Source organism: Typopeltis vanoorti, chromosome 3, assembly GCF_054136105.1.
Source record: "Typopeltis vanoorti isolate ZY-2024b chromosome 3, IOZ_Tvanoo_1.0, whole genome shotgun sequence".
Taxonomy (NCBI): Eukaryota; Metazoa; Arthropoda; class Arachnida; order Uropygi; family Thelyphonidae; genus Typopeltis; species Typopeltis vanoorti.
This window is the reverse complement of record NC_143551.1, coordinates 135,897,204-136,025,648: the sequence shown is the minus strand read 5'-3', so window position 1 is coordinate 136,025,648 and position 128,445 is coordinate 135,897,204. Positions and strand designations below refer to the sequence as shown.

At 34.1% G+C, this 128,445-nt stretch overlaps 2 protein-coding genes across 2 annotated transcripts; one reads left to right on the top strand and one right to left on the bottom strand.

Moving 5' to 3' along the window:
• The first annotated feature begins 3,630 nt into the window (after positions 1-3,630).
• LOC150108586 (calcyphosin-like protein) lies at positions 3,631-45,393 on the top strand. The gene is made up of 5 exons (XM_090416033.1): positions 3,631-3,748; positions 23,027-23,117; positions 26,795-26,972; positions 32,315-32,524; positions 44,095-45,393. The coding sequence occupies exons 2-5, from the start codon at positions 23,044-23,046 to the stop codon at positions 44,194-44,196; spliced, it is 564 nt and encodes a 187-aa protein (XP_090272159.1). The 5' UTR covers positions 3,631-3,748; positions 23,027-23,043; the 3' UTR covers positions 44,197-45,393.
• A 16,136-nt stretch (positions 45,394-61,529) lies between these two features.
• ClpP (Caseinolytic protease proteolytic subunit) lies at positions 61,530-128,155 on the bottom strand. Its single transcript, XM_090416031.1, has 6 exons — positions 127,980-128,155; positions 110,346-110,531; positions 90,672-90,768; positions 78,656-78,843; positions 66,428-66,533; positions 61,530-61,792 (listed from the first exon to the last, which is right to left on the bottom strand). Exons 1-6 carry the CDS (start codon positions 128,004-128,006, stop codon positions 61,659-61,661), a joined length of 738 nt encoding a protein of 245 aa, XP_090272157.1. The 5' UTR covers positions 128,007-128,155; the 3' UTR covers positions 61,530-61,658.
• Positions 128,156-128,445: the final 290 nt, after the last annotated feature.

The following is a 128,445-nucleotide window of genomic DNA, read 5'->3' as shown; positions in this document are numbered from 1 at the left end:
GCAGCAAAAAGTTGAAACTTTTTTAAGGACACGATACACACGCGCAGAAGTGCTCTTAATATAGGGGATAGGATTCCTCGTATAGAGGATTCCTATTGCATAGGATTGGAATCTACGGAGTTCATCTCTTCTGGTAGCATTGGGCGAAAAGTGTTTGATAATTTTGAGGATTATTTATTGGTTGTAACCATTGAGAGTTGCGATTTGCTTGAAAGTAGAAGTTTCTTGTTGAAGAGAAGTTTGTTATGAAGAACAGATGAAGTTAGCTCTTGACAGCAGATATTTGATTACAGCGTATTTCTAGGAAAGATGATGTGCCATTGAAACTTCTGCTCTCGACGACTACGCTACAATCCCCAAATCATTTCCAAAAGCTTAAAAGTACTATGCCGTACATAGAAGAGGACTACATCTCCCACAACATAAAGGAAGCCGCAGTAGTTATCCGCTCAAGAAGCAGCCTAAACAGAAACCAAGGGATGATCCTTTGTAATATTTGGAAATCACTCATAAGATCGCTCAACACATCAGAGTACAACTGCGCAGCCAATTATAGGATACACCTGCTTAACAATGACAACCAAATGATAACATACACGCTCCACGCGTTTATATAACGGTTCCTATGAATTTGATATATATATTTTTCATCCTTCGGTTATGTATGAATTTGTAACTTTAGCTCGTTTTCGTTTGTTAAGCTGTTATGCGTAAAGTTATCTTGCCCGGACGAAGCCATTAGTTAGAGTGACGAAACTAGTAGGCAAACAATTTTTGCATCATATCTCTGACCTATTAAACCCAATTTGTATGTCATCTTATGTAATATTTAGTGGTAGAAAAAACATTCATCATAATATCCTATATGACAGGAATCTTCCATAGGATTCCTATGTCATATATTAATGCGCTTCTGAGCTTGTGTCTCTTGTCCTTAAAAAATTTCAACTTTTTTGCCACATATAAACTTATCGACCGAATCAGTCTACTTTCACCATGTCCTAAAGACAAAATTTCTTCACTATTTCTACGTAGTATTGAAATTCCATGTAACCGCAACTTATTATATTTTGGACAAACGGATCTATCCGTTTTAAAATGTATTTCAGAACACTAATATTGTATTCAGTTGATAAAATGGCACAACTTGGCCTTGCAGAACATGGAATTAACAACACTAGCCATATGATCCTTCGAAATGATACAAAGCTGATACATAGAAGCTTTTACAACTTCAAACGCTTGTTCAAAGAGAAGGCCGAGGTTCTTCATCACCCTAACCTAAACCGCAACACATAGGCTATCTATACCCAAAATCTGGGGAATTGTAATTACAACTACACGTCATTTTTAAAGATCTTAATAGTCGAATAATTTGCAACCTGCCAATTTCTTGACTGCACTATTCTACACTGAAGATAATTTGTGATAAACAAACTGAAATATCTGTATGTGTCGTTATAATAATGCTAATATAAATATGAAAACACATGTAACTACAGTAATAATATTTTAAAGTGATTATACCGTAAAATACAGATATTTCAGTTGTTAATCACAAATTATCTTCAGTGTAGAATAGTGCAATCAAGAAATTGGCAGTTGCAAATTATTCGACTATTAAGATATTTACAAATGACGTGTAGTTGTAATTACAATTCCCCAGATTTTGGGTATATATAGCCCATGTGTTGTGGTTTAGGTTAGGGTGATGAAGAACCTCGGCCTTCTCTTTGAACAAGCATTTGAAGTTGTAAATGCTTTATGTATCAGCTTTGTATCATTTCGAAGGATCGTATGGCTAGTGTTGTTAATTCCATGTTCTGCAAGGCCAACTTGTGCCATTTTATCAACTAAATACAATATTAGTGTTCTGAAATACATTTCAAAACGGATAGATCCGTTTGTCCAAAATATAATAAGTCGCAGTTAATCCCAGGATTCTTCGCAGGAAGCCACTTTACACTACATGATCCACCCATCTGCGTTACACTATCTACTACAATATTTTCCTATGTTAATTGTGTGTGTGTGTGTGTTCTTTGGCTGCTTTAACTGTTTTGCGGAAGTAAAAACCCAAGCTTCCGGGAGAAAGAAAAACAGAAATCGCTAATACCGCCGTAGGAAACACACTAACAGACTCAGGTCCCCTCATTATTACGAGAATTCACGCAATCTTTTTCAATCATAGCATTCTTCCTTCGCTCTTCCAGATGCGCCACAATCGCAATATTCTATTCATTCTTTAGTGATACTTCACATGAGGAATATTAAATTAAATGTTCGTTTACATATATACAGTATATGATGTGGACACTTATAAAATGGAATGAATGCATGTACGTGTGTCATTTAGCCTGCATGAATAATGAAGGCTCATCGATTGACAAAATCGTATTAATAAAATATAACATAGTTCTCCTACTACTAAAATGAATCTATTTTTATTCAGATGATGGTCTCTCTCTCTCTCTCTCTCTCCCACGTTATCCTGTACGCGAATACTTATAAAGCGATGGATTAAAATTACTGTGTACTACAAACCAGCCATTCTGAAATGATGTAACTTTTCCGTAAACTTTTGGGTTGGAAAATTTTTTGCTAACATGAATACAAGTGTTTATAAAAAAAGTGAAATTTAGCCTTTGTCTGTACATTAAATTTCACTCTTTATAAGCACTACACTCGATTTAGTTCGGATTTAAATGTTTTTTATGTGTGTGTTTAAATGATTTAATTGTGTGTGTGTGTGTGTTCTTTGGCTGCTTTAACTGTTTTGCGGAAGTAAAAACCCAAGCTTCCGGGAGAAAGAAAAACAGAAATCGCTAATACCGCCGTAGGAAACACACTAACAGACTCAGGTCCCCTCATTATTACGAGAATTCACGCAATCTTTTTCAATCATAGCATTCTTCCTTCGCTCTTCCAGATGCGCCACAATCGCAATATTCTATTCATTCTTTAGTGATACTTCACATGAGGAATATTAAATTAAATGTTCGTTTACATATATACAGTATATGATGTGGACACTTATAAAATGGAATGAATGCATGTACGTGTGTCATTTAGCCTGCATGAATAATGAAGGCTCATCGATTGACAAAATCGTATTAATAAAATATAACATAGTTCTCCTACTACTAAAATGAATCTATTTTTATTCAGATGATGGTCTCTCTCTCTCTCTCTCTCCCACGTTATCCTGTACGCGAATACTTATAAAGCGATGGATTAAAATTACTGTGTACTACAAACCAGCCATTCTGAAATGATGTAACTTTTCCGTAAACTTTTGGGTTGGAAAATTTTTTGCTAACATGAATACAAGTGTTTATAAAAAAAGTGAAATTTAGCCTTTGTCTGTACATTAAATTTCACTCTTTATAAGCACTACACTCGATTTAGTTCGGATTTAAATGTTTTCATGCTTATTTGTGTTAACAAAAAAACAATAAGACTGAAATAATCATGTCGAACACTTGCATGGGCGGTTCCTTTTTACCAAATATTTAGGTTATGCAGGCCATAGCCTGATGACACTACACCTACGTGTTGTAATCAATGACTCATGTTCTCTTAACTCACAGTTTTTCCCGCCCGTTTTGTCAGTACGGTCTACAAGCAGTGACTGGAGTGATCACATGATCACGACTGCAGGAAGAGTGATAAACGGAACAAGTTTTGAGACATTCCACTTCACAGCGTTATTCTGCAGCGTCGGTAGTTACGCTTCTTGACTGTACAGGTAAGACATCGAGTTTCTTTTAAGATGTTAAGAACACTTACTGAAAGTAAAATGTATAAAAAATACTGTTCCATAATTTAAAAAACATTATTTGATATTTTTGATTATTGTAAACACTTGTTTGTTTCAATGGTTCCTTCCGTCTAGGAAAGAAAAAAAAAGTTCTTCAGTTTCAGGGAGCGTTTACTATCCTAAGTTAATTTCAATGCTCTGCTTTTGATTATTTTTGTTTGAGAAACTGCGAAGGCTTTTTTTTTTTTTTCGTAGTTGTTCGTTTCTCGCATGTTCTTTTCAAACTTTTATATTAGCCTGTAATGATGCCTTTCAAGCTGCCAATTTTGCTAAAAAGCAGAGCCCCCCCCCCCTCTCTTCTTTATATGTACCCACGCCTCTCAAAACTATAGACTCAAATATAATAATAGTTACTGTTGTTGTACTAATTGCTTTTGACCGATGTATACTATACTACTGATATCTTATACAAGTTATTGTAACAGGAACTGTTCTACCAGTAGTTGAGAAATCATCGCGATAACGTTTTTAATTTAGTAGCATCTAGAGGTGACAGCATAGGACATTAATTATAAATCGTAAATTTAAAGAATAGTAATAGGGATAAAAAGTAAGCCTCGTCATTCACAAATAACTTTTTTTTTTTTTTTTTTTCAAAGTACATTTGACAATGTGTGTGTGTGAGAGAGAGTTATGAATAAGGAAGAAAATACTATATCCTTCATAACTTTTCTAGACTGTTTCGGATACTTCATATTCATATGCGTAAACCAAGGCAAATGCCGCAAAAAGTATTTAATATACTTTATTGGAAAGTGTGCACATTGGAAACATGGATTGCTGATAGAAAAAAAAGAAAAATCAAGTGATGGTGTGTGTGATTAAGATTCGGGGTATATTTTCCTTCCGCAAAAAGAAAGTCTGTAACCTATTTTTTTTTTTTTTTAAGTTAAAATGAACTATTCGATGTCATGAATAAATATTACTAGGATTCGAGGATAATGATAATTTATCATCAGATATGGTTTTATGATTCAGTTAAGTTTTACTATGTTAAATTTCACCACCAATGATTCTAAAACATAAATGGCCGTAGTAGTTTAATCTTATTCTGTTTAATGCATTTTAGCTACATTCCCAAAAATAAGATTTCGTAAAGATCCAGCAAATTCATTGAGAGGCCATTCTATATATATATATATATATATATATATATATATATATCTGTGCGTGTGTGTGTTTCTAATAGCTTCGACACAGAAACATCGACTATCGACTCCAGTAGCTTCCGTAAACATTCTGCAGGTGTTCTACGCTAGGCAGAACCTTAATAGTGTTTTGCATCAAATTTGTTAATGGTGATTTCAATCATGAATGACGAAGAATCATTACCATATTCTTATAACTATTACTAGACGATACGTATCCGGTAAAATGTCGCATCCTATTGGAAGGGTGATTCCGCAGGCCATTTATGACATTACCTTCTGTTGGAAAGAGCTGGTTATCAATCCCGTCTAGAGCGTGAGGAACCTTTATAAGAGCTTTTAGAATAAATGTATCTTCATACGGAGAAGAATGGCAGGCCTTTCATTCCTCAAAACAGATAACTTGGCAACTTTTATTCCGTTTATAGAAAAAAAAAAATCTAATACAACTTGCTACTTGACATCAATGTTGCGGAATGCTATAAATTGCCAAAGACGGAAACAAAATAGCCAGATTAACGATTCCAGAGAAGTTACTATATTAAAAAAAATGCTTGCAATTAAATAAAATCTTAATTAGAAACATTTTTATAATACATCTAGGCATTTTCTATGTCTCTACTAATAAGAATGTCATGCAGTGCTTTAATTGCTTCTTTACCTTTTTCTAAACGGCAAGCAGAACGGTGGTTACTAGTTCTGATTACTCTGAAGTCACTGGTACAGTAAGTGTAATTATTCAGTTCGATTTTTTTTTAAGTTGCTCTCACCCACAAAAGGTTTGCAAACCTAAAGTACATTTTGTGCCATGTGTAGGCTAGTGATTTCTTTTTTCTAGTTGATGTTGCATATTCCTTTAAAATGAGCGAAGAAATAATACATGGATGCAATGTCAAAGTACACAAAGGGAAAAAATAGTGGACTAGACAAGAAAAAGCAAAAAGTTTGTTATTTGTATGGCAACAGTATAAAAAAAGTGTCAAGACGAAACAGTTATTTTAATCTTCTTTCTCCTCTCTTCTTCTTCTACGCGTTATTCCCGCTTCCTCCGCAGGGTCCGCGTGTTACTTAGATACGACCTCCCATTAGTACTACTCCCAACCAACCCGTCGCCTGGTCTGCCGCTGGGGGGATATATTTTTTTGACTGTAAGGCGTATGTTCACGGGGTTGGTTTGCCTGCTTGCGGGATGAAAAACGCCAGATAAACTGGCGGAAAAAACCCTACTGACCGCGCCCAAGACCGGCCAACTTGGCTATGCCTGAGGAAGATCCTCAAATTCCTCATGTCTACAAAGGGAATCGAACCTGGGACACTCCTTCCCCAGGCATATGGTTGCGAAGCGCAAAGCCACTAGGCTAACCGCGCGGTCTAGTTATTTTAATCTTCTTTGAGTTCCCCTATATCTGGGTCCTTTTGTTTAATTATCGTAATATTAATTACGCCGTACATTCGATGCAAATTCCATTTCTTGTTCATTTTAAATAAGCAAAAAGTTTAACCGTTCTTCTTCTAATCAAATTTCGATCATAAAAAGTGAGGCTGAACGAACAACCTCTTCACTCTTTTTTTTTTTTTTTTTGCCAATTTTCTAAATAGTAATCTGCGCTGTCATAAGCGAACACACAAATGAAAAGAGAAGACATCAACAGATGAGAACAAGATTACATGCCTAAAGGCGTGTAATTTTATATTTCAACAGAGTTAAGAAGTGAACCCCCGCCCCTCCCAGTCAAAAGAATTCGTCAATAAGGCGTTCTACAAAAGTAATTAACCAAAACACATCATGCTGCTGTGTGTGTGTGGGGGGGGGGGACGTGTTATCTTTTCTTTCGTCATTGTGTATTTGTACACTTTTCTTTCTTTTCAGGGAATTGTTGAAATAGATATGCTGTGAATATTTTTCATTACTTCATAATATACCCGAGAATCTTAGGTTCATTAGAAAACATGTTCTTGCTGCAGTCTTTAAATTCATCCTAATTTTATCATTATTATTACGTTGCACCTCCAAGGAGTCAAGGAACTCATCATGAGAGAGAGCACTTTACTCTGCTAAATATCAGCATCTCCCCTCCTAGTTAATTCTTCAACTACACAGTAACGCCACCGCCATCTACCTCCCGCTACCAACAACAGCATTTTTTGTCTGTAAATTATGTGTGTTCTCATCATATTTGCCTTTAAGCGGTATGAAAAACCCGAGTTTCCTGGACAAAAAACCCAGCTACCACCGTATGAGAACAGCTAACTCACCTTCAGTTGAAAAGAAAAAAAAAACTCATGTGAAGATTCCTCTCTTCACGGCTAGATTCGAACGTAGATATTTTCCAATCGAAAGGCGCAATGCTCCTTTTGTTCTTCCACCTGCGAGATAGGCATGAGAAGTTCTCTAAAAAGAATTTAAAATATTTAGGTGTGGTTGGTTTAGACCAGGGGTGAGGAACCTATTTAGTATCAAGGGCGAAAATTGCTAATTTAAAAACTTTCGCGGACGACTGGCAAATTTTAACTCTTGTATGTAGTGTGCAATATATATGTATATCTCAATAAGTAAATGTGCAACTTTCTCATCTGATATGGTATCTTTTAATTACAATTGTGTAGACATAATTATAACAATCAAGCAAAGGCTATATTTAATTTATTTAAAAAATGATATTTATTTTATTTTAACTGAGAACTTTATTAAAGCAATAATAGCATAATAAATATTTCATCAAAGTTAATGAAGCTTACCTTTAATCTTAAACTTTCTAGTGAGAAAGCTGAAACTGCTGCTTTTTTTGTGAAAGCTTAGAAATATTAGCCGCCCTTGATGAGATGGCTACTCGTAGTTCACTGGCGAGATTTCGTCAGTGAGTCTTGTACGAAGGCGATTTTTTTCCAGACTTCATTTTTAAAAAAAAGTGCTCGCATTGATAAGTAGTAGAAAACTGAGAAGCTGTTTTCAATGCGTTATTTTTTTAAAGAAGGGAATTTCTCAGAATCAATAGATTTGTAAAAGTCCAATATAGGCAGATTACTATATTTTGATCATTATGGGTTTTAAGTTTTTTAACAATTTTTTCACACAACGCATAACTAGCTTGAGTTACAGATGGTCTTTCCTGAATAAGCTTTTTAAAAAGAGATTGGCTTTTGATTATATTTTCTTTCAAAGTCGCTATCTTGTCTAAACGTTCTGAACCTTTTAAATTTTCATATTTCTTATGCTTACTCAAATAATGTCGTTCAAAATTATATTTTTTGTAAACTGCAACATTTTCGTTACAAATAAGACAAATGCGCTTGTCATTAATTTCAATAAAGAAGTATAGTTCTGTCCACTTTTCACAAAACAGAGCACATTCACCACTTCTTTTACGCTTTTCACTACAACTTGTCATTTTAAAAAATAAATTGAATAAAGTTGTCAACTGGTTAATTACAAGGCACTCGCAGTACTGCATGAGAAAAACAAAGTCAAAAGTCAATATGTTTTGACACGCGGGAAAATGTCATGACGGTAATTGGGAAGCAACCAGTCAGAGAAAGTCTGAACTTTCCCCGCGAGAAATGCTCCTGATTTTTTTTTTATTTTAATGGCTGGTCTCGATTTGATGGTTGCCAGACGTATGACGATCATATTTTATGTAATATAGTTATTTTTGATTTTGTATATTTAATTATTTAAATTTAAATAAATTTAATTATAATAAATTCAAATTATTATAAAATTTTATTTACATGTACATACGAGTACATCAGCAAAGGGGCGAATTGAAATAGACTCGCGGGCGAGGGGTTCCCCACCCCTGAGTTAGCCGGTCTCAATACGGTGGTGGTGGTGTAATTTTCCACATAATATATCTTTAACAGATATAGCAAAGAACTATGGGATGTACTAGTCATCGCAGTCCTGAATTTGGCTTTGAATACTCTTGACATTGGATATAATGTGGAATAGTTTGGGCCTCCATGTAAGCATAAGCTATGATGATAATGATTAAGATATACTATTGGTTCACATATTTTGAATGACTCTTACAACTGATGAGATCACACGGCTTCTGAGTCATTGAAACTTGCATTCAGCAATTAATTCATTTCCTGGTTGATGCAATGACAACGGCAATCTCAAGTCTTGTGAAAAAGTCATAAAAAATGTCTTGTAAACACTGTTATTCTGCTTCGGTGATTTATACCACTACTAATCACGTACCCAACTTGTTTCATTTCATCTAGATTAATGTTTTGTTTTTTAAAAAAAGACTTTTATAAGTGACCTCATTCTTTCAGAGTGAACAGATGTTATGTATTCACTAGTTATTCGCCGCTTGCTACTGTGGACGCAAAGGCGAATATTTGTTGCAATTACCCCAGGGACGCGCCGGCAATATGTGCGACGCACACAGGCGCCAAAGATTTCAGGCGAGGAGGAAATACTTTAAAAAAAAAAATATTATTCATTAATTATATCAATAAATTACATGTTAATTATATTTTACAGATATGTCTTAAACAAATTATTTATAATCACTTATTTGTTATTATTCCTTAAGATCTTATTTTATTCTGATCCTAGTTCTAACAAGTAGTTTAACATAAACAAGTAAAAACTTGAACTTGTGTGAGTTTACTGTTTATGACGCGCGTTTGAATTTGTTTAATCTTATTCACACTCGCATTTGCTCTAAACATATATAAGAAAATCTGCTGCAGTTTTTAACTTTATTCTATATTCTGCTGTTATCAGCAGAATATAGGCAACATCTTGCAATGTACCTGAATCGTCATGAGAAAAATTTAAATCATTTGAACAATTACAAAAAATTGACAGAATTAATTACATCCTTAAAAAATAAAACTTGTATTGATCATTTGCAACAAACAGTTTTAGATAATGAAAGGAAACGTTGGTATGAAGTTATAAAAAGAATAATTTTTGTAGTACAGTTTTTAGGCAAACAAAATCTGGCTCTTCGTGGTAAAGTTTATTACTTTTACGATCGCAACAATGACAATTTTTTAAAATGCATTGAGATGTTAGAAAAGTTTGATCCTTTTATATCGGAACACACTCGACGTGTAGCTAATGATCATGACTTTAAAAATATGCCCTATTTAGGAGATAAAATTAAAAATGAAATACTTACTTTATTGGCATCAAATATTAAAAATAACGAATTTATAAAGTGGTTTTTTTTTTATTATTATTGGGGAAGGGGTATAGGGGCGCTAACTAAAGTTTTGCACACAGGCGCCGGACACTACTGGCGCGCCCCTGCATTACCCTCATTAATTAGACATGTATTTTTTTAGTGGTACAATAGGGAACAATGTTTTGCCCCCCCCCCCAACCCTTTCAAAATAGTCCATATGCAATATGTAAGCAGATAAACAATAATTAGATCATTTTTAGAGTTCAAGTTTAATTTATCTGGTACTCGATGACTGAATTATCAGCATATATTCAGTCATCGAGTAAAACAACAAAAAAAAAACTTTGTTGAAGGATTATTTCTTTCTGTGACCAGCGCCAGTCTAGTTTATTGGATGGATTTTAACGAAATTTGACACATGTCACAAATCCGTTCGTGAACGCAAGTTTTACGTGTGTTCACGATAACTAGTTTAAAGCTAATTAAGTTGTCAACTTTTATGCCTCATATGATAGACTTTGTGTTTCTTGGGGGGGGGGGGGGGGCTCGATGAGTCTTGATAGACTTTGTGTTTCTTAGGAAGGACCTCCCACGATGAGTCTTTTGACTCCATGGAGGCCTGAATAATAATAATAGTTTGCCTTTAATTAATAATGTAGTGAATAGGAACAATGAAAGTACATTTTTTTTTTCAATAGAAATAACACGATCAACTGAAGTTTTCATCTTCAGAATAAATGCCATTGGTTAGCTACTGAGGGGCAATTTGATTGCCACTGAGTAGCTAACTAAATCCAGTTTTCATCGATACGTTTATTTTTGTAATTCTTGTTTACTGAAAAACAGTAGATAGGAGACATTGTGAATAGGGGTCAGTTATGAATTCCCTTAATTACTGAAAGTCAAAGGAGCGCACGCGCACACACACACAAACAGAGTGGCCACTTAATTAGGAACAGCATTTAACAAGTGGGACCCTAAATTCGCTTTAAGAACTGCCTGCATTTTCTGTAGCATTGATTACTAAGTGTAAAACGTTCTTCTGGGATGTTTGTTCATTATGTCACAATAGCATCGCCCAATTGTTGCAGAATGGATGGCACGTTGCTGCTGCGAACTGCTTATTCCACCTCATCCTAGAGATGCTCTATTGGGTTGAGGTTGAGAGCTGGTCGCTGAAGTAAAGGAAATTCGCTGTCATCTTTTTCAAGCCACTGAGTTCTCAACACTATGCGTTTTGTGAACATGGCGCATCGTATTTCTGGATGTACCCATTTGACAATGGGTACACTGCACCCATGGATGGGTGAGCATCATTAGCGACGATATTAAGATGGGCTGTGTAGCATTCAAGCGGTGTTCGTGCGCCAAGAAAACATTCCTCACACTCCTGCCACCATCTTCAGCTGTTACTATTTGGAAGGGAGGATCCATGGTCTCATGTTGTTGCCGCCATATTCTGGTTTAGACTGAAGAAGAGCACCGTTCTTCCGAACAGCTATGTTTTGAATGAATATATGAAATTTAAACTGGAGGTGCCTCGACATTAGCATGATACAGTACAAACCGGGACTCTTCAGACCCGCAAAATTTTTCCACTCGTCAACTGTCGAGTGATGATCACCTCCGTACTGAAGCTACATGTTCTTGTTCTTAGTTGACAGCATTGGGATCCATGGTAGTTGTCTACTCTTGTACTTCATCTGCGACAACGTGTAACGAACTGTGCGCTCCAAGATGATTTTCTGTAACTACTGCTCTACTGAGCTGAGATTGTGCCAGTACCTCACAAACTTGAGGTACTGGAACAATCAGTCATACCATGCTCTAGATTATATAGCAAACTGCAGTCACGTGACTCAATCTTCAGGAGCGGTCCATTTCTTAAATGGGGAGGTGTTCCTAATAAAGTGGCCACTTAGCGTATATGTTTTGCGCGGTGGCAGCCCGTACATAAGCACTGCAGCACCCCCAAGGAAAAAATGAAAAAATTAAATTTTGTTTGTGTTTATAAATAATAATGCTTACAACATTATATAAATGCAAAATAACATGTTAAGTTAAAAGTTACAGCTTATGTTTTGACATTGATTGAATAGTTAATAATTGGAATTGTTTGATTAATGCTTTAGATTATGAAACAAATGCACGGCGATCTAACGCCGATATTCGTTTGCGCTTGTCATTGCACATTACATCATTCCCACACTGCTCAAACGGCAGTGTATCTTTAGTATGCTTACGCGTTATTTCTGCGAGATATGAAACGTTTATTATTGGTGCGTGAACTATTTTTTGTAAATCTTATTTTATTTTGTTAAAATAACATAATTTATTTATTATAGATACAAGGCTGAATTATGATGAGTGTCACTGTTTAAAATATGAAAGGAATTATATTTTTTCAATTATCGTTAAACGAAACAAATGTACTGCGATCTAAGCCGATATTCGTTTGCGTTTGTTGCTATTGATACGAAACTTTTATTATTGGTGTTTGTTCGTGGTGAGGATGAAATATTTTTAATAAAGCAATTTTTAATATGTAAATTTATTTATTAATAAATTTGTTACTGATTAGGAAAAAAAAAGTTTTTTTTTTTTTTTTTTTGTATATGCAGCACCCCCACTTAAAATTTTCACCAGCCGCCACTGGTTTTGCGTAACATTTCTATAAAACGATTTGGTTTGCAAGACCCGGGTCTTTCAAACCAAAGGGAATCGAAAAATCCATATGACTTTTCAAAAGAATGAGTGAGCCGGTTTCATATGGAGGGGCATTTCTTCTTGGAAAGTGGGGATTTTTCATTGTGCAAGACAGACCTGCAAGGGAATACACGCAACCGACAAGATTGTGTGGACTGAATTAACCACCCTATCATCGCATTAATTAGGTTTCTACAAAGCTAAATTGCTTGGTCGTCACAGCCTATTGAGTCTAATACGTTAAGGAGAAGGTGAACTTAAAACTAACCAACAAATGTTGCCAGAAAGTAAAAATGCTGTTGCCAATCTGGACCACAACCATTAGTTTACCAAATGATTGACTTTGACGTTGCTTCATGATCATGCCAGCTATTCAGACGATTAAACGAGTCTTAGGCAACGATATGCATCTACACACCGGTTAAATGTCAACACAGGTGCACCTTGAGTACACTCTAGAATTTTTAAATAAAGGAAGCGCGTGTGGGAACTGTTTCTTTTAACTATAGAATAACACATAATGCCACAGTAAATAACTTTTTTATTATGAAAATATTTGTCTAATGTATCATAAGACATCATCAGTACAATAACGAACAACAATAGGAACTGAATTCAGAAAACAGTAGTACGCATGCTTAAATTGGAATCCCTCTGTTTGTTTTTGTTTTCCTCTCATCTTTTTGTATTCAGTTATCAGAACTAAAGTTAACAGTGATCGTTTGTACTTCTAACATATCCAGTGTTATTAAATAAATAAATAAACATTTCCTTCATCTGTTATGAGAGTGACTAACTCATCTTCTTTTGTAACACTCGTATATAATGGTTTCTCGCATACAGAGGCGGATTTGAATCCAAGTCTCTCCAACCGAAGAACATAGGTCACGTCTTTCTCTGGAATGTTTACCACACATGATAGCTTTCTTCATTTCCGTTTCTCGTTAATGTATCAACGAAACTTGGGCAATACAACCTTAAAAAAAAAAAAAATCTTGTCGTACTGCGAGTTGTATCCTTTACATTAATAAATAAATTACTTTTTTTTTTCATTATTGACTCAATGTAACTGGACAATTAATAAAAAATAAAAGGCTGTGTCAACATCTGTACTGTAAGCAATAAAAGCCATTCCCACGCATGTGAGTAATATTTCAGGAATTCAACCGGAAGTCTGGTAGCACCTTATACATAGCTTAGTCTTACCTAATACTGAGAAATATGCTCCGTATAATGATTCATTTAATTGCTCATAATAAGTGGGTGAAAGTCATGACAGTGAAGTATCTTAATACATTAAGCAGCAACTAATAATGATTATAGAATGACACGTATTTTTTTTTTTTTTCCCTCGAATAAGTGGAAACGCCATAGGCAGTTTATATAATGAATAAGTAAAATAATAACAAACGTAAACCAACGAGAACATGGTACTTCTAGCCATGTCGGTATCATGAGTGGTGGGGTAGAAGGTAGATAAAACATGAAATCCCGCTGTGCAACAAAGTACTTTTTTTCTATCTGTCCTTTTTTTTTTTTTTTTTTAAAGAAAAGGTCTGTCTTCATAATTAATAAGCAGGTGTGTCACTTTATGATAAAATACACACAGGCATATATGCTGCAGTAAAATAGAACCTACATGCTTGCTTGTAAGTATGAAGGCAGAAAACTCCACCGCCTCAGATTGGAACTTTTCCTAAAGCATAATAATAAAAAAATTTATATAAAACTGGTTATGGATATTCACACAACATTACCATGGTCTTTTTGTTATTTTAATGTGTGCTAGTCCCTCGACATCTAAAAAAAACTAAAATACTGTAATAAATAATTACAATATTGTAATTATTTTAAAAATAATATATTATAGTACAATTCCAAATATTCATCGTATCTTTATGCTCATGCATGGGAAAAATACCTTGAATCCTGTAAATATAAGTACCGTTTTTTTTTTTTTTCCCCTAAGTTTAGAAGACTTCCGTGTGCTAGTAATATTCTAGGGTAGATTTAAACAGTTTTATAGTAAATTAAAATTTTTAGTTATCTGACTATGCATTTTTAGTGTTTGTCAAAATTCGCTCCAACAAATTTTGGCCACCTGCGACGCAACTCAGCTACATTTCATCATTCACTTTGATGACCACTTTAGACATTTTCACGTATTATGATCACATATCTTTGAGGAATTTACGAGGCAGATATCCTTCAGAAATGTTAACATTTTATTAATTAAAAAAAAAAAAACATTGCGAAACCTATATAACTTTTCTGCTAGACTTTGCAACTATTGGTCTTGACGTATCACACACACACATGGATATATATCAAAATTGTAAGTGGAATTAGGCTTGCAGGAAATAAATAGTTAAACTCTTAATTGTAAGACTTTGTTCTTATCTCCGCTATGGAGATTCGTTTGCACTCAGTATATTTTTCCCGTTTTTTTTCTTGCGTATTCTCGTTTTTACCGACGTGTGGTTATTGCCAAGTGTTGGTGATCCTGCTGTGTTTTAATTCGGAGCGAACATATCTAAAATCTTTTATTTTTGTGCATGTTTTAAGATTTAATTTATTGAGTTCAGAATATAGTCAGTAAGATATCAAATGAAATTCACATTTTAGTTCTATTGTTTCTGATCGTGATTATGTACATGTTGAAACTGAGGAAATCTTATCTGATTGCAGCACTGTATAACTGGGCTGAATCACTGTTTTTATGAATTATATGGTTGTTTATTATGTACGAATGTTTATATTGTTGTGTTATATAATATATAACATTATTTTTATATTATATTGTGTGAATAATGGGTCTTCCGCGATGAATCTTGACTCCATGGAGAAACCCTTTTAATAATAATGTCTATTTTTCATTATTACCGTGAACGTTTCCTTGGCCAGATAAACAAGTTTTTAACGTCAAAATTTTTGTAATGTAAAATACACATTATTGTCCCCCCCCATTTCAATATTTGTTACTTATGCTGACAATCTTATCTTCTTTTCTTCAACTGGATTGAAATTTAAAATTTGCAAACTGCATCCGTAAATCTTTCCACAATATTCATGAATCCATTTAAAAAGTGTCATACAATTTCGTAAGACCCACAAAATAACATTAAGGTAGCTGTGTATGGGTGGATGTTAAGCCGTTTCAATAAGGAAATACCATGAGTAGGCATATTTAATCACATCTCAGTTATCCCGGTGTCTACCAGATTCCTTGCTCTTGTGAGTTATCTTATTTGGAACAAACAGGAAGATCTGCTTTTAGTCAGCTAGAAGAACCCAAATCTTATATTCAATACCTTGAGACTGAACAGTCTGGACTTGTGAAACATGCTATGAACACTACATATAGAGTTCATTGGGAAAAGACAAGTCCTTCATAAAGTCGGTTCCTCGTGGAAAGGCTTTATAAAGAAACACGTGAAACCTTACTTCACTCGCCTAACTTAAAACGATCCGATGGCCTATGTCGCAGACATACTTTTTAAATCAAGTAATCTTTCCTAACTTTATTTTATCTAACTGTGTGTATGTGTATATATAATAAATTAGGAAATTTGATGACCTTGTATTACATTAACTAGTTAGGCGGTACCTTTTGGAATTATCTGTTAATGTTTGATTATTATTACTTGTTACAGTAGGACGATAATTGTCCCTGGCTTGATTATGACAAGTTACTTTTGCTTTATTAAAAAAGGAAAGACTTAGAAAGCTGGTTGTGCCTTTTTATATAATGAACTTTTATATGTTAAAATTTTCATCATTTGTTGCTGGAAATTGTGATTGTACTTTTCACTTACCAGTTTCATGTAGCCATAAGCATAAATAAATAAACCATTAAGCATTCTTGTACTGAAGATTCTACATTAATAAATTAATATATTACGTGAGTTTCATTCTAGTATCATGATTTGTTTAAATGTTAAGCCGTATAAGGAATTTACGTTACGCTTTTAAAGTACATACAGAGATATTAAAATTAGAGCACATCTCTCCACACAAGTGTGCCCCAGATTTTAATTTCAAAATATAATAAATATACTAAAACCTGGAGCACATGTGTGCTCTACTTTTTAAGTTCTATCTAGTTCATGAAAGTTCGTATAACTGACTGAAATTGCAGTTATCAAAATAAAAAAAAGTTTTCCCTTATTAACGTAATAGATTTCATTGTTATGCAAATCCGCAATCAGTACACGCATCGATTTTCTTAAAGTAGTTTTATTTACATTAAGACTTTGTGTTATTATTTATCAACATATTCTATTAACTAATAACAAAAAAAAAAGTAAAATTTTCAAATTACGGTGATAAATCGTCATTTTGAACTGACTATCCAGAAGAGACAGTATTTTCCTTAAGTGGATGCGATATTCAAACGTTACAAAGATTTACCAACCACTTCCCAAATCATCCCCCCCCCCTATATTTGGCATATATGATAGTAACTTACGATTTGCAGCTTCTCCCCCCCCCCCCCGACATGCTTGATGTTTTGTTTAACAGTACATGTGTGCGTCTGCATTTGTTAATTAAGCTAAAACAAATAGGAATGGATATATGATGGTGAGATGGATAAGAAGGTAGTTATCAGACAGACATCAGAGAGTAGAGTATGGCGGAGCGGAGTCAAAGGTTAAAAAAAAAACAATCAATGGTGTTCCACACGACTCTGTTCTTGGTCTATTGTTTATTCTGTATATTAATGATATTGGAGACAGTTGAGTGATATTCAGTTTGCTGATGATGCTAAGTTGGGAAGAGCTATACTACATAAAGACGATGTAGCGATCCTGCAGAATGATTTGAATTGGCTGTCATTGTGGTCAAAGGATAACGTTTTTTTTTTTTGTTTTTTTTTTAATGTGGCAAAATGTAAAATTATTCACTCTGGATTGAAAACGTTTTTGTGTATTCTATTAATGGGGTTTCGTTGCTGGAAATTGATGAGGCCAGGGATGTGAGTTATGGTTGATAGGGAACTGAAGTTCCAGAGGTCATATTGCAAAACAGTTCAGATCACTTGGATGCTCAAAAATACATTGACTAGTAGGGAGAGAAGTCGTTCATCTTTATAAGATTACTACGAACACATCTGGAATATTGTACTCAGATTTGTTCACCTTGGTATCTTGGAGACATGAAGATGGTTAAGAGGATTCAGAGTCAAGTAACCAAGCTGGTTGCATGCCTGTGAAATGTTCCAGATGAGGATAGATCGAAGATTTATGGGTTAGAAAATTGGCAGATAGAAGGAAGAGAGGTGACATGATAGAAATACTCAAGCTGCTAATAGGGTTTTATAGAACTAATATATATATATATAACTAAAAGTGTAGGGGAATTTTTCTATATATGGCAGGTGGTGACAGAACAAGGGGTAATTAGAAGTTGAGTAAAGTTTCAGTTAGCAAGAATGATCTAGATTTTTTTCCTACAAGGGTAGTGAATGAGTGGAATGGATTGTTGTCAGTTCTGTCTGTGAATCAGTTTAAGGAGAGGTATGATAGGCACTGTGTTAATAATGGCTAGTTTTTTACTCCATGGTGAAATTTTGGTCGCACTGTGGGAGGTATTATAGGTATATTCTGAACGATGTTTCTAGGCCTTCCACAATGAATCTTTGGACTCCATGGAGATATACGTTAAGAATAATAATAATAATAACACCCCCTTCATGATATCTTTCATTAGACCAGTTAAACTCTCTCTCTCATTCCTCTTCTCCTTTCATCAGCATATTTCATAATAAAATTATATAAATATATCACAAACACAAAAAGTTAGAGCCCATAGAACATTACTGCCTTGTATGAGAGAGAGAGAGAAAGAAGGCACATTAATATCCTCTTTGAATAAGTACAAGTCATTATTGCTTTCTGGGAAATATTTGAAGGAGGCTGTTAGAGTGACAAGGTAGGTGAAATGAAAAAAGAGATTCACTGGGTTTACAGTTGTAACTAAAAATAAATGTTGGGCAGCTTCATGTGCTATTATAAGTTTGGAGGAAAGTAGAGGAATTGTGGATGACTGTTTTTTTGAATCACTGCCCTTGGACTGACATGAATGTTGCCCTCTGGAAAAGACCATCTTTCCCAATTCTGTCACCTTTTATTCAAAGGTGACAGAATTTTGGAGACTGGGGAATCAGAGCATTCTCTAACAGTAGCCAATCAGAGATTGCTGGTTCAAGACTATCACTAATTATACTTGAAGTCTTGTAAAAAGAGGTGGCTGATAAGCACTGCCACCTTGTGGCCCCTAATGCCAACACTTGCCTGAAATAGCGGATTTTCGGATCGATTTTCTTGAATTTACAGGATGAATGTACACACACACACATACAGACACACACCACTTCCACTGAGCTAAACAAACTCTGCTCAAATTTGTCTAATTTAAATTACAAATTTTCTTTTTTCTAGTTTAATATGAAATAAATTGCTATAATAAATTTATCCATTTTATAAGAAATATATCTTGTGATAAAGAATTGAAAATTCCAATTCCTAGAATTGATTTTAATTCCAATTTCATTTTCAAAATGAGATAAAATAAATCTTAGTTCCTAGAGAATGTAATCAGAACTCCTTTAGTCCTAATTAACTTTTGAAAATCAGTAATTATCCACAGTTGAGTTCAGAGATGTGAATGATTCAAGAGTTGGGCTTAAGAGTATGGCATACAATCACTATTTTGTATTCCTCCAACTAGTAATATTGTCTGAAACAGTTCGTAGTCGTTTTTTTTTTCTGAGTTGTGGGGATTTTAATCCCACAACTAAAATCTTGAGTTTTGAAGAGAAAAAAATGCCCTACCTGTCTACATTAAAAATTGGCTAACTCAGGAACAAGTTGAAAAGAAATTAAAAAGCACTCCTGTAATCCGAAACGGATAGAATCGAACCTGTCATTGAAATTAAGAAAACACACTGTCACAAAGAAACAATTTTTGAGTAAAAATTCGTAGCAAATACAGGCCTTTAAATGAAACAACAGTTAGATTTAGTGACTTCTGAAGATCTACCTTCACTGAACAGTCACTCCAATCTTAATGAAACATCCAAATAGGCTGAATTTGATTTTTTGAATTTGAATTTGATTTTTTCCTATATGTTGTTTCACAACGTATAGGAAAAACATCTTCCTTCATAAAAAAATAGTAAACGTTTCATAGAAAAAGTGAAAGATATACATATTGGTCCAACAGACATCTTAGCAAGTCTCAACGTTATCAGCTTGTTTACAAACGTCCCAAGACAAGAAATTTTGAATCTCCTAGAAGACCTCTTCCCTCCGGACATCTTGAATCTTTTTAAATGTTGTATAAACAATACTTTTTTCACCTATAAAGATAGAATCTGGGAACAAAAAGAAGGACTGGCCATGGGTTCATCATTATCACCGGTAATGGAAAATTTTGAAAACAATGCTCTTAAGAATTACCATAAAAAACCAAAAATATGGCTACACTATGTGGACGATATTTTCATCATATTCAGTGGAGCAACAGATGAACTTATCAATTTCAAAGATTATCTCAACAATTTGCACAACACCATAAAATTCACTTTAGAACAAGAAAAAAATAAAAACTTCCTTTTCTAGATATTCTATTAGAAGTTAATGAAGAAAGTAAACTCTCCTTCTCAGTATATAGGAAGCCGACAAACACAGGAAGATTTCTAAATGCAACCTCACACCACCATCCTTAACAAAAAATAAGCGTAATTAAAACTCTTTGAGACAGAGCATACAATATCTCCAGCATGCAAGAAAGATGTAATGAAGAACTAAAATACTTAACACAAATCCTCCAACAGAATGGATATGAAACAAAAACAATCAAGAGAATCCTCAAAATGCCTCCAGCTAACAACACAATACAACAGAATTACAAAAATGCAATGTCGCTTCCTTATATCAAAAATGTTATAGATAAGCTAGCCAAATTAATGAACAAACACAACATAAAAGTAGCCTTCATTCCTATGGAAAAAATCTCAAGATTCCTATCTTGAAAATCTCAAGATAGGAATAATTTTGAATTTGAATAAAAATTCAAAAACCACAATGTCATACATAGAAAACAACAGTTATATAAGAAAATTTAAAGAAGCTGCTAATATGCTAAAAAACCCAACCCAATGCAATAAAAATCAAGGTTTAATTCTCCAAGTGTGGTCAGCTCTAATAAAAAATCTACCTCAATCTGAGCTCGGACTGTATGAACGAGAACAAGAACACGTGACATCATCCAGTATTGTTCAATGTCAATAACATTATATATCTGCATTCTGTTATTTGAGTTTTATGAATAGCCAGACAGTTATGATTTGTATTTATTAATTCTCTTGTTTAAACTTTAAGTTATACTATTTACCGCCTGAAGATGTAAATCCTACGATTTACGAAACTTGTCGAGAACTATTATTTCAGTGTTTTACTTTAATTATGTTTGATACAAGCTTATCTCATTAAGATTTGTGCATTTATTGAAAAAACATTTTTATTAAATTAGCTTATTTCTAGAACAGTTATGCTATTTATTATTTGTAATATTATATATGTTTTCTTGATATTTTGCACATAAACCATTCATTGTCATAATTTACTTTTATTATTTTAATGAACATTTTCATATGTATTCTGTAAAAGAAATATTTTTATGTGGGGTTCCACAGCCTCAAAACATTTAAGAAACACTGGGCTAGAGGAGTTTTTCTAGGCTTTATTTACCAGCCAGTTTCCATGTCAATCAGTCTGCATCACAGACAAGTTTTTTTTCAGAAACACAGGCTTTAAATCTTGCAACTCAGAAACATTGACTACAGAGCTCATCTGTTTTTACACAATAATACTGTTGGGGATAAAAAAAATTCTGCCTACTCCTCTTTTTTGGAAATGAAGAAACATCAGAATATTTATTTTGTTTTATAAATAAAATTTAAATACTTTAAAGAACAGGATGGACTCAAGGTATGGGCAATGTCACACATACACTGTGTAAGATGAATTTTAATGACAGCACACAAAGTCTGACAATTATGAGTTTTAAAATTGGACACACACTGTGTGTGTGTGGCTATCTGTAGGCAGATTAAGAAATGTAAAGTGCTAGATATCACACACTCAATGTGAATATTAGCCCTTATACCATGGCACAGTGTCTGCAAAGCTCCCTCGAGTCCATTATAACCAGGGACCACTATATTCCTAAACTAGTTTGGAGTAAAATCCATTTGAGATCAGTTAATCTTCCCTTCTACAGGTATCAAAACAGCATGTGTTTCAAAATTTGGTATAACAAGCAGTGCCCAGTAATGGCAAATCAGCCAAAATAAGTAACTGTTGACTAACAAACAATGCAGTAGATAATTCAACTTTTATTTCAAAGGCAATATTTTTATTCTCCTGTGAAGAAAGTAGCAAAGGTAAATTTGCATTAAAGTTACTTGAGTATGATCACCAAGTCTAACATGAGACACATAACTGATAATAAGAGAATAAGGACCATCACTCATTAAACCATTGATGTTGTTTGGTACCTGACTTTTTGGAGTGAAATAAACTGTTGTGAACTAGATTAAGATCTAAATTTGGAAATGCAATAAATGAACATGAAATTCAGGAAACATTAAAAATTGAAAAATTATAATAGTAATAAACTTCAAAATAACACAAAAGCAGACTGAAAAAAAAAAAAGTACCAGTTTTCCTATAATATATTATCAGTTTACTACTGGGGATGGGCTAAGGACTGGATATCCAGAAATCATGTTTTAGAGAATAAACATGAATTTATTATTATTTATTATTATTATTATTTTTTTGAACCATTTCAGATCAATAATAAGCAAGGTGATGGTCTCGCACTGGGCTATAAAATTCATCTACCACTTTAAAAAATTCACAAACATTTTGCCTGTAGGAATCCAAACTAATAGTCATCTGTTGGCTGTGGATATGCTATCGACTTGACCAATCAAGTCCAATGGACATAACATGCCATTAGGCTTAATATGTAAAGGGAGATGGGTGGAGGGGACAATGGATTATTAGTTGAGCCATCTCTGCAATAATAACACATCATCACTTAAATGTGTAATGTCTCCTCTTTTTGAGTTTGGTAAATTTAATATTAATTTATAATATGATTTTTTACTTTTAATACATTTTTTAATTTGAATTTAGATTAACTGGAAGAAAAGATGTCAACTCTTTTAGATAAACTTCGACAACAGTGCCTTCAGAGAGGTGCAACTGGAATTTTAGGACTATCAAGGTAGGTTAAGCTAATCTTTTGTGAGCAGTCATAAGTAGTTTTTCATTTATTTACTAGGATCAACCAAAATGAAAAATTACTTATTACATTTTCAGTGAACTTTAGCTTGTACTTTTCTAATTCTACTAGATATTGTATATTGTTCAATTAATGGGTAACACAAGGTCTAAATCCCATGGAGTTGATCTATCAGTATTCAAAATATTCATATAGAATATTTCGAATACTGATAATATTTGAAATTTTACATAATCTAGAATATACAATGTTGAATGTTTATAACATGGATGTCAGATTTCAGTTAGAATGAAATCTTTTCATTATAAAGACAATGATACACCAAAATATTTTCATTTTTCTCATTTCACCATTCTATTTTATAATAATAAGCATACAAATAATCTTCTTCACACTCTACCCGTCTACTGAATGGGGTGCTGATCAATCTTCATTGCTTCATCATTATTGTATGCTTATACATTCAAAGCCAGATTATTATGAATCTCAAATCTGTGGTTTGGCAAGGTAGATTTAACCTGCGATGGTTGGATGCCATCCATCATTGGGGTATATGGATAGGTACTTTATATGGATAGGCCTTTCATACATCGCCCACTCAAAGCCTTTATGTTAAAGTCAGTGAACCAGCTTTGTCACTTAGAAGGAAACAGTTGTCTCTTAACTATGTCTCTTAAAAATAAAGTCTCTCCGAGAGCATCCTACATGGACTACTCTTTTCTCTACATTTGGAGGCCCAATATCGCACACATCAGACTGCCATACACCCTTCTGGTATGTGTCATAAAGAGATTATGGAAGCTATTGGAATGAATGCCGACAACAACTGGACCAAACATAACAGCATTCCTCCATGGTAGGGTTGCACTCCATCCTGCAACCTCTGACATCAACTACAAAAGTCTCATATACCATTATCTCTCTACTTTCAATTGTTTAATATACACACAGAGCAACCAACTCTGATTTCCTGCCTATCTATATTGATGGTTCAAGATCAAGGATCTCTGTTGGCTGTACTTCCTGATTTTACTATATCCAACCAGATCTCTCAATTCTAGTAATTACACAACAGTATTACATGCCATTCAGCTTGCATTTGCACATATAAAAGAAAACCATTACGAAAAGTGTGTAATTTATACAGATTCTGAGTTCCTTACAGGTTATCTCCTCTTCTATGTATAATTCACATACAGTACTTTGTGAGGTGTTACAACTGTTGTACAAAATGAAGACCCATAATTTTAATGTTCAGTTGTGGATTCTAAACCATAGTGGAATTAAGGGATATAAGACTGCTGATGCAGCTGCTAGACCAGCTCATACATTTTCCATGTACTGTTTGATAGTTCCCTATACACACTACAGACATTTTATAAGATGAAAGCTAATTGTCCATTGGCAGTCATCATGGCAGAAGCACTGACAAACAATCTGCATGCTATTAAGCCTGAAATTAAGGATTGGTAGTCTAGTCAATGCAGAAACAGATGAGAAGATGTTCTCACTAGGCTCTGCATAGGTCACACTCCTCTTATTTACTCAGGGCTGATGACCCACCTACATGTGAAACATTCAACACACATCTTACCATTTGTCATATTCTAGTAGTGTCAACACTTCACATGAGAGGGGAATAAAATTTTTACTTATCTGGCCAAGCCGCCCACACTTCTACAGATGTTATCAGACTCAGACAAATTGCAAGACAATTTTAACTTTTTACAAAGAATTAATTTATACAAACACATTTGATTATAAATTCTATTTATATGTAGATACTGCCATTGCTTAACTTAACTTTTTGTACATACATATTATTTACTAAGTTATCCCTTTGACTATTTATTAATACTCTGTATACTACTGTAACTTTTCTATGGCACAGCATGACCTTTGCTGTCCTTCTGCCAATAAACCTTAAATTGATTAAACTTTGAATAACACATTCCATCAATCTGTCCTCATACAAAATTCTATGCCATATATTAACTTGGTAACCTGCTGCTAAATCTTTTACTAGTCTTCCCATTTCCACAGAATCTAGGTGAGCATATCTGAGCACACTAATCCAGATGTAGTTTTATTCAATAAAGATAAGATGACTTGATATCAAACCTTGATGGTTTGATAAGATGACCTGACCATCATGGTAATATGGTTCCTAAACATTAACTGTCTTCCATAATCTCTTAGTCTCTAGTTTCATCAACTACTTGCAGTAAATTTCCATTAATATAATACTCAGCCTGCCCTGCAATGCTCTCAGTCCAAAATGCATAACTTTGCATTCAGCAATATTGAACTGAATTTCATTAACATCTGTTCAAATCAGCCTATAGAAATTCTGTATTAGATATGTCCTTATCACCCTCTCAACTTTGCATCATCAGCAAATACAGAAACATGTAGGAAATGTTTTCTGTTCCTACATGTCTTTGTATTTTAGTAATATTATGGTTCATGTTAGCCTTCTATTGTCATTTTTGTTCATCCTAATCCTAACTCGGAAGAAGCCACATATATATGTGGCAAAACTAGTCAGCTTCGTTTATTTGTTTTAATAAGGCCAAATAAACCCAATATATTCCTTCTTAGAAAATAATATTTAATTATTTGTTGATGATGCAAAGAGACATCATCATCATCCCAGGTATGAATAATATACCACTTTAGGATTAGAATGAACAGCAGTAGTCCAAGCACAGAACCCTCTGGCACACTACTACTCACCCTTCCTCTCATAGACTTTGTACTTCCATACATCACCTTCTGTCAGCCACTCTCCTATGCATGTTATCATGAGTTTATTTTACATGCTCATACCTGTGACTTTGTATATAACAACCTCCCACATGGAATTCAGACAAATGCCTTGACAAAATCCAGAGTTATTGCAGTATACCATTTCCCTTATCTAACTCTGCTATCATTCTTATAAAAATAAATAGCTCAAGCAAGACTTACTTGGCTTTAATAAACCATGCTAGCCTCCATAAAAAAAAGATTCAAAGTACAATCTATCCACCTCTTGATGTGAATCCTATCCAGCCTCTCCAATATCTTAATGACCACACCAGGGATACTGACTGGTCTAACTGGCAACATTAGTTCTAACTCTACCCTTGTATAATCAAATAATTTTGTCCTACTTCCACTCATTAGGTACTTTGTTCATATTGATACTCAAGTTAAATAACTAGGTTAGTGATGCTGCTACTGCCCTTGCACATTTCTTTGGCATCTATGCTGATTATTCCCATTTAATTGCACTGTCATGTTTTCTTTGCATCAAGCTCCTGCAATATCATTTTTAATACATGTAACTCATTTATTTCTATCCTTTAGCCAGGATTTGAACTTTGTCCCCAAAACAAGAATCATATTCATAGACCAATGAGCCACTTATGACATTCAAGTGGTCTTGGAGTACAATTTTTGGCAATTTGCAAAAATTTAATTAGATAAGGCACTGATTTCTAAAAGTTGTTTAAACAACACATCAAATTGTTTCTGGTGCCAGAAAGTTGGCAATGGGTAAACATTCAAGTTGTGTATGTATTAATATTTGATTGTAGTAAATTATAAATGCTATTCAACATACAACAAAATGAATTTTATATAGTTTGCATTTTACTCATTTGTATTTTTAACAGAACTTTCCGTTTGATGGATGACAATGTTGATCGAAAACTTGATATGGAAGAATTTCAGCAAGGTCTGAATAATTATGGAATTGATTTTACCAGTAATGATACCCAAGAATTATTCAAGGAATTAGATAAGGATGGAAATGGTACAATCATATTTGAAGAATTTCTTCGTGCTATAAGGGTAATTAATGCTTTTTTTATCATTTAAATACTATTTAATATATTGTTAATTTGACTTGATATACAATAAGGGTTATGAATATAAAATTTAGATGTGTTTTTTATTTATATATTTGAATTTGTGAATTATTCCTGAAAATGTGAGCTTCATTTCAAATAATACAATTTCTTATAGGAAAAATGATATAAATGGAGATTTACATTTCTGGACAACCCTAGAATGGCCTTTCATATAATAAAATGTGAGACAAAAAAAAAAAAAAGAAAGTGAATATGAAGTAAACACTTATTAAAATACTGCAGCAGCAGCAGCTATTCAACACTCCTAAACAGTTCACCCCCCAAATTAGAGAACTAATTTTTCTTCCTCTTAATTCATTCCTTCTGCCATCTTTTGGAACAGTTTTCTTCTCTCTTATTTATTTCTTAAAGAGTATGCCTACAAGTCATGAAAAATTATTTGGATGAACATGATATCCCATCAGATGATTGATAATAAAGGGAAAACATTTATTCTTTGCATGCATGCCTCAGAATTGTTTCTTTTGGGAATGCATGAGCTTGCTTTCACTGAACAAGTTGGTGTAGCTTCACCTCATACTATTTCTCAAAGAACTCCACAGTAGTGTCTATTATGGAAATCCTGTTACAACAGGATTATACATAATGCTCGACTTTTGACCAGGGCATGCCATTATTTAATAGCCTAACAGCAATTATATACAGCTTGTTACTATATAGATACTTTGGAGTCTAACATTCATAGTCAAAAATCAAGTATAAGAAACACTGTGAACTAATTTTGCCATCAAAAGTGGTTCTGAATTTAGTAATAATGCAAAACTACAATGGCTAAAGGAAGCATTCAGTAAATATATATTGATGATTAAAAAAAAAAATAAATAAATAAAATAAAAAGTTTGCAAAACTTAATGGCAGTAATTATTAAAGTTTTCTAAATGACTGACTGATACATTTTGTTATTAAATCCTTAAAAGTAAAGTACAATATAAAGTTTTGGCATCAATCTCCCAGAATACATTCTTTTAATGTATGCCTCAGTGCCAGTTGTCACCATATGCATTGCCAGTATGAATCATTGCCTGGTTGGATAAGTGGTTAGCAGATCCACTCTCCAATCAACAGATCTTGGCTTCCAATCTTGCTCTGAGCATAGATGTTTGTAACTGTCTTTAGATGGGAAATGAATTTCATCACCAGGTGGGAGACCACTATCTGCTTATTGGAGGCCCAAAATGGCTTGATAAAGTTCCATATTTGGCCTCTAGAGCAGGGTTCCCAGACTATGTAAAAAAATAAAATACAAAAAATATATAAATTGATAAGAATAGGAAAGAAAAAAAAAACTTAGCCCATACATGCTACAAATGTACCATATGTTTACAAACCTTTCATGGATGGGAACCACATAAAAAAAAAGTTCCAAGGCAATAGGCCTACAAAACAAAAAAGAGGACATTATAGGCCAGTGGTCTCAAACTGGCGACCTGCAGGTCGCATCCAGCCCCCAAAGCAATTTTACATGGCCCGCGAATACATTTCAATTATGTATTTGTTGTAAATACGGTGCTTATAGTTTTAGAGACAGAGAGATATGGACTGAGCTTATGTGCACATAAGCTCAGTCCATATCTACAATTTACAATCAGTAAATTTAGTTTGCCAGCCGACAGTTGGTGGCCCTTCAGTATTCTGGTGTTTCTGATGTACAGTTGCGCAGTTCATATTGCAATATAGATGGAGACAAATTAACGTATGGCTTATAAAACCTGTTTATTTGTGCTTGTTGTTAGATCTACGTTATATCAATACCTATCGTTTAGAATTGTGCATAACTTTTGAGTGTTGCTTTCATACGAAAATTCATCTTGTTGAATTAAAGTTGTAAATAAAATTATAATAGTGATTTTAATTAAGAGATTAAACTGCAAGCCATGTCTTTAACAAGGAAAGTGGACGAAGAAGGACGTGTTTTTCAAGATAAATGGGAAATTATGTACTTTTGTGGTGTTGTGTGCAATAAAATTGTATGTTTTATTTGTAATAAGGGAATATCAGTTCCAAAAGAAAACAATTTACGTTGCCATTACGAAATGAATCATGACGAAAAATTTGAAATGTTGGAAGGCAAATTGAGAGAAGAAAATTTAGTTTCTGAAATCTGGCTTACGATGACAACAAAATTTTTTTTTACTGAAGCAAATAAATCCAGTGAAGCAACAGTTCATGCAAGTTTTGCTCTCGCACACATCACTGCAAAATGATCAAAACCATTTACTGATGGCGAATTCTTTAAAGATTGTTTGATTAAGTCTGCTGAACTTCTTTGTCCTGACAAACAACAATTATTTAAAAATATTAGTTTGTCAGCCATCACGGTAGCGGAACGTATCAACGAAATCGCTAGTGATTTACGATGTCAGTTAAAAGATTATTCATCAACTGCTTGTATAGATTTTGCAGCATTCTCAATAGCAGTTGATGAGAGTACTGACATCGCAGATATAGCACAACTTGCCGTTTTTGTATGAGGTTACCGATGAATTTGAAGTAATTGAGGAATTATTGGAAATAATTCCTATGAAAGGAAAAACTGGTGCACAGGATATTTTTTCTGAAATAAAAACTTAATAGATAAATATAAATTAAGTTGGGATAAAATGGTTGGATTTGCAAGTGATGGTGCAGCTGCTATGGTTGGTAAAAAAAAAAAAATGGAGTAGCAGTAAAATTAAGAAATATAGTGAAAGAAGAAAAATTTCAGAATAAATTTTGCACTATACATTGCATTATTCATCAAGAAGCACTTTGTGCCAAAAGTTTGCAGATGGATAATGTTATGGAAACAGTAAACTTTATCCGTGGACGAGCTTTGAAACATCGAGAATTTGTTGCATTGTTTGAAGAAATTGAAAGTGAGTACGGAGAAATGATTTTTTTATAACGAGGTGAGGTGGTTAAGTCGAGGAGCTGTATTAAAACAGTTTTTTGATTAAATGAAATCAAAATTTTCATGACAAAAAAATAAAACCATCGACGAGCTACATAATGATACATGGATAACAGATTTAGTATTTCTTGTTGACTTAACCGGCCATTTAAATATTCTCAATAAAGAGCTGCAAAGAAAGAGTAAACTTATCACTGACATGTATGCTTGTATTAAAGCTTTTAAAGTTAAATTGCAATTATGGGAAACACAACCGGAATCAAAAAATTTCGTACATTTCCTACATCTTAAATCCTGCCCTATTATTTCAAATGAAAAATCTCAAGAATATGCAAGAAAAATAGCATTATTACGACAAGAATTTGAAGAAAGATTTAAAGATTTTAATGATTTTGAGTCTGATTTTACATTATTTCCATTACCATTAAAAACAAACGTGAATAATGCACCAGAAAATCTACAAATGGAGCTAATTAATTTACAGTGTGATATAAATCTTATTTGCAGATACAGATTCGATTAACTTTTATTTGTACTTGTCAAAAGATAAATACCCTCAGTTAAGAATTTTTGCAATAAGTATAATCGCTTTGTTTGGGAGTACATTTATATGTGAACAGTTTTTTCGCAGTTGAAAATTAATAAGTCGAAGAAAAGAACCTGATTGACCGATGAGCATCTACAATCCGTGATGAAGATAGTTTCTAGTAATTTTTCTCCAAGGCTACAAACTTTATCAGAATCGAAACGCTATTAAGTTTCAAGTTGCAGTAACAAATAAAGAAGTTTATAATTATTTACATAAAAACATATGTATTTTTTCTGTATGTCGAAGAGAAATTTAATAAATAAAAGAAAGAGAATAGGTTGTCATTATTTATTCTCAAGTTATAAAGATTATAAAAGGGTTTCAAATTATAAAGGTTATAAAGGGATGGTATCTATACATTAGGGGTAAGTACAGTTCAGTATGTATGTATGTATGTATGTATGTGTATATATATATATATATATATATATATATATTCACTCTCATTTTGTTAAAAAAAAAATTCCATTTGTGCATTTGGCCCGTATGCAATTTGAGTTTGAGACCTTGTTGATTCTAGTTGCCAAAACTAAAAGTTTTCTGTCTTTGTTTCAGCTGATTTTGGAATTAGTAAATATTTGATATAGCAAGCAGATGTAAAATTGACTGTGTTGTACACATAAGTTCACACAATGAATGCTAGTTAGGATTAAGAATGTCATCTCTCATATCTAGGATGCCAGAAATTCATTTAATCTTGGTGATGTTAGAGACCAGTTACCTACCTATTTTTAAAACGGACTAAAAGAGTACAGCCTAATTCCTTTAAGAGGGGAGGGGATCAGAGGATTTATGGTGCAAAATGAAATCTAATTAGGAAAATCTGGAATCTTTAAGGGGAGGGGGGGGGGAATGTTTGCTGATAATGCAAAACTGGGGAAAGTAATATCCTGTGATGATTTAAACAAATGGGCATTATGGGAAAGGATAATGATTGTCAATTTAATGTTGCAGAATATAAGACCAAACATGGAACTTTATCAATATTCCATTAAACAGACACACACTACTGAAGTACTTATTACTTGCAGTTGACTGTCTCCTTTTATCTTGATATTAAGATAAAAGGATAAATATGTGTATATTAAGAGTTCAAACTCTTAATATACACATATTATATGCAAAATAACATGTAAAAAAGTTTGCATGCAAAAAGATGAGGTGAATATGGTAACAATGTTTGCATTTTCTGAAAACGCTGGACACATTTTCACACTTTAAAGGCTAATTCCTGATGATGTATTTTTCAATATGAATTTGCAGAAGATGCGTAAGATAACAAAAACAACACAATACACATAGACCACTTCTAGAAGGAAAATTGATCTGTTCAGATGTGCACTTTATAAGCCGATTTTTCAAAATAAAATGAACCTCTTATACAAAGAGGAATCCACCTGCTGGTCTAATTAGCTGAATGGAGAATATCTCTGTTCTTCATCCAAACAAGTTGCAGGTCCTGCTGTGGACGTGGATGTTCATGAATGTTTTTAAGTAGTAGTTGAATTTCACTGTGTATAACACCTGATTAGAATCTTGAAACAGCTTGAATAAAGTTCCATGTTTGGTCTCTAGAGCACGGTTTTTGGGCTTTCTAACCCTTAGCCCGCCGGTACTTATACACTATGACAACCTTCCATAGGTGAAATTCAGTTTACCAAAAAAGATGTCCTTTCATGTCATAAAATGTTCCCCTGAAAATTATTAATTTTATTACTAATTTCATTACTGAAATTTAAGGTATAATCATCATGAACTTTAGCATTTAATTGAACAATTTCAGCCTCCAATGTCTAAAGAACGTTTAGATATCATAGAAGAAGCATTCAAAAAAATGGATCAAACAGGAGACAATGTCATTACAGTGGATGATCTACGAGGGGTCTATAATGCACAATGGCATCCCAAGTTCATTAACTGCGAGATGACAGAAGAGGAAGTATTTTTGAAATTTATTGAGAATTTTGAAAACCCCAATAATCCTGATGGAAAGGTATGGCTTTAGAAGGATTTTAAATTAGTTTACTTGAATGTTCTATAAAGCATAATACATGAACAGTATGTTAGTCTCCCTTTCCTTTTTAAATGAACCAGTATAAATGTGATTTATGCAAGAAAAAGATATGTAAAAGAATACTCCTCATATGTAATGATTATTTTATATACTATGTGCATGTTATTTAATAGTAATGAATTTAAAGGTAAAATAGAATAATTTTGAATATTATATTAAATATAATATTATTAAATATTATATTTAATGTGTTTTCTCACTTAAGCCAAAAAAAAAAAAAACATGGATAAAAAATAACCAAATAATATCAGATTTTTGCTTAAGATGGGAGAAAATCAACAAATGAAATGTAACACAGATCTTTAAAACAGTTACCAAACTAAGCCGCTTCTTGAAAAGATAGTTGTGATGGTTTCTTTCATTTAATTATAGTCTCATAAGGACAACAATGTCTCCTATGTCATTAGAAATTATTAACAAATGAAATAGTAGTAGTTGTTTAGAATTATGGCTGAAACTACCAAGGTTATGAGCTCACTCCATTATGTCTATTAATAGCATGCATTTTATTTTTAGGAATTAAAAACTTCAGCAGGGGGAAAAGCCTTTCATCCTTGGCTGTCTAACTCACCTTTAGTTGAAAAAGCCTTTATAATGATTCTTCATACCAAAGGGCATTGTGAAAACTGTTTTTTGGTTGTTGAGTCTATTTAGCTATGTATGCTCAACAAACCAAAATAAAATTAAGGGGATAAAAATCCCTTACTACTTTACAGCCAGTATGTGAAACTCTAAGATTGAAAACTACGATCTATGAGTTTCATGCCGAAAAACTATCGGCGAATCCAAGCGTAATTCGCCGATAGTTCTTCAGCATGAAACTCATAGATCGTAGTTTTCGATCTTAGAGTTTCGCATACTGGCTGTAAAGTAGTAAGGGATTTTTATCCCCTTAATTTAACTAACTTTGCCAGGAAATATAGCCGTTTGGCTTTTCATCTTGATTATAAAACAAAATAAACTTAGCACATTTTATGCAATATTTGGGAGAACAAAGTGTTGCTAGCTGAAAAGAATTCTCCATCGAAAGATCATGCTGGAAAAAAAAAAAAAAAAAGAAGACTAGGATGTAAAAGCCAAAGATTAAATGCACACTGATCACATTTTGAAAAATGTTTATATTAATTCATTAGGAATCACAGTGTTTATAAAGATATATTAGTACATGTTTAGAAAAGTAAGGAAGAAAATATTATCATAAGAAGTCATCGTTTCAAAGAGCCTCTTTTACACAGAGGTATGGCAGCATCTCAACCCCTCCCTCACCCCACCAATTTTATCTGGACTTGGGACCAGCATAGCTGATGAATCAGGCTATGGCAGGGTCTTTACTATTCCTGACTGTAATCCGTGTGTGATCATGGGGCCGTTTGCTTGTTCTTGGGAACAAAAAACCAGTTTCTGTGTGAAAGGCAAAAAAAACCTCTACCTCTGTATGGCAATTTGGGATTTACCCGAACAAACTGTATTCTTATTGGTTAAACCAAAATTTAAAAAAAATGATGGTACAACATGACAAAATTTCATGCCAGCTGGGACGTTGCCCGGTTAAACAAGGCCCCTGTTGTTTTTGCCCGGGAACCAGAGCGAACAGCAAAAAGTCAGCTACTGGAACAAATCTGAAAAAACACCCCACCTCAACATCACCAGAGTTAAAGATCGGTACTATCAACATAAGAAGCCTGAATGGCAAAGAAATGGAGTTAGCTGAGGAATTAGATCGATATAATAGGAGTGACTGAAACAAAAAAGACAAAAACTGGCAAGATCTTTCTGAGCAATAAATACAAAATGTTATATTCAGGCAATGACAATCAAGGAAAAGAAGGCGTAGCCATAGTATACAACACAAAATAAGAGGCTAATTTTCTTGAATGGCAGTCAGTCTCAAGTAAAGTAATGTGGGCAAATATGAGAATGGGGAACTGGACAATGATACTTATTTGTGCCTATGGTCCCACAGAAGGTTCTACTAAGATAGAAGTGGAGGAATTTTTGAGGCTTTAGAAAAAGCAGCTGACACAATGAAAAAAGGAAAAGTTGGTCTTTGTTGGAGATCTAAATAGCAGAGTAGGAAATGATTGTCAGACATACAAAAATATATTGGGAAAATTTGGAGAAAAGAGCAAAGTTAATAATTATGACAAATATTTGTTGGATTTCTGCTCAGGACATGGACTGGTTATTACTAACACCATGTTCCAACATAAAAATGTGCACAAATTCACATGGAGAGAAGAGGCAAGGAATAAGAAAAGTCTCATTGACTGTGTTACTGTTGATAGTGATGTTTTCTCCCTTGTGCAGGACACCAGAAATTGGAAGTGATCACTATTTAGTCTTGAGCAGGATAAAATTGAATTTCATATTGAAAAGAATAACACGTGAGAAAGTTTTAAAGTGAATAAAAGTTGAGCAGCTCTCAGATGTGAACTGTAGACTAAAATACACAAAGCTTATTGAAGAAAAAATGAAAGAGTTTGAGAACAGGAACCAAACTTCAGAGATTCAGTGGCAAGTCTTCAAGAAAACCTTGATTGATTCAGCCAGAGAGGCATGTGGTGAGGTTGTCTGCAAGCATAGAAAAATCAGAACTCCATGGTGGATACAGGAAGTTAAAGAGGCAGTGAAGGAAAAGAAGAAAGGATATCAAAAGTTCCTGGTAAGTCAGCTTGTGCTCTTAGAGAATACAGAGACGAATGTAAGAAAGCTAAACACTGTGTAAAACTAGCTAAACAAAAGTTATGGAAGGACTTTGGCAAGAACATAGAAAATAAATATCAAGAGGGTGGCAAAATATTTTGGAGGTTATTGAAGAAGCTTAGAAATGGAGGAAAGAGTACTGTAAAAGGAGTTAGAGATATAAAGGTGACATGAAACAGGAGAAAAAGATATCCCTGAAGTATGGAGTAATTACTTCGAAAAATTGCTAAATGAAACATGCAGTGATAGCACAGTGATAAAAAACACTCAACAGGCATACAGTCAGTAATACATATCCATACTTGAAGTAGAAAAAGCTATCAAAGGCTTGAAATGTGGAAAGGCAGCAGGAGTAGATGACATTCGACCAGAAATGCTGAAGTATGGTGGTAGTCTTACAGTGGCTGCACTGCATAGTTCAGAAAGCCTGGACAGAGGGATGAATTCCCGATGATTGGATTAGAGCTCTAATTGTACCCATATCTAAAAAGGGAAATAAAACTGAATGTGAGAATTACAGAGGTATTTCCCTACTGAATGTTCCTGACAAGATATATGCAAGTATACTTGAGAAACGGTTGAGAAGAATTGTAGAAGAAAAGCTTGGTGAAGAACAAGCTGGATTCTGGCCAAATAGAGGCTGTCAGGATCAGATCTTCACTTTACGACAAATAGTGGAGAAATAATGGGAATATAACAAGATCTGTATTTGAGTTTTGTAGATCTGGAAAATTCATATAAGGTGCCAAGAGAGAGAAGCTATTCAATACTCTACAGTTATATGGTGTCAATGGAGCATTATATCAAGCAATACTTAGTCTTTATTTGAGTTGTAAGTTAGTAGTTACAATTGAAGGAAGTGTGAGACAAGGATGTACATTATCCCCTCTGTTATTCATTATCTATATGGATCACATTATGAGGAAAGTGGTATTAAACATGATATCAAAATTCGAGATATTAATGTCAGCTCTTTTCTTTATGCAGATGATGTTATACTTCTGAATAAATTCGCTACAAGTTTGCAAGATTCCCTGACTAAATTGAATAACTGTTGTAATAGATATGGTATGAAGTTCAGCAATAAAAAGACAAAGCAATGAAAATAGGTAGAATCGTTGAAAATGTCAACTGTGTTTTGAATGGATTACCTGTGGAACAAGTAAAACATTTCAGCTACTTAGGCACGATTTTTAGTGAAGATGGTAAATTAAATATGGAAATAGACAACAGAATCAACAAAGCTGGTATGGTAGGAAATCAACTGAATAAATTCATATCGAATAAGAGAGAAATTAGTCAGAACACTAAATTAGTTGTATACAAGACAGTGTTCAAACCAGTTTTAACTTATGGATCTGAGAGCTGGGTCAGATCAAAGACTAGAGACAGATATGAGAGTCCTGAGAAAGATTAGAGGCTGAATATTGATGTGACGGCATCAATGGCAATATCATATTAAAAATGAGGATATTAGGAAAGAACTTGACATTGTCAGCATCCAGGAATGCATTAGCAGAGCTCATCTCAGGTGGTATGGTCATTTAAACAGAATGGATGAGGAAAGATTGGCAAAACAAGTGTTCTCTGCCAGGTTGGCAGGGAAACGACCCAGAGGAAGACCAAGATATAGGTTCTTCCTCTGATTGGGTGCAAAGTGCCTTAGAACAGAAATATAATATCTGATAATATTGGAGTCTTGACAAGTAACAGACTGATCTGGTGGAAAATTGTAGATAGGAAGTTATTAAGAATTGTAGATTTCTTATTGAAAAACGAGTTATTTGCATTTTGGTAGTTTACATTAATGTCATTATGAGATGGGCAGACTGTTTTCTCACTCATATCATGTATTTATCATTTCCCACCCCAATTTTTCCATATTATGCCTTGTTAGGTGAATTTAACAAAATATGTAATCATCTATTAGAGTAATTCATTTTGTCCAGCTATGCAAGTTCTTTTTGGCTCTCAAGTACTAAAATTCAGTATTTGAGTCATCTCAACTTTTATTTCTACTAGGCCAATGAAAATGAGGAATCATGTGGCTCATTCCACTTGGCATTCTTATAATGCCAGTCGAGATGGGGATATTGATATAAATGGCTGTGTGAATGTTGCTCTATGGAAAAGAAATGGATACTAGATAGAGTTTGAATTGCGACCACTTAGAAGAATCACTAGTGAGAAAGAAATAATGTTTGAAGAGTGATTATGATTTATCTGGTATTCTGAGAGGTATGTGAAAAGGTATGAGATCGCTAGTGACACTGAATGCCTTGCCATCTATATGTGTTGGATCAGTGCAATTGGAAAAAGAGGGAAAAAAGATCTAAATAGGAAACTCTCTAACATGCATATCAGAGTAAATTCCACCTTTGAGACCAAAACAGTCCAAGTGTGTAAGAGATGGATAATATTATGAGAAGCAGAAATTTGAGTTTTTCAGGAAAAGAATATATGGTTTTACAGACTAGAGATGAATATGATCATGGAGATTGGAATTTAAGAGGGTCTGTGATCTAAATTACTAGAGTGGCTGTTAAAATGTGTTAAAAAAAATTGTAATGATAGTCTTAAATGTTAGTCGTTATTCCTAATAGTGCTTCACAGTGTAAACTATATCAGAGGAACAATAAATAAGTTACTAAATTAATAAATTCTTTGTTGTTCCTCTGTTATATGAAGTACTATTATGAAGTGTTAGAAATATTTTTTAACATATCCATATAACATGGCTAAAGGTGAATGCATTACCAATTTACTGGAACCATATAGTGGGTATATGAGAGAAGTTTTTTAAAAAACTCATTTTTAAAAAAAAATTTTTTTTTAAGCATTTCAATAAATTGATGAGGAGGGAGAAATTGGGGGTTGGCACAGTAATGCCCTCAATTTTTTTTATCTTGCCAAGTAAAACAACTAGGATGCATGAATAAAGCAAATAAGTTGTGGGGGGGGGGAAGAGAATCCAAATTAGTTTTGGGGGGGGATTCTTTTAGGAATTGAGAGAATAAGAAGACTGCATCAAAAACTGTGACTTAAGCAGACTTACATCAAAACTGAACATAATGTTAATATCATGATACAAAGTATACAGTTTTTCATGCAGGAAGGAAACTGTGTTGACTTCAGATCTTTTAGGAAGTGCATAAATATGAGGAGGGAGGATCATGAGGTTTAAGTTTTAAATCATTTCAAGGGCCAGGTTGCAGTTTTGTAAGTGCCTTTTTTGTTTTCAGCAGAATTGTAGTCAATTAAAGAATAAGCAGATCAATCTTTGAGTAGGATTTTTCAATTATATTAAGAACATTGAAGGATAATAGCAGTGTTACCTCTATCTACGTCAGTAATAAGTGATAAGACGGTGCCATATCTTGGCTTCTTAAAACAATTCAGAATTTAAACCTTATAATCCCAGCAACCTCCCTCAAACCTTAAGCATATGGCTTTATGCTTAAGCAGATATTCTTAAAAAAAGGGATGCTAATATAGGTATACAGCAGAGTATCTCATATTCCAAAACACATTTTTATATTTTATATGATTTAAGAAAAAAAAAAAAAAATTCATGTCTGAATGCAAGGCAAATTAGTATATGTGAACTGAAAATAACCAGTTAACATTATTTTGGGAGCAGTATTATTATTATTACAGGCGACTCCAGGGAGGCCTTAGACTCATCGAGGGAGGTCCTAAACATCATGTCCACACAACTATACAACATTCTCACAGTATCTATCATATCTTGCTTTGAACTCACTCACTGTCATAGCATCCACAACAGACTCTGGCAGCTTATTCCACTCATTTATCACTCTAAAAGTAAAGAACCCAGCTCTAACACCCTTGCTAACCACACTCTTGCCCAGCTTCCATAGATGTCTCCTAGTTCTCCCACCACTAGTCCTGATCTCAAAAATATCCTCTGAATTAATCCTATAGAAACCCTTTGGCAATTTGAATGTCTCAATCATATCTCCCCTTTTCTGCCTATCAACTAATTTCTGCAACCCACACATCTTCAACCTGTTCTCATAAGGTTCATTCCATAGACCTGCTATCATCTTGGTCACTCACCTCTGGATCCTCTCCACCTTCTCCCCATCAAGAAGAAACCTAGGTGACCAAATCTGGGCACAGTAGTTGAGATGAGGTCTTATCAAGGCTTGGTGCAGAGGTACAATAACTTGCTTGTCTCTGCTCGTCAAAGTATTTTTCAACAAACAAGTGAGTCGATGAGCTGATTTAGCTACTTTTGCAATGTGCCCCCTAAACTTCATCTCCCTATCCATCAACACTCCCAAGTCCCTGGCCTCATCAATCTCCTGGAGTACAGTTCCACCAATGTGGTATACTGCTGCTAATCTTTTAACCCCAAAATGCATAACCTTACATTTTGTCACATTAAATTGAAATCCATTCTCCTTAACCCAGAACTCCAATCTATCCAAGTCGTCCTGCAAGATCTTGACATCTTCTGTATTCACTATTGCCCTACCCAAATTTGCATCATCAGCAAACAAATGAACTGTTCCTCTTTGATCCTTACCTATATCATTAATGAACAAATTAAACACCTGTGGCACACCACTAGTCACAGGCTGTCTTTTGGACTCTACTCCTGAATAAACTACTCTCTGATATCTCTCTCCATCAACCACCCACCTATCCATCTCACCAACCCTATATCCATTCCCATATGTTGCAGTTTACGGAATAGAATTCCATGTGGTATCCTGTCAAATGCCTTAGCCAGGTCCAGCAGTATCACTGTAAACCCATTACCCTTATCCAGTTCTGCTGTCACTGTGTTATAAAACTTGAGCAAGTTACTGAGGCATGATCTACCCTTCACAAAGCCATGCTGTCCCTTGTATAGTATCTCATTTTCATCAATCCATTCCTGTATTTTTCCCTTGACTACTTTCTCCAAGACCTCGACAATGACTCCTGATATGCTGATCGGTCGGTAATTTGCAACAGTAGTCTTGGATCCTCCTTTATGCAGTGGAACTATTTTCCCCTATTTCCACACCTTCGGGACTAAACCAGACCCGAGACTCAGATTAAACAACATGGTCAAGGGCACTGATAATTCTTTAGCCACTTCACGTAAGACCCGTGCCAGTATACCATCCAATCCCACAGATCTATTCACATTAAGGTTCTATAATAGACTATTCACCTCCACTTCATTCATCACAATTCCCATATAAACTAATGGTTCCTTCATTTTTTCAATGTCGCCACCTGGATGATATACTCTTGCAAAGTGCTCATTCAGTAATTCCACTATATCGACTGATTCAGTGACCTCCTTACCATCGACATTCCTTAAAATCATTCTGCCATATACAGTTTTTTTTTTTTGCTTGCAGCATATTGAAAGAACTGTTTGGGATTCTCTTTAGCTTGTATAGCTAGTTCCCTTTCATAATCCGCTTTTGCTTTTTTTTACCACACTCGTTACTCTTGTGGCCTGCGCTTTATACCGTTCGTATGCCTGCAGGTCACCTTTCTTTTTAAATTCCCTCCACAGTTGTTTCTTTTTTTGTAGCTCAAGCTTAATGGTGTTATTCATCCATTTAATCCCTACTTGTTTTACTATTCGGACCCTAGGTATACAATCAACTATAACCTCCTGTAAATGCTCCTTGACCACTTCCCATGCTCTATCAACATCCAGCCCTTGCAGTTTTACATGCCATGGCACTGATCCAAACAATCTCTTAAGCTTGTCATACTTGCCAGCACGATAATTCCACATATACCCTGTCTTAATCGAAAATTCCACACCTTTAGCCATCTCCCAGGTCAAGACCTTACGATCACTCTCATGAATAGGTGGCAACATGGTCATATTCATTAGTCAAATTCTCAGATGCTATTATCAGGTCAAGCACTCTCAAACCCCTAGTATTTTCAATTACATGCTGTCTCAGATAGTTATCCCTTTAATAACTGAATAAAATCCATTTCCTTCCTCACATGTGTCCTCTCCTCCTTCCAATCAATGTTACCATAGTTGAAATCCCCCATAATAATTATCCTCCTTCCACTCATTTCATCAATTTGTTTATGCATACTATCTCCACCATCTATTCCATCACCTGGTATATATAGCAGGCCCCAACTCTATATTTTGTTCTGCCAGTCTCAATCTCACACCAAATATCCTCAAATGAGCTCTTTTCACTATCCTGCAATAGAACTTCAATTCTCCTTGGCTGCAGTTCATCAGTAATCATCAATAACACTCCTTCCCCCATTTTATTCTCTCTATACTTCCTAAACACACTATAACCTACTAACTATATCATCTTCTGTCAGCCATGTTTCACTAATGCCAATAACCTGTGGCTAGGAAGAGCCAATCAAGGCCAAAAATTCTTCCTTCTTGTTCTTAATACTTCTGGCATTAGTATACATGAAATGCAGAGGTCCCTTTGTCCCATCCCTATCTTGATGCGTTATTCTAACTATCCCATTCCAATTTCTTGTCTTTTGTACTGGCTCGGGTACATTATATACATTCTGACACTCAACTGTCTCACTGATGTCCACATATCCAGTTCCTCCCCTCCTTGGTAGTTCTCTAGTTTCCCCTGGTTCTGCACATCCATTTTCACTTCATTTAGCAATACTTTTTCCAGTCTCTGCACACCAAATCCATTCAAATGCAGGCCATCCATCTTATATAAATCCTTTCACCCATCAAACTCATTCCACACCACACCGTCTGCATAATCTGCGCATAAAGTCATTTGCGATTATGCCCCCCCCCCATCTAAACTCCTTTCTGTTGTACCGTGGCAACAGACTCACCATCCTAACTCTGTCACTCTTTTCTTTCGCTACCATTAACAATACTTTCAAGTCCTCTCTCATAAAAAATTTATCTCCTTTCAATTCATTAGTACCTGCCACAACTATCAATTCTTTCACCCTCTATTTTTGGCTCTAATACTCTCACTTACATCCTTAAATTTCGCACTAAGTACAATTTAGTTAAACTTCCATCTATCACGCCTCTTAATAATAAGTCACCATACAACACTCTTTCCTTCATTTCAGAAACTCTCCCACTCGTACGCTTATTTTTACTTTCAAACACTTGTTTATTTCCATTAGCCGAGGCACTCTGGAAAGAGTTTTGCAGGTGTTCCAACTGCCGCTGCGCACTATGTATCACTCTGCACAGCCTAGCGATCTCACTCCCTACAAATAATTCATTTTTTTCATCATTTATAAACCATTTTCTCTCTCTGTATAGTTGCTTTCACTCTCTCTTTGATCATCGCTCTCATTGTCATCTTGTACAACATCGCAATTCCCTATCAAGCCACTATTTTCACTTGCATTCTGGCTTTCTTCAACCATAACTATCTCACGACCTGACACATACTTCAATTCCTCACTTTGCTTACACTTTCTGCACATTCTCCCACCACTATCACTTTCCATCCAAACTCCAGCCTCCTTCGGGAAAGCATACATCCCACTGGACCAACTCCCTCACATTACAGTTTTTGAACAAAGGCATCGTATTTTTGGACGAAAAATTACTTCTGTATTGGCACCATGTGCTATTCTATGAAACATATCGTTAAAATACTAAGTTAAATAAAATGGAATTCAGACCAAAATCACACAGACACAAGCTACCAAAAATAAACAATACTACGTTAAGATTTAAACCAATATTCCAATTTTCACTCAAAATTATACTTAGCTTTCGGGAGCTCTCTGAAAACACTACACATCATGTAGCCCTCTAGCAGCCAGTCCTATATATATATATATGTGTGTGTGTGTGTGTGTGTGTGTGTGAGAGAGAGGAGGGAGTTGTTTAGATAAAGTGTTTTTGATGTAACGTGTGCTTTTGTCCTACCAATGTTTGCTTACAAAAACTGTGGATTAATTTTTGATTTTTAACTAATGCAGCATTTAACTAATTATTCACTGAAAGATATACCAAAGTTTCATGATACTTATTATACAGAAGTAATTTTTCAATCTGAATAATTAGATACAAGAAATATTAATATATAAATATAATATAAAGAGATGTAGAAAGTTTTTTAACTTGGGTATACTATGTTAAAGATACCAAGGAATTTTATAAGCTAGGTTTTAATCCTTTTTCCCAAGTAAGCAAAGTTTGCACCTGAATGTAGTTCAAGTCTGAGGCAACTCGTAGTAAAGGTGGAGTAAGCTCAGATCACTTTCCTTAGTATTTCCCCCTAAAGTAAAGCACATCCCCTTACAGAGATGTATGATGCTATGCATTAAAGGCAAGGGCCACTACCCAGACCGGTTTCGACCTTTATTGAGGTCTCGTTAGTGGGAGCCAGACCAAAAAAATACCAAGGTTGAAGTAATGCAGAGCTTATAAATTTTACCTAAACAAGTTGCTACAAGGTGCTTTGACCTTATTAAATAAAAAATCTCAGGATAAGAGTAAGATGTAGAACTTGAACTACATTCAGGTGCAAACTTGACTTACTTGTCTGTTTGCTTACTTGGAAAAAATGATTAAAACCTAGTTTATAAAATTGCTTGGTATCTTTAAAATATAAAGAGAATTTCAGAATATAAGGTGTGCTCTCTTTCTGAATCAATTACATTGGTTTTCATAACATTTTCATTTATAAAAAGAGCTCATATTGAATGGTAATAAATAAAAAAAAAAAAAAAGTTCCTCAAACATTTAAAATATTTTCAAATAATAAGCATATAATGCTATACAGAGAACTAACTTTTTTTAATTTTACTCCCTGCAGATTACAAAACAAGAATTCATCAATTATTATGCTGGTGTCAGTGCTTCAATTGATTCTGATGAGTACTTTGTTACAATGATGAAACAAGCTTGGAAGTTGTGATTTCAAAAATGTTTCCAATGTAAAATTTGGTTACTTTAACAAACAGTTGTATTTTAATCCTTTCCCTGGTATAGATATTTTTATATTCTGATGTGGGCATGTTTTTTAGGTTTAAATATATATTTTGTGCATAACCAAATCCAAAATACTTTTGCCATTAAAACAATATAGTGGAATATAAAAATATGCCTAATCTTTGAAGAGGATTAATAACCACATCCAGTGATCAACTGTGCCCTACTTTAAAGTAAGAGCAGCTAAAATATGAGTTATAAATAAGTAAAAAGATATATCAATAACACTGAGAATTATATATGTGACTACCTTTTTTCTACACAGGCCACTTTTTTGAGTTTATTATTAAAAAGTTTACCTTTATTTTTTTCTAAAATATTAATAAAAATTCAAATTTCAAATTAATTTATGATTCAAGTTTTTAAAAGATACTGGCAGAACTTGAACAGATATGCAAAAAACATGGGCTAGGTTTAATATTATGAGATGTTCATATTGGTAGACAATTCCTTAGCTTTAATTTAATATGATTCATTTAAGAAGTATAATGGAATGTGACAGATGAGTTGTACTGGTTTGTCACTATACTGTTCCTAGTAGTATCAACTTAAGAGTAAGCTATGTTTCATGCATAAAACATTTTATTTATAAGTTAATGTTGAATATTAGCTATGGACCAGTTATGGTCCATCAATTCATTATTTGTTTATTTAAATAAATGATTAAGTAACTAAAACTTAGAAAACTTCATTATCATTAAAAAGTTAGAACCTTCCTAATTTAGCTAACAAGGAAAAAAAATTAACTGATGGTCATGGTATCTGCAATTAAGTGAATTATTTACATAATAATCTGAAAAGGAAATTGCATAATCACTACAGTTTATTGCTTTTGTGATAATATTTCTTAGTGGAATTAAGTTCACTGTATATAGTTACTCAAGGATGACTTTTATCTCTGCACAAATTTTACATCGAAAAACTGATATCTAATTTATGAAACAGATTTTTTTTTTTTTAATCCTTAGAAACTTTTGATAGGTGAATACATTATATATAATAACATGGCTTATTTATATCAATTTGGTTATCTTTCTTCTATCACGAATATACATATTTTTTAATTCAATATTTAACTGTGAATGAGATGTTCATATTCTGAAATAAAAAGATAAAACAATGATCTTGTGTTCTTCATTCCCAAAGTAATATAGAATGTACATAAATTGTGTCCACATTTATTTACATATTTAAATATATAATCAGTGATTTCACACCCAATCATAAACTTTAAAAGATGCATTTTGCACCTTAAAAGTAAAGAAAGGGTCTCGCTAATCATAGATCTGGAAACCTCACACTTCCAAGATAGCACAAATGCCAACAATCTGCAACACATATAAAGCAAAATGTCAAGAAATAAGCACAAATCTCTTGATAATGAAAAAAAACTTGTAAGATGTAAAGTACCTTCAAAATGACCTTCATTGCCAGTCACACAGCCGCTGAGATATCTCATCAATTACAGCCTTACATGCTCAAAAGTTCTGGCTAGTACAAACCTGTTCAACCTGAAGAAAGAAGAGAGCCCAAAGAGCATGTATAATTTGTTCTCTGGACTCCCTTCTTTCAGAAGAATTAAATGAAATATGAATCACTTTGTTGCCTAATGGATATAAAGAACCCACCATCCAGAAAATAACTGATAATTATAATCTTTCAGCCAGATTACAATCTGATGTGAAGAAGATTTTTGAACAAACAGCAAGGATGCTCCACAAATACAATCTGTACACCACTTTCAAACCAACACTTAAGTTATCTTCTTTACTGCCTCCACTATCCTTACCTGGTGTCTTAAGTATCTTGTTCATGTTGACTTTGCTACTTTGGGCAGACTGACCATTCTGCTAAGATCAGAATCTAAGAACATGAAGATTACATAAGATTTCTAGAATCAGAGGGTTTATGTCTTGCTTCTCATGCCATTGACACTAAACAGAGTTCATTGGAATCAAAGATGCTACACTATAGTAGATTTAAATTCAATAATCTATTCCCTGAAATGTATAAAATACAGGTAACCCTCATATAACGCAGTACTTATACAACGCAGTTTCGATATAACGTGGCCTCCAAATTGTAGTAATCCTTTATCTTTTCATATATTTTTCAATGCGCAACTTAAAAATCAAATTTTATCTTAGTTAAATTTGTGTCTGCCCTATCGTGCATGTAGTTATAAGTAGCGAATTTATATTAGGAGAAATAGCCTTTAGCACACATGTACGTCAATTGTTTGCCGTATAAAATATTTATTGTTGAAAATTGTCTTCGTTTTCTGCTAGGAAAGCGAAGTGTTAATCTCATGCTGAGCACTTTATTTTTTGATGAGTTACATACAATATGGAATGCTTTTTTTTTATGTAAAAAAATTTATTTTTATAGTAATGGTCACTTAGAGTGCTTTTGTGATTGATTGAAAATGAAATTAGTGAATTAACTGATGATGGGGAAATAGATTTAAATGAAGTCGAACCAAATGGCGGGGAAAGTTCTGCCAAAGATTCTGATTGTGATGAATCCGTTAAAGAATTCAGTTTAAAGAAATTAGCAGAAGGACTGAACTTGGCAAGAAAGTTATTTTATGGATAATGATTTCTCAATGTAGTGCTCCAGAAAATTCAAGAGATAATTGGATATTTGTTTAGCTCCGTATTATGAACTTAATAAAAAATTGCAGCATAGCGGTAAGCAAGGTCTTATTACTGACCTCTTGATAACTAAACCAGCCTTTCGAAATATGCAATGAGAAACTTTGTACAAATGATGTCCAAGAGATATCAAGTGATGACAACATCCAGCCACTCGTAAATAAAGAACATCTACGAAATATTAGTTTTGAAGAGAGTGACATATACACTTTATTTTATTTTGCCTAAAACATTTATGTATTATGTGCAAAAATGAAGTTTACGTACAATTTTTAATTTTTTATAATTTTATACTATGTATTTGTTTCATAGTTTATGTTTTCTTAACTTACTTGAATTAAATAAAAATATATTTTTGTTGGATATGTCATTGTTTATATAATCTTTAAAAAAAAAACGATTTCGGAACATAACCCTACTTTTTCTATGTGATCTGAGTCTTGCATAACGCACCATTTCTATGGAACCTAACATCCGTGTTATACGAGGGTTACCTGTACTACATTATTGTACTAATCTTAATCAAGCAGACAGTATGCCTATCTCCAAGTTTTGGGATGTAATCACTTTAAATTGTTCATATTTAGTTTGAATTACACAACTATACTTTGCCTGGTTCTTTGGAAATTTAATAGCGTTATCTAATGCTCACTCAGCTGCAATCGAGACGTGAAAGTATAACTCATGCTGCTTGACTCCTTCTTGTGTTACTATTTTGAATGTTGTAACCAATTCTTTTGCTCTCTCCCTTGATGATGATGATGATCATGTTATAGTGTTGATATAGGAGTTGTAAAGAAATCCTAATTTCTTTTACATGTATTAAACCATTTTTTAAAAGTACCATTATGTCTACCATACGTTTCTATAAAACATCTAGTAACAGAACTAGATATTTTATAATAAATATTAACACAAACACTGTTATAACCAAATCAGATAAAGGAGATTGTTTTTGAAGTCAGCAGCAGCTATGAAAAATTTCCCAAGATTCAACAAGTATGGTTGTATCAATTTGCCAAAAATCTGAGAACTAGTTATTTTAAGATTGAATTCATACTCATAAAAATTCTCTTTATCTAACAACAGATGGCACCAAATTAAGACTTTAGTTGTCTGTTAATTTTAAACTATTGCTGTTTGCATACTGTGGCAAACTGTTTGTGTTCTGAAGATCATCATCATCAATTTCCTGATGTGTATCCTCAAGGGATGTTCAGATTACTATAACAGGACTACATGATTAAGTTTCCATTATTATAAATCTCCTATCAACAATTTTCCTCCAAATCAATCTATTACTTGTGATAACTCCAATATTGTTATATCTAACATTTCATGCTTCTAAGCACTTCTGACTGAATCAATCCACCCAGATCTTGGTGTTCCTCTGGGTCTCTTTCTTGTCATCTTGGCACATCAAACATCTGTTTCGCTAACACCTATTTTAAGTGGCCACACCACCTTAGGTTAGTTCTGCTGACACATTCTTGAATGTTAATAATGTCAAGTTCCTTTCTAATATCTTCATTTTTAATATGATTGATGACATCAGTTCAATCTCCTAATTTTTCTCAGAACCCTCATAACTGTGGTCTCCAGTCTTTGATAAAGTGCTTTATTTCTAACCCAACTCTCAGATCCATAACTTAAAGCTGGTTTGAATACTGCTAGTTTAGTGATTTCGCTAATTTCTTTCTTATTCCACAATATTTTACTTGTTCTATAGGATCTCTATTCAGAATGTAGTTGATGTGTTCCAAGTTTCTTCCTTTTTTATTGCTGATTTTCATGCCATAATTAAGTAAATAAAGTTATAATCAAAGTAAATTAAGTTACAGCTGTTACTTAATTTACTTTGAGAATCCTGAAGACTTGCACCAGATGAATTTATGAGTACAACATCATATGTATAAAGCAAAGAGCTAGGTTTGACATCTCCAATTCTAATATCAGGCCTAATGTCACTTTCTTTCATAATGTGATCCACACAGATGATGATGAATAAGAGTGGATCCTTGTCTTTTTGTTTGATTTTACATCAAACCATCTTCCAGTATTTCCTTCAATTCTAACTGCTCACTGACAACTAAAATATAGACTATATATTGCTCTGTATAATGATTCATTCGTCCCATATAATTGTTGTGTTTTGAAAAGCTTTTCTCTTGGCACCTTGTAGTATGCCCATTCCAGATCTACAAAACTTAAGTACAGATCCTTGTCATATTGCCATGATTTCTCAACTAATTGTCTTAAAGTGAAAATCTGATCTTGACAATCTCCATTTGGCCTGAACCCAGCTTGTTCTTCTCCAAGTTTCTCTTCCACAATCTTTCTCAACCTCTTTTCAAGTATGGTTGCACAAATCTACCCGGAACATTTAGTAGAGATATTCCTCTGTAATTCTAACATCCAGCTTTATTCCCTTTTTTTTATAGATGGGTACTATGAGAGGTCTATTCCATCAGGAATTCGACCTTCTGACAAGGTTCTCTGAATTATGCAGTGTGGCCATAGCAAAACTTTTATATCTTCATATTTGAGCATTACTGGTCGAATATCATCTCCTCCAGTTGCCTTTCCACGTTTCAAGTTTTTGATGGCTTTTTCTACCTTAAGTATTAATATGTACTTCTGTTTGCATTTCTCTTGAAAATTTTCCACTGCAGTTCTGTCATTGCTTGTTTCATTTAACACACTTTCAAAGTAATTACTCCAGACATCTAGGATATCCTTACTTTCAGTTTTCATGTTGCCATTGTCATTTTTGATTCCTTTTACAGTACCCTTCCTCCATTTCTAAGCTCTGTCAATAGTCTCCAAAATATTTTGCCACCTTCCTGAAAGTCTTCCTATGATTTTTGTTTAGTTACTTTTACTCATGGCTTAGTTCTCTTACATTTTTCTCTGTATTCTTTTAGGGCATCTGCTGATTTATTTGCTAAGAACTTTTGGTATGCTTATTTTTTCTAGAACTGCTTCTTTAACTTTGTGTCCACCATGGTGTTCTTATTTTTTCTATCCTTGTAGACAACTTCATCACATACCTCCCCAGCTGAATCAATCAGTCTTTTTTCAGAGTTTGCCACTGACACTCCAAGATTTAGTTCTTGTTTTCAAATTTCAGGTATCCCTCGATTAACACATTTAATTAATCCCTCGATGTTACCCTGTATATCAAAATCGCATTAATCAAATCTAATAATCAATAGTAAAAATTACAATTTGTCCATGATCGATTACTGTATTAATAATTTGTTTTATATGGTATACTTTTAGAAAAGATAAAAAATGAATGCAAAGTAAATGTTTAATAAATACTTGTACCTACATTATTTACTGCAAATTTTTTTTTATCAAAAAAAGTTATCAAGAGTTGTTTGAACAGTTTGTTTTTTTTCTTATCGGCATAAATTCTATGATAACAAGCAAAATGACTCTCCAGACCTCGGCAAACAAGAAGCAATAAAACATAAAGAAAAACACTGCAATATAATACATGATTGTACAAATTAAGTGGATATTGAATCCAACATTATTTCATAGCTGAATATAGAAACAAGAGTTTCGTGCTGAACATATAGAAACTGAAAGTTTCGGCGGAGGCAAGCATAAGCAACCTTATGGGCAACTCGTAGTAAAGGTGAAGTAAGCTCCAGATCACTTTCTTTAATATTTTCCATAAATGTAAAGCACATCTCCTAGAGGACATGTGTGATAAATATTGAATCCAACATTATTTCATAGCCGAATATATAGAAACTACAAGAGTTTCGTGCCGAATGTTATAGAAACTAAACGTTTCGGCAGATGCAAGCATGAGCAACCTTATGGGCAACTCGTAGAAAAGGTGGAATAAGCTCCAGATTACTTTCCTTAGTATTTTCCATAATGTAAAGCACATCTCCTAGAGGACATGTATGATAAATAAGCCTTTGGCTCTCTATTTCAGTAATATATGATGGTTTATTTATTTTCCAATTACAATCTAGAAATTAATGAACAAAGAATAAAATAAAAAAAAAAAAACTAAACCATACTATGAAGACATCGGAGGTCGCGGTATCTCTCAGATACAATTTACTGTCAAATATCACAAACCTTTACATAACATGTGTTAAATCAAACTGACAGCAAAAAACATTGCAGAATATCACTTGTAACATGAATACACAGCTGCTCATGACCTCCAAGCTATACACTGAATTGTATATCACAAACCTTTGCATGTATCTGTCAGATCACCTGCGAGCTCGACAGGATTAAAGGAGCGTTAATCAAAACTCTTGCCGCATGTATCACGGGATAGCCGCAATAATCAAATCCCACGTGAAGCAAGGGATACCTGTATTTCATTTTTTCTTCGATAATGTTTATATAGTGAAGTCTATAATTATTTTTAAAACTTTTTTATGTATTGTTCTTTTCAATGCAATATCCATTTTTATTCTGCTAAGTAATGGTCACTTCCAAATCCTATATATACTCTTGTATCCTGAACCAACAAGTGATATAACCAACATGGTGATATCACTATCAACGATGATGTAGTCAATGTAGCTTTTCCTATTTTTTGTGTCTTTATGTTGAAACATGGAGTTAGCAATCACTAATCTGTGTCCTGAACAGAATTCCAGTAAATACTTACCATTATTATTAGCTTTGCCCTTTTCTCCAAATTTTCCCAAAATGTTCCTACATGCCTGCTGGGTTTCCTACTCTGCTATTCAGATCTCCAACAAGGACCACTTTTTCCATTTTCTTTATATCAGGTGCATGTTCTAATGACTCAAAAAATTCCTCCAGTTCTTCTTTGTTAGAAGAACCTTTTATGCCTATGGTCCTCACAGAAACTGCCTTCCAATCAAGAAGTTTATCTTCATGTTTGGTGCTGAATGCTATTGCTACTCCTTCATTTCCTTGATCATTATTGCCTGAAAATAACATCCTACTTCTTATTTAGTAAGAGCAGTATAGAATGTTATTTTCATTAATGCCAATTATGTCCACATGGTACTTTTCCAATTCTTCTGCAAGTTTGATTTCTTTTTCAATAATACTCCTTATATTGATTGTTCCTATCTTCAGTTCTTCTGATGTTGGGTTTATTCTTCTTCTTCTTCTAGATGTTGAGTTGGAGCTTGTTCTGAAGATGATGGGTATAAACTAGTAAAATATTAGCAGCTAAATAATTAAATTGCATAAACGATGCTTCAAGACTGTGTAGCAATTTACAGACTAGTCAGTATTTCAGGATTGGTGGTAAAAGTAATGGAAAAGGCAGAATTCAGGAATGGGTTGATAACAACAAGATACTTTATATGAGGATATGACTCTGTGAAGGATAAGTTATGCCTTAGTAATTTACTACCTTTTTTATAATAGAGTGATGGCTAAGAAGGATAAACGAAATGGCTACACAATGATACTACTGAATTTTGCATGGATGTTTGACAGGATACTATATGAAATGCTCTTATGCAAAGTGGAATGAATACAAACTAGTGATAATGATAAATGGATGGCTGATGAACAGATACCAAAGGTTTTCTGTGCTTGAAGAGCTACTGTTTCAAATTCTGAAAATTTAAAGAAAAATATTCAGCTGTTTGCTGATGATGCAAAACTGGACAGCATAATAGTTAATCATGGTGATATAGCTCGCAAGATAATTTAAACAGGTTGACAGTATGGGGAGAAGGTAATGGGTACCAGTTTAATGCAGAAAAGTGTAAAGTTATGCATTTTAAGATGAAAAGATTACAAGATGTGCACCACATTGATGGCACTCTACTCTACTCTAGGAAACTGATGACGCTAGGGATTTACAGTGTTAAAAGATAAAGAGTTGAAGTTCAGAGGGCACACAAGTGACTAATGCTGATCATAGAATTACTTGGTTATTGAAGAACACAAGCAGAGATAAGGAAGCTATGACCACATCTGGATTAATGTACTCAGCTCTAGTCACCTGAATTTCTTGGGGAAGACGAAGTGATGGAGAGGATTCAGAGGCAAGTGATTAAGATGATAAGTAGTTTGCAGAATGCTTCTTATGATAACTGACTGAGGGTTTGTGGGTTGCAAAAGTTGGATGATAGGGAGAAAAGAGGCAATATGATAGAAACATTTAAATTACTAAAAAAAGTTTTATAGTAATGATGTGGAGGAAATTATTTCAGCACTCGGCTGGAGGGGGAAGATCAATAAACTCCTAGGAATTGAGTAAGAGTGTGGTTGGCAAGGGTATGAGGATTAGGATTTTCACTTGGAGAGTAGTAAATGCACGGAATAGATTGCCAGAGTAAATTATGAGCCTTTTTTACCATGTAGACAGTTTGGGACTGCCATAATAAGTCTTTGCACTCCGTGGACCTGTGTAATAATAATAATAATAAATAAAAATATCTTATTTATTTTCTTTGTTATAATTAAACTGCAAATCAAAGATGAACAAATGCCAAGATCTAGGCTTTCCTACCATCACACAGATTTGTTGAAATTGTTTCCAGTTTTCTGTGTGACAGCTATTACTTTAAAGCCTTAGCTTTTGCTTTGGCTCAAAACAAAATCAGTAGCCCAACTCTATCCATAACACAGTTTATATATATATATATATATACATACACACACACAGTACATCCCGAGTTACGTAAATAATACGTTCCATAAACCTATACGTAACTCGAATTTTACATAAGTCGAATTTGTAAATTACATACATACAATAAAATGTACAATGGCTACTCATACTGCATTAATTTTTTTTTGCCATTAATCAGATAATTTCCAATTTTAATATTTTTCATTTTTTGGGGTGATTAAAAAAAATTCAATTATGAAAAAAATTTATCAATTGCATTTGAATAATATACATACTGTAAATATGAAAGTATGAATAATGCATAATATAAAAGAATATAAAAACAAACTGAAATATTCACTTTTCAAATAAAAAAAAAAAGTCTTATGATGGCTAAGTTGGCTGTTCTAAGGAATGCTGATCTGCAGAAATTTTACCCTTTTTGATGTTGAAGGCTGAGGGTAGTCAGGGTTGTCCGAGTTGTCAACTTGACTTTGTTGTGAATGGCATCTCACAAACAGGTCTAGAGTAGATTGTGTGGTCACACGCTTCTTGTCCTCGTAGATGGCCTTGTAGCTAGACATATCAGAATAGATATGGTGGCTAACATTTTTGAACCACTTAGTGCTCGGATCCATCGATTCTAATTTTGCTAACGCCATGTCTATCAAGTTAAAAACCTCGGCTAGTCCCTTCGTTGTAAAGTTCTTTATATCTGGCGGTTCAATCGGCTTAGTATTTTCTTCGAAATTTCGGAATGCCTCCAACTGAATAAGGTCATCATTAGTTAGCTCTTCATTGTGACTCAAAAGAAGCTTGTTAATGTTACTGTTATCCACTTCCAGCTCTAATTGCTGTGCCAGTTGCATACACACTCCATCACCTGCTGTAATTCTTGTGTAAACTCAGCACTCGTATCAGTCATTGTTTGCTCTCCTTCAGTGAAAAACGCTTAAAATTTTGGACCGTTTCTTCCACACAGCATTCATTTTTGTCTGCTTAATTTCATCCCAAGTCACCCCGATGTTTTTGATAGCGTTAAGGATATTATAGTTCTTCAAGAAATCACATAGAGTAATGCCCTTACCACTATCAATGGCCTTGATTGCTTGGGAAAACGCACACTGTGCTTTAAAGGTCGCAATAACGCCTTGATCCATAGGTTGCAATAGTGAGATAGTTCTAGGAGGAAGGTAAACCACTTTTATGTCAGGATGAAAGTCATCCAACTCTTTTGGGTGACTGGGAACATTGTCCAGGAGGAAAAGCACTTTAAATGGGATTCCTTTCTTGGCACAATATTTCTTCACCTGGTGAACGAAGTGGTTATTGAACCAGTCTCCAAACAGCCTATGTGTAACCCAAGCCCTTGGTGTTGGATTTCCAGATTACAGGCAGCATACTCAAGTCAATGTTCTTAAAGGCGCACGGTCTCTGGGAATGTTACACTGTAAGTGGTTTAAGTTTTAAGTTCCCTGAATTGCTGCCAATCATCTTTCCGATCTTTTGCGACCTTGAATCTAGGCATAGATTTTTCCTCTTTTGCAATAAATGTGTGTTGGCATCCTCTTCCAAAACAGAGCTGTTACATCGACATTAAATATTTGCTCAGGCAGATATTTCTGCCAGAAGTTCAGGAAATTGACTTGCCACGTCTGTATCTGCACTTGCTGCCTCACCTGTGATTTTGATGATGTGCAGATTTATATGTTTCTTGAATCGCTCGAACCATCTAGCACTAGCTTTAAATGTACTCTCCATATCAGTGATGCTGGCCTGCTCTTTTAAATACTTATATGAGGACATAGCCTTCTCCTGCATAATCAGCAAACTTAACAGTATCCGCTTCTGTGTCAGATCATCGATCCAGTGAGACAACAATTTCTCCATCTCTGATATCGGACCCAGTCTCTTCTTGGTAATAATTGTGCCCTTCAATGCTACCGCACCTTCATGCTTTCAACAATGCGAACTTTATCCTTCACTATTGTATTCACTGTCGAAATAGGTCAATTTATTTCCCGAGCTATTGTTGATAGAATTTTCCCGCCTTCATACATACGAATTATTTTCAACTTTTCTAAAGTAATTGCAGACCTTTGTTTTTTAGATTTATTACCAGTGCATTTGGTTTTGTGTTTGCATTCGATTTTAAGGGTAAAAAAAACAACGAAACTAGCAGTGATAACAAGTGACTGAGCTAACCGCACGAGGCATCTACTACTGTACTGCAATAAGGCTGTCAAAGAACGCACCTGCGCAAAGTTGTAAACTTGTTCATATGCGCTAGTAGATTTATTACATAACTGTGAATTTACATAAGTCACGTGTTATAACGTGAAAAAAAAAATTTTTTTTTGTTTGTTTTTGCAAGTATTACGAGAGAGGTCATCACTTTTCACTTTTTCAACCCATTTTTGAAAGATCAAAGCAAAAAAAACTTGCTTCATGTTCAAATGGCAGTTAAGCTTACTGGTTTCTCATTGCACTTACTGCAACCTTTGCTCATTCTTACTTCTGTCCCTTCTAATGGCTACCTTGAACATCACCTAATGATGAGGATGACCTCTTCTCAAACTCCTGCAGCAGGATTTTCTACGATAAATTATTTCCCACTCAATGTCATCCTTGGTATTTCACGAGAGAGAGAGAGAGAGAGAAAGGAAGCAAAAAAAATTGTGCAATGGCATGCATATTATACAGATGGTTCAATTTCCTCTCTGACAGCTCATTTTTCCACTCTCTATACATCGGTGACTTACTTTCAACAATAGCAAATCCCACTTACTCTGCTGATTGGTAGTACTCTGACCTCCTAATTTCAGAAACCATGCAAAGGGATATATACTAGCAAATATCCAAGAATATTTCCAACTAACTCTTTAAGTGCCACTGTCCATATCTTTATATAATTTGGGAAGGATAACTCAGTTGGCTTTGATCTCTCAAGTTGAGTCCTGACTCTTTGCAGAAAGTCCTCAATACCTGATATCCAGGTCTTCAAACAAAAGTCTTCCCTCTCTCATGAAATAGCTTTTCTGGCATAAGCACATCTTATTTAAACTGCCATAGTAACAAACCAGGCTCATTTCTTCTACACAACACAAGTTTACAGCTGTAACCTTGTGCAGAAGAAATGTCTTTCCCTTTACAAACTCAATCTGTTTCAGTTATGAAATATCGCTGTAACCTGTTTAAAAATTTTCAACTCAGATCAACAATCAGAATGCTTAATAATTCTTCTCTAAATAACTTACTTTACTTCACTTCCTGTCATACAGGTGTTGTCTGTAGATACTTCTATAGATATCCATGGTTAGTTGGTTGGTTGTAGATACTTTATACAGATATTTCCACAGTGTTACTTGTGAAGCCAAATTCATCATCTTCAAATTCTTGATCCTTGAAGGAGGGCAGGATATTATGAAAATATTAATAAATATACCACAAAAAATATTACATTATTACTAGGCCTCCAGTACTCTGAAATCTTATCAGTCCACCTAGGTCTTGGTGTTTTCCTCTGGGTCATTTTCCAGAAATCTTGTCAAACATCTGCATTGCTAATCTCGCCTCTCATATTCTGCTTAAGTGACCATACCAACCGACATTAGCTCTGCTTACACATTCCTGAAAGCTAACAAAGTTCAGTTACCTCCAAATGTCTTCATTTTTACTGATTTTGCCACTAACTCTCATATCTGACTTTACATCAAACCATCTTCCTGTCAAACTATGAAACCATCTTCAATTCTAACTGATGAGTCAACTTAAATATAGCCTACATATTGCTCGATATGGCATCCTATTTACTATGTAATTAGTCTTTTGAACAGTTTCTCACTTGGCACCTTTTGTATGCTTTTTATAGATCTACACACTTAAAATATGGAACCTTGTTATATTCCCATAATTTTTTAACTATTTGTCTTAAAGCAAAAATTTGATCCTGCTAACATCCTTATTTGGTCTGAAACCATCTTGTTGCTATCTAAATTTCTTTTCCACAATTCTTTGTAACCTTTTATGAAGTATGCTTGCATAAATTTTAACCTGGAACACTTAGTAGGGAAATTCCTTTGTAATTTTCACATTGTTTTATTTCTCTTCTTTACAGATGGAGTATTATAAGATCTCTACTCCAGTCATCTGGAATTTGATCTTCTGACCAAACCTTTGAATTATGCATACACCCACTTAAATTGAGCTCAAATATTCCATATTTGAGCATTTCTTGTCAAACATCATCTACTCCACTGCTTTTCTGCATTTTTTTAATAACTTTTTTCTACCCAAGTATTCATGTGTACTCTTGACTGCATTCCTCTTGAATATTTTTATCACTCTTCTGCCACTTCTTGTTTCATTTAAACAGTCTTTCAAAGTAATTATTCCAGACATCTAGAATACCTTTATTTTAGATGTCAACAATTTCAATTTTATCATCTCTGATTCCTTTTATAGTGCTCTTTCCTCCATTTCTGTGCTTTTTCAATAGACTTAAGGATATCTTGTCACCTTCCATATTTATTTTCATGTTCTTACCAAAGTCTTTCCCCAAAATAAGACTTTGGGGAAAGACTTTGGTTTAGCTAGTTTTACACAGTGCTTTACTTTCTCACATTTTTCTCTATATCTTCTCAGAGCATATGCTGACTTACTTGTCAGCAAATTTTCATACACTTTCTTGTTTTCCTTGACTGCCTCTTTAAATTCCTGAGTTCACTATGAAGTTCTGATTTTTCTAACCTTGCAATCAACTTCCCCATATGCCCCTGAACCTGAAAAAGTCAATGTCTTTTTCAGGTTCTGCTAGTGAGTCACCAATGTTTGATTACGGTTTTCAAATTCTCTAATTTTTTTTCTTCAATAATATTTGTATATTTGTGTCTACAGTTCACCTCTGATAACTGCTTCAATTTGATTCTTATATGAGGGGGGGGGGAGTCTGGAAAGTTCTGATAAACACCTAGAACAAAAATGTTATTAAAGCAACTGATATAACCACAAGAAACAACATATAAGGATATAAGGAAATAAGTTACCTTCATAATTCTGCTACTAGTATGTTCTTTCTTGTGGTTATATCAATTGCTTTAATATAATTTTTGTTCTAGGTGTTTATCCGAATTTTCCAAATGCCCCTCGTATGTATATGTATATATAAACATATTTTTTCCTTTTCAATATGATATTCATTTTCATCCTACTACAAAGTAAATACTGGTCACTTCCTATTTCAAATCCCCTGTATACTTTTGTGTCCTGAACAAGCATGAAAATATCACTTTCAATGATAATGAAGTCAATGAGGACCCCCCCCCCCCCCGTTGCTTTTCTTCGTGTGAATTTGTGCATAATTTTATGTTCAAACCTTTTATTAGTGATGACTAGTCCATGTCCTTGATTTAAATTCAGATGCATGCCTTCTCTATTGGCTCAGAAAATTCCTTCACTTCTTCCTTAGTTGAATCTTCTGTTAGACTACAGGTACAAATAAGTCTCATTGTCCAATTCTCCATTTTGATGTTTGCCCACAACCACCTGCCATTCAAAAAAGATTATCTCCATGTTTAGTGTTGAATACTATAGCTATTTCTTCATTTTCCATGATCTTTATTGCTTAATGTAACATCTTGTAGTTGTTATTTAGAAAATATCTCATCTGTTTTTGTCTACTTTGTTTCAGTAACACCAATTATGTTGGCATGCTACTTCTCTAATTCTTCTACCAATTCCACTTCATTTCCTTCAATACTTCTTATGATGACTGTTTCTGTCTTCAATTCTGCTGATATTGATTTTGAGTTGGCTCCAGTAGCTGATGTATCACTATTCACTTTACTTCCTTGATAAAAACAGCAGGAGGGGGGGGGGCTTGTTTGGATGGCTAAACTCCAAATTGCCAGCCCACTGTCATTTGTTTACTATCCAGGTATATATGAGGGTGTGCTGAAAAGTTGTGATAATCACCATGAAGGAATTGAGGTAGAACCAAGTAATTTGCACATTATTCTATATATTCCCCATGAAGTGTTATACACTTGTTACAATGCTGCTGCAATATTTGCAATCCTCTGAGAAAAAAGTCATTCCCTTGTTGCACAAACCAGTCTTCAGCTGCAGATATTACTTCATCATTTACGGTAAATTTTGTTCCTTTCAAGTGTTTCTTTAAATCTGGGAATAGTTAGATAGGGCCAGGTGTGGTGAATAGGGTGAGTGAGGCAGATATTGAAAGCCAAAGTTGTGTATTGTCTGTTGGGTTTCATGAGCAGCATGAGCAGGTGCATTGTCCTACAAAAGCAACATGCCTCTGCTCAGTTTCCTGCACCATTTTTCCTTATCTTCTTCAATTCCTTCAGAGCTGTTGAATAAACTGCTGCTGTAACAGTTCACCTTTTTCTGAGGTACTTGGTAAGGATTACACCATCCATGTCCCAAAAGACAAGGGCAGAGGAACCATCCCTGCTGACTTTTGGATTCAAAAGTTCTTTGGCCGTGGAGAACCTTTGTGCCTCCACTCCACTGAGTGTTGTTTGGCCTCTAGGTCATAGTGATGAAACACTCACAACAATAAAAACCAAAAAATTTGCATGGGATTTTTCAAAATGACCTCAAATCCCTTGAGATGACAGCACACGTTCTCTCTTTTGATCGGCATTCAAACATATGAGGATCCACTTTGCTGAGAGCTTCTGCATGTGCAGAAGATGTTGGTGGATAATGATCCCCAAATCATTCCCTAGATATACCCAGTGTGCAATGTTTTTGGCTGGTATTCACCTATCGTCAAGGATTATGGCATATACATCAATGTTTTCAGGTGTGACTGATGTGGAGGATCTTCCTGACCTGGGTACATCCACTGTCTCAGGATGCCCAGTTTTAAACTTGGCCACTCATCTGGCAACTGATAATATGCTGGAGCACAGTACCCTAAAGTCTCACAGAAAGTTTGGTGAATCTCAGTTGCAGACTTTTCTTGCAGCATGAAAAACTTGATGAATGTTAAAAAGTTAATTATAAAATGTTATTATAAATGTAAAAGTGTTACATTTATAATACAGAGAAAAAGGTGTCAAAAGTAATGACAACTATAAAAGCAAGCTTTTTCAAGTGTGTACTACTATTATTCTTAGAGAAGCAAAATCATAATTCCAACACATACCGGCCACTGAAATTAGAAATCTTTATGTAGATGCAGGTAAATGTCACTTACGCAACATATATGCAAAATACTTGGTCACATGTGTTCTAGGCAACTATTTGAGAATGCTGCTGGTCAGTAATTGTCAACAGTGTTGATCACAATGGGAAAAACAAAAGTTCTTTTGGAATTTGATAAAGGGCTTATTGAAGGTGTCCATCTGGCTGAAGCTGATTTTGACCAGAGCTGACTGCTTTCTGAAAAGGTGAAATATCCTGGGTGTTTAATCAGTGGAAAAATAACCACATTGCTTGTCTAAGATGCGTAACTGTGATCCTAAGAAAGTTTGTCAGGAATGAGATCACCATCGTCTAAGAAGGCTTGTAAAGGACAAACAGAACTTTCTATGTGCAGTAACTGACCAAGCATTTAATGAAGGACTATTCTCGACCCATATCTCACCAAACTATGCATAGGGAATTGAAGAGGACCGGTATTGGCAGTCACATGCCTATACGTAAAATAAAAGTTTCTAGTTCAGTGGCCTGGTATGCATAGATCACTATATAATATTGTTTTCTTTGAAAGAAAACCAATTCTATCCTTTAGTTAATCATATATAGAAGACCTTACTTTGTATCAATTTATGTGAATGACTGGAAGTGTAATGTACCTAATCTACTGATGAAAGCTGTTACCTTATAACATTCTCGTTTCAAATGCATTTTGTATAGCATTTCTCTGCAAACAGATAAACGCATATCCTGAGCCAACATAATCAACAGGATACCCATGTTATAGTATCCTGACCTTATCTTCCTACCAAAAATATGTTTCTGTTGGGTTTCCTTGCTGATTAGAATCCCAAATTTCTGTTGAAAATAAGTTTAATACATCCTAAATTTGGAATTGTTATGTACATATAAAAAATTTCATTGTATTAACCAACAGTATTTTTCAAATAACAATGGAAGTTATACTACTCAAAATGAAGATAATTATATAGAAGAACTTGATTTCCTAATATCCTCAGTATCACTAATGGTAGGAGGATGAGCTAAAACAACATCAATAAGTCCATATTCTTTGGCTTGTTCAGGGTTCAGGAAACGGTCCCTCTCCATATTTTCTTCTACAATAAATACAAAATTAGTTAATTAGGCACAAAATACTGGACATTTTTAGATACATTATCTTCCTGCTCACTTTAACTCTACAATAAAATGTAAACACTAAATCTGTAAACTTGTATTATTGTGTTATATAATTAAATTATTATAGGAAGCATAATTAACATTCATCATTGTTTTATACTAAGTAGGCAAAAATGTTTTCCTTTAAAAGTTTCAAAAGTGGCTGAGAGATTACAAAAATACAAACCTGCTGTATAAGTTAAACTGATATTACAGAATTAAAAGCCACAAAAATCTCATATATTTGCCTCTTAATTGATTAAGAGTTTAACTGATTCAACCAACTCTTAAGTTCCACTAGGCTGATAGCTATTTAGCTGCCGGACAAGGCATATCTAAGTAGATAATATGTGAACTTATTGTTTACATGAAAAATAAGTATGAAAAATAATTAAAAGACCAAAAAAAGTTTGCTTTTTTTTTTTTTTTTTTTTTTTTTTTTTTTTTTTTGTGGCATGATCGCTAGTCCAAGCAAATATATTGATGCTTAGGCTAGCAATCATGCCTCCTATAAGGCCAGAGCTAGGGCAAATCTCATAAATGCTGGCGAGTGCATTTCCGTAAGCTCTCTGGTCAAATTTCGTATGAAACTTTCATAGTTTCTGCATGCGGCTTTGAAATAATGCTGGATTTAATACCCACTTGATTTATATAATGAGGTATTGAAATTCTGAGGATTTCTGCCTGATTTCTGATGAGAACTGAAAAACAGCAATAAATTCAGGTTGCCAAGTTATTATATTCTTGGTTTAAGGCTAATGACTTCACATCAATTGCCTTAGTATCGTATAATGCAAAGCACACATAATTTCAGGTCTGCATAAAGCTATGCATTATGGGAAGAGCCACTACCCAGAAGGGATACCAAGATTGAAGTAATGCATTTGTCATATGCAAGTAGTGAAAAGGTGTATTACCTTATTATTAAATTACTCTGAATCAGAGATAGATGAAAAACAGCTGTTAGGCCAAATTGAAACTCAAAAGCACTAACAAAAAATGAATATGGCTCTTGGGAAGGGCTTGGTCTTTTAAGAAGTGCAATATTAATCAAACTATTATTGCTATCTTAGCTGTTTTTAAATCAAACATTCTTTTTCCTGCTTGGTTTCTACTTCTCAGATCTACATTTTGCATACTGTGATATGAACTTACTTCTTAATGATCACTTACTCACACACGCAAAGAATTCAGGTTTTGTGAACCTCTCATGTGCAGGGTTGATATTAATAATAATAAATTTAGTTTAATCCTTTATCCAAGTTTGTGCAAACAAACTTGGATAAAGGTTTGTACCTGAAAGTATCTTCAGGACTCGGGTAAAGTGGTACAACACCGGACAACTCCTTGCAAAGGTGGAACAAGCTACCAACACTCCTATCCCAGTATCTCCTATAATGCAAAACACATCTCCTTGCGGATATCCATAATGCAAAACACATCTCCTTGCGGATATCCACAAGGAGATGTGTTTTGCATTATAGGAAATACTGAGATAGGAATGTTGGTATCTTGCTCCACCTTTGCAAGGAGTTGCCCGGTGTTGTACCACTTTACTCCAGTCCTAAAGATACGTTCAGGCACAAACTTGAATAAAGGATTAAACTAAATTTATTATAGTCTGACCAAGTGAAAAATAAACTTTCAACATGATATTAATAAATTTTGAAGTACAAACCATTCTGAATTAAACTTTAGACTTTATCATATGCTGTATTATTATATTATAAAAAGATCTCAAAATAGGAAAAGTCGAGTACTGAGAAGACAGTTGACTGTAATTTAGAAGTAGCTACTTTACTGACATTACTTTTTATTAGTGGCTTTGTAGCTAGAAAAACTAAGGATATATGTAATTCAGGATCTTTAGACTATGCAAACTATTCAGATTAATGCTCAAATTCAGAGGAGAATTTACATTCTCAACAATTAAAACAATTATGTATCAAAATATCAATTTCTAAATTGCAAACATTCTTCTACTCTCTTTCAATACTTGACTCGCTTTTTTTTGGATAGTGTCTCTTTATCTAGCACACTGTGGGAATGCACTCTTCAACTTTAGCAACTGTAAGAGGTAGAGACAGACCATCTGCTGACTTCCAAAATAGAAGTCTGCTGACTTCTATTTTGGAAGTCAGTGGCTTCTGCTTAGGTATTCATTCTCTCGTGTTACACTTTCTGTTATCATATTCATAAATAATGTTAATTAACTGTACTATACTTTTTTTCTAAAGATGAAATAGGCAAAAGAGTCAAGGAATAATTAGATGATAAATACTGAATGATGCACTTGCATGGCATTTTACTTCTATTTCTTTACAATCGTTCCTGTACTTCCTTTTTTGTTCGACTGTGCTCGAACTGTCAGAGGATCTTAAACAACATAAAATACAACTATAAAGTAAATTTGGTCAAAAGTAGGACACCTAAACCGCACAGGAAACACCTATATTCCAAATTTAGTTGAAACCAAATGAATGATGTGATTATAGAGGAGAAAGGAGGAAAGTCTGTAAAGGAGGAGAAAACTAGAGCATTTTCAAAATAGTACTTTAGTTCTTTCATTAATTGGAACTCATCATTTGGTAGGTTGCATCCTATTTAATATCTCTGTTGAATAAAAGTGGTGAACTAATAATATTCAACTTAGAACTAAAGTAGGTAAAAATTTGTCTCCTTCAATTCTAGTAATAACAGTAGTTATAATGTTACAATTCTTGATGAAATGTCCTTATATTATTACATAAAGAGATTTATTAAATCATGAAATTCACTTCAGTTTAAGTACAAAAGATGCAACCAACAATCCTATTTAATGTTAGTTCAAAAAAGTCATATCTCTAATTGTTTCCAGAATTCTGTTAGTTTTCACTTTTTTTTTATATTTTATCCACATTTGACGTTTATGGATGCCGTATAGTCATTCCCATACCTCACATGGTTTTGGGAATGAAGTCTTCTGCTAGAATAAATAGTAGGGTCACAGATTCCCTTTCCACACACAGTTTGTAGGACAATCACAAACATCCATGCCCATGGCAGGATTCGAACCCACAGCCTCTTGGCTGGAGAACAGACACTTGGCCAACGAGGCTGGCTAGTTTTCACACGAGAAGGTCAATTTGCTTGTCAATGGCTTCTGCTTAGGTATCCATTTCCTTCATGTTATGCTTTCTGTTATCATATTCATAAATAATGTTAATTATTATTATTATTATTAGACACTTCCAGAGAGTCCAAAGACCATCGAGAGAGAGCGTATGTCAACAGCATCAAACAATCGGTCCCCTTCCAACTACAAACCACGCTCAAACTTTCTTAACTTTTTGCGAGCCATTAGTAGCAGAGGTTCTACCAATCGACCAACCTTTAACTGTATGAAACTATGACCAAGGAAACTAAATACTGTTTCCTTCTCCTAAACGAGCAGGAATAAATTACCGGAAATTGTCTTATTCCTGTGGTAACTCAAGTCAGAGAATAATAAACAGACACACTGTGATTGTTTTATCTTTTCATCGAAAAAAAATCCTTGAGTATCCTCTTTTAATTTAGAATCCAGAAAATGGGAATTTCTAATTTTGTTTATTCATCTAATCTAGCTATTCATATAAGTCAGGAATTCAAGACTACATTAATTTTTAACAAAGTTATTTATTGGCTAAATAACAGAAAACTGATTATGTACACTGCCCATTGATTTCTGTGTCAAAAAAAAAAAAAAAAAAAGCCTCATGGTGTTGCATACTAGTGACAGATTGGATACTTCAAAATTACTACAAATAAATGACCTTATTAAGGCAGTAAGGTAAGAAATAAATGAAAAGCTCTAGTATTTAATACTAAAGATTTCTTGGAAACTTGGATGATGTGACATTATTCTATGTCCATAGTCTCCACTGAAGTTGTAAGAAAAGCAGCAGCAGAAGTTAAGTACTTAAAAAAAAAAAAATAAAATAAAAAAAAAAAAAAAAAAATATATATATATATATATATATATATATAAATAAGTGAATTTCATGTTTCCAACAAATACTGGGAATGTAAAATTTGTGGTTCATGGATGCTGACGTCAATTCAAGCAAAACAGAGTAAACAATAAATTCAGAGATCTATTTTATCCAATATAGAGGTGGATTAATACCATTAAAAATAATAAGAATAATGGGACCAACTTACCATGGTTTTGTCTTCTTTTATGGGAAGACAAAATAAGACAAAGGTAAGTTGGTTCAATACAGTTAGGACTACTTTAAAGAATAAAACTAAAGACTGATCAGAATCCTAACAAAATGAAGAACAATTTGAAGAAAATTGCTGCAAAAAATTAGTAATTCATCCTCAACTGTTTTGGAAATCTATACTGAATCCTCAACTTTTATATAACTCTTAAGAGTACAACATCAAGAAATGTCAATAAAGAAATTTCATGTACTCTTTTCTAGTTCCTATTGTGGTTCTTGCAATACGGTATACATGCAGCAGTGCATGTAATTAATAATTATGCTGAATTTCTGATAAGAAACACATATACAAGACAAAACTAAAACAATGTGGGGAATTTTCCTTACCAATTTTTTCTAATGGCTGTACTGTATGTTTGGCATAGAGTAAATTAATTTTCTTTTTTAAATACAGTATTTCTTCAGCATGGATTTGTATATCTGTTGCTTGTCCCTGCATAATACATTAAAGAATGAAAACAAGTTGAAATAAAAAAGAGACTTGTAATATGAAAATGAATAAATGTAAATATACTTGGTCAATATAAATATACTATAGCAAAAAGGAATCAAATGCAATAAATACTCTATTCAACTGAAAAAGTTTTCTTTTACATAAGAATTATTTGTATATATTTTTCACAGTGAGTGGCATGCAAATGTGCCTAGGTACAAGTCACGTTCTTTGCTTTCTTATTACTTCTGATTATACTAATGAGATTCTTTTCATTATATATATATTTTTTATGAAAAAAATTGAATGACTAGAACCGAGATTTAATTAAAAAGGTTTTAATATAAACACACTACTAGTTTCGGCCTGTAACAGCCTTCTTCAGGTGACATTATAAAAGAAAAAACACTAAACATTGAAGGTTAAAAGACTATGAACAACATAGACAGTCTTTATACATAATTAGCATTAAAACGTTGTAGTTGTATTTGAAGCTATTCTTTCATTTGTTGCATTGTTGGGAGAGTGCGTGCTTGCTGCATCACGTGAACGCCAGTACATGATTACAGCTGAATGACTATCCGGGAGGTTGTAGCTTAAGTTGTTATTTAGATGAACAGGATTGAAGATGATTTCTCTCGATTCCACAATTTTTCTCTCTATTTCGTCACTGCAACGGAAGATGTTTGTAGATTTTTCCCAGCAGACTTTGTGACTTTGGTTATCATCATTAGGATTAGCCGAGAAGAGGATATGACTTGATAATGCACTTGCTCGCTGTCTCTTGTAAGTAATGTCTCTCATGTGTTCTTCCATACGCATTTCGACAGATTTGTCTGTCTGCCCAAAATTAGGAATATCGCAGTCACATAATATTTTATATACGCCAGGGTATTTGAGTTGATGATGACAAGGTTTTGGGTGGCTAATTAAGGAACGGATCTTTGGAAGTGGAGTGAACAAGGTTCTGATATTGTATTTTTTTAGAACTTTTGCTAATTTATGTGAAACAGTACTTATGTAAGGAATAGATATATTGCTTTTGAATCTATTTGTTTCTTCTGAGTGATGTCTGGGAGGATTAAGAAGGAATTTGTTAATGATTTTCTTGGAATATCCATTAACTTCGAAAGAAGTTTTCAGATGGTTTATTTCTGTAAGCAGTTCATTTGGATCATCAAGAAGAGAACGAGCTCTATGTCCCAAGGTGGAAATAATTTCCACCTTGGGACATAGAGGGAAATCGCCCTTCTGCTGGTAAACTAAAAATATCGATATATAGAAAACCCACACATACCAACAGATATCTGCACAGTCAATCCCATCATTTCCCTCCTCATAAGCTTGGAATAATTTCCACCTTGGGACATAGAGCCCGTTCTCTTCTTGATGATCCAAATGAACTGCTTACAGAAATAAACCATCTGAAAACTTCTTTCGAAGTTAATGGATATTCCAAGAAAATCATTAACAAATTCCTTCTTAATCCTCCCAGACATCACTCAGAAGAAACAAATAGATTCAAAAGCAATATATCTATTCCTTACATAAGTACTGTTTCACATAAATTAGCAAAAGTTCTAAAAAAATACAATATCAGAACCTTGTTCACTCCACTTCCAAAGATCCGTTCCTTAATTAGCCACCCAAAACCTTGTCATCATCAACTCAAATACCCTGGCGTATATAAAATATTATGTGACTGCGATATTCCTTATTTCGGGCAGACAGACAAATCTGTCGAAATGCGTATGGAAGAACACATGAGAGACATTACTTACAAGAGACAGGTGCATTATCAAGTCATATCCTCTTCTCGGCTAATCTTAATGATGATAACCAAAGTCACAAAGTCTGCTGGGAAAAATCTACAAACATCTTCCGTTGCAGTGACGAAATAGAGAGAAAAATTGTGGAATCGAGAGAAATCATCTTCAATCCTGTTCATCTAAATAACAACTTAAGCTACAACCTCCCGGATAGTCATTCAGCTGTAATCATGTACTGGTGTTCACGTGATGCAGCAAGCACGCACTCTCCCAACAATGCAACAAATGAAAGAACAGCTTCAAATACAACTACAACGTTTTAATGCTAATTATGTATAAAGACTGTCTATGTTGTTCATAGTCTTTTAACCCTCAATGTTTAGTGTTTTTTCTTTTATAATGTCACCTGAAGAAGGCTGTTACAGGCCGAAACTAGTAGTGTGTTTATATTAAAACCTTTTTAATTAAATCTCGGTTCTATTCATTCAATTTTTTTCATAAAACTATGTATGTTAACCGAGTCAATGATCATTCTGTCATATATATATATATATATATATTCAATGAAAATACATTCACTGCACCCACTAGTATCAGTTTAAAAGAGATACATAAGCTATCTTGTTTGCAGAAATTAAAGACAGAACTTTACATGGAAATAACTGCTATAAAATTTCTGCCCAAGTATCAAAGGCATCCTCATTACATTAATAACAGAACAAAATAAAATGCAATAAAAGAATTTTCAAAAAGAAGCACTACAGCTGTGAAAATTCAGCAAATTCCTAATTTAAAAAAATCTTGCCAAGAAATTACATTTTTGTTTAATCCTTCACATCCTCTTGGACATGTATAATACTGTGCATTATGGGAAAGGCCACTACCCAGAAGAGATCAAGATTGAATTAATGCAGAAATAATAAATTTCCCATATACAATTAGTGAAAATAAGTATTACTTTATTATTAAAATACCATAGATTAGATAGCAGTAGAAAGTTTTTTCACTTGATTATAAATTAAATTTGCTATGAATTACTTCTACTAGAATTACAGAGGAATTCTCTACTGAGTGTTCCTGGTAAGATTTATGCAAGTGTACTTGAGAAATGGTTGAGAAGGATTGTAGAAGAGAAGCTTGGTGAAGAACAAGCTGGATTCAGCTTAAATAGAGGCTGTCGGGATCAGATTTTCACTTTACGACAAATAGTTGAGAAATCATGGGAATATAACAAAGATCTGTATTTAAGTTTTGTAGATTTGGAAAAGGCATATGACAAGGTGCCAAGAGAGAAACTATTCAAAATGCTACAGTTGTATGGTGTCAGTGGGGCATTATATCAAGCGATACTTAGTCTTTATTTGAGTTGTAAAGCAGTTAGAATTGAAGAAAGTACAGGAAGATGGTTTAATGTTAAATCTGGTGTCAGACAAGGATGTACATTATCCCCTCTGTCATTCATAATCTATATGGATCACATAATAAAGAAAAGTGGTATTAAACCTGATATCAAAATTGGAGATGTTAATGTCAGCACTTTGCTTTATTGCAGATGATGTTATACTTCTAAATAAATCAGCTACAAGTCTGCAAGATTCCCTAGCTAAATTGATTAACTGTTGTAATAGATATGGTATGAAGGTCAGCAATAACAAGACAAAGACAATGAAAATATCAACTGCATTCTGAATGGACAATCTATAGAACAAGTAAAACATTTCATCTTAGGCATAATTTTTAGTGAAGATGGCAAATTTCATATGAAAACAGACAACAGAATCAACAAAGCTGGTATGGTAGGAAGTCAACTGAATAAATTTATATGGAATAAGTGAGAAATTAGTCAAAACACTAAATTAGCTATACAAGACAGTGTTCAAACCAATTTTAACTTATGGATCTGAGAGCTGGGTTAGAAGTAAAACACTTGACCAAAGACTAGACACCGCAGATATGAGAGTCCTGAGAGAGATTAGGTGTGTGAACAGATGGCATGAATGGCAATATCATATTAAAAATAAGGATATTAGGAAAGAACTTGACATTGTCAGCATCCAGGAATGCGTTAACAGAGCTAACCTCAGGTGGTATGGTCACTTAAACAGAATGTTAGAGGAAAGATTAGCAAAACAAGTCTTCTCTGCCAGGTTGGCAGGAAAAAACCCAGAGGAAGACCAAGAAATATAGGTGGATTGATACGGTAAAAAAGTGCCTTAGAAGGTAGAAATATAAGATCTGATAATGATGAAGTCTTGACAAATAACAGATTGATTTGGAGGAAAATTGTAGATAGGAAGTTAGTAATGATGTAAATTTTTCATGTAGTACTACTAGGGAGATCTGAAAAATTCTCGATCTAACAATGAAAAAACGAATTTAAAATTTCAAAGACATATAACTTAAACAAGTTATATGTCGCCGAATTGAAGCCTTTGGCTCTTCACATATCTAATAATTTATTAGAGCACCTCACGGCAATACTCGTAGTAGGGGTACAAGTTCTGTTCGCTACAAACTTGATATTAACTAGGTCTGGCTACTCACTGATGAGACCTCAATAAAGGTCGAAACCGGTCTGGGTAGTGACCTTCTCTCATAATGTGAACAAAATACAGTTCCTAGGAGCTAAGTTCACATTATGGCAAATATCAAGAATAGTGATCGGAGCTCGCTCCACCTCTACCACGAGTTGCCCCAGCTTGCACTACCCTTTGGGATCAGTGCTGCAGTATCCAGGTATTTGCTTACGCTTGGAATCGCCGAACTTTATATATAGTTTTTACTATATTCGGCATGAAACTCTTTGAGTTTCTTATTCGGCTAAGAAACTATATGGGATGTAATATCCCTTAACTTAAACAAGTTATATGTCGCCGAATTGAAGCCTTTGGCTCTTCACATATCTAATAATCTTATAATTTCAAATTTATTTTTATTTCTGAACATAATCTCCATTAAGACTAATACATTTATTCCAGCGATGCTCCAGTGCCATTATCCTGTCCCTGTAGTGTTTCTCATAAGATCGGAAATACCAGCCACAGCTTCAATCACCTCTCGATTCAAAGAAAAACGCTGACCAGCGAGGAAGAGTTTTAGTTTTGGGAAGAAATAAAAGTCGGAGGGGAGCCAAATCTGGGGAATAGGATGGATGTTCCAACAAGTGCAGATCCCTTAATATTCCCATGCTAAAACACCTTTGTGGGCAGGTGCATTGTCCTGATGAAAGATGTTTTTCTTCTTCTGCAAACCAGGTCTTTTCTCACAAATTTTTTCATCTAGTCTGGTTAAAAGATTGGAAGAATATTCCCTGGTTATTGTTTTACCCTTTTCAAGATAATTATTAAAAAAAATGCCTTTGGCATCCGAAAACACCGATGCCATGACCTTGCCTGCTGATGGAACAGACTTTGTCTTCTTCTTCAGTGCCAAAGATGACAAAGTCTGTTCCTTGCCTGCTGATGGAACAGACTTTGTCTTCTTTGGCGCTGAACAACCAGCTTCTGTTCACTGTTTTGGCTGCTGTTTGGATTCTGGTGTGTAATGGTGAATCCAAGTCTCATCCATAGTAATAAATAAATGCACAGAATCAGTTTTATTCTTTTAAAACACACCAAACACTGTTCAGAGATTTTCATGACAGTTTTTTGTTCTGCTGTGAGCAAGCACGGCACCCATCTTGCGCAAAGCTTTTTCAATTGCAATTTTTCATGCAAAATATATCCTACATATTCTTTTGAAATGCCTATGGTCTCAGCAATTTCACGCACTTTGACTCGCCGTTCATCCAATACCATATTGTGCACTTGATCAATGATTTCTGGTGTTGTTACACTTTTTGGACGTCCTTCACGTGGATCATCTTCAAAGCTGGTACAGTCATGTTTAAACTTGGCAGCCCATTTCTTAATTGTCGAAAACGAAGGAGAAGAATGCCTGTAAACTTTTATGAACTTTGAATGAATTTCTTTGGCGTTAAACATTCTTTTACAAAGAATTTTATAACAGCACGATACTCAATTTTATCCATTTCAAGGGATATAGACAACACTTTTGCTTCAGACAGCTGTATAAAACAAACAAACAAACAAACAACAACAACAAAAAAAAACTACTTGATAGAATGATTTGAAATTTCACATGGATGCTTATGACAGATTTACCAACTTAGGAAAAAAAAATCTTGCTGATAGTGCTGTCATCTATGGTTGAGGCCGAGAACTTTTCAGACCACCCTCGTATATATATATATATATATATATATACACACATATATATATAATAAGATAATAATCTGGAATTTACCGAGATTGACACAATAATAGGGGATAACCGAAACATCAGATCAGTTTAAATTCAGGTGGTGTAGAAAGGCCTTGCAACTCTCTTTGTATAACTGTTCTACAAGGAATCTACTTTTTTGTAAAGGCTTAGTTTTTTTCCCCAAAGAACAAGATGACATGTTCTAATAGGCCAGATTACTCTGATTCATGATACTGGATATGGATTTATGTTTGTCATGACAGATGGCTATAGATCTACCAGACTGTCAGAAGTAAAAGTAATAGTAGACACCTGGAAAGCTAAATGTAGGAAGGTTATTTTTATGTGAGGGAAGGAAGATAGAAATATTCCTGACAAAATGAAAGGATACTACAACATTAAGAGGTCTTAGAACTTTAGTAATACATGCAGAAATTTCTTTAATATAGAAGAGTGGCATCTGAATCTGAATGATATCTTCAGGAGGTCTAAAGACTGGCAGCCTAAAGCAGTTTAAAGTTTTTTTTCTTGATAAAATACTCATTGAAATCATTTTTTAAAAAGGCAGATTTGATATAATTCAATTCTGATTGTAGAAGAACAATAAGATTTTAATGGTTCTGTAAAATCTTGTATAGACAGAAATTTTATATTAAATTCTTTCTACATTGATTTTAATTCCTAAGCAATTTTAATTACTTAGGAATTAAAATTAGATTGATTTGCTTGCAATTTTTGTAAATATCTAACTGTTGAATTACTGTACATCAACAAAGAAAATGATGTATAAATGAATTGTAATAGTAGACTGTTTAAGACAAAGAATAAAGAAAATTATGTATAAAAGAATTGTATTAATAGAATGTTTAAGACAAAGAAATGTCCCAGACAGATTAAAATAAGACCTAAGGCTATTACTATTATGAAGGTAAATAATGTACGGGGTTTCCTGCCTTAACGCAGCAATGAAAAAAGCAGACCCAAGTGAATACCCAAGGGAATGAAAGGGTAGCAAAATCCAAGGTCAATGGAGCAGCTTAAAAGGGGGAAACATCGAGGGCAAAAGGTCATCGTCAGGGAGTAGGTTTCGTTGGAGAAAGTTAGTTGTCATAGCGGGAGTTTCATCGGGGAAGGTCGGTCGTAGGTGGCCAGTGGACCGCTAAAAGAGGAGAGGCTGTTATCGATGTTCATCACTGGATAAGCAGGCTTTCGCCCAGTTTTCTATTCCAGCTCTCGGTTCATATATGTCCCGTCGATTCTAGGTCAAGGGACCAGTTCCAGCCAAGAGATACCCGAAGATGTTAGACGAGTCGCTTAAGCATTGAAAGAAGTGAGTTCTACCACCAAAGTACCTGCTGATTGCAGCCAGATGTCATTAAAAGCCCGTAAGTGAAAAGAAATATCGGAATGAAACAGATGGTGACGATCTCAAGGATCTACCGACATGGACTAGACGATTTAATACAAAGTAAGGTCTTCTATATATGAATAACTAAAGGATAGAATTGTAGCAGAGATTGCTCTAGCATATTTGTTAGCATTGTTTAAGGACTGTAGGCAGTTAGCTATACATTGAGAATTTACCTGTTTAATTGTGAGATAAGATAGCGTTTATTGATACCTAATGTTTAACTTGCCTGATATATATAGCATTGTAGGTCATTACTAATATATGATTTAAATGTAGGCACAATTATTACCATTGTCTGTGTACTTAGTGAAAGATTGTTGAACTTGGTATAATAGTTTAAGCTCCTAGCTAAAGTTAATGGGAAGTATAGAGTCAGAAATATTTGTGTGCTTAGTATTAACCTTTAATGTAACTTGACTAGTATGAATAAATTGTTTTCTTTGTCAAATAGTTTGCCTGATTCCTGCATACCAATGCATTGCTCATAAAAATCGAACCTATGTGATCTAAGGGGAAAGTTTTCCATGACTGTAGAATAGAGTTTTACGTTGCTTGATAGAGTGTTGAGAGTTAAAAGTATTTCCGTGCTAAGCGAAATGTTTTTTCTTTTGGAAGGATATTTTAATCTTATCTGCGATTTCTGATGGAGCAGTCGAAATAAAAAATAAATTTTCAGAAATCAATATTGAAGAAATACTTGCTGTTATAACAAAGGAATTCGACTCTAGCCTGAGGCAAATTCCCAAGTTATAAAATTACATGCACGAGAATAACATAGTTATGGCCTTGAGAAAGGGAAGGATTAAATATAAGTGACTAAATCAAGCAATGGATTATGTACTCGGAGTTACGACTGTATAATAAGTAGAGTATTTAAGTTAAAGTAAAATACGAGAAAAAGAGAGAGAAATTATTGAAGACATGTTTTGAATAAAGTACAACAATAAAAAAATTAAATAAATATATTTTTACAATGATGCAAACGACACGATTTTACAGTTCCAGCTTTTTGACTGGGATTATTATGAGAAGTAGTGTGGATATAACAATCAGTATGTGTTTCATGTTGAAAAACTGCTGAAAATTGTAAACTAACATCTGGGTGACAAAGAATCAATTATTTGTTATCACATGACAGAAGATGAAAATTATCTACATCATCTAAAGACATTCACAAACATCCATACCAAAAGAATTCAAATCCATAACCTGTATGCAGGAAAGTAGAGATGCTACCACTTGGCCAACCAAGGCAAGCAATGATGAAAAACCAGTGATTTATTTCCAATGTAGGAGACAAAGAAAATTCAGGTGGAACTAATCTTGATCATTTCTTTATTTGAAGAAACACACTCATTTGACCAAATCTCTTCAACAAAGAAATAAGCATATCATCATCTTTCTACAGTCTAAATACACAAGTGACTATAAAGTGGTCAGACCTGAATTTTTTAATGAATTTAGATTTAACCACTTAGGAGAGGTGAACCTGATGAATTCTGCAAATAATTTTTATATATTTCAGCTTACTACACTTTTTATACAACTCCCAGTAGAGAGACTCTTACTCTCCAACGTGTATAATCCTCTCCATATTAATCTGGCAGAAATTGTTTACCAACTGTTAGCAACCAAGTTTCTATCATACTTTTCTGCCTATTCACTAAACTCCAAAATCTGAGCACCGATTTTCACATTTCCTCAATCTCTTCTTATAAAAATCCTCATCACAAGTGCAATGGTCTTGTAGTCTTTACAGTTCTGGAAATGTGCCCTTTGGACTTCAAGTCTCTCTAGATCATCCCTAGATTCTCATCCATTTCTTACAGTCCCACCAATATAATGCAAAATTCCAAAGTGCAAAAATTTGTACTTATTGACATTAACATCCCATTCACACTTATCTCACCAAGTTAAAAGTTTATTTAAATCTTCCTGGAGGGACTTGATAGCAGCATTGCTATTTATAACAACGTTGAATCAGTGAATAAAATGAACAATGGTGATCCATGCTACTCTACTGGTCATCTTCCCTTTACCTCCCTGTCTCCTAGACATAACCTGCTAATTGCAAACAATCAATCTTCAATTTCTTATCCATCTGACTAATCTATAATGCATCCTCATTGCCATTAACTCTGTACACCAACTTTACATATGGCAACCTTTCGAATGCCTTCACAAGTGGGGAAAAAATTTACCATATATTCATATGAATCTCCATCAGCAATTCACACTTGATCAACCCAATCATAATCCTATTGTCTATTCCTTATCTCTATCTTATACCACTCTTGTTTGGTGGCTGTTTTTTCCCCTCCTTCCACTCTTCATGACACACTAATAGCCAAGTCAAGAGCAGAGACAACTCCTTTTGCACATCCCCTCATACTACATGATGATATATCATTCAATACTACAGCCTTATTAACATCTAACCTGGAGAGCTCATATACTTCTATTTCATAATTTCTAGCATTTTATTTATTTATTTTTTATATGAATTCTACCCATGAGAGATATACCTATTATACATTATTACTACAGATGGGTTAAGGGTTAGATAATCTGAAAACCTTACTCCAAAGATCAAACAGAATTTTTTCAAGCCATTTCAGGCCACCAATAAGCAGGTAGTGGTCTCACACTGAGCAATGAAATTCATCTACCACAGCCTATTTAGAGAACAGAAGCACTATCTACTGAAAGGATCAAGGCAGGCCTTCTGGGCAGTGCACACCATCCTTCATGCCAGTATGATATACACTGACAAAGTGCTCATTCAATAAATCCTCTGCAGCCTTTCTGTAAACATTGTTCCTCTTGCTCTATATAAAGTAGAACTCCTTGGATTTATTTTGGTCTTACTCATTCAAATTATACCCAAATCTTGTACCCAGGACTTAAGGACATAAAGTCCTTAAAACTGCACTGGACTTTCAAAGCTGTTGGCATATGAAAGGGTTTGTTGTGAACACAGAATGGTGGAAGGCTTTTATCCACATGGAAATCAACCTGTCTTGAGGATGGAAGAGAATAAGAAGATGTGCTCTGTCAACTTTACTCATCATTCCAAAGTATGGGCAGCCACAACATTTGTGGTTCTGAAGGAATCGCAAATTACAGGGATATTCTACCACTTTTTTAAAATAGCATAAGCATGCCATAAATGGTATTTTTTAAGCATTTCATTTAAGCAAATCAAAAGATCATGTTGAAGGCAGCAATCACCCTTGATTAGCAAGTGTTTAGGATGAAGAAAGAATAGGTGAACACTTGCTGATCATGGGTGACTACTGCATTCAACATGATATTTTGATTGCACTGAATTCTTTTAAGGTGCCATACTTTTTTTAAACTCACAACGTTACATTTATTCCCATTATATTACCAATTGAATGTTATATTTGCAGTTTAGCATACTTTTACACACACACATCTACCACATATATATAAAATGATAAGCCTTTTTATGTCACATTTTTTGAAATGTTTTGAAACTCAGAGGCTACCTTGAGTGTCAAGTCTTCAAAATTCGAGTCATCAGAATTCAAGGAGAACCGGCCTACAAGTCCGGAACCTGGGGGGTGGGACCTCCTTTTCGAGTCTTCAAAATTCGAGTCATTAGAATTCAAGGAAAACCAGCCTACCAGTCCGGAACTCTTGGGGGAGGGGCATAAGCGCCAATGGAGGAGGGGAGCCCCCTTTGAAGACTCGACACTCAGGGGCTACCATAGGTGCCAGATCCCCCCCCCCTTTCGAGTCTTCAAAATTTGAGTCATCAGAATTAAAGAAGAACCGGCCTACTAGTCCTGAACTTGGGGTGGGAGCCGGGGGGGGGGGGGGGGGGAAGGTTAGGTTAGGTTAACCCCCTTTTCGAGTCATCAGAATTCAAGATCCGGCCTACCAGTCCAGAACTCGGGGATTGGGCACCATAGGCGCCAGGGGGGCGGGCAGAATCCCCCTTTCAAGTCTTCAAAATTCAAGGAGAACCGGCCTGCCAGTCCAGAACTCAAGAGGGTTGGGCAGCGTGGATGCCAGGGGGGGGGGGGAGCTTCCCTAGTATATATATATAAAGGGCATATCTAGTGTTAAGAGCAAAAACACAATTAAATTCATTTGAGTGCATCACAGGAAAGTGCAATTTCAGAGGTCAGTTGTCTTAAGGTTCAAATATTTGAAGGATTGCTATTTCGAAGTTCAGATAAATGGTAGATTACTGTAACATATTAGATTCCTATATGATATTGCTGCTTGATTAGTTATAGCAATGTCACAGATATCGATGGTATTTCATCTGAAGCTTCATATTTTAGCTGTAATGTTTCTTGCTGGCTTCCAGGAAAGAAGAAACTGAAAAGAAGAAAGTTGTAGTTTTACAATTCTATAACTGTTGTAAATGCCTAAAGAGAGAGAGATGCACTAAATGCATTGGCCTCGCTGTCACCCTGTTGTCTGCACTGTACTAGGGTGGATTTTAACTATGCTTTTGTGTTTATATCCTCCTGGAATTTCCCAGCGGGTACAAAAAATGCTAACCTCACTACTGGAGTCAATATTGATATCACTGACAGCTATATGATTATTCATTTCTGTAACCCAGAATAATATAGCAGAATAAATAAAACACTCTTAACTTAATCATTCTCTAAGTCCTCATCAAGATAAAATTTACTTACTGCAGCATGTCCTGAAGGCTGATGAATCATAATGCGGGAGTTAGGAAGAGAATGCCTCATGCCAAGGGATCCAGCACACAGCAATAAGCTAGCCATACTACATGCCTGACCTACACACCACGTTGCTACAGGTGGCAAAATATATTGCATAGTGTCATAAATACCTAATCCTGCAGTTACAGAACCACCTAAAACAAAAGAAACATATTCATCAATTTAAAAAATATGCAGTAATATTTCATTTAATACAAGTTGTCAAGTGTTTTTAATAATGCTGTTAAAAATAAACTGCAAAATCATGGAGCTGCTTCTAACAGTAAATAAATCAGCTATCTCGTGTTATTCTAAACAGATTTGCAGTTACAGAACCCCCTAAAAACAAAAGAAACTTGTATTCAATTAATACAAGTTGCCAAGTGCTTTTAATAATGCTGTTAAAAATAAACTGCAAAATCATGCAGCTGCTTCTAACAGTAAATAAATCAGCTATCTCATGAGACTTATTACAAGCTAGCATAAATAAAAAATAAATAACTATTCTAACATCTTACTATTAACCAAAGGGAATAGGCAGCCCTAACATTTGGAAATCAGTAAGTGGGTGGCCATTAAGAAGAGAGAAGCCAAATTAATTCATTTCAATTATGGGCATGGAGAAAATTATTAAAATCATTCCGTGGGAAAGTGATAATGGTTAACAAGAAAATGTTTAGGAGAACATAAAGATGAAATGGTCTTTGGAGGAACTGACTGCTAAACAGAAATTTAGCACTATTGACATGAAGTGAGTAGATGTACTGAAAAAGACAATTATGTTAGAGAAGGTTGAAGGTATGAGCAGCAGAAGAAGAAGACAAGGAAGAGCTGAATGAACAATATAAAAGAACATCTTTTTCACTATTAAGCATAATTGCTTGTAGTGCCTCCATCTTCAAAGACTATCCTGCCATCATTTTCCTTGGTTATCCTCTATTTCTCTTTCCATTTGATATCCGGCTCTTTACTTTCTTTGCCCATCTGTTATCCTGCATTCTTTCTGCATGAGTTTTCCATTTTTGAATACAGTCCAATTTTCTCGTATTTGTGACTTCTGGATTTTGTTTAATAATGTTACACCTTCAATTTTTCTTAATGTTTTCATCCCAGTAGTTGGTCTAATTTTTGTAGTTGCTGCACATGTGACTGCTGTATATGTTAGTACTGGTTTGATTATGCTTTTATATATTCTTATTTCTGTTTCTTTGCTTATGTTCTTATTCTTCCGGATGAGGCCGTTGAGGCATACAGATATTCTTTTAGCTTTTATGGCTTGTTCTTGTACTTCTTTTTGTGTAATGCCATAATTGTTTATTTATATTCTTAAACTATTTTATTTTACTAACCTGTTCAATTATTTTCCTTTCAATTTATAAATTTGCATCCTAAGGATCCCTAGATAACTCGCACTGTTTTAGTTTTTCTGTTGATATCGTCATGTTTTTCTTTTCTGCTGCATTACTGAAAGTATTTAGTAATCTTTATAAGTCATCTTCATTTTCTGCTAGTAATATTATATCATCAACATATCCAATTACTCTTAATTTTTTATTTTTGATTGGTATTCTGCATTTTTCTATTTTGTTTACTCCTTTATTTCATCCCTCACTAAATTAAATAAGGTGGGAGTTAATGAATCACCTTGTCTAATTCCTTTGGTTATTTTAATTTCTTCAGTCTGTCCTTGTTCTGTATTTATTATAGAACTGTTATCTCTCTCTCTCTCTGTGTGTGTGTGTGTGTGTGTGTGTGTGTGTACATGCTTAATTAGTTTTAAAATTTGTTTTGGTATTTTTTTTAAATTTTAAATGTGGTTATTATATCTTTGGTGTTCTATTTTCTGTGTGAGTTGTGGTGTCAGACTTTTTAAGGGATTTTGTGAATTCTTTTATAAAGCAGTCTTTAACTTCTTGGGTGTTAAGTGAATCTGAATTATAAGCTTCTCTTATGAATGGTTGGCTTGGTATCTTAAGTTTTATTTTGTTTTTTGCAATCACTGGGTTGTGGTCGATCCTATGTCTGCTCCAGGATGTTTTTGTTTGTGTTATTGCATTTTGGAATCTTTGCTTATTATTATATAGTCAATTTGGTTTCTATAGATGTCCCTAGGGCTTTTCCATGTATATAGTTTCTGCTCCTATTTTCCATGTATATAGGAGGATGTTTAAATAGTGTGTTGGCAATTATTAGGTCATTAGTTTCACAGAATTGAATTATTCTTTCACCTATTTCACTTCTGATTCCAAGCCCTTGGTTTCCCATGCAAAATGGATTTTTTCTGAGCCCACTTTTGACTTTAGGTCACTCATCATGATAATAATATCATCTGACTTAGCACTAGAGATTGCAGTTTGGATGTCTTCATAAAACTGTTCCAACTCTTCATCTGGGTGGTCTTGGGTTGGTGCATATGCTGATAATAAACAAATTGGATGGTTGTGTAGTTATTTTGGCTGTTATGAGTCTGTCATTTATGGGCCAATATCCATGTAGAGATTTTGCAATTCTATTACTTAGAACAAGTGCTGCTCCGTTAAGGTGTAAGTCACTGCCAGAGTAGATTATAGTGTGATTTCTTCCTATTATTATTCCTGTATCTGTCCACCTCACTTCACTGATACCTGCAATATCAGCCTTCATCACTTCTAATTCCTGCATTAAGTTGTCTAATTTTCCCACTTCATAGAGTGTTCTGACATTCATTGTTACTATTTTCAAGAGATTGCTCCTGGTTTTCAGACAAGGGACATCTGAGAATATCCTCCCCATAGGGTTTAGGACATCATCTTCATATACTACCTTAGTAGTTCTTGTCTTACAATTCCCGGTTTCAAGCTCTTCTTCCCTGTAGCTATAAGAGTTGATGGTTGCAGGGGGTCTCAACCGTATCTCTAACTTCATATTGTGACATGGTGTTTCTCATGGTTGACAATGGATAAATATGTGGTGAAGCTCCAATCTCTTCCACAATGGCTAGCCACAAGTCCCTTAGATGTCACAAGTGTGCCCCCAATGTGCCGCACATCTTACTGTCATGCCCTTGATGCCAATGATCATAAGTCAATGTTGATTCTTCTGCCATCTTGGCCATTCCAGACTTCATGCACATAAAGGTTGACATTCCCTATTTACAGCATTCTATATTGCTGATACCCTCACTTAATTTTGGGCTAAATTAAGTGAGGGTATCAGCAATACAGAAAGCGGTTTACCGGGATATGGCCGCTGGTGTGCACTACTACCAACTTCTTGGCACCATAAGTGAGAGTTGAGTGTATTTGAGGACCAGAGCCCAATATCCTGACCCTGAGATCAGTGACTGACATCAATACTAGGGTGCTACCTCTCCATACACCCTCTTTGGAGTAGTTATCTCAATATTCCTGTTTAACTTTTTCTTATTTCACTATTTACTTTATTTCATATAGTTTTATATTCTTCATAAATTTAGGTATTTGATTTGTTTTGTAGATATCTATGAAATGCAATTTTCTTCTTTCACTAAGCTTTTTATCTCCTTTTTAAACCACTGTGTCCATCTTTAATTAGTTTCTGTACTAACTGTTTTTTCTCCTAATGCTTGTTTTGCTGCTTCATGTACAATGTCTTTAAAGGATGACCATTTTTCCTCTACTCTTTGTTTATTTTTGTTTTATGTTTCAATTTATCTAACAATATTTTTTGGTATAGTAGTTATTTATTAGAGACATGTGCATTAGACATAATATAATTTTTGAATAACACACACATACACATGTAAGAAAAAACTAAATATAATTTATTACGCCTATATATTTTGCTCAATACGGCATGAACTTCTTTCGGAGAGAAGGCAAAAAGACTGGTAACAGCATTTAAATTCTGAATACAAATATTAATTATTTTCTTATCATTCTGTGTTGTGAATCAATATCATTAAATAAGCTAGCAACAATAAACAGCTGGTTGACAGCAGTTGAGCGCATTACTGCCAACATGCTAGATGACTAGTGATGAGAATAAGGCACACAATTTCAGCCACCTCATGTTCCTAATCCTGGATTTAAAAAAACTATAGTTTCTTTCTTCATGGAATTAAACTTCCAATGCAAAGAAGAGGCTGAAAAGACCTAGAAGAGCGTCTATCACTAATTTGAATTGAACCTATAAATCCTTCTTGTTGATCTAGCATTAACAAAAGCACACAATTAGCTTCAACGTGTCTGTCTGTCTACGTGAAACAAGGTGAAAATGGTTGAAGCAATTTTTCATCATCATTATCAATTTCCTGGTAAGTTCCCTTAAGAGGTGTTCAAGGTTATAATGACAGCACTTAACTTTACATTATTATTAATCTCCTATCAACAATTTTCCTTCGAATCAGTCTATTACTTGTCAGCACTCCAATATTGTAGTATCTACCATTTCGTACTTCTAAGGCACCTTTGACTGAATCAATCCACCCAGACCTTAGTCTTCTTCTGGATCTTCTTTCCTGCCATCTTGGCATCAAACACCCATTTTGCTCAACTTTTTTCTTCCATTTTACTTAAGTGACCATACCACTTTAGATTAGCCCTATTTGCACATTCTTGAATGTAAACAATGTTATGCATGAAGGCATTAGACAATGTAAACAATGCCTAATGCCCTCATTTTTAATATGATTCTGCCACTGATGGTATCTGTTCAGACCCCCTAATATCTGAGGTATCTAATCTCTGATCAACGTGTTATTTCTAAACCAACTTAGTAATTACTTTATACAAAAAAAAATAAAAATAAAATAAAATAATAATAATAATAATAATTGTGCCAGTGATGTAAGTAATGTCATTTCTTGAGCAGGGCATGTGTGTACTTCTTAATTATTTAACCTTTAGCCCATCTATTGCCGACCTGATTGGCCGAGTGGTTAACATATCTACACTCTACCCAAAAGGCTGCGGGTTCGAATCCCACCATAGGCATAGAGGTTTGTGATTGTCTGTGAACTAGTGGTGGCCAGTAGATGATGATAATGATGATGGTAGTTGCAGTTCGTAGTAGTTGGTGGAGACCAAGGGCTGTAGAGTGGGTGCCCTGTAATAATAATAATAATCTATGTACCACTAATGTATTCACATAAAAAAGTCATTTTGTTATGTATCATACACTGAGTTGGCAGTTTATTTATTTATTTTATTATGTAGTTCCCACCCACGAAAGGTTATTGTAAACCTATAGTATTACTGTACTGTGGGTAGGCTAAGAATTTACTATTTTAATTTTTTTTTTTTTTGTCATTTTTATCAATCTGATATATTTTTTATTTATTTTTGCATAGTCCAGAAAACCTGCTCTAGAGACCAAACATGGATCTTTTTCAAGACACTTCAGGTCTCCAACAAGCAGGGTAGTGGTCTCACACCTGGTGATAAAATTCATCTCCCACCTAAATTATGAACACTCCACCAATAATCCATGGAATCCACCATTTCATGAAATGCACTGTCAAGTGTCTATATATATATATATGAAACAGATACTAAGGGATAGCAGATTGAAAAAAATCCCATAGAACATTAGTATGATGCGTGGGAAAGAGAATAGGGATTTGATAAGTACAGTGTGAGAAAGGCTGTTCCAAAGAGAAGGATGAGAGGTTTATTCAGTATGCATGAGGATGTACATTTTATACACAATTCAAGGTGAGTGTATAAATCTAAGCACTTTGATCATGGCATGATAATCTGCACAAGATCTCAGAAATTACCACCTGCTGAGGGGCTCATATACAACAAAATCTAGAGTATACCAAAAATAGTCCAACAATAATTAGTCCTCAATGGAGGACTACAAGAATCAAACGATCTAAGAGATAAGTCAAATGGCAGCACATCAAAAGAGTAGTTGAGTAGTTGCTAAGAAGCACATCATTCTGATGAATACACAATAATAAACATACCATTTGTTGTGTATTAGCATTGAAAATTTAGGCAATTTAGAATACATATGATATTTAATTATTATTATTAGTCAGCAATTAACAAGGTCAAAAAAAAAAAAACTTGTACTCTGAAGTTTGTTTTATTTTTTTAATTACTAAGCAAGTGATTTTATAACACTGTCAATATGTTTTTACTTGAGAATTTATTCATGAAAGCTGTTCTAATCTTCAGAATAAGTTGACAATGAATACAAAGAGAAATACTTATCACAAAAAAAATAAAATAAAATAAAGTAAAAATAATCAGGAGATGCATGGTAAAACTACTCATTCATTGAACTAATTTTAAATAATATACATCTATTTTACTGTTTCGACCCACATGTGGTTCCCACCCACAAAAGGTTATTAGCAAACCTATAGTACATTTTGTTAAGTTGTGAATAAAGATATTTTATATGCTTTAATACTTCATTCACATTTAACATAATCCCACCATGTCATAAGCAAGACTTGTAAATATTATTTATTGTTAGCCTCTTGCTTGCAATATATTATTCATATCAATGCTTTGAGTTTTGTTTGTTATTAATTAATTATTTAATCTTAGAATATGTAATAATAATGAAAAGACTCCATATAAACATGTCATTCATTTTATTTAGTTTATTCTGCAAAATTTATTATAAGAAACTGTATGTATGTAAATTTAAATGTATATTATATGAATTGTAAAATATCCTTTTATTTGGTTTCTGTATGTAAGAGTGATTTTATGTAATTCTTCTGATTGAATGTGATTGGCTGCTGAAGGAGAAATGGAGCTTGTTTTTAGTCAGCGCGTGTTTAGAACGTGAAAAGGCAATGTATATGGAGAGAAGTAAGTAGATGTAAGCTGAACTGGTCAGAACCGGATTTTGGTGGGAAGAATGAATGTATTTAATTGGAAAACGAAAGTAAAGAGAGAGGAGAAGCATTCAGGACAGCAAGAAGGAAAGAACGGGTGACAGTAAGGGGATTTGGAAATGCCGTAAATCGATAAGAAAGGACTGGGAATTAATAGGCAATTTGGAATATTTCTACGGAATTCTAAAATTACGACGAATTCCAATTGTTTTGAGGAAGACTAGTGCAAAGCCGAATTTAATGCATAGAAGAAAATTAGGAATAAGTAGATTACCTAAAACGAGTGCGTCAAGACTTGTGAAACTCTATGTTTAATATTTCAGTTATTATAGTGAAGATTTCTTTTGAATAGTGTTATTTCAAAGTAATAGTTAATTACAGTTTTAAGTGTGCCTATAGTAAATCCAGTGTGTAAAAGGTGTAACCCGGTAAGAGCAGTCCTTTTTATATTTCAGTGTGAAGAAATAAGAGTTAGCTCCGCCTGATATATCTTAACATTAACTGTGACTTCTACAAAAAATAGCCAAAGTATGGAGCTTTAAAAGTGTTTCCCCCTTGATATGATAACTGCCTCATAATTAAATTAAGTGTTTTGACTAAGAGAGAATTAGAAAATTCTACCTTAAGAATAATTACTGTAAAATTCTGGAACATTGAACTGTGTGAACCATTTTCAATTATTTGGAAGAATATAGAATTGACAGCTGAATGTTTAATGCCTAATGTATTATGTTTGTTATGAGTATTTGAACTAAGTTGATGTATAAAAGAATTGAATTATCTCATTGAATAGAGACAAGTTGTGATAATAGTATTTAAGCGTTGAAGAATAAGATCTGTAAATTTAACTTTAATCTTTAAACCAAACCGAGTGGCTACTAGTGTCTCAAAGATATTTTGAATATTGTTCAATTAGATTATCTTGCCTAGAAAATTATGCTTAAATGTACATGTTCTATAACTATGTATTAAACGTTTATTTTATTGAATTCAATTTGTTGTTTGCCTGATCTTTCTTCATTGCACTGCTCATAAAATTTATTCGAACCTTGTGGAAGCCTTAAATGATAATATTAACCCCGGCCTGTATAAAGTGAGATTGCAAAAGTTAGTTGATGATTGATTCCTGTGTATTATATAGACTAATTTGAATATAGGGTGGCACAGGATAATGTAAATTTCCTTATATTCAGATCAGTATCAATCAGCATCTAACAAAATAAAAATGGAATTTAAAGAAATAAGAATAGATCCAACTAACCAACATAAATGGATCAATTAGCAAGATGGACGACACAACAATTTGTACCATGGGTGGTCTAGGAATTTTTTTTTCTGTGTGTTTGTGTGTTTATCAATTTAATATATTTCTGTAATTTTTTTATATTTTTTCATAGTCCAGAAACCCTACTCTAGGGGACCAAACATGAAACTTTTCCAAGCCACTTCATGTCTCCAATAAGCAGGGTCGTGATCTCACAAACAACCATTCCCACAGTGGGATTCGAACCACCATGAGTAGTTATATCAACTATAAATGATTATCCAGGTGTGACTCATAGATCTTTATTCATTAAATACTGAATGTCTCTGACATGTTTCACTGTTGTTATGGCTGGGAGCATATTCAGGACAGCATTTCCAATGGCCATTATTTCTATAAATTCAATTTATAGAAATCACAGCAGCTGGAAAATTTTTTTTTGTGTGTTAAATATCTTCCTGAAGATGCTGTCAGCTATAGACAGTGAAACATGCATGAGCAACATTCAATTTTTAATTGATCTATGTACTGTATATGAATATATATATATATATATATATATATATATATATATACATACATACACATATATATTATATCTCTCTCATATATATATATATATATATATATATATATATATATATATATATATATATATATATATATATATATATATATATATATATATATATGAGAGAGAGATCTGCTAAAATCATTCTTGAAAAGCAAAACTAAAGTCCCAACACTATCTAAATTCAGGAAAAGAAGGTAGTCATGGACCTTAAGGTGGTATTGAAATTACAATCTCCTACATTTTGGCTAAAATAATACAGCCATAATTATTGTTAATAGTGTGTGTGGGGGGAATTCACTGCTACCAATAATGCCAAAAATAGTATCAGAACACCAACTGGTAAATATTTATTGGCAATCTTCCAAATGTCCAAAATAGGCTAACTGCAGGAGTATGGCACTTAATATACTTCCAGTTGTGCCAGAGGATGAAGTCTGCCTCTTGGCAAATTATTAAGGACTACTAGTTTGATGCGTGATTTAAAAGTGGTGTGTGAAGATTATATAACAGTCTGGCTATCTTTTTAGATATAATCCAAATATATGAAATTAAAAGAGCTTTGCTATAATCTCAAGTGTTAAAGGAAGGATGGAATGTGGTATTTGGTAATTTTATGGGGATTATAGCCTTAGATATACAACCAGTGACAGAGAAATGCAAAAAATATGAATTAGGAGGTATTTGCATGCTTCAGTGACTAACAAAACACTTTTGACAAAGTGTGTCACAAGAAACTGTACTGAAATCAGAAAACTGTTATAAGTATAGACAGATTATTATGCAAGCAACTGATACACAAAGAAGAGCAAGACAAGATGCCAACTTTAATTTTTCCAGTACTTTTACCACCAGTGTCTGAGATACTGATTGGTCTATAATCTGCTACTGCATGCTTAGAACCTCCCTCATGCAAAGAAATGATTCTGTCCTCTTTCCGCTCCTTTGGAACTCTACCAGACCTGAGACTTAAATTACAGAGCCTAGTCAGCGGCAGTGCCAGTTCCCACACATTCTCACAAAAACCTGAGCTTGTATAACTTAGTACCGTTATTTAAATATCATTCCACTGTGCTCATGTGTGTATTTTTTTTCTTATCTGTTTAATGGATTCACAGTTATATCTCTACATTGAAGAACTCTAAATTCAAACTGGCAAACACAGGATATAAAAAGAATATTAGAAACAATATACATAAAAAAAGTACTATATTCTAAAACTTGGTCAAAATCAACCTGCTCTACAACTACAGTGTTGTAGAGCAGGCAGTGGAGAAGGATTTTTTTTTTTCATTAACGATTTGATGTTTACATTTTGGCAAGCTGTGTCATGGCGAATACCTCTAATGAATAAAAGTGACAGTTCGCTAATATTCAACATGCATCATAATGGTTTCATGAGAATAACTTTTGGTTATTCTCTTGAATGTACAAGCATAGACCATGACTCTTTACAGTACCTGGCTTAACTGTTATTGGCACTGCTCTTGATAGTTACAATTTTAAGCTCCAAGGGTGCAGGTGGAGACCACAAATTGAGAGTCCAGAGGTTACTATCATGGAGATTCAAAGCAAAGCGAAACAATTTCAAGCCTTTGAGGCTACTACTTTTTAGCTTACCAAAACATAGATACTTTCATGAATGTCCATGCCATGATCAGATTCAATTCCACAGCCTGCTGGTTGGAAAGCAGAGATGTTATTTGTTTGGATGGACAAGTGGATATATTTGCATAGAGACTAAACAGACTGTATTTTCATACATACACTGGTGTCCAAAAGCTAAAGACAAACTTACATTTTTATCTGTATATGAAAACATTTTCATGACTACAGCCAAATGTGGAGAAATAAATTTATTGCCGGCATACTAATAAATTATGTTACACAAAAAAGATATTATAAATTTCTTTCAAATTAAATTATAGTATGTTTTCGGCAAAATTTATAAATTTCCTAAGGACATAGGAATTAATGTACAGTGCTAACAGAAAGCTATGCAAAGAGACATTTTAGTATGGAATATATCCATCCCATTAACAAAATACTGGAGGCTGTGTGAGTAAGAAGGATTTCCAAGAATGATAAACTACCAGCATTTTCTTTTTCCATGGTGAATTGAATGTGTGGATAAAGGCAATTTTTTGAACCATCTGGAAAATACCTTGTTCTCATCCATTCATCCCCAACCTTCTCATTGGTTTTGTTATATCAATGATGTTTTTGCTATTTGGCCTCATTCTGAAAATAAACTTACCAATATTCAATTCACCATGGAAAAAGAAATTGCCGGTAGAAATTGTCGAAGAAAATAGTAATTTTCTTCGACATCCTTCTTTATCAAGTCTTTAATAGAACACATGAAGTATGCCCCTTTCCTTCAAGCTTACAACAAGAACTTCTCACTATAAAAACTTTAATGGAATTTAATGGCTACAGCCCTCATCAAATACAGCAGATAATTGACTCCTATGTTCCAACACCTAAGGATTCTTCAACAGATCGCAGGGTTCCAATCCCTTATCTGGTATCTCTGAACCAGTTGAATTTTGAAGAAGTATCACCTTATTCCCAAATATTTTCCTATCAACAAAATGTCTTATCTGTTACCATCTACAAAAGACAAATTGTCACTTCTATCATTAGCTGGTGTTTACCAGATACCTTGTGAATATAATTTGACATACTTTGGGCAGACAGGCCGTTCTGTGAAAAAATGAATTAACGAATATCAGTATTATATTGAATACATGAAACCTCAAAAGTCTGGTCTGGCATAATATAGTATTGATGCTAAACACAATATCCGGTGGGATGAAGCTTGTCTTCTCCATAGAAGCAGTTTTAAATATGATGCCTTTTCAAAGAAAGTAATGAAGCCCTTTTACATTGGCCAAACTTGAATCGGAATGATTGTCTCTCTCTCTCTCTCTCCCCCAAAAGTTTGGGATATTCTCATTCTATATGAACATCAAAAATAGCTTTAATATTATTTATTAATATATTAATTTCTTGCATGTGGCAACTTTTTTTAACTGGTAAACCAATTGTTGTATGTAGAAGAAGTATCACCTTATTCCCAAAAATCCTTGTATTCCCGCTTCTTTGATTTACTTGTTTCTATGCACTGATGATGTACTGTTATTTTCAGTATGAAATATCTGTACTTTCATTAAAGTTAATTACTGTGGTTATCGTCTAATTTGTTGTTTATTTCATCTCTCTTATTTCTGATGCTTCTGGCATAAAATGGAAATTATATGCAAAACATATAATGTACACAATCTATTGTACAGAAAAAAACTCCATAATTAAAATAGAGAATATTTACCTGGGCTATTAATATACATATGAACAGGCTTCTTATTACTTTCAGATTGCAGGAATAGCAGCTGGGCTACTACGAGGCTGGAAAGTTCATCTGTAATCTATACAAATAAATTGATCAATCAATTAATAAATAAAACATCTTTCCTGCTTTTCAGAAATAAAAACTTACAAAATATGTTCAACTTCATTCTATCTTATGTCATTTCTTAGCAAGAAGATTTACTTGAATTCTTTCTTCCAGTTAAAAGCACACGTTAAAAATAAAATTCAAATTTCATCAGTGTTGGCCGGTGAAAATTTTAAGTGGGGGTTGTGCATATACAAAAAATAAAAAAAAAATTCTTTTTTTCCTAATCAGTAACCAATTTATTAATAAATAAATTTACATATTAAAAAATTGCTTTATTGAAAATATCTCACTCTCACCACGAACACACACACCAATAATAAAAGTTTCTGACAAATATAGAAATAAAGTGAAATATACTGAAATAAAGTGAATCTGACACTGCTCAGAGAGCAGTGTCAGATTCACTTGTTACATGCAGTGACAAGCGCAAATGAATATCGGCAAGTCTAGCTGCAATTGGCCAAATGCGATAATTCCAACACTGTGCTAGATTGCAGTGCATTTGTTTCGTGTAACGATAATTGAAAAAATATAATTCTTTTCATATTTTCAACAGTGACATTCATCATAATTCAGCCTTGTATCTATAAGAAATAAATAATTATATGTTATTTTAACAGAATAAAATAAGATTTACCAAAAATATTTCACAACGAACATGCACCAATAATGAAAGTTTCGTATCTCAGAAATAACGCTTGCAAGCATACAATTTATCTGTAGCGACACTACTCTCTGAGCAGTGTTAGATTCACTTGTTATGCGCAGTGACAAGTGCAAACAAATATCGGCAAGTTTAGCTGAAATTGGCCGAACATGATAATACAGACACTGCGTTAGATCGCAGTGCATTTGTTTCATAATCTAAAGTGGTAATTGAACAAATCCAACTATTAACTATTCAATCAATGTCAAAACATAAGCTGTAACCTTTCACGTGTTGTATTACATTTATATAATGTTGTAAGCATTGCTATTATTTATAAACACAAACAAAATTTAATTTTTTCATTTCTTCCTTGGGGGGTGGTGCAGTGTCGCAGTGCTTATGTACAAGCTGCTACTGAATTTCATATAAAAAAAATAGAGCAATGATATGAGAGGTGTTATCCAAAAGTTCTCAGACTGCCTAAAAACAAAGCGTACACTTAAATTAGTTATGAATTGCTGGTATTCCTCAAAACAGCCACCTTACAAACCGATACAACCAGTTCTCCACCAATGCCAGAAACAGTTTTCATACAGGAATTCTGTCTGGAGTTCTAATACATTTTCATATCTCTGTCCTAAGTAATGTTATTGTGACTGAGATGCATCAGAAATTTGTTCATGATGTAATTTATTCACAGAAAAAGAAAATCATCATATTCAACCAGATCTATCTGGCTTTCTTCAAACATGATTAATAATGGATGATGAATTCACATTTTTGATTTTACCATTTCCTGATTATGGCTGTTTACAAAAGTTGAAAGGTCTCTGAAATACTATTTTTCTGATTTCTAGTAAAAGTGTTCTGTTGCAACAAAACTTGATGTTGTAAACTCCTTGTTTTTTTTTCATATCACTCCTTTCAAAACTCAGAAACCACAATAAACAACTGAGTAACTAGACAGCATTTATATGAAATCACAGCAAACTATAAAGGTGGCATTCAAGAAGCTAACTTGAATTATGTCACTGGGTATCAATACAAAGATACCCAGTGACATAATTTGCACTGTTAGTCATGTGACCAATTGATTAGGAACTTTAAGAGAGCACATTGCACACAGAGACAAACAAAGTATTTAAAAAAAATAAATAAATAATAAGAAAAAAATTTTCAGCATAATCTTGAGTGTGGACTAATAATTTTGAGCAAATTTTCCAAAAGATCATTATGTGGACCTGCTAGCAGTAAGTATGATGGTAGTTGCAGGCAGGATATATTTTATTTTATTTTTTGGCACTCTTTTACATAAAAAAAAAAAAAAAAATGCATGCACACACAGAGAAGGAGGGGACAGAGCAGACTGATTGCTAGTACATTTATCTAATAGCAGAATAAGGAATAAATCACAAACCTATTTGGAAAAATCCGAAGAAAATGGCAAGGCTTACCAAAATAATGGTAAGTACCTGCTGTATTTCTGCTCAGGATATGGACTAGTCATTACTACCATCATATATTAACATAAAGATGTACATATATTTACATGAAGAAACACATAAGAAACATCTTACTGATGATGATGTTGTTAACAGTGATCTTTGGACTAATTTGGAAAAATACAAAACATATCCAAGAAATATGAAAGAAAGTAATCATAATTTTCTGTTTTCAAGCAGAATAAAAATGAATATCATAGCAAACAAGATAAAGCTGTGTGAAACTTTTAAAAAAGCATGAAAATTGGGATTGATTTCGATTGGGTTGAAGACAACTTTACCACATGCTTCCTTGATTGCAAGGATAAAAAACAAGGGTCTGATTTTATTCCAAAAACCACTTTGTAGATGGCAAAGACAACAAACACATTTATATACTGTCATTTTTGCCATCCGTGCACTACATTATGGAAAGAAATTTCATAGTGCAAACTTTTATCTGTTTCCTAGTACAAACTTTCATTTCCTGATAATTATCTATGAGCATGAGAATGGTGCAATGTTTATGTGTGTGCATGTGTATGTTTTTTTTTTTTTAAGTATTCAAAGTATATTTAACTAACTAACAATTTTTCTCTGCATGTTTTTATTATTATTTATTATTATTATTATTTATTTTTGAGTGTACTTTAATTTTGTTTTAAACAACCCCTTTTTTTTTTTAATCTGTACATTGCATTTTGTATGCATTTTGTATATTTTTTGCCTTAGTCAGGAGTGGATTAAGCCAGAAGTCCCCCCCCCCCCCCCCGACAGTAAAATTTACGGAGCCCTAAAAAAATTTCCACATTTGGAAAAGTTGACAACATTTCTCTTGCAGCCTAGTATATCTGTGTGACAGCATTTGAATTTGTCTTTATCTTCCTTTAAAGATAGTAGTAACTGTTCCAATTCATCATAATATCTATATTGTTCTTATAGATCTATTAATTTTTCCACGTAGCTCAGGGTCCCTAACAGCTGCCAGGTCTGACACCTGTTTGATCTACCTCTGACCTTAGTCTTGCCTTTAATTCAGAATTTTACACTCAAACAAAAGTTACTTTTTTCCCCCCTATCAACCAATCAATCAATTAATATATATTTATTATAAAATATCAATACCAGAAACACTTATATTTAGTATTTTTATTGTAAAATTTTCAGCTAAGGTTCATAGTCATTGTCAATACAGTTATAGGGAAACTCAAAAAAGAACAATTTAATTAAAAGCAAGCGATATTTTGTTCTGAAAATTCTCCTTTAAACAAAGAACTGTTTATTATCGGAACTACCTTTAATGCAAATGGTAATAACGTAAAAACTACCAAAAAATAATCAATAATTATGGCCATCGTCCTCACCCTCTTCAAGAAGAAATTGCAGAATTTGTATTCCATATGTTGTTAAGGAACTTTCTAAAGAAATAGCAAGATTACTTCTTCAGATTAATGTACAAGTTGCTTTCCATCCAGTTTATAAATTAATCCATTCCTTATCTCACTAAAAGACAAATATCCTCCTCTGCCACCAGCCTGGCTGGCTGAATGGTTAGTGTATCTGCTCTCCAGTCAAAAGGCTGCAGGTTTGAATCCTGCTGTGGGCATGGATGTTTGTGATTGTCTGTAAAAATAATAGTGGTGATGGTGGTGGGCAGTAGATGCCGCTGGTGTAGATGATGATGATGATGGTAGTTGCAGTCTGCTGTAGTTGGTGAATTGAGTGGTGGAGACAGAGAGTTGTTGAGTAGGTGCTCTCCCTCAATGAGTCTTTGGACTCCTTGGAGGTGTCATGTAATAATAATAATAATAATCTTATCCTGGAGTTTATAGACTCCCCTGTTCCTGTGGCTTATGTTATTATGGACAAACAGGTCGATCTACACAAATTCGTCTGGAAGAACATCAGGAATATGTTTCTCTTAATAAACCCCAACAAATCTGGTTTAGCAAACTACACTTTATCTACAAAACAGAATTCAGTGGAACAAAACCCAAGTATTACACAAATGCTACTTTCTTCTAAAAAGACTACAAAGAAAGCTGTGAAGTACACATTCACAACCTGAATCTGAACAAAAATGATTGCCTAAAACTTTCTCAATTTTGGGAAGTTATATTAACCAATACTCAACATTCATGTATTCCACAATTGTAATTAAATATTTGTTTATAATTTAAAAATAATTAATAAACTAAATTAACTGTAATTTATTTTGAATATCTATTAATGCAGATGGAGCTATTCTCCTGCAGCCAATATTGCACATAATATCATGTGCTTTCAATTAAATTGTTCTTCTTTTGAGTTTTCCTATAACTGTATCGACAACAGCTATGTGGGCACAAAATTTTAGTGCCCAAGATTTTACAATAAAAATACTAAACGTGTTTTTGGTATCAATATTTTATAATGAATTCTGCTTACTTCTCAATTTTCAGATGAATCAATAAAACTATATTGATTCATCTGAAAAAAAAAAAAAAAATATATATATATATATATGCATATATTTGTTTCCCTCTCATATTTCATTTTTCTAAGTATGTTATTTATTATTTTTTTATTTATTAATTATTTATTTATTTATGAATTTAAGAACACTGTTTGATATTGTAAAGAAGAAAAGTGTCAATGGGAGGATAGTGCGTGTGTGTGTGCTGCCTCATTTTGACAATCATGAGTTAAGCAGACGAGCAATGATAATGAATGATATGATTGCAAGAATGTGCAAAAAGAGAGGTCTAGAATTTGTTGATGACTGGAGTGTGTTTGAAGGCAAAAGACATTTGTATACAAGAGATGGGTTGCATCTGAACATGGAAGGTCATAAGCGATTGAAGAAGTTACTGTTTTCTGAACAAGTGGGCAGGGAAACTAAAATTTAAAAGATTGCGTGTAAGAGGGAGAAATTTAAGCAGTGATTGTATAATTGTTGATCCTTATTTGCAGAATAAATTGCAGAATAGAGGGGATAAAAATCGGCACAGGACTACTGAAATTAGTGACATCTTTATCAGTTCTGAAGCGGGTACAAGAACTAAAGGGAACCTGCAATTTTTGTATACAAATGCAAGAAGCATTCGAAATAAGTGGGAAGAATTTTTGCCATTAGGTCAGTGAAATCTCACCAAAAGTTGTAGGCATTAGTGAAACTTGGCTGTCAGCAGAAAATGTGGTCACTGGAATTGAATGTGATGGGTACAGTATGGGAGGACAGAGAAGATAGAATGGGGGGAGGAGTACTGTTGATGATAGCTGATGAGTTGCAGCCAAAGAAAGTAGTATATCAAGATGACAGACATTTGAATGATAGTACATTTGAGGTAGTCTGGTGTGAAATAGTGACCAACGCAACCAAATATATAGTTGGCTGCTGCTACAGACCAGGGGGTATAGGGGATGATATTGAATTCATGCATCAGCAAATTAGTGATTATTATGGGGGATTTTAATTATGGTGATATCAATTGGAAGGAGGAAATATCACGTGGCAAAAAGGAAATGGAATTCATACATCTTCTATGAGATAATTACTTGAAACAGCACATAACTGAGGGTACACGTGGTGTGAGAGTGTTGGACCTGGTCATTAGTTCAGAGGATGTATGCATAAGTAAGGTGTCCTCATTACCTCCAATTGGTGAGAACGATTACATTAGAAATCCTAATGGAAAAGTATTGTGAATTCAACACACACACACACACACACACACACACACACACACACACACACACACACACACACACACACAGCATTTCAGATCATTAAAAAGCCATTGACAAAGTATTAAGGAACAAATGATATCTCACTCGCAGGCAATTTCATTTATTTCGTGCGAGGTTCCCCCCCCCTTTCCTCAACTGTTCCTTGGGAGTGGTTGAGCCCTCCTAATGAGGGATTAAGCATGTATTTTATGACTGTAGATCCATGTGTGTTCACAGGCAGGTTTTCCTGTTCTGAGGGAAGAAAGAAACATCTGAGTTTCCGGGTGAAAAAAATCCTCTACTTCCATATGAGACTGGCTAACTCACCTTTCGTCGAAAGAACCAGATAAAGGTTCCTCACATCATGGACGGGAATCGAACTAGGTCTTTCCAACCAAGCCTCTGTAGCTCAGTCATTTTTAGATTTTCACTTTAATACTTACAATTGAAAAATCATGGGAATACAGTAAGAATCTGTATTTAACTTTTGTAGATCTGGAAATGGCATATGACAAGGTGCAAAGCAGTAGCAGTAATGTCTAAGAGTAGCACTCTTAGACATTACTGCTACTGCTTTGCAGTACTGTTACAGCACTACTTGTGCCAAGAGAAAAGCTTTTCAAAATGCTTCAGTTATATGGGTTAAATGGAACATTATATAGAACAATAGTCTGTATTTAAGTTGTAAGTTAGAATCAAAGGAAGATGGTTTGATATAAAATCACATGCATGACAACATATGGATACGATTTTAAACTTATTCTTCTTGTTGAGAGGCTTATACTCTGGTTATACATGATAACTAATACACTAGAAATATAAATTAAATAAACTTTAATATATACTTTCCGATATTTCGGCAAATGTCACGTTGCCATCTTCTTGGGAACTTATTACAAAGACAAGTGCACACAAGTACTACATAACAAATGAGAACCAAAGCTAGGAAGCTAATGTTTTCCTAAAGTCCTGATGGTGCCCCCTGGCGGGCTATATTGGTAGTCCTTGGCCTTTGGGCTGAAGTTCTTCTGATAAATGTTTCCCAAAGTTTATTTAATTTATATTTCTAGTGTACGCTGTCAATTCCTTAATTATTAGTTATCATTTAAACTTATTCATTACAAAAAATGAACTCTTATAATATCTCTTTCTGTCATGTCCCATCTCTGCCTGTCAACTACACTCTGCAATCCATACATCTTCAATTTATCTTCACACAGAGCATTCCACAGATCTGTTAATAGCTTCTTCTCTGAATCCTCTCCACCTCTTCATTCCCCCATGAAACCCAGGTGACTAACTGCAAGGTTTCTCGTACAAATGAAAGCACCAGAACCCCAGTGCACAACAGTCATTTCATACCTCATAAAAGAGGGATAATAACCTCAATATCTTTATCTGTTTGTTTTTCAACATCCAAGTAATCCTTTGAGTTATTTTGTCAACTTTTGCATGTCCTCCGAAGTTCAAATCTCTGGCACCATCACCTCCAAATCCCTAGTTTCTTCAATTTCTTGCAATATAGTATAAAATCAAAATAATATTACTGGAAACTGCAAAGTCAACATTGCCCAAAAAATCCAGAATCAACATAACCTGGATATTAAATAAAACTCTGAAACAAGTCAAAAAAAGGCAAGAAATAAAGTCAAAAGGACTTTCAATGGAAGATGATATGTAGAGCTATAGTGAGTTATTCAAGCTCATCAAAAAAACTTTGCATTAAAGATAAAAAAACTTTATCAACAACATATACAGAGAAATTGAAGATCACCTCAAATCAAAATCAAACCAAAAACCTATTTAGCAAAATAAGACTGTCGAATAGAAAATTTTAAATATTCAAGTATAGCTGATGTCAACAATAATAAACTTACTGATCCAATAAACATCCTTAATAGATGGAAAGACTATTGCTCAATATTAAGTAAAATGGGCATCTCTGAACATTTGACACACCTTTTTTAAAACAACTCTACGAGAGGAATCAGGCTGCGCTGAAGATTGATGGAAAAACACCTCAGTGGCTCAAGGTCGAGAAAGGTGTGAGACAAGGATGCATACTTTTCCCTGATCTATACAATCTTTACAGAGAATATATTATGAGAAAGACACTTAATGGATATGACAGTGGTTTCTCAGTTGGTGGCAAAAAGATAAATAACCTTGTATACTGATGACACTGTTCTCATTGTCAGCAGCAAAGGAGAACTGGAGGGAACATTAAAAAGAGTCGAATAGGAAGGCCTGCTTTCCTATTCGACTTCTTAAATTCTTAAAGCCTGAAATATGCTTTAAGAATTAATCATCATAAAACAAAATACATGACCATATATGGTTGTGAGAAAGAGGGTGAGGAGTGGTTTCTTTGCATGGAGGGTGGTTGAACCATGGAATGCACTGCTTGATGGAGTGGTGAGAGCTAGAACGGTCAATGCATTTAAGGAGTGGTATGATAGACTTTGTGTTTCCTAGGAGGGACCTCCCTCGATGAGTCTTTTGACTCCATAGAGACCTGAATACTAATGGCCATATATGAAAATGACAATTCCGCCCACAACATTGACTTTGAGAATATTGATGAATTCATTTACCTTGGAGCTTTAATAAACACCAAGAGTAGATGTCAACCATAAATTAAAAGAAGAATTATCATGGTGAGGTCAACAATGGTACAATTGCATAAAATATGGAAAAACAGAAACATTTCTAAAACCACTAAATCAAGATTGGTCAATAGCTTGGTTTTTTCCAAGCAATTGATTAGAGATGCAAAAAAAAGATAGGAACAAGATCTGGATAAACAAAATGTCTAATGGAAATATAATAAGTCAACTAAAAATCAAGAGGTGGCTATGTGACATTGTAAATTAAAGAATTCTCAAATACTTTGGTCACATTTCAAGACAAGAAGATGACAACCTGGAAAAACTTATCATCCAGGGCAAAATGGAAGGACAAAGAATAAAGAGAACATTCAAGACCAGGATGGTTGGACCAGATTAAAAAGATCATTGGACTTACTTTGGAATTGGTCACTGCTGCAACAAAAGACAGAAAGAAATGGAGAGACATTGCAGCTAGGTTCACAAGTCCTCAGACATGAGGAGATTAAGTAATACAATACATATTTTAGGTCTATTTCTAGTAGTTTCCTATGCCATACTCCACTCAAGTTGATGATGGCTATACATGCTATGTGTAGTTTTGAAACACTGTTGCCTGGAAATCTAAATGCTAGAGATGAAACCGGACCAGACCAGGACCAAGACCAGACAGGATAGAACAGAACAAACAGAGTGTGTGAGAGAGAGATTAGATGGGGGAAAAGGGGGGGTAGAGAGTAAAAAAAGGAGAAAGACTGCCAAGTTGAATTTTGTGATCTCAGAGAACATTTTGTGTGGATATTTATTTACTCTCCAAGGAAGACCTGTGAAATTAATGTTGAAAGATATTAAAACATTCATATTAGAAATTATGGACTTTACAACTATGTTATAAATAACTCTTTTAATTTCCCGATGTTTCGATCTTCATATTAAGATCATCATCTGGAGCATATACAAATAATACAGGACAAGCTAAGTTACATTACATACAGTAAGCTAGAAAAACAATGATTCGATCATAGGTTATTGTACTGGCATGACCTCTAGTGAAAAAAAAATAAAAATAAAATAAAAAATAAAATAAAATAAAATTTAAATTATTTAGAAACTACATAAAATTAAATTCTATTTATGATAACATGAATAAACATTCTTTCTTACAGATAGTTTTCTTTCAGTAACAATGATGTCCTATTTTTAGCATTACGATTGTTATTTTTGATTTAGGATCCTGGATTAATTACAGTCCTGTTTATAGTTACTCTTAGAGAGGAAGGTTCCGTGGGTCGAATATGTGCCTTCCATATGTTTGGGATTTTTAGACCATCATTATTGTTCCGATTGGGGTGGCTGATAATAATCTCACAGGCTTCCTTAAATTTTTGTTCATACCAGGTTTTGGTAGTTGCCTACATCACACCAAAACATGGTATGAATGCAAATTTAAGGAGGACTTTGAGATTATTATCAACCATCCCAATCTGAACAATAATGATGGTCTAAAAATCCCAAACATATGGAAGGTGCATATTCGACCCAAGGAACCTTCCTCTCTAAGAGTAACTATAAACAGGACTGTAGTTAATCCAAGATCCTAAATCAAAAATAACAATCATAATGGTAAAAATAGGACATCATTGTTGCTGAAAGAAAACTATCTATAAGAAAGAATGTTTATTCATGTTATCATAAATAGAATTTAGCTTGATGTAGTTTCTAAATAATTAATTTTTTTTTTTTTCACTAGAAGTCATGCCGGTAGAATAACCTATGATCAAATCATTGTTTTTCTAGCTTACTGTATGTAATGTAACTCAGCTTGTCCTGTATATTTGTATATGCTCCAGATGATGATCTTAATATGAAGACTGAAACGTCGGGAACTTAAAAGTTATTTATGAACGGTTGTAAAGTCTATAATTTCTAATATGAATGCTGATCACTGTGCAACACTAAAAGAAAACATTAAAAAAAAAAAACGCATTGTTGAAAAATAAATTTTTCAAGCCTTCATATATCAGTGTAAGTACTAGATAATCAAATGGGAAGCAAGAAGTGTACATTCCATAAGACAAAACAAAATCTACAATAAAATTCTTTTCCATGGAACTGCCTTTGAAACTGCACAGTTAAATGTTGTACTTCTGTCAGAGTGATTCTCTTCATGCCCACTTCAATAAATAATTGAAATAAAGATGATTTTCATCAAGCATTTATGCTAGCAGAAGATATATGCAAGCAAATTCAAGTGAGATCTTCATTTTTTTTTTATTGTGATCTAAGGAATTTGAGAGGTAAGACAGACTGAATAATGAATGAGCAAGTAACTATAAGAAAAAAAAATTCAAGATAAAAAGAACACTGATGAGATAAATGCTGCAAAGGAAGTTAACTTCCCATACAACAAAACTAAATATTATATTTCACTTTTTTGTATAGTATTTGATGTCATACATCAGAAATGAATTTACTGAAAATTGGAGAGCGAGAGATTTTTTTTTTCTTTCTTTGAGTTCACATTATATAATCTGTAGAACTCTAAAAGTTAGATTATATAGAATATTAAATTATTATTTACAATATGTAATTCTACAGAGTATATATGACTATCAGGTCCCTTTAGAATGAAATAGATTAATTTAACACTGAGATTTGCATCTATTGTACATATGTATACAAGGGTGGTCTGAAAAGTTCTTGACCTAACGATGAAAAAACGAATTTATAATTTCAAAATTACTTTTATTTTTCAACAATCTCCCTTAAGACTCCAGCAATGCGCCAGTGCCATTTTCCTGTCCCTGTAGTGGTTCTCAGTAAGATCTGCAAAATACCCCCCCCTCTACAGCTGCAATCACCTCTTGATTTGAAGAAAAACGTTGACCAGCGAGGAAGAGTTTTAGTTTTGGGAAGAGATAGAAGTCAGAGAGAGAGCCAAATCTGGGGAATAGGGTGGATGTTTCAACAATTCATAGTGCAGATCCCTTAATTTTCCCATTGACAAAACACCTTTGTGGGCAGGTGCATTGTCCTGATGAAAGAAAATTTTTTTCTTCTGCAAACCGGGTCTTTTCTCACGATTTTTTTCGTCTAGTCTAGTTAAAAGATCTGAATAATATTCCCCGGCTATTGTTTTACCCTTTTCAAAATAATTAATAAACAAAATGGCTTTAGCATCCCAAAACACCGATGCCATGACCTTTCCTGCTGATGGAACAGATTTTGACTTCTTTGACACTAAACAACCAGCTTCTGTCCACTGTTTTGACTGCTGTTTGGATTCTGGTGTGTAATGGGCGAATCCAAATCTCATCCATAGTAATAAATCAGCACACAAAATCAGTTTTATTCTTGTTAAAATGCTCCAAGCATTGCTCAGAGATTTTCATGCGAGTGCGTTTTTGATCTGCTGTGAACAAGCGCGGCACCCATCTTGCCCAAAGCTTTTTTATTTGAAATTCTTCATGCAAAATATATCCTACAAGTTCTTTTGAAATGCCTATAGTCTTAGCAATTTCACGCACTTTGACTCGCTGGTCATCCAATACCATATCGTGCGCTTGATCAATGATTTCTGGTGTTATTACACTTTTTGGATGTCCTTAACGTGGATCATCTTCAAGACTGGTATGGCCACGTTTAAACTTGGCAGCCCATTTCTTAATTGTCAAAGAGTGCCCATAAACTTTTATGAACTTTGAATGAATTTCTTTTGGCATTAAACATTCTTTAACAAAGACTTTTATAACCACATGATACTCAATTTTATCCATTTCAAGGGATACAGACAACACTTTTGCTTCAGACAGCTGTATAAAACAAACTACTTGATAGAATGACTTGCACTTTCACATGGATGCTTATGATAGATGTACCAACTTAAAAAAAAAATCTTGCCAATAGTGTTGGCATCTATGGTCGAGGCCAAGAACTTTTCAGACCACCCTCGTATTTGTAGAGTCAAAATTTTAATTTGATTTTAAGAACCTGTGGCATAGTAAATTAATTAATAAAGAAACATAAAAAACCACAGTGATATCTTTAATTAGTAAAAGGACAAATATTTCGTACTAAAATTAATAGTACATCTTCAGTGTCTGTTACAGTAATAGGAATGGAATACAAGCAAAACGTTTGGTGGATCACCTATTAAAATACAATTGTTACTGTCTGCTAGGAAATAATAGAAATTAATAAATTTAATCTATTAAGATAAATGGTTTTTTACATAAGATAAAAATCTCCCAGATCTTTGAGAGAGACAGTCATTTCTATTTAAATTCGGTCAGTGTAAGATAGTTTCACAACTTTCTTTGAATAAGCGTTCATATTTGAATCTGCATCTATGGAGGAGAACAGCTTTATCCCACTGGACACTATGAGTAGAGTCAATACTGTGCTGCACCAGACCACACTTCAGAGGTTTGTTATAATCAATATAATATTGATGTTCTTTTATTCTTTTTTTCCAAAGAACAGCCAGTTCGTCCAAAATAAGAGGAATCGCATTCGCAAGGTATTTGGTAAATGCCAGCCAAAGATAGAGAAGACAGTTTATTCTTTGTAGAAGGTAATAAAGAAGAAATTTTGTTGATAGGAATATAAGTTGCAATCAATTGATACTTTTCAGAATTCTACCTATAGGTTCTGAGATTCCTGGAATGTAAGGAATAGGAACTCTGCAGACTATTGAAGAAGCTGTGGGTATTGGAACATAAGAGCGAAGTATCTGTTGGATTTGATTGGAGTTGTAATCATTTGATTCCATTAACTTTTTAATGATGGAAAGTTCTTGTTGTAAGATTATTGGGGAAGAGCAAATTTTATGTGCTCTATGAATTAGAGATTTAAGAATACCAAATTTCTGAGACGTGGTGCACAGATGTTTTGTGAATGTATCTGTCAGTAAATGTGGTTTTTCGAAAGACGCTTGTAGATAAGGTACCAGAAGACGTTCTAGTAAGGAGGATGTCCAAAAATGGTACAGTACCAGAGTTTTCTTTTTCCATAGTGAAATGGATGCATGGGTGAAGGTTATTTATCTGTTGTAGAAAAGTGGAAAGTTCATCTTCAGTATGTGGCCAAACAGCAAAAACATCATCGACATAATGGTACCAAAGAGATGGTTGAGGATGAGAACATAGTATCTTCGAATTGTTACAAATAGTAGTTTGCCAAAGGTGGAGACAAAGAGCTACCCATGACAATACCTTCAATTTGTTTGTAGATTTTGTTTTTCCAACTGAAATAACCTGAGTGGATGACATATTCGAATATCCTTGCGATATCTATTATTTCCTAGCACGCAGTAACAATTGTATTTTAATAGGTGATCCACCGAACGTTTTGCTTGTATTCCATTCCTATTACTGTAACAGACACTGAAGGTGTACTATTAATTTTAGTATGAAATATTTGTCCTTTTACTAATTAAAGATATCGCTGCGGTTTTTACGTGTTTCTTTATTAATCAAGATTTTAATTTTTTTTTTTTTTATTAGTTTAAACTTCATTCTTTTGGAATTCACAAAATGTTGAATTCGAAGTCAAATGCCATTATGAATACGAATCTAAAACATTCTAACAAATCCACCAATAAACAAAATAAAATATATATATATAAATGCAGTTAATTTACTCTCCATGACTGATCATTAACATGAAAGGTTGGATATAAAGAAAATGGAGAGAGAGTGCGTATAACAGGTACAGGTGACAGTATTAGTTTTGTCTTCAATATCAATATCATGTATTAAGGTTTATATTTATCCTGTTCTGATAAATATGTAATTTTGAAGATTTAGCTCTCCCATTACTTTTTGGTGATTTGAACTGTTAGCTCTTCAAAGCCAAATAAAAAAAAAAAACTTTCCAAAGATATACAAATGACTATGAAACTCAATAAGGTATATAAGGAGTAATACTTTTTTACTTCATTAATAACAGGAGGCTTTTGTTGAAGGTAAATCTGCATTTTACAAGCAAATGGCATTTCACTTTAGTACTCTATAGCAGCGCTTCCCAAACTGTGGGCCACAGCACCCTTGGGGGCCGTAGGTTTTGTTGAGGGGGGGGGCCGTGAAATAATGAAAACAAATTTAAAATGTTTTAAGACTAAGTAGATTTTTTTATTTTAAAAGAAACCTATTTAACTTTTATTATTTATTTTTTGTTATTTTTTTATATTTTAATGGAAAAATTCACACATTGGTGTTGGTTCACAAACTTTGCTTCCTGCGTATTGTGGCGCTTAATGAATATTAGTAAATATTGCTTATTCATATGTTTCATTTCAAAGCAGTGGTTAATTGTATTTACTTCGAATGCTCACCAGGGAAGCTCCAAATCTTCCTGTCCCTTTCATCACGCATTCGTAATCAGGGACTGTTGATATTGACTTTATATACATATCAAAACTCGTTTTATATTATCACTGTCATCCGAGCTAGTTTTCTGTTACCAATAAAAGTTTTGCATATACTTCACACATGAAAAAAAAGCTTAAACAAGTTCATGTGGGGAGATAGTAACTCGTTTGCAGTGGTAAACAACATGCCCTCCCTAATAGCCACTATACTGCAGAGGCAATAAAAATAAGTACTTTTATTATGCCAGTGAATAAGGTATGAGGAGTCTGTGTAATATATTTCTCAACAAATAGTGCAATTAGAGACAACTTGGATAAAAACACTAATTAATGAATTACATGACCCCTCATACAGAAACTATGCTGTATAGACTGAAACAAAACAATGTTGCATGGGCAAACGCAGTATCTAACTAAAAACTATTGTTATTAATTAGATGTATGCGAGTTCGATTTCCCAAGGCAGCAATAAAATTTAACCGAACATGTTAAAATTCGTAAAAGTGTTAAAACTAAGTAATATATATATATATATATATATATATATATAAAATGAATGTTATGGTAGTTTCACATATGGAATTTGGTTGAGGAGAGTTAGCATTTCAACTCAATTGTCAGCTATGCTTTTATCTTTCAGTTGCGCCATCTTTTGTTAATACCGCACCAATCATATGCACGTTTTAATAACCTGCCTTTGCTGTCTGTTCCACGTTAGGCTTAATTACCGTAAAGGGAGAAAAGTCACAAAAGAGAAAAATGTTCCTGGTCCGGGGATTCCCTTATTCAGGTAATATTCACTAATTTCATGTTATCAGTCTGTGGTGTGCCAGTATTGGTAAGTGGCGATATTATTTGATCTATTCTATGTTAAAAAATTTAACCCTGAGAGGGATAAGTGGCTGATAAAAAAAAATGAAAAAAAATTCCTGCAAACAATCAGAAGAAGCAGAAACAGACTCAAAAAAAAAAAAAAAAAAAAAAAAAAAAAAAAAAGAGGACAGTATTTCATATTTTACCAGAACAGCCCGCATCGTCTTCAGAACCAAACGGTAAGAGGCAAAAAATGTAATATATGCATTTGATTTTTGCAATATTAGCTGTATATGTTTTGTATTGAATATAAATACAATAAATATTATAATATATCTCTATTACGATTTTTTTTCGAGGGGGGCCGTGAAATATTTTAATTTTTGCAAAGGGGGGCCCTGACATCCAGAAGTTTGGGAAGCACTGCTCTATAGTAAACAAATACACATATAAAATGTCTTCAGATTTAAATGATGCATGCAATACTTTTATCTCCAGTAAAAAAGAATCAAGCCATTAATCAAATAAAACAAATGGCAAATGCAATAAACAACCATAAATTTTAAGTTCTATTACAATGTATATATTTCAATATCCATTAAAAAAAAATTGTGTGAAAATGACCATCCAGTCATGTTCTGGGAAGTTACTGAACATAGAATTCTCAGCAAAGAAAAAGTTTATGTGGAACTATAAAGCTAGTGATTATGACAAACTTAGGTGGCAGCTTGGAGCAGTGTCATGGCATAAGCTCAAAGGAAAGAATGTTAGTAGTGCATGGGAAGCTGTCAAGGATTGTTTGAGAGGCAGTATTGGACTGCATACCCAAAGTCAGGAGGATAAGCCAAGTAGAGATTAAATGAATGAGTAGTGATATAAAGCAGGAGTTGAAAAAAAAAAAAAAAAAAAAAAAAGTGAAAGCCTTATGGAGAAGAAATATAAACAAAAGGTGATTAGCATGTTCATGAACAAGACAAAGCACAAGCAAAAAGAGTGACTAGTATGGTAAAATAGGCTAAATCAGATTATGAGAGAAAATTAATTAAGGAAGCCAAAGTAAATCCAATAATTTTTATGCTACAAATCAAGTAAGGGAAAGAATGATTATAGGAGAGTAACGAAGGTAGTAAGTGATCACTTTGTGGTGTATCACCAAGGTAGAGACTTTGCAGTTACTGATGTGAGAAATGAGGTAGACAAACTGGACATGCTCCAGTTTAACTGGTCTAACAGCTCCTATCTAACTGCATGACAAAAAACTTTGTCTGGCAGTACCTTTAACAAAGTTGTTTAACCTAAGCATCAGTGCTCTGGCAAGGCTCCAGGGAAGTGGAAAGACACCATTACATAAAGGCACCCCCAAGAGTGATGACTAAAGTATTCAAAAAGTTGATTAGAAATATATACACGTTTGCACAAGAATAATGTTTAATTTGGCAAATATTTCGGTCTGAATATTACAGACCATCTAAAACTATTTAAAACTATTCCTATGTAGGAATAGTTTTAAAAAACAAAGTGAAATACGAACAATTGATCATTCACACATAGAATGAGCCACGTGATGTCATATCGCTAGGTATTAGAAGAGTAAACATTTTTAAAGTCATAAATAAAGATATTAAGTCAGAAATTCATATAATAATCTTAAATAACATTAGACTAATATAGGAAATTTACAAAAAAAAAAAAAAAAATTAATGTGTTATCCTGATTTTTTTTTTTGTAAATTTCCTATATTAGTCTAATGTTATTTAAGATTATTAAATGAATTTCTGAATTAATATCTTTAATTATGACTTTAAAAATGTTTACGCTTCTAATACCTAGCGATATGACATCACGCGGCTCATTCTATGTGTGAATGATCAATTGTTCGTATTCCACTTTGTTTTTTAAAACTATTCCTATGTAGATGGTCTGTAATATTCAGACCGAAATATTTGCCAAATTAAACATTATTCTTGTGCAAACGTGTATATATTTCTAATCATTATGTCACAAGTATGTTAAAAAATCAAATTCAAAAAGTTGGTTTAAAGGTAAAATTCAGGAATGGGTAGAGATAGAATGTGGTACTCTATGGGAAGCAGCATAGCTTTGTAAAAAGCATACCCTGCCTTAGTAATTTATTATGCCATCCCATAGCCGCCATAGCACAATTGGAAGAATAGCGGAACATTGCACCCTTCAATTGGAAAGGACCTGGGATCGATTCTCGTTGTGACGAGGGGGAATCCTTATAAGGGCTTTTTCAGTTGAAGGTGAGTTAGTCGATCTCATATGGTGGTAGGAGGGTTTTTCTCCCAGAAATTCAGGTTTTTCATCCCGCGTACAGACAAATCGGCCTTCAGGACACAAGCAATTTACAGACCAAAAATACTGTTGTTGGTGAATGATGGGCGATAGATGGCATTGATGGTAGTAGTGTCGTAGTTGGAGAATTAGGTAGTAGTGGAGAGGATGAGATGTATTTAGCGAAGTAGTGTGCCCTCCCATAACGAGTCCTTGGACTCCTTGAAGGTGTCACGTAATAATAATAATAATAATCCCTCTCAATCCATGCCACCAGCTTTCTCTCCATTCTGATTTGCTCTAACTTTTGTAATAGTTTTCCATGCAGTCGATGGGGAGTAAAATGTAAAATCTAGGTGAACAATGGTAACTAGTGGAGTGCCTCTGGGCAGCACTGTACTAGGACTATTGTCTTTAATTTGCATATTAATGATACAGGGAATGATTTAAGGGAAATATTCAGTTGTCTGTTGATTATGCAAAACTGGGAAAGGACAGTAGTTGATAAAGATGATGTAGATATCCTTCTGGCTTAAATAAATTGGCATCATGAGCAAAGGATAATGGTTGTCAATCAGGTGTTATGAAATGTAAGGTTACACACTTCTGGAAGAAAATATTACATATTTTGTATTGTACTGATGGCATTTGATTGCAAGCAATTGACGAAGCTAGGGATTTTGGGGGGGGGGGGGTTATAATAGTTCAAACTTGGATAATGAAAAATACACTAACAAGTAATAGGGAGGGTTATTATTCCTCTTCGTAAGGCTATGATTTGGCTGCATCTTGACTACTGTGCATAATAAATGCATAAAATGTGGTCAACTGGGTTTCTTGGGGATGAGCAGGTGGCAGAGAGGATTCAGAGATGAGTAACCAAGCTGGTGACAGGTCTGTGGAATACTCAAATATGAGGATAGATTGATGGTATGTGGGTTGTAGAGTTTAATTGATAAGTGAAGGAGGGGGGGTGAACACAACATAATCTTATTAGTTATTAAAGGGCTTGTATAACATTGACACAAATGAATTTTTTTTCAATACATGACAAGCAGGGAGGGAACAAGGGGTCATACCTGGAATTTGCATGAAAGTGTGGTCAGTAAGGGTGTGCAAATTAGAAGTTTTGTTTGGAGAGAGTGGTGAGTTAGTGGAATGGATTACCAGAAGTCCCTACAATGGATGAATTTAAGGAAAGGTATGAGAGGTATTGTGTGGATAACAGTTAATGTGGGTCTCCCTTGATAAGTTTTGACTCCATGAAGGTAACCCGTATAACAGTAATAATAATAATAATAAAATATAAATTTTGATTATGAAATCCATGAGTGCTAGAAACTTATGCTGCAGGAGCACTATGCAAAAGGACTTTCTCAAGAAATGGTTGAACATAGGGAATTAAATATTTAGATACCCAATTTCTCATGCAGAATAATACTCAAACATCGTGTAGATGTTTGAGTGTTATTTTATACTCTTCAACAAAATCATATAAGATTTTATACTTTTTAATATCATGAAAATTATATAAGATATGACTAGATTTTTTGGAAAAAAAAAAAAAAAAGTAAAATATTTAATTATAATACATAACTGAAAGAGAATGAAGCAACAACATACAGGCCCCATGACACAAATAATCCTTTCTTTTAAGAGGCGAGAATAAATGTCATATGCTCTTTCCCCTCTTCCTGTTTGCTCTATAACTATGGGGATGAGGGGTTGAAGTTGTAAGGATGAAAGAGATAAGTACCTAGATGAGCATCTTCCTAAAATCCCTCCTAACAATTGATTTCTTTTCAGTAACTGTTAAAAAAAAAAAAGGATGAATAATAGATTCAATTACTGTTCACCAAAATATATGCATTACATTTTATTAAATATACAAAAAAAACATATCACTTTATAACAAACTCACATGAAAGGAAAATATTAAAAATTAGTTGTACTATAGTTTCAAAGTATACCTTTTGTGCATTAAAGAAAGAGGGAGAGTAGTTCAATCTCCTGCAATGTGCAGTCTGAGAATAAATAGATAAGTTTGGATATTAATTAAACTTAACTTTTTTTTCTCAAATTGCATGTTGCAGGAGACTGAACTACTCCCACTCAGTCACAACCAAACCAGACAACTGGTTTGGTTGTGATTGAGTGGGAGCAGTTCATTTGCTTGTGATATCCTATATTTCCATTTGGAAGTTATAGGGTATGAAATATTTTTCCAGTTTATTATTTAGTGTTCTTTGTGTATGGAACATTTTTGTTCTTTGAATTATTGCAGCCACCATATCTGCGCTTAATGATTCATTATTAGAATAGTTGTCACCGGGTAACAGAAACACTAGCAAGCAAATAGTAGGCATAGAGGGAAGGAGAGCTGGAAAGATCTAATAAACTACTGAGTTAAGTTCTCTAATCTCGGAAAAGTTTTTATGTGCATCTTTACTACTCTCCAAGGAGGAACTGTGAAGTTAATAATTGAAATACAGTTAATGTATCAAGCCTTCATAGATCAGTGAGAATATTCTGTGTTTAACGAGAAGCAAGTGATATATGTTCAAGGAACAAAACAGAATCTGCAGTAAAGTTCTTTTTATTGGAAGTGCAATTGGAACTGCTAAATTAATTTGTTCCTATTATCTGAGCAATTACTCTTCATGCCTACTTCAGCAGAATGAAAAGAAAACATGCTTACTGAAAGAAGACATGTGCAACTGCAGTATATTAGTTAAGTGAGGCCTTTTAACTTTGTAGCACTCCAAGGAATTTGAGGAAAAAAAAATTAATAAATGAATGAATGGACAAAAAACAATAAAATAAGTATTGCAAAGGAAGTTCCCATCTGGCCAAATGAAACCTATGTTCAGTTTGTTTTGTAAGGTATCTGATGTTATCTTTCAGAATTATATTTAAGTGTGAGTTAGAGAATGAAAGATCTATATATTTGAGCTCATACAGAGTAATCTTTAGAATGGCCATTTAATTATTTGTATGGATTACGAAGTTAGAAATTAATGCACTAATTTCAATTCTATAGAGAATAAGGAATGTTGTGAGTGATGGTGAGGATGTGTTAAAAGAGAGGTCTGGAACATGTCACTTGGAATGCACTTGAGGATAGAAGAGAGCTATGTGCAAGTGATGGACTGCATTTGAACATGGAAGGGTATAGACATCCAGAGAGATTGTAGGTTCTCAGAGCAAGTGAATATGTTAGGGCAGGGAACAAGAGATGCCAAGGTGTATGGGAGCAGGTATGACCTCTTGTGGGAAGAGTAACTTAGGAGATGGAAGGATGTATGGTATGTAGAATCAAGTAGAGTCCAGAGAGAGAATAATAATAGGTGCAGAAATGGTGACAATGCATTGGTGTTTCTTTATACAAATGCTAGGTGTATTAGGAATAAAGCAAATTGGTGACATTGAGAGCCTCAAGCCTGTCTTAAGATTATTGAAATTAGTGAAACGTAGTTGATTAAAGATGATGTTCTGACAGGAATAGAAGGGTATAGAATTTTTCAGCAGGATAGGAAAGGCAAATGGAGTGGTGAAGTCTTATGATAAATTATGAGTAAAGTACTCTCAGAGTGGAGAATTTGGAATGAAATGGCACTAATAGTTGTAAAAGCATATGGTGTGAGGTGTAGGTGAGCAGGACAAGATATTTAATGGGATGCTATTATAAGCCAGAGAAAAGAGAGGGTGACAAGCAGGAAATGCTTAGGCAGATCAGTTTAGTGAGTACAACGTGAGTGATCATCATCAATTTCCTGATATATATATATATATATATACTCTCAGCAGGTGTTCAGGCTATTATGACAGCACATGATTAGGTTTATATTATTATTAATCTCCTATTAACAATTTTCCTCAAATTAATCTGTTACTTGTCAGCACTCCAATAAAGTCGTATCCAACACTGTGTGCTTCAAATGCACTTCTGATTGAATCAAACCATCTAGACTTTGGCCTTCCTCTGGGTCCCCTTTCCTGCCATCTTGGCATCAAATATCTGTTTTGCTAACCTTTCCTCACTCATTCTATTTAAGTAACTATACCACCTTAGATTAGCGCTACTTACACATTCTTGAATGCTAACAACATCATGTTCCTTTCTAGTATCTTCATTTTTAATATGATTCTGCTACTGATGAAATCTGTTCACTCTCCAGATTTTTCTCAGAATTCTGATATCTGTTGTCTCTAGTCTTTGATTAAGTATTTTATTTCTAACCCAAGCCCTCAAATCCATAACTTAAAACTGGTTTGAAGACTTGTATATTGCTAGTTTTGTTTTGTTTTGGATAATCTTTCTTTTATTCCATATAAATTTATTCAATTGGTTCCCCATATGCTTATTCTGTTGTCTATTTCCAAGTTTAATTTGCCATCTTCACTAAAACTGTGCCTAAATAGATGAAATATTTTACTTGTTTTATAGGTTCCCCATTGAGAACGCAGCTGAAGTTTTCTATATTCCTGTCTATTTTCATGCCAAATATGTTCCATCTGTTATGCAATTTAATTAGAGAACCCTTGCAGTCAGTCTCTCCTCCTCATCATCTCCATGATGTCACATTCACAAGGATGAAAGACCTCTATGAACTGCTCATTCAATATATCAACTATACCCTCCACAGCACTTGTCCTTATATAATTTTCTCCAATCAGTGCCATCCTATAATAATCATTTTTGCTGGCTACATATCAAAAAACTCCCTATGATTTATTTTGAGTTCATTAGCTAACTGCTGCTCATACTGAACTTTTGCTACACTTACCAACCAAGTCACCATGTTGATTATTACCACTCCTCTTATGTTGCCTCCACAATGCCTTTTTTTTCTCTGCATTGCATGCTTAATTTCAACCATCTATTTCTTACTTATGATAAATTATGAGTAAAGTACTCTCAGAGTGGGGAATTTGAAAAGAAATGGCACTAATAGTTGTAAAAGCATATGGTGTGAGGTGTAGGTGAGCAGGACAAAATATTTAATGGGATGCTATTATTTACCTTATTTAACTTTCTGCCCTTAGGAATACATTTAGATTTTGCTTCTACTAGACAGTTCTTAAATATCACCCAAGCAACATTGATCTCCTTTCCACCCAACTTCTCATTCCATCCTTTCAAATCACAAATACTGCTCCTGAAAAAAGCCTCACGTTCTGCAAAATCCAGTGACCTGGATTTTTGTGTAGGGTTACACCATCAGTTCTATTGATGGTTACACCATCAATAGAACTGATGGTGTAACCCTACACAAATTTTGGCACTGCTCTATCCTCATATCAGCAGAAATCTCAGGAAACTATGGCAGAGAGTGCCACTGTTGCTTTATCTACATGTGACTGACCTTGTTTTCTACGTAATTTCATTCCTAGTCTTTGCTGACTGTGTGTTCAAAGTGCCTTTGATAATTCTAGCTTGAGATGGGTAGACATTGGCATATAAATATTTAATTTAGTTATTAAATTATTTATTTTCATTTCAGTTGTATGTAGTTTTTATTCCAAAACTTCAACATAAATCACCATAATAGCTACAGAAACTTGAATATGGAAATACAACTTCCTTTGATTTCTGTTTCTAAGTTATCTCTATCTATTGTGTTTGAGAGATAGATTACTGATTATCTCCTTTAATTCCTGCTTGGTTATTTGTTTTGCATTATGTAGAAAACAGAAGATGAATATTTTTCTTATCTCCATAGGCCTAGATGTTGTATTTTGTTCATTGCTTGTTCCTCCCTGAGCTTTTAATTTGGTTGTAAATGGGCTTGGTGGATTTTGTCTCTGCTGTTTAATATAATTGTGAAGTTTACTGTTTAGTTTGCCAGTTTCAATGTTACTGCTATTATTCTTCCCTTTTTGGCCTCTTCTAGAGGATGTAATTTTCATGGAGAAGTTGGTTGCCAAAATTATGGTTGTCCTCTAGCAATGTTACTTTCACTACTTCAGTAGATTATGACGTTGTACATTCTCTTCGTTTTCTTGATTTCTGCCAACTTGGGTTATGTTTGTTTCCTGGAGGATGTAATTTTCATGGAGAAATTAGGATGCTGCAGCCAGAAATAGATTTCTGGCTGCAGCATCCTAATTTCTGCACAAATGTGTTGGATTGTTTTAGGCTTGTTAGCATACACCTTTTCTTTCAGGTAACCCCACAGGAAGAAGCCAGGAGCCGTCAGATCGAGAGAACATGATGGCCATATTAATTGCCGATCTTTGCAAAATTATTTGCTTGCATAATCGAAAACCGATTTGCAAAATAAAATTGCACAATTTTAGTTCGTTGTTGGGTTGTGAACTTATTCATATTTTCAACCCTTTCATGACTTATGAGTCACCCTATAGTAATGCATCGCCTTGCATTCAGGTTAAGTTACTCATTACTAGTTGCTAGGGTATTGTCTAGCAACTGTATTTCAAGACTATGCTTGTTGCTCTTCTTGGCATTAGTTTTATTGAAAGAATTTTTTTTTAATTCCTTTGTTTTGTTATTATTATTTTTTTTTTAGTGCATTTGAGTTCAACTGTAGCTTATTGCTATTTCTACGTTTTCCTCTCTCTTACACACACACCTTGCCTCCTACATTTGCTGCCCATTTTTAGTGCCTTCTTTTCTGTTTCTGACTCTTTTTCTAAATGCTTATTTGTATTTTTCACAGTTTTTTTTTTTTTTTTGTGTGGAATCATAGTTGTCTCCATTAAATAATTTAGATATTCTGCTATCTTTATTTCTCAACATGTAGTTGTGTCATTTTCACTATTTCAGTTTCTATGTTTCATGGCTGTTTCTATTAGATCATTTTCAGTTTAAGTATGAAAGGATCTTTCTTTTTCAACATCATTCATATGTTATGTTTTGATGGTCTTTATTTGGTGTTGTTATATTTCTTATTGAATGCATTGAAAAATGTTTGAATTTGGCCTTAGTAGTCCCTATGATCTTCGATGCCACATTTTTTTTTTTCATTGTGAATCAGTGATGCCATTTTCAGCTGTGAAAGTTCATATACATGGGATGTTTATTACATTCCCATACTTTTGAAAACCCTTTTCCAGAATTTCCACAAGTACACTTCTTATAGTAGTTGGTTCAACATTTCGTGAGTCAAGCATGGCGCACGTGTGTAAGAAGAGCTCCAGATTGAGATAAGTATTCTTGGAATAATTAAGTATATATGAGTGTTTGTTTGAGTAAGAGTTGCTGTAAAAGTTGTGCACTACCATTATTATTAGTGTGGGGGATTTTGTTTTGCTTAAACTTAATTACAAATTCATTGTTATTATTAGACTTTAGAGTGGTAACCAGCAGATTAAACATGGTGGTGGCTTTGTCATCCCATGACTTTAATTTAGATTTCAGTCTTTTCATTAAGTGTGTTATATGTATTCTATTCTATAGTCAATTGACTTTGTAGTTTATAATAACCTAAAAATAATGAATTCCTTCTATAAACATAAAGACATACATAAATATACTTGGGCAGCAAGAGGATGGAAATCAATATTAGATTACTTCATATTAAATGAAAAGACATCAAAATTTTCACTAGATGTTAAAGTTCACAGAGGATATGAAATAAGCAGTGACCACTTCCTTGTTAAAATAAAATTAAGATTACCACCTAAATGGCTACAAGTAACAAGAACAGAAAGAAAAATTGAAACATTTGTTTATAAAACTAGACTATTGAATGACACAAATGTACAATGGCTATATGAACAAAGAATTAACCAATATCTAGATAAAATAAAACAAAATGAAGAAATAGAAATAGAATGGCTTAATATAAAAACGATACTAAATGCAGCAGCAAATGAAAGCTTAGGAAAGACCAAAAAATTCAATAAAAGAAAAAAACTGAAGATCTGGGATGATACAATCAAAGAAATAATCAAAAAGAAAAAAGAAGCCTATCACAAATGGTTAAGCAGTAAAAGATTAGAAGATGAAATAGAATATAAAAGAATAAGAGCCATAGCTAAAAGAGAAGTCAGAAAAAGACATAGAGAATCATGGAATAAATTTGTTTCTAATTTAGAACATGATTTATATAAAATAAGACCCAATGTATACAAGATTTTGAAACACCTAAATGCAGATACCAAAGAAAACATAAAATTAAACACTGAATTGAAATTAGAAGAATTTCTAAATTACTACACAGAACTGTGGACAGACAAATATTTTAAAAAAGACAACTGGCAAACAATTAACGAAAATGAAAAGGAAATAACTGAAGAAGAATTAGAAATCAGCCTGAAAGAAACAAGAAACGGAAAATCACCTGGAGAAGATAAGCTAGGTTCAGAACTATATAAATACGCAGGAACAAGATTCAAAGGAAGACTCTTATTATTATTAAATAAAATTTACTCAACTGGTATCCCCCCAATAGAATGGAAAAAAGCAATTGTGATTCCTATCTTTAAGAAAGGTAATAGAGATGACCCTAAAAACTATAGAGGTATCAGTATACTAAATTCATGTTACAAAATATACAGCAGAATCTTAAATAACAAACTAATGAAATATTCCGAAAACTTTATTCTAGAGGTGCAAAATGGATTTAGAAAAGGACGATCATGTATAGACCCAGCCTTCTGCCTAAAATTAATAATAGAGAAAAGAAGAGAATATAATTTAGAAACACATATTGCATTTATTGACTTTGAAAAAGCATTTGACAAAGTTAAAAGAAACATATTATTTAACATATTAAAAGAAAGACAAATACCAAATAATATCCTAAAAACTGTCACAAGTATATATGAAAATAATCAAATACAAATAACATTAAATCATGAGCTATCATATACAAGAGAGATAAACCAAGGGGTCCGACAGGGATGTCCCCTCTCAGCAACTCTTTTTAATATCTACTTAAATGAAATAATAATAAAATGGAGTAAAAATTTACATCAAGGAATTAAACTTTCACCTACAGTTAACTTAAACACTCTCCTCTTTGCAGACGACCAAATAATAATTACAAATTCTGAAGATAACTTACAGAAAGCTATTTTAAATCTAAATGAGATATCCAAAGATTATGGTATGATAATATCAACGGAAAAATCAAAAACTATGGCCTTTAAAGGACAAGATCCAGCAAGAACTAAAATAGTATTAGATAACAAGATCTTAGAACAGGTGAATTCATTTAACTACCTAGGATGTATGATCACTTATGAAAATGAAAAAGATATAAACATAAAAATTGCAAAATATTTAAAAATAACAGGAGTAATTAACTCTATATTTAAACCAAACCTAGTTCAAAAACAAACCAGGCTAAAAGTATACAATACATTACCCCTACCAGTCTTAATGTATGGAAGCGAAATCTGGACAATAAAACAAAAAGACAAACAAAGATTAACAATAGCAGAAATGAAGTTTATGAGAAAAACTGCAAAGTATACCCCATTTGATCACAAAAGAAACGAAGATATTATGAAAGAATTAAACCAAGAACCAGTAATTGAAAAAATTAAAAAATATAAACATAGATGGATGGAACACGTTCAAAGAATGAAAACAGAAAGATTACCAAAACAAGCCTTAAAGTACAAGCCATTAGGAAAAAGAACACCAGGACGTCCTCTTAAACGATTCAATGATGACTTCTAAGGCTGGAACAGGCCATACTAGGCCTAAATCCTTGATACGTATGATGATGATGATGATATGTATTCTATTGATTACATAAATGATTTGTAGCTGTTTAGTGTTAGTAGCGAGAATATCGTGTTAAAATGAGTGCACGTTTGAAAGAGAAGAATGGCGTGAGAGAGGCAAAAGAATGTTAAAAAATCAGTAAAAAAGAAAACGAGCGATTTAAAAACCGTAATGGATGTTAATAAGGTCGAAAGTGAGGCGAGAGTGGTGGAAGAAAATGAAACCGAGAGAATGAATGATGGAAATGGCGTGATGCAGGAATCGAAAGTGGAAAAAATCGAAAGAATGAATGATAGCGAAAGTCAGACACATCTTGGACCGAAAGTACAGAAGCACAGAAGGATGAATGAGAGTGAAAGTGAGAAGAGGGTGTGTCGAGAGTTAGAAAATTAAAAAGAATAAATGATAGAGAGAATGTGACGTGAGATTCGGAAGTTGAATTGGATTGGATGAGGAAAGAGATGAAATGGATGCAGAATGAAATTAAGAAAATTCGGGTAAAGACTATTACAACTAATCATGATGGCATGAAAGAGTTAACGAAAGATGAGCGAGTGGTGTTATATGGCGACTCCATTATTAAAGGTGTGCTGGATGATAGGATGCACAAGGTATATTTTCCAGGCAGTAAAATGAGTAGAGTGATTGAGGCACTGGATATGAGGAGGGAGCGAGCAAAGGAGTTGATGGTTTTAATCGGCACGAATGATTTGACAGAGGACAAAGAGCAAGTCAGAATGGATGTCAGGAGGCTGCTTAGAAGGATAAAAGAGAATGGTGTGACAGGAAGGGTAGTCAGTGTGTTGCCCAGGTATGACTATGGTGAGATGAGGCGGAGAGCAAGGATTATGAATGATATGCTGGCTGAAATGTGTGAGGAGACAGGAGTACGGTTTGTTAATGTGTGGAATGAGTTTGAAGGACAAAGTAAACTGTATGGGAGCGATGGACTGCATTTAAGTGTTATGGTGTGAGTCGCTTGGAGAGACTGCTGCTGGAAGGTAGAGAAGTGAGTAGAGTGAGAGAGAATGAATCAGATCAAGCAGGAAGTGATGTGGAAGAGCAGGAAAGTAAGACAGGAGAGATTGAAGAGGTGGTTATGAATGAGGAAGTGAGTGGTATGAGTATAGAAAATGAAAGAATGGGTGTGCAAGAGGAGCAGGGAAACAGGAAGGCTCAGATTGGACAGGGGTACATAGTGAGAAAGGTGGATGCTCTGAGAGGAGGTGAGAACATGTGTAGACAGGAAAGGAATGGGATGACCTGGGATCAAGAGGAAACAGTTGGAATTGAAAATGGTTTTAAAATGAATAAGCAGAAAGGGAAATGGAGAGATCACATCGAGTGAGTGGTATCAGTGGACCTAGCTATAGATCCAGAAATGCACTGTTGTGTTTGTATACAAATGCTAGAAGTATAAGAAACAAGGCAAATGAAATGGTTGCATTAATTGCGTCTGTTCACCCAAAGATTGTTGGAATAAGTGAGACATGGTTCGAAGAGGACGACATCCTGACAGGAATAGAGATGGAAGGTATGATGTGTTTCGTGAGGATAGAAGGGGTAAAAAGGGAGAGAGGAGTGCTATTGATGATAGATAAAGAGTTATGTCCATACAAAGTAGAGATGCAAGAGGGAAATAGTACCAGTGGTTTTGAAGCAGTATGGTGTGAGATAGAGGTGAATGGAATCAAATACTTGGTTGGATGTTGTTATAGACCAGGCAATGTGGATGGTCATGATAATGAAATGTATAATCAAATTAGCCAAGCAAATAAGAAAAGGGTGATCATTATGGGTGATTTTAATTATGACAATATAAACTGGAATGATGAGATAGCAACTGGAAGTAGGGAAAATGAGTTTCTTGAGTTTTTGAGGGATAACTACCTCAGACAGCACGTAACAGAGGGCACGAGAGGATTGAGGATCTTGGATTTGGTCATTCATCAGAGGATGTAATTATAAATGAGGTTTCAAATGATCCACCAATTGGTGAGAGTGACCATGAGGTGATTACCTGGGTGGTTGCCAGCAGTGTGAGGACCTCTGTGAGAAAAGGGTATATGTGGAACTACAGGGGGGGGGGGGTGATTATGAAGAACTCAGGAGACAGCTTGCAGGTGTAGCATGGAATGAGGAGTTAGCTGGAAAAGAGATCAATGCAGCTTGGGGGATTTTCAAAACTATCTAGCAGATGCAATGTCTAAATGTATTCTAAGGGTGACAAGGTTAAATAAGGTGGTATCAGATGGATGAATAAAGAGATTAAGCATGTGAAACAGAGAAAAAGGGCATTGAGAGGCTGCATAAGAGAAATGGAAATAACAAATTCCATGAGGTCTATAAAGACCAGGCAAGGAGGGTGACTTGGTTGGTGAGGGTAGCTAAAGAGAGGTATGAACAGCAGTTAGCTAATGAAGCCAAAAAGAATCCTAAGGAGTTCTTTTGATATGTAGCCAGAAAAAGAAAGAATGATTATGGAAGGATGACATTGATAGGAGAAAATGGTATAAAGACAGCTGTTACAGAATGTATGGTGGAGATACTTAATGAGCCATTCATAAAGGTCTTTCAATCTTGTGAATGTGACTTCATGGAGAGATTGAGAGCAGTAGATGATGGGGAGGAGAGACTGAATGTAAGTGAGCAAGAGGTGTATGGGGAGTTGAGTAAACTAGATGTTAATAAGGGTGTGAGAGTTGATAATATATCACCATGTATTCTGAAGGAATGTGCCAGGGAGTTGATACCTGTCTTGACATATTTTTTTAATACGAGTCTTGTACTCGGTCAAGTCCATAAGGAGTGGAAGGAGGGCAAGATTGTGCCACTTCATAAAGGAGGTGATCGAACTCAAGCATCAAACTATAGGCCTATCTGTGTGTCAGGTGTTGTGGTTAAGTTGTTGGAGAAGCTTGTGAGAACTAGGATCCAGAGTTGGGTTGACAACAATGGTATTATCTTTGATAGACAGCATGGATTTGCTAAAGGGAGGTCATGTTTAGTAATCTACTTACTTATTACAATAAAGTGACTGCTTCCTGGGACAGAGCAGAAGGATACATAGTAATATACTTAGATTTCGCAAAGGCTTTTGATAGAGTACCTCATGATAAACTGATAATCAAACTAGAGCAGATGGGGTTGGATATTAGATTAGTGCATTGGATTGCAGACTAGCTATCTGATAGGTATCAACAAGTTGTGTATGGGGGAGCGATATCCAGGAAAAGGAAAGTCACTAGTGGTGTGTTTCAGGGATCTGTTTTGGGGCCACTGCTGTTTAACTTGTATATTAACAATATAGGTGAAGATTTGGATGGAGATATTCAGTTGTTTGCAGATGATGCAAAGTTGGGATGAACCATGAAGAGTAGTGAAGATGTTGTGGCCTTACAAGAAGACTTGAATAAATTGAGTGATAGGGCAAGCAAAATGCGAGTTCAATGTTGCAAAATGTAAGGTTTTAAAATTTGGAAAACAAAGATGGGATGCAGAATTTATGTTTGGTGAGTTGTTGGAGGTGGAAGAAATAAGAGATCTGGGGGGTGATAGTGGATAAGGATCTGAAATTTAGGGGACACAGCCAAAATTGTGAAGACAACACAAAGGCTTCTGGGAATGATGCGGAGGACACTGAAGTGTAGAAGCAGGGAGATTCTTGTTCCGTTGTATAAGGCTTTGATTAAGCCACACATGGACTATTGTGCCCAGATTTGGTCACCTAGTTTTCAGAAGGATGAAGAGATGTTGGAAAGGGTTCAAAGGCGATTGACTAAGGTAGTTTCTGACCTCTGGAATGTCGAGTATGAGGAAAGATTGAGAAGATGTAATTTGCAGAGTCTGGTGGACAGGAAGAAGGGGGGGAGATATGATAGAGACCTACAAGTTGGTAAGGGGTTGTTATAGGATCAATGCTGGAGAAATTCTACAGAAAATAGTAGGAGATCAGGGGAGAACCAGAGGTCATCCCTGGAAACTGTATAAAGAGGGTGCGAGTAGGGGAGTGAGGGGCAGGTTTTTTTTCATTCAGAGTTGTGAATGTTTGAAATGCCTTGCCTGAGAGTGTGGTATCTGCAAGAAGTTTGAATGTGTTTAAGGCATGACACGATGAGCTGTGTGTGTGATAAAAGGACTTCCCAGATGAGTCTTTGACTCCATGGGGTCTTGGGGTAATGGTAATAATAATAATATAGTAATTGTATGTGATCCAAATGAAATTACTGTGTAATTTTGAACCTGTAATCAATGATGCATTCTCTTTTAACATTAAGATTGATCCCTTATGTTATCCAAAAAATATATCACTTTCAGCTTGTTAATTTCAATAATGCTTTCATATGCAGTTGTTGTCAAAGTGTTGAAAAATTGGTTGGGAATAGCATACAGGATTGGGTTGATGGACATAAGATTCTCTATGATGATCAGCATAGGTTTGTGAAGGGCAGGACTTGCTTCAGCAATCTGCTTACATTTTATGATAAGGCGATGAATGTGTTGAAATGCCAAGAGAGAAGCTATTCGAAAAGCTACAGTTATATCAAGCAATACTTAGTCTTTATTTGATTTGTAAGTCAGCAGTTAGAATTGAAAGAAGTACAGGAAGGTGGTTTAATGTTAATGGTGTCAGACAAGGATGTACATTATCCCCTCTGTTATTCATTATCTATATGGATCACATTATGACTGGAAAGTGGTATTAAACCTGATATCAAAATTGGAGGTGTTAATCTCAGCTCTTTGCTTTATGCGGATGATGTTATACTTCTAAATAAATCCGCTACAAGTCTGCACGATTCCCGGACTAAATTGAATAACTGTTGTAATAGATATGGTATAAAGGTCAGCATTAAAAAGACAAAGACAATGAAAATATACAGAAATATTGAAAATATCAACTGCATTATGAATGGAGAACCTATAGAACAAGTAAAATGTTTCAGCTACTTAGGCACAGTTTTTAGTGAAGATGGTAAATTAAATATGGAAATAGACAACAAAATCAACAAAGCTGGTATGGTAGGCAGTCAACTGAAAAAATTTATATGGAATAAGAGAGAAATTAACCAAAACACTAAATTAGCTGTATAGAAGACGGTGTTCAAACCAATTTTAACTTATGGATCTGAGAGCTGGGTTAGAAGTAAAACACTTGACCAAAGACTAGAGACTGCAGATATGAGAATCCTGAGAAAGATTAGGGGCATGAACAGATGGCATCAATGGCAATATCATATTAAAAACAAGGATATTAGAAAAGAACATGATATTGTCAGCATCCAGGAATGTGTTAGCAGAACTAATCTCAAGTGGTAATGGTCACTTAAACAGAATAGGAGAGGAAAGATTAGCAAAAGAAGTGTTTTCTGCCAGGTTAGCAAGAAAAAGACCTAGAGGAAGACCAAGATATAGGTGGATTGATACAGTAAAAAGTGCCTTAGAAGACAGAAATATAAGACCTGATAATATTGGAGTCTTTACAGGTAACAGACTGATTTGGAGGAAAATTGTAGATAGGAAGTTAATAATGGTGTAAATTTTTCATGTAGTACTATCATATCCTATACACCCCTTGAGGGTATTTATCAGGAATTTGATGATGATGATTTTCTTGAACTCTGCAAAGGCATTTGATAATTACCACATGACACATTGATGTATAAGGGATCTTACAGATCTAAGCTGCTGAGGATGGGATTAGATAACAGATTGTTAAATGTTGAAGATTGGCTTTCTGAAAGATATCAGCAAGTTGTGTATGATGGAGCAGTGTCTCAATAAAGGAAGGTGGCTAGTAGCATGTCTGGTTCTGTTGTTAGCCCCCCCCCCCTACTGTTTAACTTATTTGTTAATTATATTTCATGTGGACTGACTGGAGGATGTTCAAACATTTGCTGATGATGCAAAGTTAGGTAGGAGTGTTGCTGATGTTAATTCTCTACAGGAAAATTTGAATAGACTTTTAGCTTGGACAGATGAGTGGGATTGTAGCTTTAATATTAATAAATGTAGGGTGTTAGACTTCGGGGTAGAGAGATATAAAACTACATAGTGTATTGGTGGAGCTGTACTTCAGGAAATGGATGAGATTCAAGACCTTGGGGTGGTGATAGACAGTTGACTAAAGTTCCGAGGGCACACTGCAGTCTTTGCAAGTGTTGCAAAGACTGCACATTATATTGCTGCTACAATAAAAAGTACATTCGCACGTAGGAATAAGGAAGTGGTGGTGCTTCTATATAAAGCATTTGTCTAACCACATGAGGATTATTGTGCTCGTAGCCTGGTTTTCATTTGACATTTAGAGGGTCCAAAGATGAATGATCAAAGTGATATCAGGACTCCCAAGTGTTGGTTATGAAGAGCGTTCGAGGGATGTGGATTACAGAGTGGCAGATAGGAGGAAAAGAGGAGATATGATAGAGTACTTCAAGTTATTTAAGAGATTTTATAAAACTAATACAGAAGGAATTATAAAAGAAGTGGATGTTAAGATAAGAGGAACAAGAGGCCATCCCTGGAAGTTGTATAAAGATGTGGTGAAGAAAGGCATGAGATTCTTTACATGGAGAGTTGCTGGTGAGTGGAAGGCAATGGCAGAATGGATTATGAATGCAGGGAGTGTAAATAACATCAAAGTTCGTTATGATAGACATATTGCTAGTTGAGTTGGTCTCCCAAATGAGTCTATTGACACCACAAAGGTTACCAAAATAATAATTAGTAGTTAGTTTTTGTCTACCTTTTGCTCCAGAGTGGTCCATAGCACAGTGTGGCACACACACTCAGTAAGAAAAAGAAGAAAACTGATGCATAGTTCAGATACTGTAATGAGAGATTACCAAAAAAAAAAAAAAAATATATATATATATATATGTAGAAAGTATTTTACCTTGGGTATAATAAATGTTAAGAATACCAAGCAATTTTTTAAACCTGGTTTTACTCCATTTCCCAAGTAAGCAAACAGACAAATAAGTCAAGTTTGCGCCTGCAAGTGATGCAAGTCTAGCTGACCCTACAGGTAGTGCAGGACCAAGGCAACTCGTGGTAAAGGTGGCATGAGCTCTGATCACTAATCTTTATATTTACCCTTAATGCCAAAACACATCTCCAAAAAGGAGATGCATGATGTTTTGTATTAAAGGCAAGAGGCCACTACCCAGACCGGTTTCGACCTTTATTGAGGTCTCATCAGTGGGAGCTAGGCTAGAAATACCAAGATTTAGTGATACAAAGCTCATAAGTATTTTACCAGAACAAGTTGCCATAAGGTGTTTTAACCTTATTAAATAAAAATCTCTGGAGGAGATATAAATGTAGAAAGTATTTTACCTTGGGTATAATAAATGTTAAGAATACCAAGCAATTTTTTAAACCTGGTTTTACTCCATTTCCCAAGTAAGCAAACAGACAAATAAGTCAAGTTTGCGCCTGCAAGTGATGCAAGTCTAGCTGACCCTACAGGTAGTACAGGAGCAAGGCAACTCGTGGTAAAGGTGGCATGAGCTCTGATCACTAATCTTTATATTTACCCTTAATGCCAAAACATCACTTGCAGGCGCAAACTTGACTTATTTGTCTGTTTGCTTACTTGGGAAATGGAATAAAACCAGGTTTAAAAAATTGCTTGGTATTCTTAACATATATATATATATATATATATTCACAGGAGTGGAAGGAAATGAAAAACACATTATCCAAAAATTGTATAAGGGTATAATGAACATGGGGAAATAAATCATAATGCTGATTGAGCTGTAGTATCTGTGGGTATGGTGAGTAAAGAATGTGGATAAACTTTGGACACTAGACTAAGTGGTTCTTACTTTTTGAATCCTGTAACTTCAAAGATGTCTGGATAATGATATAGTACATGTAAAATCTACTAAAAACTGTATATGTTATTCATGGATGTAAAATTTAATGTTTTAAGGATACTTGTGACATAAAGACTGAATAATATAATCACGTAAACACAAGAAAGATATTTCATTAACCAAATATTTCGGTCTGGAAATAGAAGACCATCTTCAGTGGCACTACAAGAACAGTTTAAAAAAAAAAAAAAAAATACAAGGTGGAATACTAACAATAGATCATTTAAAAATAGAACAAGCCGCGTGATGTTATATCACTAAGTATTAAATGGAATATTTTTAAGCAGAGACATGATTGAAATAAAGATATTAATTAATAATATTAAATAACAAAATTAATATGAATTAATGAGTTATCCTGATTAGACTTTCCCAGATTTTTGATATAGATATACAGTCATTCCGATTCAGGTTAGGATGATGGAGTAAGGCCTGTACGCTTTCTTTGAATAAACGAAGCACGGGATTGAAACTAACCACAACATCCTTTGGTCAAAAACTCACCTCTTACATAGATCCTGTTATAAATTTGAACGTTTATTCAAAGAAAGCATAGAGGCCTTACTCCATTGTACTAACCTGAATCGGAATGACTGTATATCTATATCAAAAATCTGGGAAAGTCTAATCAGGATAACTCATTAATTCATATTAATTTTATGTTATTTAATATTATTAATATCTTTATTTCAATCATGTCTCTGCTTTAAAATATTCCATTTAATACTTAGTGATATAACATCACGTGGCTTGTTCTATTTTTAAATGATCTATTGTTAGTATACCACCTTGTTTTTTTTTTTTTTTTAAACTGTTCTTGTAGTGCCACTGAAGATGGTCTGCTATTTCCAAACCGAAATATTTGGTTAATGAAATATCTTTCTTGTGTTTACGTGATTATATTATTCAGTTATTCATGGATATCCAGAAGGAACGAGAATAGGATCACTAGCATGGGATCTCTCATGCAAACAGATGCTGGTGTGGTTCTCCAGTACTTTGTTTTCTCCAAACACTGAAGGAAGGATGCAAATCCAAAAAACATATCCAGAGGTCCAAACTAGTACTTAACACTCCTACATACAACTGCAATAAGTACAGTTAAAGCAAAAACTTTAATTTGTTGAACCAATAACATTTTTTTTTTTTTTTGCATGTATATCTGCCAACATTGTCATAAATCATATGAAGCTAAACAATCTGTTTTCGATTAAATGCAACCATTCTGGTGTTTTGGTTAAGAAATCAGTAAAAATAGCACTACAATGCAATAACGATTTTTTGACTGCAAGTTGAACTATACACTGTTTGATGCTTAAATATCAAGGAGTATGTTGTTAGAGAACCACATAAACACTGTCGACAAATTTTTCATCCTAGGGAGCTATGATCTTAGATCCTGTCAAAATTTTAATGCATAAGATAGATGTAAAATAGTTTGTAACCCATGGGATTAATATTGTGAACGCTTTATTGAAGAATCAAGTCTTCGCTTGTGGGCATGCATGTATTGCCGATAAAAATGTAAACTTGTTTACTTGTTATATTTTCATCCCACATGCACGTTTTGAATTATTTAACTAACTGCATTGCTATGTTAGCATCGCTAATATAAAAATCAAAGGACAGCTTTCTATAGCTCCTTTTGCAACGGAAATTTTATAAATTAACTACCTGATAAAGGGTATAACTCCTCATCATAGAGACCAGTTGTATAACAGTTTTTCTTTACAAAATCTTATTAACGTCCCCACTCTTTTAATTTGTTTTATTTTTATTATTTTTTTATTTCACAAAAATAATATTAACACACAACCGGACTACAAACACGTATAAAACAACGCATGGTGTCTTAATGTTGATGCATTTCCTTTTCAGGAGGCCATCTAACGTTCATAAATTTAATTCAGTTAATTGACCTTTTTAAAGCATTTTCAAAATAGTCAATTTGTTAAAAAACAAATAAGTAAATAAGTTAGCTAAGTGTATAATAATATTCACTTAGCTAACCAGGTTACGCAGATAATTATTATTAGTAGTAGCCTTTCATAAGGAGACATAAGTCAAGGATCATAAGGGGGGTGGATACAAATGAACCAAATAATCCTTCCTACCAACTTACAATATTCTACCAAAAGTT

Excerpts from the sequence above, each read along its gene's own strand:
- LOC150108586 (XM_090416033.1), top strand. The coding sequence starts at position 23,044 with ATGTCAACTCTTTTAGATAAACTTCGACAACAGTGCCTTCAGAGAGGT. Across the intron at positions 26,973-32,314 it reads AATTTCTTCGTGCTATAAGG|CCTCCAATGTCTAAAGAACG; the intron begins GTAATTAATGCT and ends GAACAATTTCAG. Across the intron at positions 32,525-44,094 it reads CCAATAATCCTGATGGAAAG|ATTACAAAACAAGAATTCAT; the intron begins GTATGGCTTTAG and ends TACTCCCTGCAG.
- ClpP (XM_090416031.1), bottom strand. The coding sequence starts at position 128,006 with ATGATGAGGAGTTATACCCTTTATCAG. Across the intron at positions 90,769-110,345 it reads TTATTTGTGTCATGGGGCCT|ATTACAGATGAACTTTCCAG; the intron begins GTATGTTGTTGC and ends TTATTTGTATAG. Across the intron at positions 61,793-66,427 it reads ACAGCCATTAGAAAAAATTG|AAGAAAATATGGAGAGGGAC; the intron begins GTAAGGAAAATT and ends TATTTATTGTAG.